We start from the raw sequence: 144,179 nt of genomic DNA on the forward strand, positions 1-144,179 counted from the left end.
ATCGGGAGGGGGTGAGAAATTAGTTGGTCAATGTTTCTGCCAATGGGTTGTAGGCTTGCCAAGCAAAAAATGAGGTGCCGTTCCTCCAGATGGTGTGTTGTCTCACTCTGGCAATGTAGGAGCCCAGGGCAGAAAGGTCAGTATGTGAATGGGAAGAGGAGTTACTGTAAAATGGCTAACAAATGGGAGTTCCAGCAGGTCTTGGTAGACAGAGCAGGTGTTTGGCTCTCATCTCTAGTGGAACGGCCTCAGTTCAATGACAATAGAGGGATGATTTTGGTCACCTAATTATAGGAAGGATGTCAACAAAATAGAGAGAGTACCGAGGAGATTTACTAGAATGTTGCCTGGGTTTCAGCAACTAAGTTACAGAGAAAGGTTGAACAAGTTAGGGCTTTATTCTTTGGAGTTTAAGGGGGGGAGGGAACGATAGATGTCTTTAAAATGATGAGAGGGATAGACAGAGTTGACGTGGATAAGCTTTTCCCATTGAGAGTAGGGAAGATCCAAAGAAGAGGACATGACTTGAGAATTAAGGGACAGAAGTTTAGAGGTAACATGAGGGGGAACTTCTTTACTCAGTGCGTGGTAGCTGTGTGGAATGAGCTTCCAGTGGAAGTGGTGGAGGCAGGTTCGATTTTTTCATTTAAAAATAAATTGGATAGTTATATGGACGGGAAAGGAATGGAGGGTTATGGTCTGAGTGCAGGTAGATGGGACTAGGGGAACATAAATGTTCGGCACGGACTTGAAGGGCCGAAGGCCATTTTTCCGTGCTGTAATTGTTATATGGTTATATGGTTATAAGATGGTTCCAGCAATCCATGACACCCACACCACTGCCCCATCAACATCAGTTCTGTCCCTCCCACAGTGCAGCATTCCTTTACTAGTGCAGCAGTCAATGTGCAGCACACCCTCTGTACTGCCCCTCACACAGTGCAGTGTTCTTTCAGTGCTGGCCCTCACACAGTGCAGCAGTCCCACAAAACTGGGCAGCATTCCATCAGTTTTGCCCCACACACAGTGCCTTAGTTTGGCCCCTCTCACAGTCCAGCAGTACCTCAAAACTGTGCCTACAACAGTGCAGTACTCCTTTAGAATCCATGAGAGACTTAATCCCACAGCTGTGACATTGCAGAAATTTGCACGTGATGCGAGTGTGTTCTTTAGACTTTAGTACTTTAGAGAGACAGCACAGAAGCAGGCCCATCAGCCCATCTAGTCTGTGCCAACAAGTGATCATCCTGTACACGAGCACTATCCGACACGTTAGGGACAATTTACACTTTTACTGAAGCCAATTAACCTACAAACCTGCACGTTTTTGGAGTGTGGGAGGAACCGAGCTCCTGGAGATAAGTCATGCAGTCACAGGGAGAATGTACAGCTGTGACAAAGCACAAGGCATTGGGGGTTCAGTATTGATGTGGATAGAGAACTGGCTGGCAAACAGGAAGCAAAGAGTAGGAGTAAACGGGTCCTTTTCACAATGGCAGGCAGTGACTAGTGGGGTACCCCAAGGCTCAGTACTGGGACCCTTGCTATTTACAATATATATTAATGATCTGGATGAGGGAATTGAAGGCAATATCTCCAAGTTTGCGGATGACACTAAGCTGGGGGGCAGTGTTAGGTGTGAGGAGGATGCTAGGAGACTGCAGGGTGACTTGGATAGGCTGGGTGAGTGGGCAAATGTTTGGCAGATGCAGTATAATGTGGATAAATGTGAGGTTATCCATTTTGGTGAAAAAAACAGGAAAGCAGACTATTATCTAAATGGTGGCCGATTGGGAAAGGGGGAGATGCAGTGAGACCTGGGTGTCATGGTACACCAGTCATTGAAGGTAGGCATGCAGGTGCAGCAGGCAGTAAAGAAAGCGAATGGTATGTTAGCTTTCATTGCAAAAGGATTTGAGTATAGGAGCAGAGAGGTTCTACTGCAGTTGTACAGGGTCTTGGTGAGACCACACCTGGAGTATTGCGTACAGTTTTGGTCTCCAAATCTGATGAAGGACATTATTGCCATAGAGGGAGTGCAGAGACGGTTCACCAGACTGATTCCTGGGATGTCAGGACTGTCTTATGAAGAAAGACTGGATAGACTTGGTTTATACTCTCTAGAATTTAGAAGATTGAGAGGGGATCTTATAAAAACTTACAAAATTCTTAAGGGGTTGGACAGGCTAGATGCAGGAAGATTGTTCCCGATGTTAGGGAAGTCCAGGACAAGGGGTCACAGCTTAAGGATAAGGGGGAAATCCTTTAAAACCGAGATGAGGAGAACTTTTTCACACAGAGAGTGGTGAATCTCTGGAACTCTCTGCCACAGAGGGTAGTTGAGGCCAGTTCATTGGCTATATTTAAGAGGGAGTTAGATGTGGCCCTTGTGGCTAAGGGGATCAGGGGTATATGGAGAGAAGGCAGGTACGGGATACTGAGTTGGATGATCAGCCATGATCATATTGAATGGCGGTGCAGGCTCGAAGGGCCGAATGGCCTACTCCTGCACCTAATTTCTATGTTTCTATGTACAAACTCCGTACAGACAGAACCTGTAGTCAGGATCGAACCCGGGTCTCTGGCGCAATATGCCGGCAACCCTACAACTGCGTCACTATGCCGCCCACTTCTGCGTGACATGACTGACAGTTTTGCTCATGTCAGCAGGGACAATTATTTCACACCAGCGGCTGAAACTCAATTTGTCACCTCTAGGGCAGTGGCAGTAACCCAATACTTTACAGTGTTAGTTGGTGATGTGGGAGACAGATGTTTGGTGCCTCCATGTGCCCACCTGCGGTATTGCAGACAGTAGCGATGAGCATCTGTGTGTATCGATGCTTTGTAAGAGAGAGACCTCTATGCTCAACTACTCAGCTGGAACCGACGTCACTAACCAAGTAAGCACTCGGAGAGAGGGGAGGCGGAGGGATGGTGGTGTGAGACTGGTGACCTTCAACTACTAATCTTGATGGGAACCCAAGTGCAGTGGGTGCACATTAATATGGAGGGGGTACATGGAAGGCTAGCTGTGCTTAACCAAGTCACCAGGTTCAGGTCCATTCGCAGATCACGCTTCAAATTAAGGGGGCTGGTGGAAGCCTCTGATTGGTCGAACGGACTAGAGGAAGCAGCTGATTGGCATGTATCCCGGGTAAGGCTTATTGTATCCAGGATAAGGGGGAGAATGAGGGCCAGGGCAGTTTACTGTTCTGGATGTCAGATGTGGGAGGTCATGGAGTCTGAGTGCCCTCCAGCCGTCCACATCTGCGCCAGGTGCGTCGAGATGGGGCTCCTAAGGGACCGTGTTAGGAACCTGGAACAGCAACTCGATGACCTCTGTCTGCTCAGGGAGAGCGAGGAGGTCATAGAAAGGAGTTACAGGGAGGTGGTCACTCCAAGATCACGGGAGACAGAAAACTGGGTCACAGTTAGGAAGGGCAACAGGCAGAGGCAGGGACTGGTGAGTACCCCGGTGGCTGTACACCTTGAAAATAAGTACTCATGTTTGAGTAAGGGTGGGGGAGACAGCCTACCTGGGGGCAGCGACAGCGGCCGGGCCTCTGGCACAAAGACCGGTCCTGTTGCTCAGAAGGGTAAGGAAAAGAAGAGGAGGGCAATTGTAATAGGGGACTCTATAGTCAGGGGGTCGGATAGGCGATTCTGTGGACGCAGACAGGAGACCCGGATGGTAGTTTGCCTCCCTGGTGCCAGGGTCAGGGATGTGTCTGAACGTGTCCAAGAAATCCTGAAATGGGAGGGAGAGGAGCCTGAGGTTGTGGTACATATAGGTACCAACGACATAGGTAAAAAAAGAGAAGAGGGCATGAAAGAAGAATTTAGGGAGTTAGGTAGAGAGTTAAGGAGAATGACTGGAAAGGTAACAATCTCAGGATTACTGCCTGTGCCACGCGACAGTGAGAGTAGGAATGGAGCGAGGTGGAGGATAAATGAGTGGATGAGGGACTGGTGCAGCGGGTATGGATTCAAGTTTCTGGATCATTGGGACCTCTTTTGGGGAAGGTGCGACCTGTACAGAAAGGACGGGTTGCACTTGAACTCGAGGGGGACCAATATCCTGTCGGGGAGATTTGCAAAGGCTACTGGGGAGACTTTAAACTAGGATGGTCGGGGGGAGGGACTCAAATTGTGAAAGCTAGCAGTCAGTGTGTGAGGCAGGAGGCAGAGAATGGTAGCACTCTGACCCAAAATGTAGGGGAGAGAGAAGAAAAATAAAATAAACAGAGAATAAGAGAGGGTGGGTTTCTTAAATGTGTATATTTTAATGCTAGGAGCATTGTAAGAAAGGTGGATGAACTTAGAGCCTGGATTGACACCTGGAAGTATGATGTTGTGGCGATCAGTGAAACATGGTTGCAGGAGGGCTGTGATTGGAAACTAAATATTCCAGGATTTCGTTGCTTCATGTTTGATAGAATTGGAGGGGCAAAATTGGATAGGCATATGGATGAGAAGGGAATTGAGGGTTATGGTATGAGTGCAGGCAGGTGGGACTAAGGGGAAAAAAAATTTGTTCGGCACGGACTTGTAGGGCCGAGATGGCCTGTTTCCGTGCTGTAATTGTTATATGGTTATATGGTTAAGAGGTGGAGGTGTTGCATTGCTTATCAGGGAAGACATTACAGCAGTGCTTTGGCAGGATAGATTAGAGGGCTCGTCTAGGGAGGCTACTTGGGTGGAACTGAGAAATGGGAAAGGGGTAGCAACACTTATAAGGGTGTATTATAGACCGCCAAATGGGGAGCGAGAATTGGAAGAGTAAATATGTAAGGAGATTGCAGATATTAGTAGTAAGCACAAGGTAGTGATTGTGGGAGATTTCAATTTTCCACACATAGACTGGGAAACACATTCTGTAAATGGGCTGGATGGTTTGGAGTTTGTAAAATGTGTGCTGGATAGTTTTTTGCAGCAATACATAGAAGTACCTACTAGAGAAGGGGCGGTGCTGGACCTCCTGTTAGGAAATAAGACGGGTCAGGTGGCAGAGGTATGCGTTGGGGAACAGTTTGGGACCAGTGATCACAATACCATTAGTTTCAATATAATTATGGAGAGGGTCAGAACTGGACCTAGGGTTGAGATTTTTGATTGGAGAAAGGCTAACTTTGAGGAGATGCGAAAGGATTTAAAAGGAGTAAATTGGGACAGTTTGTTTTATGGGAAAGATGTGGAAGAGAAATGGCATACATTTAAAGGTGAAATTTTAAGAGTACAGAGTCTTTATATCCCTGTTCGGTTGAAAGGAAATAGTAAAAATTGGAAAGAGCCATGGTTTTCAAGGGAAATTGGACACGGTTCGGAAAAAGAGAGAGATCTACAATAATTATAGGCAGCATGGAGTAAATGAGGTGCTTGAGGAGTATAAAGAATGTAAAAAGAATCTTAAGAAATAAATTAGAAAAGCTAAAAGAAGATATCAGGTTGCTTTGGCAAGTAAGGTGAAAGCCAATCCAAAGGGTTTCTACAGCTATATTAACAGCAAAAGGTTAACAAGGGATAAAATTGGTCCATTAGAGAGTCAGGGTGGACAGCTATCTGCAGAGCCAAAAGAGATGGGGGAGATATTGAACAATTTCTTTTCTTCGGTATTCACCAAGGAGAAGGATATTGAATTATGTGCGGTAAGGGAAACAAGTAGAGTAGTTTCTTATGTACATCAATAATCTGGATGATGTTGTGGTAAATTGGATTAGTAAGTATGCAGATGATACTAAGATAGGTGGGGTTGTGGATAATGAAGTAGATTTTCAAAGTCTACAGAGAGATTTATGCCAGTTGGAAGAGTGGGCTGAAAGATGGCAAATGGAGTTTAATGCTGATAAGGGTGAGGTGCTACATCTTGGCAGGACAAATCAAATTAGGACGTACATGGTAAATGGTAGGGAATTGAAGAATTTAGGTGAACAGAGGGATCTGGGAATAACTGTGCAAAGTTCCCTGAAAGTGGAATCTCATGTAAAGAAAGCTTTTGGTGTGCTGGCCTTTATAAATCAGAGCATTAAGTATAGAAGTTGGGATGTAATGTTATAATTGTACAAGGCATTGGTGAGGCCAATTCTGGAGTATGGTGTACAATTTTGGTCGCCTAATTACAGGAAGGATGTCAACAAAATAGAGAGAGTACAGAGGAGATTTACTAGAATGTTGCCAGGGTTTCAGCAACTAAGTTACAGAGAAAGGTTGAACAAGTTAGGGCTTTATTCTTTGGAGCGCAGAAGGTTAAGGGGGGACTTGATAGAGGTCTTTAAAATGATGAGAGGGATAGACAGAGTTGACGTGGATAAGCTTTTCCCACTGAGAATAGGGAAGATTCAAACAAGGGGACATGACTTGACAATTAAGGGACATAAGTTTAGGGGTTACATGAGGGGGAACTTCTTTACTCAGAGAGTGGTGGCTGTGTGGAATTAGCTTCCGATGAAGGTGGTGGAGGCAGGTTCATATTTATAATTTTAAAATAAATTGGATAGTTATATGGACGGGAAAGGAATGGAGGGTTATGGTCTGAGCGCAGGTATATGGGACTAGGGGAAAATATGTGTTCGGACGGACTAGAAGGGTCAAGGTGGCCTGTTTCCGTGCTGTAATTGTTATATGGTTTATATGGTTATATGGTTAAATGGAATGGATACTCCAGGAGGATGAGAGGTCAAGTCAAGTCAAGTCAAGTCAAGTTTATTTGTCACATACACATACGAGATGTGCAGTGAAATGAAAGTGGCAATAACAAAACAACCAAACAAATTATAAACACAATCATAACACACATATTATTTTACATAATAAATAATAGAAGGAAAAACGTTCTGTACAGTTAGTCCCTGGTGAGAAAGGCGTTTACAGTCCGAATTGCCTCTGGGAAGAAACTCCTTCTCAACCTCTCCGTTCTCACTGCATGGCAACGGAGGCGTTTGCCTGACCGTAGCGGCTGGAACAGTCCGTTGCAGGGGTGGAAGAGGTCTCTCATGATTTTGTTTGCCCTGGAGTTGCACCTCCTGTTGTATAGTTCCTGCAGGGGGGTGAGTGAAGTTCCCATAGTGCGTTCGGCCGAACGCACTACTCTCTGCAGAGCCTTCTTGTCCTTGGCAGAGCAATTCCCGAACCAGATGGTAATGTTCCCGGACAAGATGCTTTCCACCGCCGCTGCGTAGAAGCACTGTAGGATCTTCGGAGACACTCTGAATTTCCTCAATTGCCTGAGGTGGTAAAGGCGCTGCCTTGCCTTACTCACCAGTGCTGAGGCGTGTGATGACCATGTCATATCCTCAGAGATGTGGACTCCCAGATATTTAAAACAGTTCACCCTATCCACAGGATCCCCATTTATACTCAATGGAGTGTACGTCCTCGGATGATGTGCCCTCCTAAAGTCCATGATCAGCTCCTTCGTTTTTTTGATGTTCAAGAGGAGGCTGTTCTCCTGGCACCAGAGTGCTAGATCAGCCACCTCCTCCCGGTAGGCCCTCTCATCATTGTCTGAGATCAGGCCCACCACCACAGTGTCATCAGCAAACTTAATTATTGAATTGGAGCTGAACCTAGCCACATAGTCATGTGTGTACAGGGAGTACAATAGGGGGCTGAGGACGCAACCCTGGGGCGATCCTGTGCTCAGGGTTAGGGACTTCGATGTATTCCCTCCCATCTTGACTGCCTGGGGCCTGGCGGTGAGAAAGTCCAGGACCCAGGCACACAGGGAAGTGTTGAGCCCCAATTCCAGTAGCTTCCCGGCCAGTCTGGTGGGGACTATCGTGTTGAAGGCTGAACTGTGAGGGGTGTGCAGGTTGTTGAATTGCTGATCATATTCTTCCAACTAAAACCCCACCATCTTTCCAACCCGCTAATATACAACATTGCTAGGGAACAAGCAAATATGAAACCCTTGTTGTTTTTAGAGTCATGGAGAGTCACAGAGTCACACAGCATAGAAACAGACCCTTCTCCCCAACTTGCCCACGCCGATCAACATGTCCCATCCACATTACGTGCGTTTGGCACATATCCCTCTAAACCTATCCCATGCATGTACCCATCTAAATGTTTCTTAAACATTGCGATAAATTAGTTTAAATTCATATTTTGGGATCTGGGCATTGTTGGCAATGCCAGAATTTATTTTCCATGCATAATTGCCCTTGGTCAGGTAGTGGTGAATAACCCTCTAGATGTGCTGCAGTCCTTCTGATGATGGTGCCCTCACTGTGATGTTGGAGAAGGAGTTCTGTGATTTGGATCCGTGTCGATTAATGGAATGGTGATATATTTCCAAGTCAGGATGGAGCACGATTTAAAGGGAAACCTGCAGGTGGTGGTGTTTCTCTTTACCGGCTGCCCTTGTGCTTCTTGGTGGTAAAGGTGGTGAGTCTGATTGGAGTAGCCTGGGTGAGTAACTGCAGTGTATTTTGTAGACTGACACTATGTGCAGGTGTTGGATTGTGTGAATATTTAAGGTGGTGGATGTAGTGTCAGTCTGGCATATTGAAACTTGTTGGAGATGTAATTATGCAGGAAAATGGAGATAGGGTTTGTGGAGTGGGCCCAGGTGGGATTGAAACAAGGACTATCCATAAACTTATCGACTCCATTTACAATTTACACCATCTCTAGAAAGCAGCCAACATAACCAAGGACCACTCAAATCCCATTTATTCCCTCTTACCTCATCTCCCTGGGAAACAGACAGCAAATGTTTACTTTATCCATGCCTCTCATGATCTTATACACTTCAATAAGGTCACCCTTAAGTGTCCTGCTCTCCAAAGAAAAACGTACCAGCCTATCTAACATATCCCTGTAATTTAAGCCTACAAGCCCTGGTAATATCCTGGTGATTCTCTTCAGCAGACTTTCCAACTCATTCATGGTATGATTTGCCTGGAGTTTTTCTCTGTATCTCAATACACGTGACAGTATTGACAATACGCCTGCAGTCCGTCTGACTTTACTTTTTTCTGGTGTTTTTTTTGTCTTGTTTTGGTTAAGTTTTAGTTTTAGTTGTGTTAGAGGGGGTGAAACATGTTCTCTGTCTCTTCCTTCGGGGGAATGCGACTTTTTCGTGTCGTATCCCCCCCTTCTCTGCCTGAGGCCTAATGGCGGAGCTGGCGGCCTCCAGCCTGCGACTGATCCCGAGGCTCCGGAGGCAGAGCCAGCCAGGACTCACCAACGAGAGGCTGGCCGTCTTCGGGGCTAAGGCAGCGGTGGCCCGACTTGCTGGTGCGGCGTTCTGGCTTTCGGCGGCGGCCTGGAGCTGATGCAGCGGGGCTCGGAGCTGAGACTGTGGGACCTGGAGCAGGGGCAGCGGCCTGGAGCTGGGGCGGCTCCCGGAGCGGAGACTGCAGGACCCGGAGCTGGAGCAGCGGCCTGGAGCGGAGACTGCGGGACCCGGAACTGGGGCGGCGGGCTGGAGCTGGGGCGGCTGCCCAGAGCTGATGCTGTGGCGGGCCGTCTCGGAGCGGAGACGGCGTTCCAGCTTTCAGCGGTGGCGACATCACCACGGAGGTCCGCTGGACTGGAGAGCGGCATCTCCGGCCTGGATTGATCGCCTCAGCGCAGAGGGAGAACAAGGAGGGAAGAGACGAAGACTAAGACTTTGCCTCCATCACAGTGATGATATGCTTGATGAACTCACTGTGGTGGATGTTTAATTTGTGTTTATTGTATGTTTTGTTTTTATTGGTTCTGTGTATGACTGCAGGCAACATAATTTCGTTCAGACCGAAAGGTCTGAATGACAATAAAGGAATCTAATCTAATCTAATCTAAAGTATTAAACCAACACTGAGGGAGCTTGGGTCAATGCGAGTGCTGACACCTACACCTTTGATCTGGAGAGACTTTAAGAGTTTGAATAATGAAAGGCCTGGATTGAGTGGATGTGGAGAGTCTAGGATCAGAGGCCATAGCCTCAGTTTAAAAGGGCACACCTATAGAAAGAAGATTGGGAGGAATTTCTTTAGCCAGAGGGTGGTAAATCTTTGGAATTCATTGCCACAGGTGGCTACGGAGGTCAAGTCCTTGGATAATTTTAGACCGGAGAATGTAGTTGAGAGGGAAAGATAGATCAGCCATGTTTGAGTGACCCAATGGGCCGAATTCTGCTCCTAAGAACTTATGAGAGGTTTAGTTTTGTTTAGTTTGAAGATACATTGTGGAAACAGGCTCTTCAGCCCACCGAATCCACGGGCAAATATTGGATATGGTACGGGAAGCGCCTGATGAAAAACTTGTTTCTGAAATGTGTCTTTTACTCCTTACCTTAAATCCATATCTTCTGTTTTTTTCTTCTCAAGATTCCAGCATCTCTTGTGTCTCCACATTTTTCTTTAAATGCGATGACCCAAACTACACACAATACTCCAGGTGCATTCTAACCAATACTTTATAAAGTTGACATCCAAAATTTTAGTTTCCTGGTGTACAAGTCCAAGGATACATGCAACTGGCAGCACTGTAGGTAAAATGATGAAGAAGGCTTGCAGGATGCTGAACAGAAGATAAGAGATTTATATTGTTTGGATTGGATTGTATTCAATTTATTGTCATTATCTCATAAGAGACAATTAAATAGATTTTCCTTACGATCAGTAACATTAAAATAAATAATAAATAAATAAAAACATATTTTTTAAAAAGCACAAACACAGAAGTCCATGACACAACATAACCCCACAGTGGCACCAAAGTTGAGGAAGGTACCATAGTCCAGCCAGCCTCCCCGCCGATCTTCCCAGATGTTCACCCGTGGCCGGGGCCTCCCGAGCACCTGCAGTCGCCGCCACGGGCAGCCCGAGGCTCAGGCTCTCATGCCAGGATGATGGAACCTTGACGGAGAACATCCTCAGTGGCCCGGATAGTACAATTTTATTCAAATAGATTAAGCTCATCCCTACGGTACACCACCGGAGTATTGTGTGCAGCCCTGGTCGCCACTCTATATAATGTCATTATACTGGGGAGATGCAGAGGGGATTCACCAGGATAATGACTGGGACAGAATGTCTCAGTTATGAGGAGAGACTGGATAGGTATGGTTTGCTTTCCTTGGGGTGGGGGAGGCTGAGGGGGAGGGGGGTTTGACAGAAGTGTACAAAGTTATGTACACCATAGGCAGGGTAGGTAGCAAGAAAAATATCCCCTTGGAAGACCTACCTGTATCTAAAACCAAGAGGCATAGGTTTAAGGTAAACTGTCCTTGCCCCTCCCTCTGGTTCCCTTCATCCCCGTACTTGCCCCATTGCCACTCCTGCACTCTTTCCCCCTCCCTACGTCTGTATTTCCCTTGCCCTTCCCTCACCCCCTCACTCTGAGACTGTTCTCCCATTCAGTCTCACACTATAGGGAGGACATTGTTGCACATGAGAGAATATGGAGGCGATTCACCAGGAGGGTACCTGGATTGGAAGACTTTAGTTATTTGTAGAATTTGGAGAGTCTGGAATTGTTTTCCCCAGAGTGAAGGTGGTGGAGGAGTGACCTGACAGATGAGCATGGGAATCATAGACAGAGGGGGAAGTCAGAATCGTTAGAAGCATCAGAAAACAAGAGGACATACGTTTAAGGCAAGAGGAAGTTTTAAAGGGGATCTGAGAGATAAGCTTGTTTATACAAGAGAGGATGATATCTGGAATGCGCTGCAAGAGGAGGCGATGCAATTAGATACAATTGTCAGGTTTAAGGGATATTTAGACAAATAGTCACATAGGCAAGGCATAGAAGGACACAAACCTAATGTGGGCCAGTGAGATTAGTGTGGATGGGTAAAAATGTAACCATGGCCCTGGTGGGCCAAAGAGCCTGTTTCTATCTTGTACGATTCTGCAATTCTTGTATGATGGCGTTGTAGAAATGTACACCCCTTCCTCTGCCCACTTCTTGCTTTCCCCTTGAGAACATATGACATAGGAGCAGGAGAAGGAGGACATTCAGACCCTCATATTTCCTCCACCATTCAATAGGATCATGCTTCATCTTTCACTTCAGCACAGCTTTCCAGCTTGATAAAGGCATATCCCTTGATTCACTTATTATTGGAAAACCCAGCCACCTCTGACATGTTTACATTCTGGGAGTGAGCTCCACATTCCTCTTGGGTTGAAAATTCCAAACATTTTCCACCCTTTGCATGCAGAAATGTCTTCACACCTCTGAACTGAATAGCCAATTCTTTATTTTGAGCCTCTGTTTCTACACATTCCAGCCAGTGCAAATATTCACCCTGCACCCACTCTGTTGACACCTGTAAGAATTTATTTGTTTCAATGAGATCATCTCCCATTCTACGAAACTTGACAGAGCACAGGCCCAGTTTCCTTGTTGTGCCCCTTATCGTGGCAATGAATTGGGTGTATCTGCTGGATGCAAAATGCCAAGATGGCCCCCAAGCCAGGCGACTCTGTGCGTGCTCTTCCCAGAAGCGGATCTGCAATCACTCATTACAATTGCTCCATTCTTTTAAACCTCTTCACCAACAGCAACATTTCTTACCCTTGGACTATCTTTAATCAGACCTAATGGACTTTATCTTGCACTATACATTATAGAAACATAGAAACATAGAAAATAGGTGCAGGAGTAGGCCATTCGGCCCTTCGAGCCTGCACCGCCATTCAATATGATCATGGCTGATCATCCAACTCAGTATCCTGTACCTGCCTTCTCTCCATACCCCCTGATCCCTTTAGCCACAAGAGCCGCATCTAACTCCCTCTTAAATATAGCCAATGAACTGGCCTCAACTACCTTCTGTGGCAGGGAGTTCCAGAGATTCACCACTCTGCGCAAAAAATGTTTTTCTCATCTTGGTCCTAAAGGATTTCCCCTTTAACCTTAAAGGGGAAATTATTCCCTTTATCCTGTATCTGTACACTGTGGATGGCTCAATTGTAATCATGTATAGTCTTTCCGCTGACTGGATAACACACAAGAAGCTTTTCACAATAGCTTGGTGCATGTGACAATAAACTAAACTAAACTAAAGTATAAATAAAAATCTTTGCTGCACTTTCTCTATCTTAGGGCGATCACATGGTGCACAATATTCCAGGTGTCATCTCAGCAGGACCCTTAATAAATTTAGCAAAGATCTCTTTACTTTAATAGCCTATCCATGTTATCCACTTATGTTTCCTGACCCACTGATTTACTATAGCACTTTGTGTTTGTTGTTTTGGTAAACCAACATCAACTATGGTAAAATTCTATCAATCTTTCTCATTGCTAGCAATGTTAGTCAATTGTTAATTAATTATTTTAAGTAAAGAGTGAGCACCACATGATATAATTTTAGTTAAGAATTAGACGATTTAATTCATTTGGAAAATAGTGTAAAGAGGGCATACAGCATAGTTGGAGTATTGTGTGCAGTTTTCTGGTCAACCAGTTATGAGAAGGATGTCATTAAGTTGATAAAGACGCAGAAGTGATTCACTGGAACATTACCTGGGCTTATGGGCTTAAGTTATAGGGAGAGGTTGGATAGGCTGGGAGGTTTTTCTTTGGAGGGCAGGAGGCTGAGTGGTGATCATATTGAGGTGTACAAGATCATGACAAGATAAAGTGAAGGCTCACAGTTTTTTCCCCCAACTTAGATAATTCTAAAACTGGAAGGCATAGGCTTAATGTGAAAGGAGAGATATCAGGGATCGCAAGAGCAACTTTTTATTTACCAGGCAATCCATATCTGGAATGATCTGCCAGTAGAAGCTATGGGAGTGGATATAATTATGATTTGTAAAATACATTTGGACATATATATGGATAGCAAGGGTTTAGAGGGCTATGCGGCAAATGGAGGCAATTGGGACATTGAATATGCCATCTTGGTCTACATGGACACAGTAGGCTGAATGGGCTTGTTTCCATGTTGTATAGCTCTATTTATCACTCAATTACCCTATAATGCATTAATAGGTCAGGAGGATGAGCTTAAAAATTGGGAAGTTAAATTGCATCTGTATAAAACTGGCTAAGCCACAGCTGAAATTTTGTGTGCAGTTCTGAGCATTCCTTTACAAGAAGGATGTGGAGGCTCTGGAGAGATTACAGAAACGTTCCCCAGGATGTAAAAGGAAACATTAGCTAAAGGAAACATTAGCTAAAGTGTCCCTTAATATTGAACAGGAGATTATATTGGGGAATAAAGAGATGACAAAGAAATTGGACAAACATTCTGTATTTGTCTCTATGGTAGGTGACACAGAAATCCTCCTGGAAAGAGTGGAGATCATTACATCTAGAGAGCACGAGGAGCTCAAGGAAATTAACCATGGTTAAAAAAATATCTAGTTCCAAATCAATTGCAATGATAAACTCCAAAACTCAGTGTTGAAAGAGGCGGCAGTGGTGATTATGGAATGCACTAATTGTCATCTTCCAAAAGACTGGATTCTCAAATGGTTCCCACAATTGGAGATGCGAAATGCAGCCTGATTATTTAAGAAAGGAGAAAAAGAGAAAAAGCGAAATTATACACTTGTTGTCCTTGACATTGGGAAAATGCTGATATCTATTGAGAAAATATGAATAGGATTTAAACAGTCAACACAGATCATGTTTGTCAAATGTGTTCTTTTGTCGGTCTTTCTTTGAGATTCCTACTGCACTGTAGATGAACATGGAGTGGTGTACAAGGGCTTCATAAGGCTCTGGGGTAAGGTTTTAACAGCTAGGTGGCAGTGTAGGCTGTGATGAGGACATCGAAGAGCTTCAGTGGGACATAAGAAGAAAGGTCATTAACCAAAAACATTGACTTAGTAAGTAAGTAAGTAAGTAAATTTATTGGCCAAGTATTCACATACAAGGAATTTGCCTTGGTGCTCTGCCCACGTAACAACATGACATCAGTGAGAATTACGAATGACTCAGAAAACGACTTCATTGACTTCATTGACTTCATTGCAAAAGGATTTGAGTATAGGAGCAGGGAGGTTCTACTGCAGTTGTACAGGGTCTTGGTGAGATCACACCTGGAGTATTGCGTACAGTTTTGGTCTCCAAATCTGAGGAAGGACATTATTGCCATAGAGGGAGTGCAGAGACGGTTCACCAGACTGATTCCTGGGATGTCAGGACTGTCTTATGAGGAAAGACTGGATAGACTTGGTTTATACTCTCTAGAATTTAGAAGATTGAGAGGGGATCTTATAGAAACTTACAAAATTCTTAAGGGGTTGGACAGGCTAGATGCAGGAAGATTGTTCCCGATGTTAGGGAAGTCCAGGACAAGGGGTCACAGCTTAAGGATAAGGGGGAAATCCTTTAAAACCGAGATGATAAGAACTTTTTTCACGCAGAGAGTGGTGAATCTCTGGAACTCTCTGCCACAGAGGGTAGTTGAGGCCAGTTCATTGGCTATATTTAAGAGGGAGTTGGATGTGGCCCTGTGGCTAAGGGGATCAGGGGGTATGGAGAGAAGGCAGGTACGGGATACTGAGTTGGATGATCAGCCATATTGAATGGCGGTGCAGGCTCGAAGGGCCGAATGGCCTACTCCTGCACCTAATTTCTATGTTTCTATGTAAAACACTAAACATTAATAATGATAAAACATTAACGATAAAACACCATTGATCAAGCATGTGAACCAACAAAATACCAGATCAAAGGGAGGCTACAGATATTTGGCTGTTGAGTAGAGCAACTAATCATGGATAAAAACGTTTTTTATGTCTGGCTGTGGCAGCTTTGACAGTCCGGAGACGCCTTCCAGAGGGAAGTGATTCAAAGAGTTTGTGGCCAGGGTAAGAGGGGTCAGAGATGATCTTGCCCACTCGCTTCCTGGCCCTTGCAGTGTACAGTTCATCAATGGAATGAAGGTTGCAGTCAATAATCTTCTCTGCTGATCAGACGATTCGCTGTAGCCTCCAGGTGTCGTGCTTGGTGGCTGAGCCAAATCAGACTATGATGGAGAAGGTGAGAACAGACTCTACGATGGCCATGTGGAATTGGACCATCATTGCCTGTGGCAGATTGTACGTCCTCAGCTGCCGCAGGAAGTACATCCTCTGTTGTGCCTTTTTGACTGTGGAGTCGATGGTAGCCCCCCACTTAAGATCCTTGGAGATGATGATTCCCAGGAACTTAAAAGGCTCCACCGATGTGACTGTGGTGTTGTTGATGGTGAGTGGGGTGAGGGGAGGGGGAGCTCTCCTAAAGTCTACAATCAATTCCACTGTCTTAAGAGCATTGAGCTCTAGGTTGTTGCTACGGCACCAGGATGCCAGCTGTGACACTTCCTGTCTGTAGGCAGATTCCTCCCCATCCTGGATCAGTCCAATCAGGGTTGTGTCATCCGCAAACTTGAGAAGCTTGACAGAGGTGTCTGTGGAGGTGCAGTCGTTGGTGTAGAGAGAGTAGAGGAGAGAGAGTACACAGCCTTGCCGTGCTCCTATGCTGAGCATTTGCGGGTCCGAGATGTGCTTTCCCAGCCTCACATGCTGCTTCCTGTCTGTCAGGAAGCTGGTGATCCACTGACAAAGGGGTTCAGGCACAGTCAACTCGGAAAGTGTGGAGTGTAGTAGCTCAGGCACAATGGTGTTGAATGCAGAGCTGAAATCAGCAGGACCCTCGCATAGGTCTCCTGGTGTTCAGTATCTCTTTTCACAGATGCTGCCTGACCTGCTGTGTGTTTCCAGCATTTTCTGTTTTTACTTCGGGTGAATACAGACAGGTTGAGTGAAGGAGCAATAAGTACATTTTGGAAACACAAGAGAAACCTTGTTTCTACAGAGACAAAATATGCTGTGTTCTCTAATTAAAGCAAGCTGCTGGCGAAAGCACATTTTAAATGGTAAGGGACTGAATGGTATTGGTGTTCAGAGGTACATCCAGAATTAGAAAGCCAAACAGTATTTTGTCCTTTAATACAAGAGGACTTGAGTACAAAAGTAGTTACATCTCGCTCCAATTTCTAAGACATTAGTGAGACTTGGAAGATAGACACAAAACTCTGGAGTAACTCAGCAGGTCAGACAGCATCTCTGGACAAAAGGAATAGGTGACATTAAATATTGAGTACAGGTCTAACCTCTTTCCTTAAGGACAGTTATATTTGTGCTAGAGGGAATCACCAAAGTTTATTAGATGATAAATTTCTAATGGTGAATCTGTAGAACCCTCTACCCAAGAGGACAGTGGAGGCTAGGGTGCTGAATGTATTCAGGATGGAGATTAATAGATTTTTAGATATTGAGAATCAGAGGATATGGTGTTAGTGCAGGGAACAGGGAACTGTAATTCGGTGTAAGGTCATAGAAAATACAGAAGTAAACATGAGGAGTGTGTAAGAAGGAACTGCAGATGCTGGTTTAAACCGAAGAGAGACACAAAAAGCTGAAGTAACTCAGTTGAACAGGCAGCATCTCTGGAGAGAAGGAATGGACCAGCCAAATGGCCTATTTATTATGCTTTGTTTGTGTACAACTTCACTCTGAACACAAAATCTTTTGATGTCCCACCTTTTTAAAAATATGTTTTTTCCCTATTTTTGTCCACCCAATGGATGACCTCACATATCCTAACAACATGTTTCATCCACCACACCCTCGCCCACTCACTTAGACTCTGGATACTTCTGAAGCTCCTCAACAACCTCCTCACATCCAACACTGTCGCCTACTTTATCTCATCAGAACATCATTCTAACATTTTCTCTGTCCCTCCCTTATCTACCCACATCTCCATTCTGCTGTCCTCCCCATTCCAGCCTTCTCTCCTGTTCTCCGATCCCAATTCTAAATCCATTTCCTCTGTAGCATTGGAGTCTATTCACTCTCTCTATCCCCCCCCCCCCTCCCTTTCCCCATTCACAACCTTTCCTCCTCCCTTTCCCACACACCTGCACACCGTCTAGTCTTTCCTCTGTACTATCCTAAATCTATTCTAGGTTCTCCTCCTTTGCCACTTTATCTCCTCCCTTTTCCTACCTTCCTCCCTCCAACCCTATGTTTCAAGCCCTCTTCTTTAATCGTATCATCCACACATTACCCCCTCTCTCTGCTCATTGAAATTCGATTCCCGCACTCTTTCTACCCGTCTCACTTCCCTCCCATTCTACCCCTCCAACCCTCTCTCAACTCCCATTCTACCCACCCTTCCCACCCCCTACTTCTCTCCGGTCTCACCCACCCACCCTTTCCCTCCCATTCCTTCCTATTTTACATCCCTCCCATCCCACCTCTTTCCTCCCTTCCTTCTAATTCCTCCCTTCTTCCTTCCATCCCACCCCTTCCCTTCCATCCCACCCCCTCTATCCCCTCACTCCTTCCTTTCTACCTCACCCTTCCCTCCCTCGGCACCCGTCCCCTCCTACCCTCCCTTCCATCTCACCCCCTCCTTCCTTCCACTCCCTCCCTTCCCTTCAACCCCCTCCCATCAATTTCCTCCCATCCCACTCCCTCCCATCCCCGCCATCCTTTCCACTCCCTCCCATCCCAACCACCCCCTCCTTTCCCACCCACACACCACACCCTCCCTCGTCCACCACCCACTCCCTCCTCCCTACCTCCTCCACTCACTTCTATTCTATCCCAACCCCTTCCCTTTTCTATCCCCTCCCCGCGACCCAGCGAGAACGCGCTCCGCCACTGCGCGTCCCCGCCCGGTGCCGCGCCGGAGCGGCCGCCCGAAGCGGAGCCGATGTGGGCGCAGGAGCCGGAGCCGGAGCCGCGGTGGCCGAGCCGAGCAGCGTCGGGTGGAGGGAGCCCAGGTGGGTGCGGGTGTCCCCCACTCCCCAGCCTCCTGTATCTCGTCCCCACATCCTTTCCCCTCCCCCTCCCTCCCTCCCCGAGCCTCGACAGTTCTCCTGCCCCATCCACCCCCGCTCCTGCATCTGACAGCTTGCGGGAGGGATACCCGCCTCGCCTTTTGCGGGGTTTGATTCCCCGCAGTTACTGCGGGATGGGGAGGCGGGGGTCGGTGTCCGATCGTCGCCTGCCCTCGCACCGGGTGCATGCATCTCCCTGCCCTCGAGAGGGGCAGAACCTTTCCCTGAAATTAGCCCTCACATGAGCTAATTGCGAGGATTGGGAAGAGAGAGAGGTACAAAATAACAGAGAATATATGTGTGTGAATTGGTGTGAAGGAAATGTCACTTCCATTGCAAGCAGTTGCAACTGAAATGAGAATGGAATGATATTGTAACTGGGGAGAGGCGTGCTGAGGCTCCCTGGTGGCTGTTTGTTGCTGTTTTGTTCCACCTGGGCTTCAAACACAGGTCCTGCCGCGAGGTTTGTGGGCGTGAGAGTGGTTCCTTTTGCCATTTGAGGTGGGTCCCCCAGAGGCTGGTGCACTTATTTGTGAAGTGTGTGATGGAAAAGTGGGAGGGGTGGGAATGAAAAAAAAAGGGAGGGGTACCAGATACGGCAAACAACCAGAGGGCAGGATGAGGTTAAATTTAGGAAAAATATTTGCCAAGTGTCTTCTGGGGGACCTGCACGGCAGCCCGTGTTTCTTTGTTGTTCTCACGGTGGAGCCATCTCAAAGGGTCTTTTCAACTTGCTCAAAGAAGCCATTTATTAGTAGGAAAGAGGGGCCGAGTGGACTAAGCCTGTTCATATCTCATGTTCAGTGGCACATGAGACGGCCTACGTTTCGCCATCTCAGGATGTCTCAGAATGCACTATGGATGTAAACCTTGCCCTGTGTTCCCCAGGGGGAGTCCTTGATCAGAGCATTCCAAGGCCCAAATCTACATAGTAGGTTCTTGTATTGGCATTGGGTGTTGTGGCACAGGACCACTGGTTCCTCCACTGAAGTCAGTGGAATTGCCCTCCTGTGTATTTCTCACTATTTCTCACTGCAGAGCAGTGCATGTTCCATCCACATCCATTCTAACTGTGTGACTGCAGGTGCTAATTGGAGATGGGCGAGAGTCTGGGAAATTATAGGTGCGCCCAGGTTATTGGCAGATGTGTGGAGATAGTGACAAAGGCTAGGAGTGAAAAGACAAAAGGGTGTCAGATAGGAACGAAGAAGTGAAATATAAAGCCGGTAGGAGGGCCATGGATGGAAGGGAAAGAGCGGGTATAGAAGGGATCAAGAAGGAACTGCAGATGCTGGAAAATCGAAGGGTATAAAAGGGAAATGGGTTCTCAAAGATGGGAGGGGAGAAGAGCGGACAGAAGAAGGGAAAGGAGCGGGGTGAGCTCGTGGTGGGAGATGGTGAGAAATGAAAAATGGGGGGGGGGGGGGGGGGGGAGTTTTTTTTCTTCCAGTTTGCATGTGGCCTCACTCTGGCAGTGGAGGAAGCCCTAAGACAGAAAGGTTGGTATGGGAATGGGAAGAGGAGTTAGAATGGTTAGCAACTGGGAGATCCAGCAAGCCTTGGTGGACAGAGCATAAGTGTTCGGTGAAACGGTCACCTAATTTACGGTTATTCTCGCCAATATAGAGAAGGATATCTCTGGAGCACAGAATGCAATGAGCAAGGTTGGAAGAAGTGCAAGTGAATCTCAATCTCAGGGAAGGGCTGCCGGGGTCCCTGTGTTGAAATGAGAGAGGAGGCGCATTTCAGGTGGCAGGGGAAAGTACCTGTGGAAGAGGTAGGTTGGGTTGGAAGGGATGAGTAAACCAAGGAGGTTTGGAGATGGTGGTCTCTGGGGAAAGCTGAGAAGGGTGGGGATGAAAAGATGAGACTGGTGACAAAATCACATTTAAGGTGGCGGAATTGTCAGAGAAAGATGTGTTGGATGCGGAGGTTGGTGGGGTGAAAGGTGAGGGCCAGAGCAATTATATCCTTGATTTGGCTGGTGGGGCGGGGGGGGGGGTTAAGAGTAAGCAGAACTGCAGGAAACACCTGGGTAAGGGCAAGGGATCAATCCACAACAACAGTGGAGAAATCATGATTACTGAAGGAAATAGGACACCTCTAAAGTTCTAGATTAGAAAGCCTTATATTGGAATCAGACTAAGCAGAGATTGATAAATTAAAAGAAAGGCATGGTGTCCCTTGCTGCAAATGCAGATTTGTTGGTTGATGGTCAAAGCATTGAGTATGTGTCAAGAATTCATGTTGCAGCTTTATAAAGCTTTGGTTAGGCTACATTTGAAGAATTCTGTGCACCTCTGGTCATCTTATTGCAGGAAATGCTGAAGTGGTTTACAAGGGTGCTGCCTAGATTGAGACTAAACAAAATTGGATTATTTTTTCTGAAATGTTGGAGGCTGAGGGGAAGCCTAATAGAAGTTTCCAAAATGATGAGAGGCTTAGATAGGGTGAACAGACAGAGCCTTTTTCCCACCGTGGAAGTATCAAGCACTAGAAATCAGAGTTTAAGGAGATTTAGGAGATGTGTTTACCTTGCACAGATAATGGTGGGTGGCTCCAACACTCTGCCAGGGGTGGTAGTGGAAGCAGGTATGATAGTGGAATTTAAGAGGCTTTTAGATAAGCACATGGATATGCACAGAATCGAGGGATAGAGATCACATGCAGGAAGAAGAAATTAGTTTAATTTGACGTCAAGGGATTTTGGGCCATCATGGGCCGCAGGGTTGTCCTGTTCTACAAATCCAGTATTGAAAACTGGTGCCAATGATGTTGACGGTGAGACTAATCGATTATCCTAAAAGAACATCATGTTCACTGGAGGGGGAATCTGTCATCTTAGACATTAGTCATATTGCAAGGAAATAGACTATGGAGACACAATAAAATGCAAATGCTGGAACCTTGAACAAAAAACAAACAAAGATCTGGAGGAACCAGTTGGTTGAGCAGCATTTGTAGAGGGAATGGACAGACAGCCTGAAGAAACTCAGTCTGCAGATACTCCTGACCTGAATCATTATCTGTGAATTTCCCTCCGCAATTACTGTCTGACCTGCTGAGTTCCTCCAGCACTTTGTTTTTTGCTAAGGAAACCCGCTACTTGGCTCACCATGTTCATGCCGACCATGGGAACACTCCCATGTTAATCCTATCATCCAGCACTTGGACCATGGTCTTCTATGTCTGGGTAATTCAAATGTTTGTCCTCATACATCTTAAGTGCAGTCAGTTCCCGATTCAACCTCTCTTTCTCCCGCAGTGCATTCCAGTAATTGCGATTCTCTGGGTGAAAAAGATTTCCCTTTAGCTGACACTTAGCTACCTAGTGGTGGACTCTTAACGGCCATCAGTCTAGTGCCTATTGGGGATGACCAGAAATATCTGTCGTTACGACCATTTCAAGTGGTGCTGGAGTCTGAAGAAAAGCTCCGACCCAAAAAAAATCACCTATTCCTTTCCTCCATAGATGCTACCAGGCCTGCTCAGTTACTCCAGCATTTTGTGTCTATCTTTGGTATAATTCAGCATCTGCACTTCCTTCCCACACATTTTGCCTACCTCAAAGGCTTGGTTTTGTATGAATGGAGGAAGATAAATGTACGCTTGCCTTATCTGCTTCCCCCATCCTTAATGCTTCTCTCAGGAAAGTCCTGCTATCCTGGTTACTAGGGCTGCTTTCACATGATCTGGCAAGCTTTCGTCTCTCGCTGTTCATTTCAGCACTTTTCATCGCCTCTGAGCTTCTAATGGATTGCCCGTGGGGAGGTCACAAAACAATGGAAATGTCAATAGATGGAAGTTATTTTAAGTACAAATTGCCATTGCCATAGGGGCAGGGAGGGAAACATTCTCTGTAAATAGACGCTGTCTTCAGTATCTGTGTCCAAACAGTGGCCCTGCGATGTACCTGATCCTTGGATCCTTTAACCCCCAAACTGTCAGCCCTGGAATTTGTTGCCTTAACTTGCTCGAAATGTGAATGACTGTAGTTGGAATTGCTGTTACTTTGACAAGCATAAATGAACAAAAAACAGACAGATGTTGTAAGAGCTGAGTATGCGCAGTAGGCCAGCAATATATGTGGAGAGCGAAATAGAGATAATGTTTCACAGCGAAGACCCTTTGTCAGAACTGAGGGAGGTATAGGACAAAGGTAGTATCGAGAATAGGTCAAATGGGTTAATGAGGCAGTTTATGTTTCTTTTGTCTGTTGTCATGTGTTGCCAAAGCAGGACCATATGAGATGCTCAGCAGGTCAGTCTCTAGATAGACACAAAATGATGGAGTATCTCTACGGGTCAGTCAGCATTTCTGGAGAAAAGGTGTAGGTGACGTTTCGGGTCGGAACCTGCCAAGTCATTCCAGCATTTTGTGTCTAACTTCGGTGTAAACCAGCATTTGTTTAGTTTTAGTGTAGTTTAGTTTAGTTTATTGTCACTCGTACTGAGGTACAGTTAAAAGCTTTTGTTGCGTGCTAACCAGTCAGCAGAAAGACAATACATGATATTACCATCGAGCCATTTGCAGGTCGCTACTACTGGACTAACTGAAACAAAATCACATGTGGATAACAAGTTGAAATGGCTGATTCTAATGCAGACAGTGAAAGTGAATTACCAAGGACCACTGGGTTTTTAATGCGAGATATATTTCACATGTTACACTAGTCTGGAATATTAGATCGCATGGGATCATTGGAAACCTGGTTAATGGGATATATAATTGGCTTGATGGTAGGGAGCAGAGGGTATTGGTATTGGTTTATTGTTGTCATGCACCAAGATACAGTGAAAAGCTTTTGGTTGCATGCTATCTAATCAAATCAGATAAAGCTATACATAATACAATCAAGCGTTACATAAGTACAATAGATAGAGCGAAAAGAAAAATAGCAGAATGCAGAATAGTGCAGCTGGAAGTAGTGATAGATTTATAAATAAAAAGGTGATTTAAAAGGCTGGAGCGATTGTATCAGATGAAGGATGAAAGTACTGTAGATCCTCTGATGATGATGGAAGGCTGTTTCTCCGACAGGAGGCCGGCGTTTAGTGGTGTTCCTCAGGGATGGTTGCCGCGCCCAATATTGTTTGTCATTTATTTAAATTATTTAGATGAGAATCTACAAGCCATGGTTTGTAAATTTGCAATGGTTAGTAAATGGTACCAAAATGGGAGTTATCGTATACCGTGAAGAAGGTTGTTAAAATGTTCAGTGGGATTTTGATCAGCTTGCTAAGTGGGCTGAGGAATGACACATAACACTCAATTAAGATATGTGTGAGGTGTTGCATTTTCGGACGTCAGACCAAGGCAGGACTTTCACAATGAACAGTAGGGCCTTGGGGAGTGCTTTATCGCAGATGGACCTTGATGTACAAGTACATAGTTCTCTGAAATTGATGTTACAGATAGACAGGGTGGTGAAGATGTTTGACATGCTGGCCTTTACCAGTCAGGGCAACGAGTGTAGAAGTTGAAATGTTATATTGCAGTTGTTATGGTGTTGCCGGGGCTGCATTTGGAGTAGTATACACAGTTTCGGTCACCCTGCTTTAAGAAAGATGTCACTAAGTTGAAAGAGTATGTAGAAAGGATGTTGCCAGGACCCGAGTGCCTGAGTTATGAGGAGAGGTTGTGCAAGCTTGGACCTTATTCTTTAGAGGGACGGAGTCTGTGGGATGACCTTATAGAGATGCATGCAATCACGAGGGGCATAGATAAAGTGAATGCACACAGCCTTTTCCAGCGAAGGTGCAACAAAAACCAGAGGATGTGGATTTAATGTGAGAGGGCCAAAATTTAATGGGAACCTGAGGGGCAACGTTGTCACGCAGAGGATGGTATGTATATGGAATGAGCTGCCAGAAGAAGTGGTTTAGGCAGATACAACACCAATACTTAAAATGTGTTTGGGCAGTTTCACAGGTAGAAAAGATTTAACACAGGCAAAAGGGACAAGCTCAGTCAGTGTTGGCGAGCTGGACCTAATGGTCTGTTTCGGCGCCATATTATTCGATGACTAAATGCTTCACAAATTCCACCTCTATACCAACTGTGGGTGATTGATGAACCCAATTTTTATTACAATCATTGTAGGTTTGGAATTGGTGAAGAGACTTGAGAGGCTCACTTGAGAGTTCAATGTGGTGGGCATTACCTGCGGTGCATGATGTCGAAGTGTTGACATAATGATTTATATTGGTAAATGGTGTTAGTAAAGTTTGTTGAAAAATGTGACACTGGAGAGGTTTGAAATCTGTGAGCGAGTGGCTGATGCTAGTTTTGAAAGAACGCAGCAGCTTCAGAGTGAGCTAGACCTGCCACAATGATTTGTGAAGTTGATTCAGTAAATCCAGATTATTTATACCGAATGACCAGGAGTAATTCGTCTACTGGAGACTCAAGAGGACGTAGATGCTGGAATCTTGACAAAAAAACATAAAGCATTTTGTTTATTGAATGTATTTTTGCTGCTCTTTTTCAACAAATTCAAATCTTAAGAACAGAAGAAACAGAAGCAGGGGTAGGTAATTTGATCCTGCCTTCTTGCTCTGCCATTCAATAGGTTAATGGCTGATTCCTTACCTCCCAATTCCCTTAATACAATACCTATAAATCTATCGATTTCTGACTTGACTTTTCTCAGTGACTGAGCTCAGGGACTGAGCGGAGGTGTTCAGCCGCGAGCTCGGCGATCGTTTCATTGAACACCTCCGCTCAGTCTCCCTTAACCTACCTGATCTCCCGGTTGCTCAGCACTTCAACTCCCCCTCCAATTCACAATCTGTCCTTTCTGCCCTGGGCCTCCTCCATTGTCAGAGTGAGGCCCAGCACAAATTGGATAACCAGCACCTCATATTTTGCTTGGGTAGCTTACACCCCAGCGGTATGAACATTGACATCGCTAACTTCAAGTAGCCCTTGCTTTCCCTCTCTCTCCATTCCCTCCCCATTCCCAGTTCTCCCACCAGTCTTACTGTCTCCGACTACATTCTATCTCTGTCCCTCCCACTCCCCTGACATCAGTCTGAACAAGGGTCTCAACCCAAAACATCGTGAGAAGATGCACAATGAGAAAAAAACCAGCTCCATGGTGGTGCAAGAGTTGGTGCATGGTGTTCCATTGCGAAGGTAGAATTATGGTTGTGTGTTGTTTCAAAACCTGATAGCTGAAGGGAAGTAGTTGTTTCTGAACCTGGTGATGTGGGACCAGGTTTTTGTGCTTCTTACCTGATGGTGGCTGTCAGAAGGGGGCATAGCCCGATGGCAGAGACCCTTGATGACAGATGCCATCTTCTTGAGGCAGTGCTTCATGTAGATATTTTCAATGAAGGGGAGGGCTGTGTTTGTGATGGACAGAGCTGAGTCCATCACTTGCTGCAGCCTCTTGTGTTCCTGCACATACGGTGACATGCCAAATTTCTTCAAACGTCTCAGTAGAGGTGCTGATGCAACTTCTTCCTAATTACATTTACGTGCTGGGCCTCCAGGTCATCCGAGATGTTAAAGCCCAGAGGTTTGAAGCTGCTAACTCTTGCTCCTAATTTAGATGTGTGTGCATGGAGCAGAGTTGCTGATTAGCTTTTGAGATGGTTAGATTGTTCTCTCAAGGTGTTGATGGGTGTGGGCAAGCTAAGCCACGGAACACATTGAAAAGAGGATCAGGCGGGAGATTGCACATGGGGAATCATGTCTAAGCTCCCCTACTGAACTGTCTGACTCGGATGTTATGTCCTCTCATCCTAGTCCAGTGGGAGAAATAAATCACAACTGAAATGGCTTGAGTTTAACACCTCAATCTAGGAGCAATCCCTCAAAGTTTCATAGGGTGTTGCCAGCCTGTTGAGAGGCCCAACTTCTGGAGAGGGGCTCGAATCAGAGAGTCATTGGTTACCTCACCATGAATAGTCTGGGACCTCTATCCTTCAGTGGTTCTTGCCAGACTAACTTCCAAATGTGGTTCGACGGCATTCCTGTCTCCACTTTCATTTCTCCTGCATTATTCCACTTACAATGAACAGCCTACTTGTTCTGAAAAGGGCTCAAATTGCTGGAGTTACTAAGTAGATCAGGCAGCATCTCCGGAAAACGTGGATAGGTGATGTTTCGGATTGAGACCCTTCTTCAGACTTGTTGTTTTTACAACCGCGGGATGTACACAGACACAGCTAACATTTGTACATTGGTTCTATGCACTGCCATCTCTAATCTATGGTTGATTTTACCTCCAGTGGACTTTGACTGTGAGAGTGCAGTATCAATACTGCTAGGCAAGAGTGGATATGGTAGTGTGGTTAGTGTGTCAAGCTTACTGTCATATGTACAAGTATTGTGAGGTACAGGTAAATGAAAATCTTACTTGCTCTGGGTGGAGACTTGCTCTGTCTTGAACCAACATGGACCTCCAGAGCTAAATGGTCTTCTTCTGTGTCATATTAGTAAACAAAATAATAAACAAAATATGTAAATGGTAAGATGGTTAGGCTTGTATTCACTGGAGTTTAGAAGGATGAGGGGGAATCTTATAGAAACATATAAAATTATAAAAGGACTGGACAAGCTAGATGCAGGAAAAATGTTCCCAATTTTGGGTGAGTCCAGAACCAGGGCCACAGTCTTAGAATAAAGGGGAGGTCATTTAAGACTGAGGTGGGGAAAAACGTGTTCACCCAGAGATTTGTGAATTTATGGAACTCCCTGCTATAGAGGGCAGTGGAGGCCAAATCACTGGATGGATTCCAGTTACAACCCCAGTAAGCTAACAAGACTTAATTTTGATGCCAATTCTTGCATCAGATTGAAATTTTAATTTTTTATAGTTCATTCCTTGTAAATCTCTGAAATTGATGACAGTTTTTAAATTAAAGGTGATGGCTGCTAATGTATGGATTTCAAGTGTTACATAGAAACATAGAAACATAGAAATTAGGTGCAGGAGTAGGCCATTCGGCCCTTCGAGCCTGCACCGCCATTCAAAATGATCATGGCTGATCATCCAACTAAGTATCCCGTACCTGCCTTCTCTCCATACCCTCTGATCCCCTTAGCCACACGGGCCACATCTAACTCCCTCTTAAATATAGCCAATGAACTGGCCTCGACTACCCTCTGCGGCAGAGAGTTCCAGAGATTCACCAATCTCTGTGTGAAAAAAGTTCTTCTCATCTCGGTTTTAAAGGATTTCCCCCTTATCCTTAAGCTGTGACCCCTTGTCCTGGACTTCCCCAACATCGGGAGCAATCTTCCTGCATCTAGCCTGTCCAACCCCTTAAGAATTTTGTAAGTTTCTATAAGATCCCCTCTCAATCTCCTAAATTCTAGAGAGTATACACCAAGTCTATCCAGTCTTTCTTCATAAGACAGTCCTGACATCCCAGGTTAAGAGATGAAGGGATGTTGTTGAAGCTTTCAACATTTAAGTGGAAAGACAAGAAGGCTGGATGGAGGTAATCTACTTCCATTGGGCAGAGAGTCTGTGATGGGCGTGGGAAAAATCAATCCAACGTAATGCGAGAGGTGATCCATAGTGTTATGTAACATGGGTTTAGGGATGTGTAGGTCAATTTAAGAACCTGATAGTTGTGGAAAGGTAGCTGTTCCTGAGCCGGACGGTGTGCAACATCAGGCTTCTGTAGCTCCTGCCCATAGGTAGCAGTGAGAAGCAAGAGCGGAACTCGCTATCAAAACATGGAGGGGATGGGGACACAATTATTTGGCGGTCACGCGCGCATGTGCGCACACTCACACATACGCGCGAGGCTTCGGAGGCTCAATCCAGCACTAAAAGCAGAGATTTTAAAATCGGGATTACAAAAACTTGGGGGGAATGTCCCCCACCTCTCAAAACATGGGGGGGGACGTGTCCCCTCTGCCCCCCCCCCCCCCCCGGGTTTTCCGTCCCTGGTGAGAAGAGGGCATGGCCAGATGGTAGGGTGATCAATGCCGTTTTCTTGAAGTAATGCCTCATGTAGATACTTTTGATGGTGGGGAAGGCTGTGCCCGTGACGGACTTGGCTGAGTCCACCACTCGACATCCATCTGCATTTCTTTGTGATGGAACTATCATACCAAGCCATGATGTAGCTTGTCAGGACTTATGGAGTGGAGGAGGCTGAGGGAGCCACCTGTGTGCAAAATCATGAGGGGCGTGAATAACAGACTATTCCCCATGTCAGGTGTGTCTATAACCAGAGAGCATCGAGTTAGGGTAGACGGTAAAAGGTTTAGAGATGTGAGGAGGAATATTGTCTCCCAGGTGGTGGTTAGAATATGGAACCCACTTCCTGGTGGGGTGGTGGAGGCAGAGACTCTCATAACATTTATCAAATATATAGATGAGCGCTTGAATCACTAAGACTGAGAAATCCACCGGGCAAGTGCTGATAAATGGTATTAGTAAAGGTGGGCAGCTGAAGGTCAGAATGGACATGGCTTATTTCTGCACTGAATAGTCTATGGGACTTGAATTCAAATTCCACCATGGCAGTAATGGGATTTATATTTGAATTTCAAAATGGGTTTGGCATGAGTAATGGTGACCACAAAGCTATTTCATGTTGTAAAAACCCATCTGGTTCACTGATGTTCTTCAGAGTAGGAAGTTTCCATCCTTACCCTGCCCTGTCCATAGATGACTCCAGGCTCTTTGTTCTCCTCTGAAATTGACCTAGTTGCAGGTGTTGGGGTAGCAGGAGTGAAGGGGAATAGGGAATGGGGGCGGGATCAGCCAAAGGGGTTCTTGGCGCAAGGGTTGGGGGGACAAGAGTTGGAGAGCAAGGGATCGGGCATCAGGCAGTATGGGGACAGGGGACAGGGCAATGAGTTAGAGGTCAGAGCTTGTGACAACAGAGTTGGAAGGTAGAAGGTACACAAAAATGCTGGAGAAACTCAGCGGGTGCGGCAGCATCTATGGAGCGAAGGAAATAGGCGACGTTTCGGGCCGAAACCCTTCTTCAGACTGATGGGGGGGGGGGGGGGAGAAGGAAAGAAAAAGGGAGGAGGAGGAGCCCGAGGGCGGGGGGATGGGAGGAGACAGCTCGATGGTTAAGGAAGGGGAGGAGACAGCAAGGACTAGCAAAATTGGGAGAATTCAACGTTCATGCCATCCGGACGCAAGCAACCCAGGTGGAATATGAGGTGCTGTTCCTCCAATTTCCGGTGTTGCTCACTCTGGCAATGGAGGAGACCCAGGACAGAGAGGTCGGATTGGGAATGGGAAGGGGAGTTGAAGTGCTGAGCCACCGGGAGTTCAGGTAGGTTATTGCGGACTGAGGGGAGGTGTTCGGCGAAACGATCGCCCAACCTCCGCATAGTCTCTCCGATGTAAATCAGCTGACGTCTAGAGCAGCGGATGCAGTAGATGAGGTTGGAGGAGATACAGGTGAACCTTTGTCACACCTGGAACGACTGCTTGGGTCCTTGAATGGAGTCGAGGGGGGAGGTGAAGGGACAGGTGTTGCATTTCTTGCGGTTGCAACGGAAAGTGCCCGGGGAGGGGGTGGTACGGGAGGGAAGGGAAGAATTGACAAGGGAGTTGCGGAGGGAACGGTCTTTGCGGAAGGCAGACATAGGGGGAGATGGGAAGATGTGGCGAGTGGTGGGGTCACGTTGGAGGTGGCGGAAATGGCGGAGGATTATGTGTTGTATTTGCCGGCTGGTGGGGTGAAAAGTGAGGACTAGGGGGACACTGCCCTTGTTGCGAGTACGAGGATGGGGAGAGAGAGCAGTGTTGCGGGGTATGGATGAGACCCTGGTGCGAGCCTCATCTATGGTGGTGGAGGGGAATCCCTGTTCCCTGAAGAACAAGGACATTTCCGATGTCCTGGTGTGGAACGTCTCATCCTGGGAACAGATGCGGTGTAGGCGGAGGAATTGGGAGTAGGGGATGGAGTCTTTACAGGGGGTAGGGTGGGAAGACGTGTAGTCCAGATAGCCATGTGAGTCAGTTGGTTTGTAGTGGATGTCGGTCCCCTGCGTTGGAAGGTAGGGTTTGGGAGAAGAGGGTGTAGGATGGAAAGGGTATGATAAAGAGGATATGATGGCAGGTTTGTTATATGCTTGGCTTGCCAATGCCTGACCCTTTGCCCATGGCTCCTTCGACCTCTCACCTTCCCCACCTCTCGTGGCCACCAGCATTCAGTGCCGGAGACACCTCATTAATGGTGGAGATGGGAGTGTGTTTGGAGAGAGGAAATGGGTATCGGAGGGAAGGGCAGGGTGTGGCAAAAACTAAACTCTCCAGGAGTGTATGGGGGAAGGATCTAGCTGTTGTCGGAGCGCTCTGTGGGAAGGGTGGGAGAAGTGGATTGGGAACAAAGCAGGAATCAGGGGTAAACAGACCTGAGGACAGGAGAGGGTGATTTGGGAGCTGTGGATGGGCCGGATGGGGCAATGGTTGTGGTGAACTGACTGACCAGGGACAGGTTTTTGGGGCACATTGGAAATACCAGTCTTAGGAAGGTTGGCTGAGCAGGGATCAGGAATGGAAAATACCTCCTTGGTATCTGGGATTGAGTAGCAAGGCTGGAGTGTGGGTGTGGAGCCCAAACAATACAATACAATACAATACAATTTATTTGTCACTTGAACCTCATAGAGGCTCAAATGAAATGTTGTTTCTGCAGTCATACACACAAGAAAAAAAGACCCAAGACACAACACAATTTACACAAACATCCATCACAGCGCATCTTCTCCTCACTGTGATTGAAGGCAAAAAAACGTATCTCTCCCCTGCACTCCCCATTCCCCTCCCGATGTCAAAGTCACAGCCCCCGGTGGGCGATGGTAATTGTCCCGCGGCCATTAACGCCGCACCGGGTGATGCAAGGCCCCGCTCCGGGCCTTGGTGTTGTTGGTGCCCCCGGCGGGCGCTAGTAAAGTCCCGCAGCCATTGAAGCCGCGCCGGGCAATGTCAGGCCCCGCTCCAGGTACTCCTCGACTCCGCGAAGTGTTCGCTGCAGAAGCCCCGAAAAGCGGTCTCCCAGCAGGGACCCGCGGGCTCCCGGTGTTACCGTCTACCGGACCTGCGGTAAGCCTCCGAATCCCCGGGGTCGGGTCGGGTCGCAGCAGCGCGCCACCACAGCTCCACCCGCTCCGGACTCGGCCAGCTCCATGATGGTACATAAGTCCGCAGCTCCGCGACTGAAGCCCCAGGTCGTTCCTGATGGAGGCCGCTCCACGTTACTGCCCCAACAACAACGGAGATCCGACAGGGAAAAGGTTGGGTTCTCCGTGCAGGGGAAAGATTTTAAAAAAGTTCCCCCCCCCCCCCCCCCCCCCCCCCCCCACACACACACCACACACACACACACACACACACACACACACACACACACACACACACACACACACACACACACACACACACACACACACACACAACACACACACACACACACACACAAAAATGTAATAAAAACTACATTCAAACGGGACAAAAAAAATAACAAAAAGACAGACGACGCACTGCAGAGGCTGCTGCGCTGGAAACTCTGTGATGGACGGAAGTGACTTGAAGTTGCTCTAGTCACGTCTGTGCATTTCCCTGCCCCTTATCTCCCCTCTCTTCAGTTCCCATCCCTTGTGCTCCACTCCCATCTCCATGCCCCCTCTCTCCCCCCCTCCTGCATTCTCCCTCTCCCCATCAACCTCCATTTCTCCCCTTCCCTCTCTCCCTTCTCTCCTCTCCCTCTCTCTCCTTCTCTCTTCTCCCTCTCTAGCTTCTCTCCTCTCCCCTCCCCCTCCCCCTCCCCCTCTTCCTTCCTCACCCCCATATTCCCACATCCTCCTCCTGACTACCCATATCCCCCCCTCCCCCCTTCTCGAGTCTTCCTTTCTCTAGCCAGCTGAATTGTTTTTTCCAGCACCTCGTTATCCTTGTAAACTCCAAAGGTTCTAAACCCTACAGATGTTTATTAAATGTAGGAATTCAAATTAGTCCTGAACAAAATATTTATATGCAGAAAACCACATTTATATATAAAAGAAGGAATTCTAAACAATCTCCTTTCCCATGTTCGGGACCATTGTGAACATTGAGGCGGTGGTCAGCACATTTCTGGTGGACTGGACCTGGACAGTGAGTGAGATTGGCTGAAACTGTGTCTCAGGACCCCTGACACCTCTATCCCTGTAATCCTGTAAACCAAAAACCTGCAATAGCCCACCAACCACCCACGTCCCTCTGGCACAAGAAATTGTTTCGGAGTAGTGGAAAAAAAATAATCTATTTACATTTTTTTCATATTTTGCTTTATCATTTAGAAGGAGGCCATTCGGTCCCTCAAATTTATGCAAGCTCTTAGAACATTTCATAAAGTCCAAGAGTTGTACAAGCACAGCAACATGCTCTTCAGCCCAAATTGCCCATGCTGACCAAGATGCCCCATCTACACTAATGCCATTTATCCAATGTTTGGCCCAAATCCTCCACCTTCTAGACCATTCCACATACTATGACCCTCTGTGTAAAAAGGTTGCCCATCAGGTTCTTAGTAAATCTTTCTTCTCTTGCTTTAAACCTATGTCCTCTGGTTCTTGATTCCCCTAGTCTGGGTAAAATACTACTTCTGTCTACCTTATCTATTCCCGGTATAATCTTATACACATCTATAAGATCCCCACTCAGCTTCCTGCGCTCCAAGGAATAAAGTCCTAGACTGCTCAACCTCTCTCTATAGTTCAAGCCCTCAAGTCCTGCCAGCATCCCCGTGAATCTTCTCAGCACTCTTTCTAGCTTAACAACGTTCTTCCTAAAAGAGGGTGTTCAAAACTGAACACAACACTCCAAATGTGGCATCACCAATGTCTTGTACACCTGTAGCATAACATCCCAACCTCTATATTCAGTACCCTGAATGATAATGGCCAATGCACCAAAAGCCTTTTTCACCACCCCATCTACCTGTGATGCCACTTTCAAATGTACTATGTACCTGCACTCCTAAATCCATCTGCTTTGCAGAACTCCCTAGGGCCCTGCCATTCATTGTGAAGGTCCTGCCGTGGATTGGCTTCCCAAAATGCCACACCTCGCACGTTTCTGCATTATATTCCATTCATCATTCCTCAGCCCACTTGCCCAACTGGTCAAGATCTTATTGTAATTTCTGATAACCATCTTTGCTATCAATGATACTTACTAACCATGCCTTCCATGTTATCATCCAAATCATTGATATAAACCACAAACAGCATTGTGCCCAGCACTAATCCCCGAAGCACTCTATTAGTCACAGGCCAGTCCGACAAACAATCTTCCACCATCACTCTCTACTTTCTTCCATGAAGCCAATTCTCTATCCGGTTGGCAGGTTCTCCCTGGATCCCATGCAATTCTCAGTCCTATTCCCACATTTATTTCTCCGTGACCTTTTCAGATTCAGATTCAGATTCAATTTTAATTGTCATTGTCAGTGTACAGTACAGAGACAACGAAATGCATTTAGCATCTCCCTTGAAGAGCGACATAGCAAACGATTTGAATCAAAAATAATAAGTGTCGGGGGGGGGGGGGGGGGGGGGGGGGGGGGGGGGGGGGTGGTGATTGGCAGTCACCGAGGTACGTTGTTGAGTAGAGTGACAGCAGCCGGAAAGAAGCTGTTCCTCGACCTGCTGGTTCGGCAACGGAGAGACCTGTAGCGCCTCCCGGATGGTAGGAGGGTAAACAGTCCATGGTTGGGGTAAGAGCAGTCCTTGGCGAGGCTGAGCGCCCTCCGCAGACAGCACTTGCTTTGGACAGACTCAATGGAGGGGAGCGAGGAACCGGTGATGCATTGGGCAATTTTCACCACCCTCTGCAATGCCTTCCGGTCGGAGACAGAGCAGTTGCCATACCATACTGTGATGCAGTTGGCAAGGATGCTCTCGATGGTGATTACCTTGGCTATTAAACGGTAATCTCCATTACCGTTTAATAGCCACTTAGCAGAGCCACTTTCTATGTTAGGTAATCATCCTACGAACCAAGAAAGCACACCAATAGTTCTGTTTGCTTAGAAGGCAATGGAAATTTGGCATGTCCTCAATGACTCCTACAAATTCCTACTGATGCGTCATAGGAAGCATCACAATTATGAAAGGACGATCCATTATGCTGAGCCTTTAACCCATGGTCTGATGGGGTTGGCACGGTGATAAAGTTGCTGCCTTACAGTGCCAAAAGACCTAGGGTTTGATCCTGACTATGGTTGGTGTCTGTACGGAGTTACTCTCCAGATACTCTCCAGCCAGGGAGAATCTCCTCCATCCACCCAGTCACTTCAGAGACCAGACTTCTCCAGCCCTCAGAGGACAATTCCACATCACCTTCAGGACTTCAGGGATCCGTATTGTGCTTTCTTTTAGTCCGGTTCGTCTATTCTCAGTAAGGGGATGGAAGATTGCAACCTTCACGTGGTCCGCCCTGTTTCGACGAATGGAATCAATCAAAATAGATCAAATAGAACAAGTTGTCCTACAACTTTAGGCTGTGCACGCTATACGCAAGAAGAAGAAGATTCTCAGTACACTGAGTAAAATTGTACCCAGCCCTCCTACTGCAGTCCTGCCACACCCAAATCTCCAGATGTAAATCGAACTTAGGCCAAGTGTCCAATTTATGTTGGTGATAAAGATGCAAAGTATTTGTTCAGTACCTCGCTGTCATTCTCAGACTTCAGGCATAATTTTTTCCTTTATTTTAGAGCGGCCCCAGTTCACCTCTTGTTTTTTAATATAAATATAAGAAGTCTTGGGATTTTCTTTAATCTGACTTGCCAATGGAATTTCATGGCCCCATTTGTCTCTTGTAATTGCCTTCGTTCCTGCCTGTGTTCTTTCCTGCTTGCTTTATATTCCACACAGGCCTCGTTTGATTACATCTCCATAAACCTTTTTGTACAAATTTAGAACATCATTGGTCATCCAAGATTCCCTTACCCTGCCAACCTTATCCCTCCTCCTTATAGGAAAATACCAGTCTTGAACTTTAATCAGCTGGCCTTTAAACGACTCTCATGTGTCTTAGTGACTTACAGAATAACTGCTGCTCCCAATGTTCTCTCGCTAGTTCCTGCCTAATAATGTTGTAATCTGCCTTACCCCAAATGAGTACTTTCTTCCAAGATCTGGACTTATCCTTGTTCATAACTGTTTTAAAACATATGCAGTTGTAATCACTTTCCCAAAATGTTCTTTCCTGCTTCAAGGTTCAGAACATAGAAACAGCACAGCACAGGCCCTTCAGCCCAGAATATTTGTGCTGAACCAAAGTTAAACTGATCCCACCTGCCTGTACATGACCAGAACAATGTGTAATACTCCAAATACAGCCTAACCAAAATCCTATAGAGCTGCATCATGTCTTGCTGAAACTTATATTCAACGTGCCTAGCATTGAAGGCAAGCATACTATTTGCCTTCTTTATTACCCAATGTATACGTGCTTCCACCTTCAGTGAGCTGTGAACATGGGCACCAAGATCCCTCTGCACATCAATGGTGTTAAGGGGCTTGCCATTAACTGTATACTTTCCCCTTACATTCAACCTCCTAAAGTGCAACATCTTACACTTGCTCAGATGAAGATGCATTCTCTAGCGACATTAATCTAGATTAAAACTTTCTGAGTTACACGTGAACCTCCCACTGTCCAACACTCTCTCACTACACAACTCTGACAGAGTGGCTGAGCACTATCCCATCCACAGTGCAGTGTTTTCTCAATACTGCCCATCAGACAATGTGGGACTCCCTATTTATTTTTATTTTTTTTAATTTATTGCGGTGGATTCTGAGAAAATTACTTATGTGCATTTGTATAGACAAGACTTGATTTGGGATAGTTACGTGGCTTTGTGCATGTGAAATAGTGTCATGCTAAATTGATTGCGTTATTTGAAGAGGTGACCAAGAGGGCTCATGAGGGCAGGGCGGTGGACATTGTCTATATGGAGTTTGGCAAGGTCCCACATGGTAAGGTGGTCGGGAAGGTGAGATTGCATTGTATTTAGGGGGAGCTAACCAGTTGGACATAACTTGGGTTGGTGGAAGAAGTCAGAGTGTGGTAACGGAGGCTTGTAATTTAGATTGGAGTGCTGTGACCAACAGTGTGCCATAAGGATCAGTGCTGCCTACACTGTTGTTTCACATCTACATTAAGATTTGCATGAGCATGCATTTAACATGATTAGTGAGTTTGCAGATGACAGGGACTACGTGAAGAAGAACCCCGCCAGGACACATGCGTGTCATTCTTCAAAGCAGCGGTGTGAAATCACAGATAACTGTAATGACTGAACATAGTAAGATTAGAGAAGAAAATACCAGTTGAGTATATGATCAAGGGTGGGAGCGGAGGGCACGTATTCCCTCAACGTACTCCTCATAAAATAACGATCAAACTTCGAACTGGTAAGTTCTCGTTTAATCTTACTAATTTACTTCGGAGTCACGTGAGTGACTACGTGAAGATTTCAAAGCTCTGTGATTTCATGCCGTGGAAACAAGTCCATGCATCACATCTGCCTTAATTGACTGTGGGAGGAATTGTGTTAACATGTTTAGACATGAATCCAACATTGAAATCCATGATAAATTGTTAACAACAAATTATAGCCCCTATTTATGGGGTGAAATTATATTACAGAACTTAAAATTGGCTCTGCAAAGTTCCAGTTTAACTACTGGTTTGTGGTAGAATAGTTGGAACATTTTCCCCTGATCCATCCTGCTGTCTCGAGGATTTGGTTCATTGGTACATCCAACTCCATAGCTGCCGATGTAGTTGCAGCCCTGGTGGAATAAGATTTGAATATGTTAGTATCCACCCCAGCTGTTGTTAAAACCTGTTTCAGCCATCTGGAAATAGTTTGAACCGACACTTTTTTGTGGGTTTGTTTGTGGCTGATTAGTAATAATAATAATAATAATAATAATAATAAATGTTATTTGTTGGGAGCCTTTCAGGCATCTCAAAGACACCTTACATAGATTAACAGGAATATAAACATATAATCAGAGTAAAATAAATAATAAAGACATCACAGAGACACAAACTAAAAACTGAATTCAGTCCAAAAACAGAAAATCAAAAACACAATGTGAAGAGAGAGCAGCGGCAGCCAAAGCGCGCCAGCGTCCACTCTCCCTTCACGGCAGCCATCTTGGACAAAGACTAACAGGATTACGTAGAGACAGAAAATCATGATGTTGAAATCGGCGCCGCCCGCTCCGCAGATCCGCAGCCCGGAGGTGTTGCTCTCGGCGATCCAGTTCACCGGAGCTCCAGCGCGTCGATCCAGTGCGGCGACCCAGGCAAGGCATCGCCTAGAAATAAATTTCCCCCTACCCCCCACATTAAAAAGTCAATTTCTCCAAACGGACGAGACAGGACTAACTAAAAAACTTTTTAAAAAGCGAGTTTAACGGACGGCTGCTGGTTAGCAGCCATTCCTCCAAGATGGCTCCTCCCCTCCCGTAGTAGTGCCATCTCATAGCCTCAGATGTTTTTGGTGTTCTCCATATAGAACAATAATTGTCTTATTATACAGAGACGATATCTGTAGGGTAATCCCATAATTCTATTTTGAGGCCTGATGATCCCGGTCTGTTCTGTTTGACTAATTCGTAATATGAAACGTTATATTCCTGTTGAAGAAGTCATATAATCCAGCCTTAACTTATGTACGACTGTACCCTTAGTAACGTGACCAAAGCCATCAGCATGACTGGTTTGGACGTCAGTCTTTGCAGGGACAGAGCTGTTGCTGGAGACCAATTCCTTAGCAACGTTAGGGCAATACTCATATCCCATTTAGAGAGTACCTGGTTCTTGGGGGATGGATATTAAAAATTCCCCTCATAAGTTTGGTTACCAGTGGTGAGTCCCAACAGAATGATGCTCTGAACCTCGCCATAGATATGTTGATAGGGCACTTCTGGCGCAGTTAATGTCACTGTAACTGAGCCCCTCATCATAATGGAGGCCTGCCAGGAATTCGAGAATAGACGTTATGTTCATCAAACTGTAGGTGATGTTGTTTCTGTGACAATATATCTCCCATTTCCTGATTTATACCAGATATAGTTTTTGGCGGACTGTCTGTCCCGCTGAGATAATGTTCAATGTTCGGTCCGCCAGTCCCAGTTGCAGTAGAGGTTTCTTTAGACTCTACAAATTGATAGGTTAGTTGTTTTTGACATGGATGGGTTCCCCTGTTACTGGATGAACCAATAATCTGGTTGTTTCAGGATGGTGATGCATGGTTAAACCCCATGTTGAGTATCACAGGGAACCATGGTTAAGTAGGCCAATCGGCACTATCAATTAACAGACGCTGAGTCTTGTTGTATTTTTCGTAATACCCGACTGTTGATGCAGAAAAGGAGAGAATGCATAGATAAACAATTGCCCCCTCAATGCAGTGAAAAGCACCTGTCCCTGCTGTCCCAGGGTCTGGTTCCCAAGAAACACAGTTTGGTAACTGGTAGAAGCTTAATAGGTAGGAGGTTTAAAGGAGATCTGAGACGCAAGATCTTCACACACAGAGTAGATGGTATCTGGAATGAGCTGTTAGAGCAGGTGGTGGAGGCAGAAACAACATTGTGAGGCATCTGGGCAGGTAGGTGAATGAGTAGGGCATGAGAGCGATATGCATGCACGATTAATGTTGATAGGCACCACAGTCATCATGGAGATGGTGGGCTGAAAGGCCTGTTTCTATGCTGTACAACACGGGCAGCACTGTGGCGCAGCGGTAGAGTTGCTGCCTTACAGCGTTTACAGCTTCGGAGACCTGGGTTCGATCCTGACGACTGGTGCTGTCTGTATGGAGTCCGCGTGGGTTTTCTCTGAGACCTTTGGTTTCCTCCCACACTCCAAATACCTACAGGTTTGTAGGTTAATTGGCTTGGTATAAATGTCAATTGTCCCCAATGTGTAGGATAATGTTAATGTGCGTGGATCGCTGGTCGGTATGGACTCGGTGGGCCGAAGGGCCTGTTTCCGCGCTATATCTCTGAACTAAACTAAACTAAACTATGACTCTGTGACACTGAAATGGAGTTATCAGAAATTGAGTTATCAGTTTGGAGTCATCAGACTGGATCATTTTGGTATTGACAGCCTTGTCTCACCAAGGCCACACTTACACTTGATGAGCAGTAAAGGCTCAGCCCAGACTGTGAGCAAAATATGGTGCAGGTGCACACATATGTTACTTTAATTAACACATGAATCAACATCAGAAAATAGAAGCAACATCTTCCTTTAGTTCTCACTGGCACTGTGATGGGACTTACCGTAGGAGGCCACTGGGGTTTCCTGCATGCTGGCTTGATGCACCTTAGGAGGTTGTGAATAAATCTACTGTGTACTGTGTCAGGAATGCTGTAGGGGTGGATAGTGTGGTGCTGTGTTATTGTACAGCATGCACCACATCTTGGACACAACAGGACTGCCCCCGTGGCAGACCCATTGACTGCCTGCCCCAAATAGGTGCAGGAGTAGGCCATTCGGCCCTTCGAGCCTGCACCGCCATTCAATATGATCATGTCTGATCATCCAACTCAGTATCCTGTACCTGCCTTCTCTACATACCCCCTGATCCCTTTAGCCACAAGGGCCACATCTAACTCCCTCTTAAATATAGCCAATGAACTGGCCTCAACTACCTTCCGTGGCAGAGAATTCCACAGATTCACCACTCTCTGTGTAAAAAATGATTTTCTCATCTCGGTCCTAAAAGACTTCCCTCTTATCCTTAAACTGTGACCCCTAGTTCTGGACTTCCCCAACATCGGGAATAATCTTCCTGCATCTAGCCTGTCCAACCCCTTAAGAATTTTGAAAGTTTCTATAAGATCCCCCCTCAATCTTCTAAATTCTAGCGTGTACATAGGAACATAGAAACATAGAAATTAGGTGCAGGAGTAGGCCATTTGGCCCTTCGAGCCTGCACCGCCATTCAAAATGATCATGGCTGATCATCCAACTCAGTATCCCGTACCTGCCTTCTCTCCATACCCTCTGATCCCCTTGACCCCTTGTTCTGGACTTCCCCAACATCGGGAACAATCTACCTGCATCTAGCCTGTGCAACCCCTTAAGAATTTTGTAAGTTTCTATAAGATCCCCTCTAAATCTCCTAAATTCTAGAGAGTATAAACCAAATCTATCCAGTCTTTCTTCATAAGACAGTCCTGACATCCCAGGAATCAGTCTGGTGAACCTTCTCTGCACTTCCTCTATGGCAATAATGTCCTTCCTCAGATTTGGAGACCAAAACTGTACGCAATACTCCAGGTGTGGTCTCACCAAGACCCTGTACAACTGCAGTAGAACCTCCCTGCTCCTATACTCAAATCCTTTTGCTATGAAAGCCAACATACCATTCGCTTTCTTTACTGCCTGCTGCACCTGCATGCCTACCTTCAATGACTGGTGTACCATGACACCCAGGTCTCGCTGCATCTCCCCCTTTCCCAATCGGCCACAATTTAGATAATAGTCTGCTTTACCGTTTTGGCCACCAAAATGGATAACCTCACATTTATCCACATTATACTGCATCTGCCAAACATTTGCCCACTCACCTAGCCTATCCAAGTCACCTTGCAGTCTCCTAGCATCCTCCTCACAGCTAACACTGCCCCCCAGCTTAGTGTCATCCGCAAACTTGGAGATATTACCTTCAATTCCCTCATCCAGATCATTAATATATATTGTAAATAGCTGGGGTCCCAGCACTGAGCCTTGCGGTACCCCACTAGTCACTGCCTGCCATTGTGAAAAGGACCCGTTTACTCCTACTCTTTGCTTCCTGTTTGCCAGCCAGTTCTCTATCCACATCAATACTGAACCCCAATGCCGTGTGCTTTAAGTTTGTATACTAATCTCTTATGTGGGACCTTGTCGAAAGCCTTCTGGAAGTCCAGATCCACTGGTTCTCCCCTATCCACGCTACTAGTTACATCCTCGAAAAATTGTATAAGATTCGTCAGACATGATTTACCTTTCGTAAATCCATGCTGACTTTGTCCAATGATTTCACCACTTTCCAAATGTGCTGCTATCGCATATTTAATAACTGACTCTAGCAGTTTCCCCACTACCGATGTTAGACTAACTGGTCTGTAATTCCCCGTTTTCTCTCTCCCTCCCTTCTTAAAAAGTGGGGTTACGTTTGCTACCCGCCAATCCTCTGGAACTACTCCAGAATCTAAAGAGTTTTGAAAGATTATTACTAATGCATCCACTATTTCTGGAGCTACTTCCTTAAGTACTCTGGGATGCAGCCTATCTGGCCCTGGAGATTTATCGGCCTTTAATCCATTCAATTTACCCAACACCACTTCCCGACTAACCTGGATTTCACTCAATTCCTCCAACTCCTTTGACCCGCGGGCCCCTGCTATTTCCGGCAGATTATTTATGTCTTCCTTTGTGAAGACGGAACCAAAGTAGTTATTCAATTGATCCGCCATATCCTTGTTCCCCATGATCAACTCACCTGTTTCTGACTGCAAGGGACCTACATTTGTTTTAACTAATCTCTTTCTTTTCACATATGTATAAAAACTTTTGCAGTCAGTTTTTATGTTCCCTGCCAGTTTTCTTTCATAATCCATTTTTCCTTTCCTAATTAAGCCCTTCGTCCTCCTCTGCTGGTCTCTGAATTTCTCCCAGTCCTCCGGTATGCTGCTTTTTCTGGCTAATTTGTACGCATCATCCTTCGCTTTGATACTATCCCTGATTTCCCTTGTTATCCATGGATGCACTACCTTCCCTGATTTATTCTTTTGCCAAACTGGGATGAACAATTTTTGTAGTTCATCCATGCAATCTTTAAATGTCTTCCATTGCATATCCACCGTCAACCCTTTTAGAATTAATTGCCAGTCAATCTTGGCCAATTCACGTCTCATACCCTCAAAGTTACCTTTCTTTAAGCTCAAAACAATTGTTTCGGAATTAACAATGTCACTCTCCATCCTAATGAAGAACTCAACCATATTATGGTCACTCTTGCCCAAGGGGCCACGCACAACAAGACTACTAACTAACCCTTCCTCATTACTCAATGCCCAGTCTAAAATAGCCAGCTCTCTCGTTGGTTCCTCTACATGTTGATTTAGATAACTATCCCGCATACATTCCAAGAAATCCTCTTCCTCAGCACCCCTGCCAATTTGATTCACCCAATCTATATGTAGATTGAAGTCACCCATTATAACTGCTTTGCCTTTGTTGCACGCATTTCTAATTTCCTGTTTGATACCATCTCCAACTTCACTACTACTATTAGGTGGCCTGTACACAACTCCCACCAGCGTTTTCTGCCCCTTAGTGTTTCGCAGCTCTACCCATACCGATTCCACATCCTCCAAACTAATGTCCTTCCTTTCCATTGCGTTAATCTCCTCTCTAACCAGCAACGCTACCCCACCTCCTTTTCCTTTCTATCTATCCCTCCTGAATATTGAATATCCCTGGATGTTCAGCTCCCAGCCTTGGTCACCCTGGAGCCATGTCTCCGTGATCCCAACTATATCATAATCATTAATGGCTATCTGCACGTTCAACTCATCCACCTTATTACGAATACTCCTTGCATTGAGACACAAAGCCTTCAGGCTTGTTTTTACAACTCTCTTACCCCTTATACAATTATGTTGAAAAGTGGCCCTTTTTGATTTTTGCCCTGGATTTGGCTGCCTGCCACTTTTACTTTTCACCTTGCTACCTATTGCTTCTACCTTCAATTTACACCCCCCCTGCCCCTCTGCTCTTGTACCCATCCCCCTGCCACATTAGTTTAAATCCTCCCCGACAGCATTAGCAAACACTCCCCCAAGGACATTGGTTCCATTCCAGCCCAGGTGCAGACCGTCCTGTTTGTACTGGTCCCACCTCCCCCAGAACTGGTGGGTGTTGTGGATGTTAATATGTGTTTATTGTTGTTTTATTGTATTGTATTGTATGTATGACTGCTGAAATTTCGTTCAGACTTCGGTCTGAATGACAATAAAAGGCTATCTATCTAACTGGTTCCAATGCCCTAAAAATTTGAATCCCTCCCCCTTGCACCATTTTTCAAGCCACGTATTCATCTGCAATATCCTCCTATTTCTGCTCTGACTGGTCTGTGGTACTGGTAGCCTTTGAGGTCCTACTTTTAAGCTTATCTCCTAGCTCCCTAAATTCATCCTGTAGGACCTCATCCCTTTTTTTACCTATATCGTTGGTGCCAATATGCACCACGACAACTGGCTGTTCACCCTCCCCCTCCAGAATGTTCTGCAGCCGTTCAGTGACATCCCTGACCCTTGCACCAGGGAGGCAACATACCATCCTGGAGTCTCGTTTGCGGCCGCAGAAACGCCTATCTATTCCCCGAGCCGAGTCCGAGTACAAGCCGAGTCTATCCAGTCTTTCTTCATATAAAAGTCCTGCCATCCCAGGAATCAGTCTGGTGAACCTTCTCTGTACTCCCTCGATGGCAAGAATGTCTTTCCTCAGATTAGGAGACCAAAACTGTACGCAATACTCCAGGTGTGGTCTCACCAAGACCCTGTACAACTGCAGTAGAACCTCCCCGCTCTTATACTCAAATCCTTTTGCTATGAATGCTAACATACCATTTGCTTTCTTCACTGCCTGCTGCACCTGCATGCCTACTTTCGACGACTGGTGTACCATGACACCCAGGTCTCGTTGCATCTCCCCTTTTCCTAATCGGCCACCATTCAGATAATAGTCTACCTTCCTGTTTTTGCCACCAAAGTGGATAACCTCACATTTATCCACATTATACTGCATCTGCCATGCATTTGCCCACTCACCCAACCTATCCAAGTCACCTTGCAGCCTCCTAGCATCCTCCTCACAGCTAACACTGCCCCCCAGCTTCCTGTCATCCGCAAACTTGGAGATGTTGCATTCAATTCCCTCATCCAGATCATTAATATACATTGTAAATAGCTGGGGTCCCAGCACTGAGCCTTGCGGTACCCCACTAGTCACTGCCTGCCATTCTGAAAAGGACCCGTTTACTCCTACTCTTTGCTTCCTGTTTGCCAGCCAGTTCTCTATCCACATCAATACTGAACCCCCAATACCGTGTGCTTTAAGTCTGCATACTAATCTCTCACCTCACACACCCTTCAGCTCTTTAATAACTATTCATTCCCAGACCCCTAGAGCGTCATCTTTACACAGACGTCCAGTACCTTTACACCATCCCCCACCAAGAATGTCTCAAGGTCCTCCGGAACCTCCTTTAACAGAGATTCATTTCATATCCCTTTACGAACACTCTCCTCTGTTCTCATCCTCAACAACTATTTTGAATCCTTACTTTCTTCAAGTTATAAGTGTAGCCATGGGCACCAGCTATGCCTGCATTTTTGATGGTTACATCAAACTCCCCGCACCTGTATCTCACTTGCCAGGCTTTGTCCTACCCCCACCTCTCTTCCTGTATTCATGTATCCATGTTCTTCATAGATGTTGCCTGACTCGCTGAGTTATTCCTGCACTTAGTGTCTTTTTTTTTGTAAACCAGCATCTGCACTTCCTTGTGTCTCCAGATAACACACGCTGATCCATTATGCCCTGAGCCTGGCACCTGGAAAAGTTGACACCTGAGTCTCTCTCTGTTTTTTCCGTCCCACTGCCACTCTCTCTCTCTCTCTCTCTCTCTCTCTCTCTCTCTCTGTCACCCAGAGAAAACCTATGTGGCAAACACCACAGAGACAGAGCCCGAGGTTATGATTTAACCTGAATCATTGAAAAATTGATACTCAAGAGCAGGATATTCAGCCCATCATTCCTGTGGTGGGACCTGATTATTTTTTATGCAGATATTCTTTCCTCTATAAGCAGATAAATAGTTCCAATCACCTTTGCAAGGCAGCAGACCTGGAGAAACTGAACAAAACACTGAGAGCTGCTGGAACGTGTGCTGCTTATTTATTAAGCTGTCTAATCACACTGCGAACATCCACAAGCATCTTGTGTAGAACCATTGCACACCCTCCCCCTTTTTGAAGAGCCTATATTTTCATTATTTACAAATTTAACCTATTCATGGACTTTCGGAGTCTCTTCGATCTTCTAGGACTTTTTGACATAAGGAAGGCATTACTCCTTGATTGGACTCACCTTGCTCCTTGCTCAGTCCAAACTGGGACAATTTCTAGACCCTTCTATAGTTCCTTTCATTTATTTCTGCAAGTGCAATTTCACCTTTCCTGCAATGCGGTGACCAGAACTGTGCAATGCTCAAGTTGTGGCCCAATGAGTATTAATACAGCTCCTGTGTATGTTTTTGTTAATTATTGACATGTAGGCAATGAAGAACTTTGTTTTGCAAGCTGCCCAAACAGATCATACCATACATGAGTTATTGCAATAAGTAATGCAAAAGATAAAATAAACAGAGTGCAGAATATAGTGTTACAGCTGCAGAGAAAATGCAGATTAAAAACTATTTTCACAGCTAATTAAGGAAAGCTTATGCCTTTTTAACCTCTTTATTGACTGCTGAGTACCTGTGGAGGTAGACAGGAGGGACCCTCTTTCCTACACTCTATACTCCCATTTACTCCCATTTCCTGCCTTGAATATTTCCTGGTTAAATTCCATTTACCACTTCTCTGCCCAACTGGGGCGGCACAGCGGCGCAGCTAATAGAGGGACTGCCTCACAGCTCCATAGACCTGGGTTCAATCCTGACCTCGGGTGTTGTCTGCACTGATTTTGCATGCTCTGTTTTCAAGGGTTTTCTCCAGATGTACCGGTTTCCTCTCACATCCCAAAGATATGCAGGTTGGTAGGTTAATTGGCCACCGTAAATTGCCACAGATGAGTAGGTGAGTCATAGTTGTTGTGAATGTGGACAGAATAAATGCTGTAAGGAGAGGTGGGGCAAACTTGGATTGTTTTCTCTGGAGTGTCAGAGGCTGAGGGAACATGATAGAAGTTTATAAACGCGTTCAAGGTATAGATAGGGTAGAGACATCAGCTCTTTTCTTCCCAGGGTGGAAACATCAAATACCAATGGGCTTAGCTTTAAGGTCAGAGGGGCAAAGTTCAAAGGAGATGTGTAGCACATGTTTTTTTACACAGAGACTTATAGGTGCCTGAAATACACTAAGTGGTCATGGAAGCCGATACGATAGCGGCATTTAAGAAGCTTTTAGATTGGCACATGAACATGAAGGGAATGTGGGATATACATCACGTGCAGGGTGAAGAAAGTAGCTTAATTTGGCATCATGTTGTTCCTGCACTGCACTGATCTATGCCAAGATATATTTGCAATAGAGGTTTACCAGAGCAGATGTTTAGCAGATGATTCCTGATCTGCTGGGCCTGCTGTATGGGGAGATACTAGCCTGACCAGGCTGGTTCTCATGAGGATCTCATTGAAACTTACAAAATTCTGACAGGGCTCGAGAGACTGGCTTCAGGGAATAGATTTCACTGGCTGGTTCCACTCCATCACCCTGCAAAACAGAAACCGCCTGTTGAATGTGGTCATGGTCTGCACAAAAATCATTGAGCAGCCCGTCCGAACTCTCACTGCCCTATGTGACCAACAGTCTGTAAAGTTAACACGCAGGATTCTTCAGGACCCCTCTCACATCCTGTTTCCTGAGTTTGAGTGGCTCCCATCAGGATGCAGACTCCGCTGTCCGGGTTGCCGGACACACAGGAGGAAGGCAACCTTCATCCCCAGGGCTGTCCAGCTTTTTAATGCTGATCACTGACTCATGAACATATGAAATGAAATAACCTTCTACAGGTGCACAACCTTTTATCCGAAGATCCAAATAACGAAAACCTCCGAATAGCGGACATTTTTTTCGGTCCTTGAAGTAAGGTCCTTGAAAACGTTTACCGAGGGCGGCCCGCAGAGGTGACAGCGGAACCTCCGGTTGGTCCTCGAAGAAAGGGGAACTAAATCCCCATTCATAAAATAGAATGTGAGGGTATATTGCGAGGGAGGGTTAATAATTGACAATATGCTGCTACCTGCCCGCTGAATTAAAAAGTTCCCACGGTAGACACGATACACAGTGTATCGTGAGTCTTGCGTGGGAACGTTTTAACTCAGCGTGCAGGCAAGCAGCAGATTGTCGCTCCCTTCAGTTTCACCCCACCTACACCCCTCTGCTTCCCGGCCATGTGTGTGACCCCTTCCCTCCCCTCTCCAGCTCCCCGCTCATTGCACCGGCGCAGGGGCTTTGCACTGTCTTCAAGTTGGCGATGGCAGCAGGTCAGTGCAGTCACCGGAGACGTCAGGACCAATTGGACGTTGACCACCAGGCCCGCCGCAAGCACGGAGATCCCAGAGACCCACAGCCAACAGCAGCCCAGCCCAGCCCCGCTCCAACTACAGAGGAACCTGGGTTGCGGATGACGGAGCGCAGCTCGGGCGTCGTAGGGGCCCATCGGGGAGCGGGTTCCTGTTGGTCCTGACGTCTCCGGACGCCTGCTATCCTCCGGGAACTGTACCGCCCTTGTAGGAGAGTGGGGTTGTTTGCAGTTGCAGAGGGAGGAGGCAAGGGCGGTACAGTTCCCAGTCTCAGCTCCAGTCCAGGGGGGTGACCGGAGACGTCAGGACCAACGGGACACAGACCCCCAGGCCCACTGCAAGCACGGAGATCCCAGAGACCCACAGCCAGCAGCAACTCCAGCCCAGCCCCGCTCCAACTCCAGAGGAATACGTAGGTGCAGAAGCTGTGCAAGGTACGAATTGTTCTTGGGGTGGCGCAGCTCGGGCTGTGAGCAAACTGCCACTTGTCGCCATAGCGGCCCATCGGGGAGACGATTCCTCTGGAGTTGGAGGGGGAGGGGGGGTATTGTGCTGTTTGATCGCCCCCTGCTATCCCAGGGACAGGGAGACACAGCGGCTTTTTAGACTGGTGGGCAATCACTTCCAAAGTTCTGCCCACACAGTCAGTACACCTCTCCTACACTGCATTTCATACAAACATTTATTCTGCAAGAAAAAACTACATTGAAGACTCAAACTCGCGACCGAGTAACTGCCGGGATCAAGGCGCAAACTAGCGACCTAGCTCGGGGATTGAATCCCCGAGCTAGGCCGCCTAAGGGCATGTAGCCCCGCTAGGGTGACATGAGTGTGAGAGGTGATTCAATGCTGCGGGCACATTTACAAATTCAGGAATTTATTCAACACACTGCATTTCATACAGACATTTATTCTGCAAGAAAAAAATACATTGAACACTCAAACTCGCGACCGAGTAACTGCCGGGATCAAGGCGCAAACTCGCGACCTTGCGGATATGAGCCGAGCACTCTACCACTGAGCCAGCCATTAAAATCTACGCTAAAAAATTTCCATTCCGAAGACCGACAAATTCTGAATTACGAAAAGTGTCTGGTCCCAAGGCTTTCGGATAAAAGGTTGTGCACCTGTATATGCACTTTTTAATTGAAGCACTTAGGAAGCACTTTAAAAACTATTACTATGTGTTGAATTTTGATGTGCGGTGTGTGTTGTGTGATTGTGCAGTGTGTCTGTGAAATGTGTGTGCTGGTTGATTGTGCAGTATGCGTGTGGCTTATTTGTTGATTGTGTCCCTTTTTAAAAAGCTACTGTAATGCGCCCTTTTAAATTGCCCCTCGGGGACGAATAAAGTTCTTTGAATTGAATTGAATTGAATTGAATTTCCCCGGAGCTGGGGAGATTTACGAGGAGGGTTCACGGTCTCAGGATACACGGCAGGACAGTTAGAACTGGGATGGGGAGAAATATCTTCCCTCAGAAGGAGTGATTGTGCGGAATTCTCTTCTATGCAAGAACGTAGGCCACAGTTAAGGTGAGAGAGAGAGAGAGAGCGTGTTTCTCTACTCAAAACAACACAGAGAAAGCATGTGAATATGGGATTAGGATAGAATGTTTGCTTGGCAGTGACCAGTGAATCGAACCGCCATGTCATAAAGCAGAGACAGTCTTGACTCCCAGTGCTGCTTGTGTGGAGTTTGCACATTCTACCTGTGAATGTGTGAATCTGGGACATATGACAGTAAAACACTCTTGACTTGATTTCCCTGGATGCTTTGGTTTCTTCCCACATCTCAAGGATATGCAAGTCAAAACTTTAATTAACCACTGCATTTGGCTCCTCGTGTGTGGATGAGGGATAAAATATGGGGGGAATTGATGGAAATGAGGGGAGTGTTAAAAAATGGGATTAATGTAGGATTTGTGTAAATGTCTGTATACGGTGGGCCGAAGAGCCTGTTTCCTTCCTTAATTTCTCTGGCTCAGTGCTGATCTGGCCTTGGTTGAAGGAGTAGAAGGAAAGGCTGGGTGGACTATTCCTGTTCCTATTTTCCTGTGATCCACTGTCTTGTTGTAGATAACTAATACTGACTGGAGCACCATCAAGTAAGCTTAGCTCGGCAATGTTTTCACATTTGTCTCTTTTCTTTGACTTGGTTGTAATTCAATGAAGGCTCCCATTCTGTAGGAGCATACCTTGCGTCTCCTGAACCTTGCGTTGTGTCTGAGAGAACGCCTGGAACCTTCTCCCATTGCTCGAAGATTTTATTCTTTAATTCTTGTGGCTCAACTGCACATCCAGCGATAAATCCTGATAAGCCTTCTTCTGTGTAGCTTGAAAGGTCTTTGATGATGATTTCACATCACTTGGTAATAAAGACTCTCCTGTGTATTCATTCCTTAATATTGTAAACTCTCTTTGTCCACATTCAGCTGACTTAATGCATGTGACAAACTTTGTTTGGTGACTGGGTTTGCCAATGCTGCAAATACTGGAGGTGGACGGAGCATTTAGTCGCATGGTTCAACATCTCCTTGTAATTAAACAGTCGAATAAGAAAGAATATGTAATGAGTCGAGTCAAACACACATCAAGATACAACACATGTTTATTGAAGTCCACTTACAGCATCGGTCTGCAGGGCATTACAGTTCTTAGCAGCTACTCATACTGAATGGCGTAGGCAAGCTCTTGGTAATATGACTCGCATATTAGGTGGAGCAACTACTAACAAGCACTACAGTAGGAAATAACTTTGTTGAAACAAAATAAAGTATAGATACGTGGGAACAAGGTGGCTAAGCAATATAGGAACCGGAACGCTAATAATGCAAATGGGGAAGTTTAGATAGTTACAGAAGATCACTGGATCTAATGGGTGGCCTGCTAACCTGTATGGCACGTATGCGACACAAATTCACTTCTCCTCCTTTCACCGGAGAAGTTACCGGGGAGGGAACCAGGATGTGATCGGGGACCCGCCGGGGAGGGGTGGTGGTGAGATAGGCGAGCTAGCCGCTGAACGCCGCAGGGAGGCCACGGGGGAAACGGTCTGTGATAGTGGAGCAGCAGGACTGGTAGTGGGAGGGTATACAAAACGCAAAACATCTGGATGTGGAGACACAGGACACGGTTCCTTCACTGGAAGGATATGTTGACAGATGCGTCTGTAACCTGCTTCAACCAAGTAGGAGCTTGGTTCTTTGGCAGGGCTGTGGATGTGACCCAGATGGTCATAGCCTTTGTTAGTCTGGAGGCGAACCACCTGTCCACTGGTGAGAGGTTTAAGTGGTTTACTGGATTTGTCGAAAAATGTTTTTGTGTATAGCGTTTGAATTGTAGTTGTTGCTGGACCGCAGACGGAGAACAGACTTGTGGCTGCAGAAGCTGCTGGGATACAAGCAGGCGAGCACGGGTTTGGCGAGACATCGGTCGCTGGGCTGAGGAACCCAGTATGGGACCCCTTGCATTGTTCCTTAAATTGAGCAGGTCTAGGTAGACGTCCAATTTTGCAAGGTATGAACGCTCCATTAGTTGTTTTACGTTTTGGACGGCTCGTTCGGTGAGTCCGTTGGACTGCGGAAACTCAGGGCTGCTGGTAATATGTCGAATGTCGAGGTGTATAAGATCATGAGAGGAATAGATCGGGTAGATGCACAGAGTCTTTTGCCCAGAGTAGGAGAAACGAGGACCAGAGCACATAGGTTCAAGGTGAAGGGGAAAAGATTTAATAGGAATCCGAGGGGTAACCAAGGGCAGGTTTGGAGGGATATGGACCAAGCGCAGGCAAGTGGGACTAGTGTGGCTGGGACATTGTTGGCTGATGGTGGGCGAGTTGGGCCGTAGGGCCTGTTTCCACATTCTATCACTATGTCTCTATGAATCGGAGACATTTCAGGTCGAGACCCTTCTTCAGTCTGATAGGAGAGAGGAAACCTGAGATATGGAAGGATAAGGTGTGAAAATGACAGATCAAAGCAGACGACGTCCAAGAAAATGTACGATGGTTCAATGTTAGCTAGGGAGGAGATGACAACGAGGCATACAATCAGTAAAATTAATCAGGAGGACAGCAAAACTGGTCAGAGAACTAGGGTGGGGGAGGGACAGAGAAAGAGGGAAAGCAAGGGTCACTTGGAGAAGTTAGATAAAACATTATTCATACCGCTCGATTGTAAACTGTCCAAGCGAAATATGAGGTGCTGTTGCTCCAATTTGTGTTGGGCCTCACTCTGACAGTGGAGGAGGCTCAGGACAGAAAGGTCAGTTTGGGAATGGGCAGGGGAGTTAGTGTTCAGCGACTGGGAGATTACATAGGCCTAGCGGACAGAGCAGAGGTTTTCAACGAAATGATCTCTGAGGCTGCGCTTGGTAGGACTGATATATAGGTCCATACCCGGAAGTAGGTGAGGTTAGAGGAGGTGCAAGTGAACCTCTGCCTCACCTGAAAGGACTGTCTCAGTGTACTTGGACGGAATCGAGGGGGGAAGTATAGGGACAGGTGTTATATCTCCTGTGGTTGCTGTGGAAAGTACCTTGGAGTGGGGGTGGTTTGGGTGGGAAGGGATGAGTTAACCAGGGAGTTGAGGAGGGAACGGTCTCTGCGGAAAGTGGAAAGGGGTGGAGATGGGAAAATGTGGTTAGTAGTGGGATCCCGTCGGAGGTGGTGAAAATGATGGAGGATTATGTGCTGTATGTGGTGAAAGGTGAGAACTAGGGGGACTGTTGTGGCTGGGGGGAGAGGGAGAAAGAGCGGAGCTATGGGATACCAAGGAGACCCGTGTGAGGGCCTCATCTATGATGGAAGTGGGGAACCCCCATTCCATAAAGAATGAGGACATCTAGGATGTCTCGTTATAGTCTTCCCTATCCTGAGAAAAAAAGCAGTGACCATTCATCTTATCTATGTCCCTCATGATTTTATAAACTTCTGTAAGGTCACTACTTAGTCTTCTTTGCTCCTGGAAAAGAGTCCAAGCCTATCCATTCAAGCCGTCCAGCCCCCAGCAAAGTTTTTGTGAATCTTTTCTGTAAGGTTTCTAGCTTAATTATATCCTTCTTCTAGCTACCAGAACCGCACACAGTACTCCAAGAATGGTCTTACCAATGTCTTGTAACATGACTTCCTAACTCTTGTACCCAATGCCGAATCTGATAAAGGGAAGTATGGCAAATGCCTTCTTCACCAGCCCATCTACTTGTGTTGCCACTTTCAGGGAACTATTCACATGCACCCCTAGGTGTCTCTGTTCTACAACACTCCCCAGGGCCCTACCATTTACTATGCATGTCCTGCCCTGGTTTAACTCATAGAAATGTATCCCTTTTGCATCTGAGATTAAGAGTCAAGAGTCAAGAGTCAATTTAATTGTCATTTGGACCCCTAGAGGTCCAAACGAAATGCCGTTTCTGCAGCCATACATTACACACAAATAGACCCAGACACAACATAATTACATTTTACATAAACATCCATCACATAGCTGTGATGGAAGGCCAAAAAAAACTTATCTCTCCACTGCACTCTCCCCCCCCCGATGTCAGAGTCAAAGTCAAAGCCCCCGGCTGGCGATGGCGATTGTCCCCCGGCCATTGAAGCCACGCCGGGTGGTGCGAGGTCGCACACCGGGTCTTGGTGTTGGAGCCCCCGGTGTGTGCTCGTAAAGTCCCGCGGCCGTTCCAGCAATGGTGTTAGGCCCCGCTCCAGGAGCTCTTCGACCACGCAACTCGGGCGGGAGAATTCGCCGTTGCAGGAGCCCCGAAAAGCGGTCTCTCTCCAGGGATCCGCGGGCTCCCGGCGCCGCTGTCCGCAGACCCGCAGCAGCAGCCTCCGACTCAGCAGCAGCCTCCGACTCAGCAGCAGCAGCAGCAGCAGCAGCAGCGGCAGCAGCAGCGCTCCTCCACCGCTCCAACCGCTCCGGACTCGGCCAGCCCCGCGACGGCGACGGTGAGTAGCACCAGAGTCCCCGGCTTCTTCCTGTTGGAGGCCGCTCCTCGTTGCGGCCTCAACGACAACGGAAACCCGACGAGAAAAAGGTCGGGTCTCCAGTGCAGGGAGAGATTAAAAAAGTTTCCCCCCCCCCCCCTCCCACCCCACCCCCACCCCCACCCCCCCACACACACACCCCAACATAAAGTAACAAAAACTACATTAAAACGCAGACAGAAAATAATAAAAACGCGGACAGACTGCAGAGGCCGCTGCTGGCCAGAGCCGCGCCGCCTACCGGGAAAAAAACAGAAGCTGGAAACACTCAGCAGTTCAGGCAGCATCTGTGGCAAGGGAAACAATTTTAGGTTACGATACGAAATAACTTTATTTATCCCAGGGGGAAATTGGCCTGCCAACAGTCATAAAACACACCGAGATCCATGAAACACAGAATCAAGGTGACGAGTGGAAAGTCCAGGATTGGGGATGTGCAAAGCCAGTCTAACCCACGACAGAAGGGGGAGGAGTTGTACAGTTTGATAGCCACAGGGAAAAAGGATCTTCTGTGGTGTTCTGTGGCACATCTTGGTGGAACCAGTCTTTTGCTGAAGGTGCTCCTCAGGTTGTCCAGTGTGTCATAACTGATAACCATCAATTGATCTATTTTCTGCCTTTGTCAAGTGCACAGTGCAGCAACCTGCTTCTGTATCACCACTCGTGTTGATAACCACCCTTCTGTCTTGGTTATTCTGCAGTCCATCATTGCAGCCGGTAAAATAAAGACTGCCTAAACCCAATTCTCCATCGCTCGCACTAACCCCAACACTGGATAGTCTTCCTGATTTTTTTGTGATTTTCTGCTGTGAACACTTGCTCTCAGTGAGAATTCATGCCACAGTCCTGGACTTCCTCTGGTCAACCACCCTGGCCTGTTGCATGCATGTTTCAGAAATATGCTCCTTTTTCCAACAGTCAGCATCCTTCTGTTTTAAATTGACAAGAGAGTGGAGGTTGCCTGTGGTTAAATCCACAACTGAATTTCCCACTTGTTATGCCCAAGCAGTCTAGTAATTAACACACTGTATTTTTTTTTACAATGGTAAGTCCGCATTACGTAGTACTGCACATCTAAATAGAAAATGTTGGAAATAGTGAACAGGTCATGCATTATCTGTGTAGAGGAAACAGATTTAACTTTCAGGTTTAAGGTCGTTTGTCAAAATTGGAAAAGAGAAAAAAAACATTAGTGTGAATTTGCTGAGGATTTACTAATGGAGCAAGGAAATATCATGAGGCCAGGTCAAATGGATTAGAGGTGATGACATGTATTTGCCTGTGTTACCTAGAGGGTTCTGGATATGCCCTGCAGGCCAAGCTACACTAATGAAAAGAGAAAATCTGAGCCACTCTTACAGATGAGTGACTGTCAAAAATAGTCAGTTCTTATACAGACTAAAAGCACAGTGAGGCGAGTACAGCCGATACCTCACAGCTCCAGTGACCCGGTTCAATCCTGATCTCCAGTGCTGCCTTTGTGGAGTCTGCACCTTCTCCCAGAGAGAGAGATTTCGATTTAGCTCTTGGAGCTAAGGGAATCAAGGGAAATAGGGAAAAATCCAGAAACGAGGTACTGATTTTGGATGATCAGCCATGATCATATTGAATGGCAGTGCTGGCACGAAGGGCCGAATGGCCTCCTCCTGCACCTATTTTATATGTTTCTATGTTTCCCTGTGACCATGAGGGTTTCCTTGGATGCTCTGGTTTTCTCCCATGAGCCAAATATGTGCGGGTTGGTGGCTTAATTGGCACAGGGAATTATCCCTAGTGTGATTGTAGAATCTGGAGGGAGTTGATGGAAGCTTATGTAGAATATAATTGAGTTGACGTGGGATTAGTCTAAATGGGTGCTTTATGGTCAATAGGGACTTGGTGGGCCGAATGGTCTCTTCCTGTGTTTCATGACTCTAGGTTTAGGTTTATTACTGTCACCTGTACTGAAGTACAATAAAAAGCGTTTAAGAGGGAACTGCAGATGCTGGAGAATCGAAGGTTACACAAAAAAGCTGGAGAAACTCAGCGGGTGCAGCAGCATCTATGGAGCGAAGGAAATAGGCAACGTTTCGGGCCAAAACCCTTCTTCAGACTGATCGGGGGCGGGGGTGGGTGGGGACAAGAAAGGGAAAAGGAGGAGGAGCCCGAAGGCTGGGGGATGGGAGGAGACAGCAGGGGGGCTGAGGAAGGGGAGGAGAAAGCAAGGACTAACAAAATTGGGAGAATTCGATGTTCATGCCCCCGGAGTGCAGACTCCCCAAACGGAATATGAGGTGCTGTTCCTCCAATTTCCGGTGCTGCTCGCTGTGACCATGGAGGAGACCCAGGACAGAGAGGTCGGAGACGGAGTGGGAGGGGGAGTTGAAGTGCTGAGCCACCGGGAGGTCAGCTTGGTTATTGCGGACCGAGCGGAGGTGTTCGGCGAAACGATCGCCCAACCTCCGCTTGGTCTCACCGATATAGATCTGCTGACATCTAGAGCAGCGGACGCAATAGATGAGGTTGGAAGAGATGCAGGTAAACCTCTGTCGCACCTGGAACGATTGCTTGGGTCCTTGAACGGAGTCGAGGGGGGAGGTAAAGGGACAAGTGTTGCATCTCTTGCGGTTGCAAGGGAAAGTGCCCGGGGAGGGGGTGGACCGAGAGGGAAGGGAAGAATTGACAAGGGAGTTATGGAGGGAGCGGTCTTTGCGGAAGGCAGATATGGGGGGAGATGGGAAGATGTGGCGAGTGGTGGGGTCACGTTGGAGGTGGCGAAACTGACGGAGGATTACTTTTTGTATGTGACGGCTGGTGGGGTGAAAGGTGAGGACTAGGGGGACTCGGCCCTTGTTGCGAGTGCGGGGATGGGGAGAGAGAGCAGTGTTGCGGGGTATGGAAGAGACCCTGGTGCGAGCCTCATTTATGGTGGAGGAGGGGAACCCCCGTTCCCTGAATAATGAGGACATTTCAGATGACCTGGTGTGGAACGCCTCATCCGTGGAGCAGATGCGGCGTAGACGGAGGAATTGGGAGTAGGGGATGGAGTCCTTACAGGAAGCAGGGTGGGAAGAAGTGTAGTCCAGATAGCCATGGGAGTCAGTGGGTTTATAGTGTATGTCAGTCAGAAGTCTATCACCTGCAATGGAGATAGTGAGGTCAAGGAATGGTAGGGAAGTGTCGGAAATGGTCCAGGTGTATTTGAGTGCCGGATGGAAGTTAGTGGTGAAGTGGATGAAGTCAGTCAGTTGTGTGCGGGTGCAGGAGGTGGCACCAAAGCAGTCGTCGATGTAGCGGAGGTAGAGGTCGGGGATGGGGCCCTGGTATGTATTGAACAAGGATTGCTCGACGTAACCAGCTATGCCTGCCTATTTGTAGGTTACGTCGAGCAATCCTTGTTCAATACATACCAGGGCCCCATCCCCGACCTCTACCTCCGCTACATCGACGACTGCTTTGGTGCCACCTCCTGCACCCGCACACAACTGACTGACTTCATCCACTTCACCACTAACTTCCATCCGGCACTCAAATACACCTGGACCATTTCCGACACTTCCCTACCATTCCTTGACCTCACTATCTCCATTGCAGGTGATAGACTTCTGACCGACATACACTATAAACCCACTGACTCCCATGGCTATCTGGACTACACTTCTTCCCACCCTGCTTCCTGTAAGGACTCCATCCCCTACTCCCAATTCCTCCGTCTACGCCGCATCTGCTCCACGGATGAGGCGTTCCACACCAGGACATCTGAAATGTCCTCATTATTCAGGGAACGGGGGTTCCCCTCCTCCACCATAAATGAGGCTCGCACCAGGGTCTCTTCCATACCCCGCAACACTGCTCTCTCTCCCCATCCCCGCACTCGCAACAAGGGCCGAGTCCCCCTAGTCCTCACCTTTCACCCCACCAGCCGTCACATACAAAAAGTAATCCTCCGTCAGTTTCGCCACCTCCAACGTGACCTCACCACTCGCCACATCTTCCCATCTCCCCCCATATCTGCCTTCCGCAAAGACCGCTCCCTCCATAACTCCCTTGTCAATTCTTCCCTTCCCTCTCGGTCCACCCCCTCCCCGGGCACTTTCCCTTGCAACCGCAAGAGATGCAACACTTGTCCCTTTACCTCCCCCCTCGACTCCGTTCAAGGACCCAAGCAATCGTTCCAGGTGCGACAGAGGTTTACCTGCATCTCTTCCAACCTCATCTATTGCGTCCGCTGCTCTAGATGTCAGCAGATCTATATCGGTGAGACCAAGCGGAGGTTGGGCGATCGTTTCGCCGAACACCTCCGCTCGGTCCGCAATAACCAAGCTGACCTCCCGGTGGCTCAGCACTTCAACTCCCCCTCCCACTCCGTCTCCGACCTCTCTGTCCTGGGTCTCCTCCATGGTCACAGCGAGCAGCACCGGAAATTGTAGGAACAGCACCTCATATTCCGTTTGGGAAGTCTGCACCCCGGGGGCATGAACATCGAATTCTCCCAATTTTGTTAGTCCTTGCTGTCTCCTCCCCTTCCTCAGCCCCCCTGCTGTCTCCTCCCATCCCCCAGCCTTCGGGCTCCTCCTCCTTTTCCCTTTCTTGTCCCCACCCACCCCCGCCCCAGATCAGTCTGAAGAAGGGTTTTGGCCCGAAACGTTGCCTATTTCCTTCGCTCCATAGATGCTGCTGCACCCGCTGAGTTTCTCCAGCTTTTTTGTGTAACCTACAATAAAAAGCTGTGATTTGCATACTATCCAAACAGATCAGACACACCACACATATATACAATCAGTTCAAACTCAAGTACAATAAATACAGCAAAGGGGAAGATACAGAGTGTAGAATACAATCAGCTTCTTCCCCCGAATGACTTAAGTGAACTGGAAGGATTTTTAAAACAATCACTGAAACTGGATTTGATTTTTATTTGATATTTACTAAATCCTTGGATTTAAATCTCACAGCTAATGCGGAGGGATTGAAACTCATGACCCTGGTTCAAAGGTCCAGTGTACTGGCTGCTGATCTTGTAACTCCATAACTCAATCACAAAACTACAAAGAAAGCAATTCATGTGCATTTCTGAGCGGCTACCCCGCAGATGTAAATGGTAGTTGAGATATTAAACTCCTTGCTCTGGGGGCAAGGTCTGTAAGATTACATATTTTTATTTCAAATATTGTATAAAGTGAGACTCTCATGTGAGTTTGTACTGCTGTGTGTCTTAAACAATCCTTTAATCCTTGGTCTATCAGCCATGTCAAGTTAAGTTTATTGCCTCATGCACATGTTGGGTGAGGCGCAGGGATAATTAATTTGTGCACGCAGTGGCATTATAGGCACATAGATCCAGACAATACACAAAAACATAAATTGTATATGAATGACATATAAATTCTACAAGACAGTGAAAAGAAAATACGACAAGATTGCAAAAATACACAATCGGAAAACAAGTCTAGAGTAATACACGAGGTGGGCTGTAGGGTTCCATTACCAAGTAGGGTTCTGGAGGTTGGTTCAGGAACCAGATAGTTGTAAGAAAGTAGTTGCTTCTGAACCTGTTGATGTGGGACTGGTAATCAGCGAGAAGATGGCATGGCCTGGATGGTGGGGAGCCTTGATAATAGATGCTACCTTCTTGAGGCAGTGCTTCATCGAGATGTTTCCGATGGGGTGTCGTGCTGTACCCGTGTTGGACTGGGCTGAGTCCACCACACTTGGCAATCTCTTGCATTCCCGTGCATTGGAAATGTTGAACAAGGCCATGATGCATCAGCACAGAAATGCCCCTTCATCCAACCTCTCTAAAATGAAAAAGAAAGAATTGCAGATGCTGGAAAAATCAAATGTAGACAAAAATGCTGGAGAAACTCAGCAGATGAGGCAGCATCTATGAAGCAAAGGAATAGGTGACGTTTCGGGTCGAGACCCTTCATCAGTCTGAAGAAGGGTCTCGGCCCAAAACACCACCTATTCCTTCGCTCCGTAGATGCTGCCTCACACGCTGAGTTTCTCTAAAATGTTTAACCTGTTTGTTTTCACATTGATCCTTGCAAATTAGCTGCAGTTCTGACTTTACATCAGTAAAGAATTAGGAGGTTGGGGAGGGAAAAGGGTGTGGGGATCCTGAGATCTGGTGAGGTGATCGCATCCTTTAATTATACCCAGGGCCCCTTAATTAGGACCCATGGGTAAAAAGTATTGGAACTGAAATGGTCCGGGCTGGGATTGTGAGAAGCAAAGGGAAAATTTGACATGATATTTATTCACACTGGTGTGAGTTGAATCACTTAATGATGCTGGTTGGCGATTATTTAACCATCCTAATAAGTTCTAATTAAGATTTCCAATTTCCTTGGAGTCATTAATTGTAGTTTATTTAAAACTGTTTGTTGTTCCCCTGAAGGAAGTGGCGTGGTGTAAAAACAAGTTTACAACTCCCAACATGGAAGATCTTTCTCAGAATAGAGGACACGAAAGATTTTATTTTACTGCAGAAACATTATTTCATTGATAATTGGGCATTTCCCTCTCGATTTTCCTCTTCCTCCTTAACTCACACCCTCTGGAAGCTGATCCTGACATTCACTTGTGTCCAGTCTCCCCAGTAACAGGGTCAACTGTCCCATCAAACCTCTGATACACCTGCAACAAGCCCCCCCCTAAGGTCCTTGTTCATCAGTCATTGAAAGTAAGCATGCAGGTACAGCAGGCAGTGAAGAAAGTGAATAGCATGTTGGCCTTCATAACAAGAGGAGTTGAGTATAGGAGCAAAGAGGTCCTTCTACAGTTGTACAGGGCCCTAGTGAGACCACACCTGGAGTATTGTGCGCAGTCTCCAAACTTGAGGAAGGATATTCTTGCTATTGAGGGAGTTCAGCGTAGGTTCGCAAGGTTAATTCCCGGGATGACGGGACTGTCTTATGTTGATGGAATGGAGCGGCTGGGCTTGTATACTCTGGAATTTAGAAGGATGAGAGGGGATCGTATTCAAACATATAAGATTATTAAGGTTTGGACACGCTAGAGGCAGGAAAAATGTTGCCGATGTTGGGGGAGTCCAGAACCAGGGGCCACAGTTTAAGAATAAGGGGTAGGCCATTTAGGAGTGAGATGAGGAAAAATGTTTTCACCCGGGGAGTTATGAATCTGTGGAATTCCTTGCCACTTTACTGGATGTATTCAAGAGAGAGTTGGATATAGCTCTTAGGGCTAATGGAACCAAGGGATATGGAGGGAAAGCAGGAATGGGGTACTAATTCTGGATGATCAGCCATGATCATATTGAATGGCGGTGCTGGCTCGAAGGGCCGAATGGCCAACACCTGCACCTATATTCTATGTTTCTATTGCACCGGGTTTATCTGGTCTTGATGTATATGACACTCTAGACTACAAATTTCAACTCTTGATCTAGCTTAAGTTCACCTTCTTTGTGCCAGGTCCTCATACACCTCAGCTTCCTCACCCTTTAAACATTTATTTACCTACACTTTAAATACTTCTTTGATCTACTCTCCGCAAACCTCTGGGACTATGAAGTCTCTTCACCGCCCTCTGAGAGAAACAAATCCTGTTTTAAATGACCATCTCCCTGTAATTAGGTCCCCTCATTCAATACCCTCCCACCAGTGAAAACATCTCAATATCTACCTTGATCAATGGTCAGTGGGAATTATTTGGCACATGTACCGAGGTACAGTAAAATTCATTTTTGTATACAGCTCAGTATCACTACACTTAAGCACTTAGAGACCTTAAGTAAGCATCTCAGATATAGTCCAGGTGTAGAGCAGATACAGTACAAGTGTATCGCATTGTAAATTTAGTCAAATAAAGGATGCATGTGTTAGATTTATTAAGATGAAATGAGCCAAGGCCTTTGAGTAATATAAAGAAAGCAGAAAAGAAGTCAAGCTGGCAATTTAAAGGGCCAGAAAGGGCCATTAAATGTTATTCCTAAATAAAAAATCCAAAGGCATTTATACACATATTAGAAACAAGGGAGAAGGTAGGACCACTCAAGGATAAACAAGGGAATTTATGCTTCGAGGCGAGGTACTAAATGAGGACTTTGCATTTGTATTTACCAAAGATAAAGCTGTGTGGGATTGTGAGACCAGTGTAGAGTATTCAAATATGATGGGACATTTGGTGATCAAGAAGGAGTGGTGTTGGGTTTCTTGAAGAGCCTTAAGGTGGCTAGGTCCACTGGGCCTGATGGGCTTTCCCCCAGTGAAGCTTAAGAAGAAATTGGAGGGGCCATGATGAAGATCTTTATATCATCTCTAGAAACAGGCAAGGTCTCGGAGAACTGGAAAGTAGTCAAAATGTGTAGGAAAGAACTGCAGATGCTGGTTTAAACCAAAGATAGACACAAAAATCTGGAGTAACTCAGTGGGACAGGCAGCATCTTTGGAGAGAAGGAATGGGTGACATTTTGGGTTGAAATGGGCCTCGACCCGAAACGTCACCCATTCCTTCTTTCCATAGATGCTGCCTATCTTTGGAGAGTAGTCAATATTGTTTCTTTGCTTCAGAAGTAAAAGGAATAATCCCTGAAATTATAGACTGATGTGTCTCACATTAGTTCTTATAGCTCCCTGAAAGTAGCAACACATGATAAATAAGATGTATGTATACTTGCCTTCATCAGTCGGGGTATTGAGTATAAGAGTTACACTTGAACGTCATGTTGCGGCTTTATAAAACTTTTATAACAACGTGGAGAATTATGTACAGCTCTGGTACCCCCATTACAGGTAGGATGTAGAGGTTTTTGAGAGGGCTTTAGAAGAGGTTTACAAGCTGCTGTCTAGATTAGAGTATTAGCTATAAGAAGAGCTTATATCTAATATCTTTTTTTAAATGCTTTTGATCACATTAATCAAAATCCAAATGTTAATTGGAGAGGCAGTCTGCTGGTTGATTTAATTGCATGGACTGGGATTCCCGCAGTCGGTTTAATGGCTGAGTCCGGAGAACCCACTCTGAATCCTCAGTGGTCCTTGAGGGGTTAAGGTGAATGCTGTCACACCTCCTCCTCCCTGCAACTCCAGCTCGATGCAGGGAGTGGGGAGAACAGTGGACAGCTGTGGAAACCGTGCAAGTTCATTTCTCCCAACATCTGGGAGTAACTGTGCCAGTGTTAATCTTCGGGCAAGGGCAGCCCACAGGAAGCAGCGACTAGGGGAATCACCAGGATAGATCTTATGTTCTCCTGCCTAAGATCGTTAGGGCTGCAAGCCAAGGTAATGGATTGGATTTGTGTGGACATCATATTTTCAGCACAAGAGTCTGACTCTTACACAGGTTTAGATGTTGTTGCTGCGTTGGAGAATTCTTGTGAAGTACGGCAGCTCAAGTTCTAGTAGTACCAGCTCCCCTCGAGTAACAGTGCACTGGTGAGCTTATCTTAAAGTATAATACTTACATTTTCATTGGGAGGAATATCTCTGTTTCTGTGGTGGGCTTTATAATAGCAAGGTGCCAGATTATTCTTATAAAACATCAGTTAAACCATTATTCATATACTATGTGCAATCCTGCTCACTGCACTGTCAGAGGGATGTGATTGTACTGGAGTGATGCAGAGGAGGTTCACCGGGAGGTCGCGGAGTGACAGGAGAAGAGACTAATCCGCGCGGCGCTGACTGGCAGGAGAGGAGATCGATCTGCGCACACGCGGCTTTTAAGATTTTTAAGCCGCGCTAACTTTTACATTATGCCACCGATCGGAATGAAACGGTGCACTCGCAGCACAGGAGAACGGTGAGTGAGCTGGCGACAAATTGTAGCTCTGTCGTGTACTGCTTTTGGGTGTACCGTTTTTGATAGAATAACCGCGCAAACCGGAAGATAACAAGATCAGAGTTTTAGTTGTGGATAGATAGATATAGAGATAGATAGACAATAGACAATAGGTGCAGGAGTAGGCCATTTGGCCCTTCGAGCCAGCACCACCATTCAATGTGATCATGGCTGATCATCCACAATCAGTAGCCCGTTCCTGCCTTCTCCCCTTATTCCCTGACTCTGCTATTTTTAAGAGCCCTATCTAGCTATCTCTTGAAAGCATCCAGAGAACCTGCCTCCACCGCTCTCTGAGGCAGAGAATTCCACAGACTCACCACTCTCTGTGAGAAAAAGAGTTTCCTTGTCTCCGTTCTAAATGGCTTACTCCTTATTCTTAAACTGTGGCCCCTGGTTCGAGATTCCCCCAACATCGGGAACATGTTTCCTGCCTCTATCGTGTCCAAACCCTTCATAATCTTATATGTTTCAATGAGATCCACTCTCATCCTTCTAAACTCCAGAGTGTACAAGCCCAGCTGCTCCGTTCTCTCAGCATATGACAGTCCCGCCATCTCGGGAATTAACCTTGTAAATCTACGCTGCATTCCCTCAATAGCAAGAATGTCCTTCCTCAAATTATGGGACCAAAACTGCACACAATACTCCAGGTGTGGTCTCATTAGGGCTCTGTACAACTGCAGATGGACCTCTTTGCTCCTATATTTGATTACTCTTGTTATAAAGGATAACATGCCATTCGCTTTCTTCACTGCCTGCTGTACCTGCATGCTTACTTTCATAGACTGATGTACAAGGACCCCCAGATCCCGTTGTACTTCCCCTTTTCCCAACTTGGCGCCATTTAGATAGTAATCTGCTTTTCTTTTTTTTATACCAAGGTGGATAACCTCACATTTATCCACATCCACATCTGCCACGCATCTGCCCACTCCCCAACCTTTCCATCACCCTGATTGTCATAGCATCCTCCCACAGATCCCGCTTTGTGTATCTGCAAATTTGCCCAACTTGAATCCCTTCCAAATCATTGATGTATATAATAGCTGCGGTCCCATCTTGTACCCCACTGGTCACAGCCTCATTCTGAAAGGGTTTAATCCTACCAGAGTCAAGAGAGTCAAACCTCACATTTATTCATTTGGACCCCTGGGGGTAAATGCCATCTGCCATACATCTGCCCAATAGACCCCAGACACAACTACATTTAACATAAACATCCATCCATAACTGTGATGGAAGGCCAAAAAAACTTATCTCTCCACTGCACTCCCCCCCCCGATGTCACAGTCAAAGTCAAAGCCCCCATCTGGCAAATTTCCCGCGGCCATTGAAGTTGCCTGGTGCGATCCCTTCATGGAGCCCCCGGTGTGCGCTCGCAAAGTGCAGCCGTTCCAGCCGCGCGGGGCAATGGTGCTGCCCCGCTCCCAGCACCGACCCCTTGCGGGCGGGAGAATTCCCGTTGCAGCAGCCCGAAAAGCACAGCCTGCCATTCTGAAAGCCGGACCTGCAGTAGCAGCCTCCCCTAGCTCTTTGTGTTCCTGTCTGCCAACCACTTCTCTATCCATGTCAGCACTACCATGTGCCCTAATTGTGCCCACTAATCTGATAGATAGATAGATAGATAGATAGATAGATAGATAGATAGATAGATAGATAGATAGATAGATAGATAGATAGATAGATAGATAGATAGATAGATAGATAGATAGATAGATAGATAGATAGATAGATAGATAGATAGGAGTGGCGCCGGAGGCTGAGGAAGTAACCTTATACAGGTTAACTGAATTATAAGACGACTGGATAAGGTCTCTTTCCCAACATAGGGGAGTTTAGAACTAGAAGGCACAGATTTAAGATAAGAGGAGAGAAGTTTAAAAGTGATCTGAGAGGCAACTTTTTCACTCAGTGTGGCGTTTATATAGAGCTCCCTGAGGAAGTGATGGAGGCAGATACAATTACAATGTTTGAAAGGTAATTAGATAAGTACTTTGATTGGAAAGATTTAAGAGGGATAAGGAGCTAATGTTTCTGCTGCACTATTCCGTAATCGAGACGGGTTGCGGCATTATGATTGAAGAAGCTGGGTTTGTTCTCCTTGGAGTCAGAACGTTGAAAGGGGATGTGTCAGAAGTGGACAAGATCAGGAATTATTTAGGAAACAGAGGTTGATTGAAATGATCCCAATTGAAGATGGTTCAAAGATGGTTCAAAGACCAGGAGGGGGTTGATTTAAAATGGCAATCAGATGTATAAGGAGAAACTTTTACATGGAAAGTGCCCGTGATCCAGAACAGAATCAGTTGTGGCTTTTGAAAAGGAATAAGGGGTTAGAACGGAGATGAGGAAAAACTTTTTCACCCAGAGAGCCGTGAATACTTGGAATTCTCTGCCTAAGAAGGCAGTGGAGGCCAATTCTCTGGATGCTTTCAAGAGCGAGTTAGTTAGAACTCTTAAAGATAGCGGAGTCAAGGGATATGGGTAGAAGGCAGGAATGGGGTGCTGATTGTGGATGATCAGCCATGATCACAGTGAATGGCGGTGCTGTCTCGAAGTGCAAAATGGCCTACACCTGCGTCTATTGTCTATTGTCTATTGTCTATTGTCTATTTTCCAATTGGAGGGAGGGGAATAATTTGTTGGACGAAAGGGAAAGGGTGTGGAGTGGGGTTGCCAAGATTGCTGCACTGGGGGCTAAAATGGATTGGAGCGACTGAATGGTTTCCTCACTGCCAAGGTGCTGAACTTTTTTTAGCTGCCAAGGGGATAAGGGGCTACGGGGAGAGGGCAGGGATATGGACCTAGGTATGGTTAGTATAGTAAGACCTGAGTGATCTCCTGGACAAGTGTCGATCGCCTAGATTGGGGTCGGAGAGGAATTTCCCGGATTTTTTTCCCGAATTGGACCTGGGTTTTTATCCGGTTTTTTGCCTCCCCCAGGAGACCACGAGGTTCTTGGGGTGGAGAGGGGTGATAGCGGTATAAAGGGGAGGGTAGTGTCTTGTGTTCTGTGTCTTGTGTCTACTGTTTGTGGGTAAGTGTGTCTGTTTAGTGTTCAGCCATGAGCGAATGGCGGTGCGGGCTCGATGGACCTGGTGGTCTGCTCTCGCACCTACTTTCTATGTTTCTATGTAACTACTGGATGGGATTAATAATGGAGTTTATTTAGATTTCAAGGGATTTTGCAAAGCTGCTTATGTGGGAAAATTAAAGTTAATGGAATGAGTGTCAAACAATTGCTTGTAGAGATGAGGAAAGGGGGTAGTGATTAATTTGAAATGCTGTACTCCTGGAGTGGCGAATAGGTTGGAAATATTAAGAGTGGTCCAGAGGTATATGGAAGATTTGCTTTCTACTAATATGTGAAAATTAATGCTGCCTTACTGATTACTACTACAAATTAACTATTAGATTACAGGGGGAAGATAGGAATGCAGAGTTGGGGTTCCAATCAGATTAACCATGATCTTATTGAATGGAGGAGCTGGGTAGAAGGGCTGATTGGCCTCCTCCACACCTAACCTACTTGTTTGTCTGTTGCATTGACTTCAGTTACTGAATTCCCGAAGTGGAGAGCAGTGTGCAGCTGTTACTTCAGTGTGTGTCTTAGTGTGTGTGGTTGGCACATTTCCCTCCCACTATCTGTGAATGCAATGGAATTCGAATAGCACGAGTATTAAACCTTGGACAGGGCCTCGATGCTGATGATGGGCCTTCCACATGACTTGCTAATTCCATTTCTATCACCACACAGGCTGCCTGACCAGCATTTTCTGCTCTTTGTTCAGATTTTCCAGCTCCTGCAGTATTTCTAATCTTCACTGAAGCCTATCATATAGTACAGCACAAGGATATGCCCCTCATAAGATAATAAGTGATAGGAGTAGAATTAGGCCATTCGGCCCATCACGTCTACTGCGTTATTCAATCATAGCTGATCTATCTCTCCCTCCTAACCCCATTCTACTGCCTTCTCCCAATAACTCGGCCCACAACGTCTGTGCCAAAGATGATGCGAAGACCATCTCTTACTCTATCTACCAGTGCATAATCCATATCCCTCCATTCCCTGCATATCCATATGCCTATCCAAAAGCCTCTAAAATGCCACAGTTCTGGGATTTGATATGTTTTTTTAATATATTTTGGAGATGGGCTTTGGTGCTTTCTTTTTGCCTCCTGACGCAACATCTGCCTTTGGTGGGGACGATGAATTGTGTCCCACCGGACAGTTCCATCCAATGTGATTGACGCAGAGTTCCAAGGACATTGAGCATTCAACCTCTGGGGATGGAGCTTAGGCCAAGGTTATGGGTGAAAAGATCAATACTTTGGTTGAGCTCCACAGAGTGAAAGGTCAGCCGATTGCCCTTTCCCTATGGCTAGATCAAAGGGGTTAGATTATAGACTCATGGAGTCTTACAGTGTGGAAACAGACCCTTCAGCCCAACTTGCCCACACCGGCCAACATGTCCCAGCTACACTAGCCCACTTACCTGCATTTGGCCCATATCCCTCTAAACCTGTCCTCTCCATGCATCTGTCTAAATGCTTCTTAAACTTTAAGATGGTCAATATGTATACCCAAATTACACCCGATGTAAGGTCAGCCTGTCAGGGACTTATACTTATACTCCAATTAGGTCACAGATGTGAACCCCAATTACACCAGGTAAAAGGCAAAGAGTCAACACAGCTAACCGTGTTATACCAGCCTCGCGGAAGAAAGGTCAGTCAACCCGGAGCACAAAGGCCTTCCAGGTGACAGTTCAGTTGTTTCACTCACCCTCCCCCCCCCCCCCTTCTTTTTCTTTTTCAGTGCATGGGTTCAGAACAAAGAGTAATGGGAAAGAGAGCAGAACCGAGAAGCCAGGGAGACTGCACGGACGCACCACCATCACCCAACCAGAGACCCAACACTTGCTGCTTCTGCTGGTGTTGTTGCTGCAGCTGCTCCTGGTAGGTTGACCCAGCTGGGCTTGTGGAGGGAGGTGGGGTGGGTGAGGGGAGGAGGCCCGGTGCGTTAATGCTGCATTGAAAGTGGGTCGGCTTTTCCAGAACTGAACCTGATTTTGGTCAGTGGATAAATTGGCCTTTGGAGGTGAGAGTTCAATCTTGTATTGAGCATTGTTGCCGATAATGCATTTTCGTCACCCGCATTTAAAGCAGAGTTTTCTGTGAATATACCCCGTACCAGCATTTATTGCCCATTCCTAACAGTCTTCGAGAAGGTAGTGAAGGTGTTGGAAGTCTTAAGGGCCTGTCCCATGAGCATGTGATCCCCGTACAGGGCCGGTCCCACCGGCATGCGCCTGCATGCGGCGAGCGCAACCAAACTGGAAGCGGGGGCCGCGCGGAGGTCGAGTGAGTGACGTGAAGTTCAAGCGAAGTCCGCGGGAAGTTCGTGCGTGACGTACGGCGTCAAGACACTGCGTATGGCATCAAGACCCTGCGCACGCCCGTCGAGGCGGCTGTGAGCTGGCAGGCCGTTGCCACGCGGAATTTTTGAACACGGTCAGTTTTTCGGCGCCCCGCGCGATGTCGGGACCAGCTCCGCACAACTCCACATGGCTCCGGCGATCGCAGTGGGACCGGCCCCCGCGAGACCGTACGGCTCAAGCGACCACATTAGGTCGCGCTTGCCGCATAGAGTCGCATGCTTGTGGGACAGGCCCTTTACTGAGTTATGGGTGTGGTTGTTTTGCTGAAACATTGCATTGCGCAGTTATGAATCAACCATAATGGCCTGGGCTCACATAGATTCATCAAAATTCATAGTCATACAGCAGGAAAACCGGCCCTTCATGCTGACGAAGATGCCCATCCATGCCAATCCCATTTGTCTGCTCTGAGCCCATATCCCTCTAAACCCTCCTATCCATATATCTGTCCAAATATATTTTAATGTTGTTATTGTATCTGCCTCAACCACTTTCTCTGGCAGCTCATTCCATTTACTATCACCCTCTGTGCGAATAAGTTATCCCTTGGGACCCTTTTAAGTCTTTCCCCTCTCATCATAAACCTAAGGCCTCTAGTTTTTGATTTCCCTTCTTTGGGAAAAATACATTATGTCTGTATCTATTCCACTCATGATTTTATATACTTTCAGATAAGTATGTACTTGTTCTCTTAGATCCTTCTATTCTACAACACTCCCCAGGGCCCTATCTTTCATTGTATACATCCTACCCTGGTATGACTTCCCAAAATGTAATATCTTTTACTACTTTGAATGGAATGTCATTTGCCAATCCTTACCTGACTGATCATGATTCCGCTGTAATTTTGGACAACGTCCTTCACTGTCTCTCCGATTGCTCCTAGTGTTATCTACAAATTTATAACCATGCCTTGGACATTCTCATTAAAATTATTTATGTAACTGATGAACAACAATGGCCCCATGGATTCCCAACCTCATGAGTGAAGAATTCCTCCTCCTCTCTGTGCCAGTGTCTGACACCAGTGATAGACACAACGTGCTGGAGTAACATAGTAGGTCAGGCCGTATCTCAGAAGAAAAAGGATGGGTGACGTTTCGAGTTGGAACCCTTCTTCAGATCCCAGCCCCTGGGCCCGAGATGCCTCCCCCTTTCTGGAGTTCAAGATGATACAAAACCAGACACAGCTACGCTGGGACCCGAGGAGACTTTAACCATTTTCTGAGAAATTATTTTCCATATCGGCAAATCTCAGTGGCCGACACTGACCTCTTAGTCATGGGTTTTCAGGTTCAAATCCCTCCCTGCAGATTGTCCTGGACTATGGTGGGAATAGCTGAGTTGTCATCCTGATCAGCTGGGGAGTTCTACTGGCACTCGGCCCAGCCTGTCTGTTGGATGCAAAATAATTTCATGGACCGAGAATCCTCTCGATTCCATATTTAACCCTGGAGAAATATTCCTATTAGGAACTCATTAATTGAGAGCTCTTTCATTCTCGCAGTGCTCTCATTCATAATTAACAGCTTCCCTGCTGCATTCAACGGTGGTGGTGGAGCTGTCTCCCAACAATATGCAGCCCTTAATGATCCTGCGCTCATTGTACATTTCAGTCAATCCCACAAAACTGGTACAAAACTGGTGCAGGAATGGGTGTCACTGGCAAGCAAACCTAGGGTGGGAAACACCACAAAGGACTGAGCTTCCCTGTACCCAGTGACGAGAGAACCAGAAGGTACACCTCTTCACCAGAGAGAGAACAGCTCCCTCATCCTGACCTCCCCTCCAGGAAATAACAGCTCCCTCACTCCACTCCAGAGCGAGACCAGCCCCCCCCCCCCCCCCCCCCCCCCCCCCCCCCCCACCCCCCCCCCCCCCCCCCCCCCCCCCCCCCCCACGAGAGAACAGCCCTCTTTATCTCCAACATAGTCCTCTTACTCCCCACCAGAGATAGAACAGGCCTTCACTCTCTGCCAGAGAGAGAGAGAGAGAACAGGCACTTGCTGACCACTACTGCTTCCCACCAGAGAGAGAGAACAAACCCTCACTCCCCACTTCAGCATTCTCGCTCCCCACCAGAGAGAGAACAGTCCTCTAAGTCTCCACACCAGAGAGAGAACACCCTGCTCAATCTCCACCACAGCCCATCCCACTCCCCATTGAAAGAGAGCATTCCAAAACAGCCCTCTCACTCTCCAATAGAGAAACAGCCCCCGCACTACCCCCCAGAGAGAGAGAATAGCCCTCTTTCTCAACCGCCCACCCTCTCCACAGAGAGAGCCCCCCTCACTCCACATGTGAGAAAGAACAGTCTATTTAGTAATGCAAATCTACCGTATTTGGTCATGCCTCTCGTAGAGTTAAATGGGTGGTTGTTTACCCATTTACACCAAACCTATCCTAACCTATTTTATTCTCCCCCACTCCCATCAAAACTCCCTTCCCTCCCCATGAGCCTCGGAGAAATGGCGAGCCGAGGATGGGCTGCAGAGAGACAGTCGGGGGGGGCGCTGATAAGAAAGAGGTACCGGGCAGGGGGTGTGGTGCAGAGAACAGAGAGACCTGGAGGGGTGTGAGGGGGAGAGTTGTCGAGAACAAAGAGGGACCAGCGGGACGCTAATGAGTACTTTTGTAGCTTTGTCGGTGGCAGATACGTGGTGCGACTATTTGCGTGCTTTGTGTACCGTATGCGAAAACCAAGAATCTCACTGTATCTAGGTACAAGTGACAATAAAGTATCATTGTTTAAGAAGGAACTGCAGATGCTGGAAAAGTGAAGGTAGACAAAAATGCTGGAGAAACTCAGCGGGTGAGGCAGCATCTATGGAGTGAAGGTTTCGGGTCGAGACCCTTCTTTGAATCACCTAGATTCCACTAATCACCTACACACTAGAGGGAATTCACAGCGGCCTCTATTAAGCTATTAACCAGCACGTATTTGGGATGTGGGAGGAAACTAGAGCACCCAAGGGGAACCCATTCTGTCACAGGGGAAACTCCATGCAGGCAGCACTGAATGGCAACTTTTCCCGGCCAGCTGAATGGCAACTTTCTTACAGGAGGGTGACCAAACACATGCTCCTAGTGCAGCTTCATCCACGTTTTGAACAACTGTAACATAATGTCCCAACTTCTCTCCTCAATTCTCTAACTGATGAAGGCCCTCTTGACCATTTTATTTACCTGATTTGCCACTTTCAGGGAGCTATGTGCTTGTACACTCTGCAACACAACCCTCACAACACAACAGGGCCTTACCAAGTCCAGCCCTGGTCTGACTTCCAAAACGCAACACTTATCTGAATTAAACTCCATTAGCCATTCATCAGCTCACTTGGCCAGCTGATCAAGATCCTGTCCTCATTCTTGGTAACCATCTTCACTGTCTACAATACCACCTATTTTTGTGTCATCTTCAAACTTACTAATCAGGCCATGTACATTCTCATCTAAATCTTTCTTCCAGTGTTCCGTCTTGTGTTCCTCCATCGTAACGTGGTTGGGGTCCTCGTATTGGCGATATCTGCAGTTTATGTGTTACTATTTGTCACTGGGTGTGTCAGGGGATCCTGGGTGCAGTCACTGACTCTTGCATGCGATCCTTTTGTGTTTGGAGCAACCTTCAAAATCCCTCACTACCCCTCTGCTTTCTCTGGAGTAACAGGAGTTAAGGGAGGGGGGGTGATGGAAGTGTATAAAATAATGAGAAGCCTAGTTATGGTAGACAGTCAACACCTTTTTTCCCCGGGTGGGAATGTCAAAGGGAAGAGGACATAACTTTTAAATCAGATGAGGAGAGTTAGAAGCAGCTGTGCAGGAGGACAAGATTTGTGCACAGAGAGTAATGGGTGCCTGCAGTGGGCTGCCAGGGTCGGTGGTGGAGGCAGATAACATAATGACAATTAAAAGGCTTTTAGACAGGCACATGGATCTGCAGGGAATGGAGGGATGTGAATCATGTCTTGGCAGAGGAGATTAGTTTGACTTGGCATCATGTTCGGCACAGGCGTTGTGGATCAGAGTGCCTGATCCTGCGCTGTACTTCTGTACACTCCAGTGTCCGGGTCCTGGTTCTCCTTTCATGCTCCCTGCCTTCTCTCCAAGTGCTGCGGTAGTAGAAAGAGAATTGCATTCATCAGCGTGGGAATCTGAAGACAAGACTGCCCTAACGTGTCATGTCCACTGTGTCGCTTCCCACAACCATTCCCTCGCCTGATGATTCTGTGTGTTCTAACTTACAGCCTCTCCGCCCGAAAAGATGAGAGAGAGGAGGTGACAGGAAAGCCCACAGAAGAGACCAGGATGGAGATCACGACTGAGACCATTGAATCTGCGGAGGAGAGGTCAGTGGAATCATTCATTTTAGGAAAATGATCCACGAACCCAGGGGCAGTGTTGCATCAATTGTTTGCATAACAAATTCACTTTCTCACTGAATAAGTGACACAATAGTCAAATGATCTACTCCTGCATCCATTTCGTATGGTCTTGACTAGTGGCCTGACATCCTCCTTACTCCACCACTGCCACCACAGGAGAGAGGTTGGTTGGGGGAAGCCTATGGTTGCAAATAGAATACTGGATTGTATCATTAGGATGAGCCCAGAATACCCAGGCGTTTGGTGGTAGTAACCTAAACTGGTGAGTAAAACTAAACTTCTTGATAAGATTGAAAGGTGGTGATTAAGGAAAAGATTGGGACAGAGTCAGCAAAATGTGACAGGTAAATAGAAAGGAAACAGGAATAAGGGGAACCAAATGTTGAAACAACAGGGAATATACAAACACTCAATAGGTCAGGACGTATCTGTGGAGAGAGAAACATTGTTAACATTTTTATCTTCAACCAGAAGGGTTAGTTTTGATTCTCTTTCACAGATGTTGCTTGACCTGCTGAGTGTTTCCAGCATTGACTGTTTTTGTTTCGGATTTCCAGCACCTGCATTGTGGAGCATAGAAGTAGGGAGGTTTTTGATCAAAATGCACAGGGCTGTGGATAGACCGCACCTGAGTTCTGTACACAGTCTCCGTCTCCATATTTATGGAGGCACAGAAGTGATTTGGGGAGGGGGTAACAGCAGGCACTGAGCTCCGTGTCAGAGAGAACACTGGAGATGGGGGCACAGGTAGAAGCCACCTGAGCCAGCAGGAGAGAGGAACAGGCAGCCCCTGGGGAAGAGGCTGACGTGTTGTTGTTTCAGGGTTTCAAAGGTGACAAAATCTGTGTTTCAGTTCACTCATTATCATCCCCGCTTCCAGCTTGTAATCATTTCCCACTCTCCAGGACAACAACACGATGGAACAGGGAATCCCCAAAAGATCATTTCTGCAGCTCTCCTCCCAGGAGCCAATTTTATATTTGTCTCTTACTCCATTTTATGATTCTCCTCACACATTCTCGCCAACCACCTCACCCCTCCCCAATATCATCCCTCATCCTCACTGTCTGCCCTCTCACCCTTTCATCCCTCTCTTTTATTACACTTCCTCCTCACCCCTCACCCTCAATCCTCCACAACATCAACCCTCCTCCTCCTCATTGTGCCCCTTCTCTCACCCCCACACTTCTCCCCAACATCACCCTCCTCTTCGCTGTGCCCCTCTTCCTCAAACCCCTTTCCGCTTCCCATTATCACACGTCCTCCTTGCTTCCCTCCCTCTCCCCATCATTAACCCTCCATCACACCCTCCTCCACCCATTGATCTTCCTCTTTCCCCATCGTCACTCCTCACCATCAACCTTCCCCAACATCCCTCTCTGTATCGCCCTATCCCCTCTCCCTCCCTATCATCATCTCTCCACCTCACCCTTTCCAGCACCACTCCTCCCATTCCTCATTCACCTTCCCCAACATCAGCCTGGGTAATGTCAGGGACTCAGAGGGCCAAATGGCCTCCTTGTATATGGTGATGAATGTAAGCTCCCAATTACAATGCCGAACAGGAGCACAACATCAGGGGATGATCAGTCAAAGCAGCGTGGTTTACAGGAGTCAGAAAGAAGGAGCGAGAGGCTGGGAGGTTCAACAAAGAAGTACGGAGCTCGAAGCTAGGATCTGGAGACGTCTCTGTTAATAGAGATTCTGGAGAAGCCCTGGTGGATATAGAACGGGGAAGATGTCCCAGCGAGAGAAGAGTGGCAACATTTAACAAAACCAGAGTGGACCAGCATAGACCATACAGCACAGAGCTTAAAGGTGAGCAAGAGCCAGTGCAAACACTCAGCAGGCCAGGCAGCATCTGTGGAGAGAGAGAGAGAGACAGAGTTAAGGTTTCATGTCCAAGACTTTCTCAGCGTAGGCTACTGAATAGGTGAAAGGTGAGCAGAAGTGGGGTTATTTCAGAGTATAGGTGAAATGTAAGTGGGAGTTATATAGGTCACATGCCACAGGATGAGTAAGGATCTGTGTAGGTTATGGGAGCGGGGTAAAAGTTGAGGTGACCCAGCTTAATTCTAGTTCCAGTTTATTGTTTTTGAGCAGATTATACAGAGAGATACAGAGAGAAAGAAGATTGAGGGGGGATCTTATAGAAACTTACAAAATTCTTAAGGGGTTGGACAGGGTAGATGCAGGAAGATTATTCCCGATGTTGGGGAAGTCCAGAACTAGGGGTCACAGTTTAAGGATAAGAGGGAAGTGATGAAAAAATCATTTTTTACACAGAGAGTGGTGAATCTGTGGAATTCTCTGCCACATAAGGTAGTTGAGGCCAGTTCATTGGCTATATTTAAGAGGGAGTTAGATGTGGCCATTGTGGCTAAAGGGATCAGGGGGTATGGAGAGAAGGCAGGGATGGGATACTGAGTTGGATGATCAGCCATGATCATATTGAAATGTGTGCACATTTCTCTGCAATTTGTTGTGGACTTCGATGGAGCTATTTCCAAACCATGCTGTGATGCATCCCGATAAAGTGCTTTGAATGGTGCAAAACATAATTAGAGAAACAAATCCACAGTAGGGCGGCGCGGTGGCACAGCGGTAGAATTTCTGCTTACCCTGCCAGAGAACCGGGTTCGATCCTGACTACGGGCGCTGTCTGTACGGAGTTTGTACGTTCTTCCCGAGACCTGCATGTGTTTTCTCCAGGTGCTCCGGTTTCCTCCCATACCCCAAAGACGTACAGGTTTGTAGGTTAATTGGCTTGGTTTATTCGTAAATTGTTCCTAGTGTAGAATGGAGAACAGCACAGCACAGGAACAGAACACAGGTCTGAAGAAGGATTCCGACCTGAAACGTCACCTATTCCTTTGTTCCAGAGTTGCTGCCTGATCCGCTGGGTTACTCCAGCATTTTGTGTCTATCACAGGAACAGATCCTTTGGCCCATAATGTTTCTGCCGACCAGGATGCCAAGTTAATCTGTAAGTCTGCCTGTACATGGTTCATAAGTGCATGTCTTTTAGTTTAGTTTAATTTAGTTTAGAGATACAGCGCGGAAACAGACCCTTTGGCCCACCGGGTCCGCGCCGACCAGTGAACCCGCACATTAATACTATCCTACACCCACTAGGGCCAATTTTTATATTTTCCAAGCCAAATTAACCTACAAACCTGTACGTCTATGGAGTGTGGAAGGAAACCGAAGATCTCCGAGAAAACCCAAGCAGGTCACGGGGAGAACATATAAACTCCGTACCGTCATAGGAGCAGATTTAGGCCATTCGGCCCATCGGGTCTACTCCGCCATTCAATCATGACTGAACTATCTTTCTCACTCAACCCCATTCTCCTGTCATCTCTCCATAACTTTGGATGCTCTTACTAATCAAGAATCTGTCCATCACTGGTTTAAAAATACCCGATGACTTGGTCTCCCAACCATCTGTGGCAATGAATTCCACAGATACACCACCACATAGTGTATATCCCTCCATTTCTGCCCGTCCTTGTGCCTTGTTAAATACCTCTTCAACATTGTTATCGTATCTGTTTCCAGCACCTTCCCAGGCAGTTAACATCAACCGCTCTCTGTATAAAACAAATTTGCCTCATAACTCTCCTTTAAACTTTCCCCCTCTCACCTTAAAACCTGTGCTTTCTAGTATTCGACATTACTACTCTGAGGAAAAGAGTCTCTCTTGACTCACCAGACTGCAGATAGTAGAATCCTGAGCAAAATCAAACTGCTGGAGGAGGTCAGTAGGCCAGGCAACACCAGTGGAGGGATATGGACAGGTGATGGTTAGGATCTTCTCATTGCAAATATAAACCAAAGGAATCGTTAGATCTCAAGCCGGGTGTTGAGCAACCAGGTTGTTGTCTCTGCGTCAATGTCTGCCAGGCCCTGAGATCAGGACTCTTGTTCAGATCACTGAAGAAGTGTTGCAACATATAACGTTGTCTGTCCACATCCTTCTACAAATGCTGCCTGACCCACTCAGTTCTTCCACTAGTTTGATTTAGACTCTGACTCTCTGCCCTGTCTCTGGTAATTTGACATACTTTTAATACGTAAGACATAATTTAAATAAATAAATTGAAGTCTCTATGCCTCTGATAATTTTATATCCTGCACTTCTATCAGGTCACCCCCTCAGCCTCTGATGCAGTTTGCTATAGGTAGCCCAGGTCTCAAAAGAATAAAGGAGGGTAGGGGTCCCTACTGCCAAGTAGACCAGGAATGGGTTATTTGACTTCAAACACCATCAGTGGCTGTGGTGACGCAGTGAGAGAGGTGTTGAATATCACCAGTGTCCGCATTTTCCGACTGATGGTTTCCGAGATGCGGGGAGTGGTCCATGTGTTGTTCTGTCTCCCAGGAGAGGCAAGAACACCCTGTTGAGGAAGAGCAACTGGGGGAGGTGGGAAGTACAAGTCGGCTTGTCAGCTGAGCCCATTTTCCACTCAGAGTATCAGCTGCACTGGGGAACGGATCTTCCAGCAGGAGGCTGATGTTGTGGCACCCTGCAGCTGTTTACAGACCTGTTGTTCCACATTCAGATGACATCCACCATTGTTTATCACCTCTTCACCCCATGCCCCCCCAAAAAAAAACAAGTGTGTGATACCCAGCAACAGTTTGTGGCCAATCACAAGCCTCCACAGCCAGTCCAGCAGGGTTATAAAAGAGAGGGGAAGTGATCGAGCTGAGCTGTGAATGTCAGGAAGGTTTGTTGGAGACAGGATAACAATTCAGGAGCTAATCGTTTGCCAGAACCCCGAGAGAGATGGATTGTAACGCACTGTTTGAGAAGAACAATAATCAGAAAATTGAGGACGATTACAGGTAAAAGTCAGGTTGTTCTTTAAGGGGCTGTCCATTGCGTTTCCTTATCGAGAAGATCCCACCCCGTATAAGACCATCCCCATCCGGAGGAGCGTACACATAGTGACTAACAGCTCAGGCTGTCCATTCCCCAAGTATGACCCTGATACAAACTACCCCAAATGCAGCCAGGTACAGTCTGATCCCAATTACGGGGATGGTGCAGGAAGATAGGTTTGACGTAAAAGATATGCCGTAATCTTGATTGCTGGTGGATCAGAATCAAGGGACTGAATGCCCTGGCCTAGCTCCTGTAGTCAATTGTTTTCCACTGCAGGCGAACTGAAGGCAGTTGGATCCTGCGGGGCGGAAACGTGAGGGAAATAATTGGAGGGCAACGGAATTGCTCTGAGGGCTGGCAATGAACGATGGGCCGAATGGTCTCTTATAATGAAAGAATGGAGATTGGGAAAATGTGCAGTTAATAATCCACCATGCCAACTGTTGTTGACTGTGAGGGTAAAGGGAGAACTGGAATCTATTTCCTGTCACTAGTTCCCCTGTAATAACTGTGAGAGTACTGTTGTGCTGGAGTCAGAAGTTCCAGGATATTGGTAGGGGACCAAGAATGAAGCCAAAAGTTACCAGTATAGGCTGACGTGGGAGTGATGGCAGTGGTGCTGCCCTTGTCTATTTTTAGGGTCGCAAGGTGGGAACCATATGGTAATTGATTCTGGATGGTAAAACAGGGCACTAGTAAACTGGTTGTTCAGCAGATTAGAAATGTTCTAGGGATTGGGGATGGTGAGTTCTTGGCCTCTGCGAAGTACCCATAGTGTGTGTCTAGGTGAGTCGTAGAATCTATGGGGCGCTGATGGGAATGTGGCGAGTATAAAATGGGATTAGTGTAAGATTTAAATAAATGGGTGGTTGATAGTTGACACGGACTCAATGGGCTGCAGGGCCAGTTTTGGTGCAGTATCTGATCATGACGTGATGCCTCTGAGTAACTGGGGAATATTCAGCCTCAAATCTGGAACCTCCCCGTGGCTTTAAGAGATCAGAGGGTGTCTATCCAGTCCTTGGTTGCCATGGTGTTCTGCTCATTGGTGACCCACCACCCCTCCAAAATTACAGATGGAATAGATCAGCCACCTTGCCAAATCACAGCCATGCATATTCAAATGAGCTGCCGGTGTGTTGTGATCACAGGCTGGCTGTTCTCCTCACACTCTACAAGCATTCATATGAAAAGCATCTTTGATATAGTTGTAAATGGGGGATGGAGGAAGCTTTGATCATGACTGTGTATGTCAGAGTGAGCTCTCTCAGCAGCCTTTGAAACAGCAGTGCTCATAAAGCGAGCAGTAGACAGGGTCATTTAAAATGCCCAGCTATTCTGGGATAAACCTAGTCCTGATGGAACATAGAACAATACAGCACAGGAACTGACCCTCTGGCCCATCATGTCTGCACTGACCATGACTCCTATCTGACCAATCTCATCTGCTAGCACATAGTCCATATCCCTCCATTGCCTGACTGTTCCTGTGCCTGTTTAAACGTCTCTTAAACAATGCTATTGTGCCTGTTTTCACCATCTCCCCAGGCAGAGCATTCCAGGCACCTATCACTCTTCATATCAAAAACATTGACGTACATCTCCTTTAAATTTTATCTCTCTCACCTTTAACCTATGGTCTCTGGTATTTGAATTTTCTCTCGGGGGGGGGGGGGGGGGGGGGGGAAAGAATCTGACTGTGTACCATTTCTATGCTTCTCATAATTGGATAATCCTCAGTCGGGTCTCCCCTCAGCCTCCAACACTCCAAAGAAAAAAAATCCAAGTTTATCCAGCTTTTTATTAAAAAAAGACACAAGTGCTGGAGTAACCCAGCTAGAGTCACTTAATGGGTGAGGCAGCATCTCTGAAAGACATGGATAGGCGACATTTTGGGTTGGGATCCTACTTCAGATTGGAGTCTGAAGAAGGGTCCTGACCCGAAACGTCGCTATCCATGTCTTCCAGAAATGCTGCCTGACCGACTGAGTTACTCCATGAGATCATAAGGTCATAAGCAATAGGATCAGAATTAGACCATTCGGCCCATCGTCTACTCTGCCATTCAATCATATCTGATCAATCTCTCCCTCCTAACCCCATTCTCCTGCCTTCTCCGCATAACCTCTGACACCTGTACTAATCAAGAATCTATTTATCTCTGCCTTAAATATATCCACTGACTTGGCCTCCATAGCCGTATGTGGCAAAGAATTCCACAGATTCACCACACTCCAGCACTTTATATCTTGTGCCTACCCACTCCTTAGAGCTAATGTTCTCTAATCAAGGCATCATCCTGGTAAACCTTGTGCACCCTCTCTAAAATCTACACATCATTCCTGTCATGAGGTGACCCGCACTGCACCCCAGTGTAAGCGGGTGAAAGGTTACAGGGAAACTGACTACATTGAATGGGGGAGCTTCTGGAGGGGCTGAGTGGACTTTCCCTGCCAGTGTATGTATATGTTTGCATATTTCCAATTGCCTCCTGCAGATGGGGATGTGGGAGTGCATGAGTTAATGCAGAGCATTGAAGCAAGCTGGTGAAATGCAACCACATTTTACACAATAGTACACAAAGTTGTGGCAGGACAGGTAGAAAGAGGAGACAGGTGCTGGGTATCACAGTTTCCAGGAGCCTTCTGATCAGGTGTGTGTGAGGGTCAAAGAAAAAGGTAACAGTGCTGTTCTAGGGATGGACACAACAAATAGTGCGGTATGATCTCAGTGGTCAGTACACATTGCTCTGACGTTCGAGGTTTGGGCAATTGCTTGTTGACATCGACAGGCTGGCTAAAGAGCCAAGAAGGTTACGAAATACCTCGATGAGGTGTAAACAGTTTGGCAGAATGGGCAGAGATGTGGAAAGTTGAGTGTGAGGTAAACAACTATGCACTCGATGGAAGACATCGGCAGGCAGAGATAAACAGAGAGGTTGCAAAGCATAAGCAACATATTCCAAAAGGTTGTGGATAAAGCTTTACTTCTCCCTTTGATCAAGGTCACCTGTGTGTTCAGTTCTGTAAATTAGACAAAAAGATTGGTCTGAAGATGGGTCTCGACCCGAAATGTCACCCATTTCTTCTCTCTGGAGATGCTGCCTGTCCCGCTGAGTTACTCCAGCTTTTTGTGCCTATCTTAGAATATCAGAAGTGGGCAGCGATTCGTTTCCTGGGTTTATGCGTGAAGTGATCTTTCATGCATTGGCCAATAGTACCGTGTGCGATGAATACACAAAAGAGTTTCCAAGAATATTTCCATTGAGGCAGCGAAGGTTAAAGTGAGATTTAATTGTGATTTATTGAAGAAGGTTAAATATTTTGAGTTGGTGGAGAAAATATTTTTTCTTGCCCCTTTTTGCTCGGAGAGTTGGTTTGGATTGACTGTGGTGGAATAAAGTATTTTATAGTGACAAGAAGCACTGAGGTGAACCTGAGGTTCTAGGCTACTGCAAATTACCCTTGGTGTGTGTAAATGCAACGTGCCTCATCTTCAGTCACAAACATAGACATTTAAAGAAAAAAATAAGTGAGTTTTGGATTGCTTCCTCCTTTAAATGCCTCTGTTTTCTGCAATGAACAGCTGCAGTGTAAAGATTTTAGTTAAATTGAGTTTTTTATCGAGAATTAAATTGAGAATTTTCCTTGCAAGATTTGAAAAACAGAATCAGACAACACTGTAATGTAAATTATACATTATTTATAGATAAATTAATGGCTACATTCTGCAAAAAGGTTAAAAGAAAATATATTGCAAAATAAAAGATGTTAGTGCAAGAGTGCAAGGAGCAAGGAGCTGCATATGCTGGTTTACAAAAAAAGACACAGAGTGGTGGAGTGACACAGTAGGTGAGGAAGCATCTCTGAAAACATGGATAGTCTGAAGAACTGTCTGAAACGTCGCCTATCCATGTTTTCCAGACATGCTGTCTTGCTCGCTAGATCACTCCAGCATTGTGTGCATTTTTTTTTCAGATGTTATGCAAAACATAATTAGAAAACAAAAGTTCATGGTGGTTTAAGAGGTTGTCCATGGTGTTCCATTGTGAGGCAGGTTTTAATGTTGTCGAGGTCCAGTTTCCATTCTGGTGTGTTTATCCCTTTGGCAGTGGTACCATGCCATCACTGGAGGAGATCACGTCGTGGACCCAGGGCTTCGACAAGGTGATGGGGACAGAGGCTGGTAGGAACATCTTCCGCCAGTTCCTGCGGACAGAGTACAGCGAAGAGAACATGCTCTTCTGGCTAGCCTGTGAAGAGTTCAAAAAGGAAAAGAACGCAAAGGCAGTCGAAGAGCGGGCGAGGGTGATATACGAAGACTACATCTCCATTCTCTCCCCGAAAGAGGTGAGTGAGTTCTGCAGCTCAGCACCACCGAAAACACAAAAAAAGACACAAAGTGCTGGAACATCTTTTTAGTCACTGCTTTGCCTTCAGGACACATGAATGTTGACAAGGAAGGGGCAGTACAGTCAAAGATTATTCCCATCAACAATTAATAATCCCAATGACATTCACTCTTACTGATCTTGTCTTACTAACTACATGCTTTGGACTTGCACAACACAAATACACACCCTGAGTTAGCAATGACTATTAACCACTATCTACATCCCATTTTACTCTCCCCATATTCCCATCAGTTCCCCCCTTCCCCCCTCCCCCCCCCCTCCACCCCCCCCCCCCCCCCCCCCCCCCCCCCCCCCCCCCCCCCCCCCCCCCCCCCCCAACATACTCCCACTAACCTACAAGCTGTGGCCAAATAACCCATCAACCTGCACGTCTTTGGGGTGTGTGAGGAAACTAGGGCACCCGGGGAAAACCAATGCAGAAAACAGAGAACGTGCAAACCCCACACAGACAGCACCGGAGCTCAAGATTAGATCTGGGTCTCACCAGCTGTGTAGCAGCAGGTCTATTAGCTGCAACACTGTGCCTTCTAGTAATGGTTGACTAAATATCTTAGTTACTATTAATAATTGGTAAATTAATGAATATGATCAATGGTCAGAGCAGTAAATAACTGGGCTCTGTCCGTATTGCATAACGTTGTAATCAATAGATCACAGTGTTGATGGTCGGTGCTGCCAAATGGTGTCTCCATCAATAGTCAAAGGAATCTAAACTAGGTGCTGCTGATTCGGTCAGAACTGGTCAGTCGCACTGTTAGAATTTACCCTTTTTAACGCAGTGCCAGTGAATGGCTCATTTGCAGTTGGCTCAGAGTCTCACCAGCTCAGCCCTATCCCCAGCTAAGAACACATATTGGTGTCAAGGGTACGGAATAATGCTATCTCTAGTTCTGTTTTTTTTTACTATATCCCTGCCCCATGTGTATATCTGCTGCCTCCCAGTGGAGGAAGACAAAACTACAGTGAACGCAGGAGGGTCTGGCAAGTAGAAATAAATACTGAGTGCTGCCACCACAGATCTCAGGCTGTAGTTGTTTTTACAAGCGCTGACCATCAATACTCCAGACTGTGATCATCATTAACAGTACTGTCCCCGCCTCCCCCCAACCCCCCATCAGTCTGAAGAAGGTTTTTGGCCCGAAACGTTGCCTATTTCCTTCGCTCCATAGATGCTGCTGCACCTGCTGAGTTTCTCCAGCATTTTTGTGTACCTTCGATTTTCCAGCATCTGCAGTTCCTTCTTAAACACTTTGTCTACTCCACTGTGAAACCTCCTCAAGGTATGCCTACTTTGAAGAAGTTCTCCTCCTCCCTCGGAAGACAACCTCCTCTCTAACTGCTCCCCCTCGGTGATTCCCCCTTCCCTAAAAAAAGCTTATTCTCCCCGCCTCCCCCCACCCCCCATCAGTCTGAAGAAGGGTATCGGCCCGAAACGTTGCCTATTTCCATCGCTCCATAGATGCTGCTGCACCCGCTGAGCTTCTCCAGCATTTTTGTGTACCTGTCCATCGATATCACAGGTTCCAGGCTGTGGTTTTTGTTAACATCCCAGATCACTGATATCATGAGACCCAGACTACGGTTAATATTACCAAAACTAATAGTACATGTCACAGACTATGGTTATTGATAACTTCTCTGATCATCAATGCCACAGATCCTAGATGCTTGTTATCATTGATCACCCGCACCATGAGACACGCTTCTCAGCACAGAGCTCAGGTGTGAACGTGTGTTTGTGCCTCTCGTTTACACTTCCCCCTCGCTAGCGTGCGAGGTAGTGCTTCCCATGGGATGAATGGGCCACTGGTGAGCAAGCAGAGTCTGTTGGTGCCCGAGGTTGTTCGTGACTGGATTGAGTATTCAGCCCCCATGGGTTACTGAGCCACCATGCACTGATCACTGACCCATCCTGGTTGCCACAGACAAGTCGTGAATCGTTCTTCTTATTTCTTTCTCTTTGTGCTGTTTGCAGGTGAGTCTTGACTCTCGGGTGCGAGAGATCGTCAACAGGAACCTGCGGAATCCAGGTCCTTTCATGTTCGAGGACGCTCAACTCCAGATCTACAGCCTCATGCACAGGGACTCCTTCCCCAGGTTCTTGAACTCTGACTTCTACAAATCCCTCGTGCAAAAACCACAGCCTTCCCCTGACACTACTCCCACCATCGAGAGCTAATCCCAGGACCCCCGAAAGAGCAAAGAATGGAGGTTAAAGACAGGTTTGCACTCAAACACATGTACAACACTATCATAGTACACCCTTACACACTTCTACATCTGCACACAGTTACCAGCAAGTGTACCAGTTAACATATGCCTCTGTAATAGTTAGACACACGCAGACACAAAACATTACAGGATTAACAAACCACACTGGCGTAGATAAAGGCAATGCATTCACCTGAGCACACACAAATGATTTCTCCTGAACATGTGCAATTAGACCCAGATACATTCCTCTCTTTTTTCATATACACTTACAAACACACACTTGCTCTCAGTCTTGTGCATACATACTCAAGCACACACTCTCATGAACATATACTTTCATATGCACACACCCATGCATACTCTCTCTCCCCTCTCTCTCCGTCACACGCAGGGCAGAAAGACAGACACACACACACATGGAAATACTAATCATTAACGAACGAGACGCGGTGAAAAGCCCAGGCACTGGGTTCCTGGAGACCCACAGTTTAGCTTTACTCAGGGTGTAGTGATACGTTGAATATTGAGCTATTTAAAAAAAAAAAGAAAATAGATATATATTTATTGGTTGAAATAAATCTTTTGCTCACTGCCTCAAACAGAAATACAAAAAAAACTTAAGAATGATTTTTTTTAAATAAAGCAGAAGCCAGGATTATTGTTCCCCAAAGAAACATCGCGGTGAGCTGAACGTTGCTGGAGGTCACCTGGCCACCACCTTGAGAAACACTTATCCCAGTTACCGGGCAGATCGTGTCGGACCAGCAAAGCTCACACCGCCACCTATTTCCCTGGGGAAGATAGACCTCACACAGTGTGGTGCTCCTAGCATGGATTTTAAGTTATCGGGGCAGGCTTGCTCACTAACTTTGTCTCTGCACCAGTTATTGGTTTCCCTTGAACCGCCCAAAACGCACTATGAAAATGCTTTTTTTTGTGGTGAAGCATTTTGGGACGTCTTGAGGTCAAGGAAATGCAGTTTTTTTTTTACTTTTGTCTGTAGGATTTAATGAACTTTACTAAGCACAACAAAAAAAGTTTAACGTGTAGATGTTTTCCTAAGGGAGAACCAAGATGTCATTGCCAGTAAGTCCGAGATATAGGGCCATTCTATCTCTTCAAAGAAACTGTGCAAAAAATATATATATAGATAGTAAGTAAAAGTCTGTAAATCTCCATAGTTTTTTTTGATGAGCAAATATTTCTCTTCTCATCTTTCCAGACGGGACCAGGTAACTTGTTTATTTTTTAAACAGAGTTAATGGTGATACCAGCGTATCAGGTATTGGTTGGCAGCAGGTCAGATCGCGTTTTATTGAACTGCAGCTGCATCTCCCAACAAGGGTATTTATTCTGCAGCTAAAAGCAATGAGTGGAGGACACCGTCAATCTGTCAAGAACATATGATTAAGTTATTAGCAATTGGGGTGGGTGGGGGGAATTGCGAGCAAGATTGACAGGAGGATTATCCGATTATCTTTCATCTCAAATCTTGAAGTGTCACACAGTGTTACCCTTTATTTTAAATGGGTTCATGCATCCACTGGAAGGTATGATAGAGGTCGATCAAAGAATGCATCTGTCACCAGCAGAGATTTCAAGCCCAAATATTTTGCTTGTATGTTGTTTAAAACCTGTATGTAATTTTCACTTTTTTATTAAAAGCATATGAGTATATTTATATAACGATACATATATATAAATATATATATATATATATCTCAAGAAAGTGGGTTCTGGGCCAAAACTTTATTGGAGTGGAAGGTGGATGGATGAGCGGTGGGGATGGATGTATTGGGGGCGGGGGTTAATAGGGTCGAGTTCAACACAAGCATCGGGACATCCTCACAGCAGGGACCTCCCTCCATGTTATTCTTGTAAGCGGGCATGAGATTGGGAGTTCAGATGCCATTTGTGTGCCCATCTGGTGAAACTGAGTTTAGCAAATGTGCTCAATGCTCCCTACAACCAGTGTGAATGGGTCGAAAAGCCCACTGCATTCTTTGCCCTCGCCTTTCTGCTGTGCATGGCACTGCCCAATCTCTCAGAGGGGATGAGGGAGCAAAGGCAAATCTTTCCACCTCTCCCGAGAACTAAAAGAGATATACTTTCTCCAGTGCATGAGTTTGCTTGCTGCCCGCACAGTGGTGGGAATCTAATCATTCCCCTCATTGTCTTCGAACCTCCCTACCGGTTGGCTGCTCACACTCGCATACTCTCTATTTGTTTAATTGGAAAGCACTATTTTGCTAAGCCTGTTTTCCAAGGATAGTGCCAATGTTTAATTCACACGATGGGGGCTCCACAGTTCCGCCTAGCAGTGGATGGTGGAGCAGCAGGAAGCAAATTTTATCCAAGTGCATGCCGATGCAACAATTCACAGGGGAAATAAACCCTTTGGTTGATCTTTAACTTTGAAAAAATATTTTGCTTTCAGAGATGAGGTGAAGTTGAGAAGGCAGAAATCCCAAGGATCAATTTATCTCCCTCTGACTCACTGCACGACTTCTGCACGTTTCTTTGTTCATAGACCTGGCTATTATTATAGGGGATGATAGCGACGTCTCCTGGTAGGGTGAAATCAGGTGGGAATTTATAACTAGCAGATGGAGAATGGGGAAGCTCTTTAGCAAGATCTTTCAGATTGTTAAACCACTACAAAACTCTTGAGCGAAAAACTGCTGGATGAATTCAGCGGGTCAGGTAGCATCTGCGGTAGGAAATGAACAGATGACATTCCGGGGTTGGACTTTTCTTCAGTCTGAAGAAATCAATTTCCTTCCACAGACGCTGCCTGATCTGCAGAGTTCCTTTAGCAGTTTGTTTTTTTGCTCAGGATTCCAGCATCTCTAGTCCCTTGTGTCTCCAATCTCTTGTGTCTCTACAATAGAACTCAAACCTATCGAGAGCATTCCATCGGCTGGTTGTGAACAAACCAGAGGGTAGCTGTGAGTTATTGTAGCTGTTGGGTTCACTTAGCATTCAGTCACTTGGACAGACATCTATTAGAGAAGGAAAGTGATGCACTGGCATTCATAACAAGATATCTCTACAAAAGTAGAGATATCTTGCTCAAATTATTGAGGTTATGGAGAGATTGCCCTGGAATGTTGTGCACACGTCTTGTCTCCATATCTAAGGAAGAATGTACTTGCAATAAGGGGAGTGCAGTAGAGGTTCACCAGGTTAACGTTTGGATGGGGTGTGAAGGCAGGGTACGGGGGGTTGTCACGTGAGGAAAGATTAAGCAGACAGGGCTTGAGAGGAATGAAAATTGAAGCAAATAGTATTCTTATGGGGCTTAACAGGGTTGATGTAGAAGTGATAATTGCCCTGGTGGGGTGTTCAAACCCAGGGGTAACAGTCTGAAAATAAGGGGTTGGCATTCAGAGGTATGAGATGAATTGTTTCAATCAGGGCACTGTGTATCTTTCAAAATCTCTACCACGACAGCTGTGGAAACTGAGTATAGTAATGACAGATCAATGAATTTATTAATATTAATCCAGGGGTTTGTGCAGGAAATTTAATTGATGTAATAGACTAGTTATGATCTTATTAGACAGCAGAGCAAGGAGCAGGGTCTCACATTCCCATCAACTCCCCCCTCCGATTCCACCACTCACCTACACACCAGTGCCAATTTATGGAAGTCAATTGACCTAAAACCTGCACATTTTTTAATTGTGGGAGGAAACCACAGAGCCTGAAGGCAACCCAGGGAAAACACGCAGACAGCTCCGGAGGTCAGGATCGAACTGGGGTGCAGTAACTGTGAGGCAGTGTCTGCATGCTGCATGTCATTATCTTTTGTATTTAGGTCTAAAGTGTTGGTTCTGAATTCCTTGTATTTTCACCCACTGCTGCTTCCCTTTTTAACACACTTGACACGGTTAAAGATCCCATTGATGTCCCTGGCTCAATACACTGATGGAGCTACTGTACAATGTCCATTCAGTCCTGCAACCTCTCGCCCCTCCCATTCACTATGCGACAATCTCTGACAATTAAACAAAGATGTTCCAAGAAAATAGCCAATCTACGTTCTTAAATCAGTGACTGTCTGCTAGCTGAGCCTCGAGTAGTGGACAGTTGCCTCCCAACTCCCTGGGTCCCTGCCAATTGGACGAAAATAAATAGCTGAGCTACAATTGAATGCCAATGCTTTATTGCAGCCAATGAAAATGTCCTCCAACCCATCCCAGAAATGTGTAGGAAGGAACTGCAGATGCTGGTTCACACCTAAGATAGACACAAAATGCTGGAGTAACTCAGCGGGACAGGCAGTATCTCCGGAGAGAAGGAATGAGTGACGTTATCGGGTCGAGACCCTTCTTCGGATTGAAGGAGGGTCTCGACTAGAAACATCACCCATTCCTTCTCACCAGAGATGTTGTTTGTCCCGCTGAGTTACTCCAGCATTTTTGTGTCTATCATTCCAGAGCTGTGACTGGTTGAACGAGCTGGTGGTCAGCATGAACTGGAGCCGTGAGATTTCTGACTGGCTGATCTAACCCCAGTCCCTCTGCATCATGATACAGACCAGGGGGCAGAGAATGTGCTTCTAGGAAGTAAGAGGTGTTCCTCTCACACACATTTTTAAATGTGGAGGCCAACATGCCAGGAGAAAGCTCTCCAGCACCAACACTTTGAGCAAACAATAATCCCCATGGCAGGAGGGTGGCAGATAGCGGGAGCCACCGTTTCACAAACAAAGAGCATTTAACCCATGCCCTTTGGTCAAATTGGCACCTTCTGAGTATAACGTTGGCACTTTGGCTGTTTTGTCAGCAGGTCATGAGCTTCAATTTCCTCCTCATTTATCCAGGGTGTGGCACTGCTCGAGTGAAACTTCAAACCGAGATCCTGCCCGCTTTCTCTGGAGGAGGAGAGATATAAAGGGTGCCATCTTGAAAGTTCTCTCCGGCCCTATGTCCAATAATTTTCCATCCGCTGACACCAGTACAACAGTATAACAGCTGTCTTTTCATGACTGTAAGATCTTTCTGTGGTGAATTCTCGATGTTGCAGCGTTGCCCATAATACGTCCTCACCCCATTATAACAGGATTGAGTACCATGTCTTGTAGAGTGGGTATCTAGTAAGACCGGCATGTATTTTCCGTCTTTTGGAAAGGTGGTGGTGTGCCACCATCTTCAACCACAGCATCAGGTGCAATAAGGAAGAAGTGGGACATTGAAGATGTGGAAGAAGTCTGCTCAACTTCAGGAGGTCTTGAAGGAATGGGACAAGACAGTGAGTTCAACGAGGGAAGTTAGACTGATGGTGGGATGGTGGTAAGGCTAGAGGAAGGGGCTTAGGATCCAAACAGAGAAATCTGAGAATCTGGAGGGGTGGTTGTGGTCAAACAGTTCAAAGTCTTGGACCAAGGGCAGGACAAAAAGCTGCAACTGGGGTGACCTTTGGCAGAAAAAAGTATCAGAATTGTGGGGCTTGAGTTATAAGGCAGCACAGGATAAACAGAGACTGTTTTCCTTTGAACTTTGGTGGCTGAGAGATGACATGAGGGTATTTAAAATCATAAGGGGCATAGATAAGGTGAATGGCCTACCGCACTCTCTGCCAGGTTGGGGGGAGGAGGTCTAAAACCAGAGGGCATTGGTTTAAAGTGAGAGAAGAAGCATTTAAAGGGGGACCTGAGGGACACCATTTTCACACTGGGGATGGATATGCAGAACAAGCTGCCAGAGAAAGTGGTAGGAGGAGCAGATAATATTTAAAAGACATTTTAAACATATAGATGAACAGGAAAGGTTTAAAAGGAGATCGCCCAAATGCAGACAAATGGGATTAGTTGAGACGGGCATTTTGGTCGGCATTTGGCACTTTGTTGGCTGAAGGGTCTATTGCTATGCTGTATAACTCTTCAGAATCTCAGAATCCCAGTGAGGAGATGGGAAAGTGGTGAGAACCGTTCTTGGGGCTGTGCGAGGAACAATCAGACAGCAGGTGCGGTGGGTGGCAATGAGTGTGCTCTAGTCTGGGTGTTTTTAAGTTCTACTACAGGCTACCCCACAAGCCAGCAAGGTTAAAATCGTTATTGTGTGTGTATGAATGATGGCCTGTTCGGTCAAAGCTGGTGACTGTAGGCGAGAGAAGGGGACTGAATGACTCACTTTCCCTCCATCAACTGGTGTGGGTTGGTGCGAAGGGCCAGTGTAGAGCTTGCAGAGGTTGGAAACATCGGAATTGGAATTGATGGAGTGGACAATTTTCAGCCCTAGTTCTAATGGAGAAACAATTCTATAAAAAGTGCGTGTCTGTGCAGAGGGCTTAAATTGTCAATGGGAAATCTCCCTTTGAAAGTATTTTGCCTTCATCTGTGTTAATTAGATTGGATCAATTCCTTGAAGTGCCCCTGTTGTTCTGTAATCACCCCTCTGCCTTCCCGTTCTCGGATTTAATTTGTTTCTCCCCCTTTTCCCAAACAGTCAATTTGTTTAGAAATTAAAACTGCACAAAAAACTCACACTTTAATTGTGACCCACTACTATTTAAACTGTGGGTGTAGGATTGTGAGAGAAAAAAAAAGCATTTACAATCAGTTTTGTGTCACTGAATTCACTTTAACAATAAAGTCGCATGTCACATTTCCTATAACCTGCTGGAACTAAGGGAATTCAGAAAACATTATTTTAAAAGGGCTATTTCTCTTTTCCCTATGTGACATCTGATGGTATACAGTTTAAGGAATCATGTTATTGAAATTGTTTAAATATTATTAACTATAAACGTAAAGTATAGAGTTTACACATAGAGAGGTTCAGTCCTCTCTGCTAATATTGTTGTCGATAAGTGAGCTTCATAGATGATTTTCACACACTACTTAGTTATATATAGACATATATGGTGAGAGTGGTAAATGATATGTTTTAATGAATGTCTGAAATATTGCTGTTTCAAAGATGATAACTGCACTGATTTAAAGAAGAAAATGGCACTAAATTCAATGCTATTCTTGTTAAATATCTCATTGTGCATTGGAAGGCACCTAATACATAATGTTTGAGATGGAGAGTGAACTTGGGAGCTGTGGAAACAGGCCCTTTGGCTCACCGATTCTGTATCGACCAGCGATCCCCGCACAGTAACACTATTCTATACACGAGGGACAATTAACATTTATACCAAGCCAATTAAAAACCTGTACATCTTTGGGGTGTGGGAGGAAACTGGAGCACCCGGAGAAAACCAACGCAGGTCACGGGGAGAACATATAAACTCTGTACAGACAGCACCCGTAGGCAGGAATAAAACCTGTGACTGCCGCTGTGAGGCAGCAACTCTACTGCTGCACCACCGTGCCATCCCAATGTTGTAGATTGTCCACAGGAAAGACTGCTTTTGATTCTCAGGAACACAAGGACTGAAAGGGAGGGAGATACTTAGTTGCCACAGGTTTTAAGCCTTCCAAGTATGGGTTCCTGCAGACTAGAGGTGCTGAAATTTAATGGAGAGTGTGCATTTCCTTTTGTTTTAAGTGTAGTCCAAGGCATCAAGTATGCAATAATGCATCTCACTAAATTCACCTTAATGGGTTGCACCTGAAATAGTTCCTGCAGGAAGCTAAGTCAGCCTGGAAATGTTAAGCCTGGGTTTGAGCTGTTATTAAAGTAATAAACGTTACAATATGATGGTGGGTAAAGGAAGCAAAGGTATAAAGTATCTAAAACATCATGGAGGAATTGAAGCAGAACATGTTGGAGACATTCAGCAAGTCAGGCAGCATCTGTGGAAAAAGAAGCAGTCAACATTTGAGATTGCCAAACCCTTAGTCCATTTCAGATTTGAAGGGCGGATCAACTTCCTATCAATACATGGTTTTATTGAAATTGACCAACAGTAACGTATCCCTCCATTCCCTATATGTTTGTGTGCCTTTCTAAATGCCTCTCAAACAGACATGATAATGACACTGAAGGGGCATTTAGCCAGGCCCATGAACAGGTAGGGAATGGAGGGATATGGATCACATGTAGCCAGAAGAGGTTTGTTTATTTTGGTATCTTAGTGGCCCAAAGGGCCTGCTGCTGTGTTCTAAATAGTTAAAGAACTTGATGATTAAAGTACAGGTTTGCAGACCATGTTTGTGTTCCTTTCAATATATAAAGTAGCAGCGTGATCTAATCAGAATGATTGGAAGATTTGAGCAGTAATTGCAGACTGGTGGGAGGAGATAGGGCAAAGAGTCTGGTGTTGGAAATGAGATTGCAAGTTCTTTATATGTTCAGGATTCCCTGATATCATGGAATAGATCTCCCAACTCTTCACCCCATTCCCATCCTTCACCCCTTCCCCACCCAAGAGACAGGAGGGTTCCTTGCCTACGAGTGCTGGTGTATAATTCAGCTGGGATTACCCAAGACAAGAATCCAAAGGCTTGGGGCAATTTTTGGCGATCAAGTGCAGAAGTTCTACTTTATCAAATACTCGCCCCCACACATCAAGAAAGGGATTTTTCCAATATGTTTCATTTAGATGAAAATGGAGATGGGTCCCTGGCCATGACCAGAGAGAGGGATATTGTTTCTAGGTTCAAAGATGCCTCTGAATATCCTGGGGAACATGATAGTGTAAGTGAATTAGTCTTGTAAAGAGACAGCTATGGTCACATGAGATAAATAGCTTCATCCTCCTGTGTTCCCCTATGCTTGGATAGGTCAATGTTTCAAGCACATCTTCGATGAAACACTTTGGGAGAGAATGTTGAGATCTTGTATGTGAATGTGATTGGAAACATATGACAAAGACAACCTCATAGAAGGGAGAGCAAAGATGCTTCCCATTTTTTTAAAATATAAGTGCCAACTTTGAAATTTACGCAGGAATTTTGATTCATGAGAAAGTGAAAATGTACTTAGAAAACTGTTTGAATAACTTCTTCGTTGTTGTCAAAATTATTTAATTGCAAGCAAAAATTTAAATTCTGATTTGTAATAAACAGAAATCATTACTTAGGATTTATTTTATTGCCTCCTGATGTTTCAGGTAATTGCTGCCTCCAGTTGTATTTTGCCAGTATTTAATGTCATGTTGAGTGAACACAGTGTAAATTAAATGCTTATTAAAAAGCTCTGAGCCCTTGTATTTAATTATTCACATTGTCTTACATTGTAGGAGGCTATTCAGCATATCAAATCAGTGCCGGCTCATGGAGAATCCTATCAGTCCCGTCTCTCACACAGTTTCTTGTGACTTGTTCTGTCTGGCATGCTCATTAAGTCTTCCCTGATTCTCCTGCCACTCACGTGCATGACGAGTGATTTGCCACAGCCAATTAATCTATCAGCACATCATTGGGGGAGTGGAAGGAAACTGGAGCACCGGGGGAAATCCAGAGAGTCATAGGGAGAATGTGCAAACTTCATGAATGAGCACTGGTGATAAGGATTTCATGGGAGATACCAGCACTATTGTCAATGTCACTAGGGTACTACGAGAGATAAATTACATTTAGTAGTGAGCTTCAAAGTCATATCCCACAATGTTACTTTAGAAACACACTTACCGTGTCTGTGCAAGCAAACATGGTAGGCATTTTGGATTATTAATTACCTAAAGCCATAACATTTACCATTTCTTCACCCACTATCCAATTGTTGGCTTCAGGGAAAGGGAGGATATTGACCAAAACAGCTCACTGATACCTAACCAGTAGCCAGTACCTTGCTTCGCCGTCTGATCTCCAGCAATGCAACATTTAAAACATTTTTAGAACCAAAACCTGCTCATGATATAATCCAGTGGCTGTAACTGGCTGATTCAGGTACAAAGGTTCAAACTCTTAGGAGGGAGTGAGACTGCAGAAGGCATTTAGCTGAGGATGGACATAAAAAGGCAGAGTTGTGAAAGGAAGGATGTGTTCATGTTCTATATAAAAATTTGGCTGAGGGAAGAAAATGTCATATTTCCAACTCTACTGACAATGCAAAAGTAGGTGGTATTGTGAGCGGGGGGGGGGGGGGGGGGGGGGGGGTGTAAAAAGGTTTCAAAGATGAGCACAAGCTGGGCATAGTGTACTAAATTTGGAAAAACGTGAAGTTATTCACTTTGGTGAATGAAGCCAACAAGTGTCTTATTTTTTAATGGTGATAGGTTGACAAGTCATAACAATCAAAAGGAATAAGGCATATTTGATCATAATTCTCAACAAGCCAACATACGCGATCATTGACTGAAGTCCCGCTGGAACAATTTCGAACCGGCAAAGTACAAATGATGGCGGCGAGAGAGCCCATAACGCACCGCGCCGCGGAAAGTGCCCTATACGCGGAGGGTAATGGGGACAGAGGGCGGGGCCTATCGCGGCCTACGGGTCTCAGGCTCTACCGGCAGCCCGTGTGTAGAGCCGAAGGCCGAAGGGTTTGCGACTGATCAGCGGTTCCCGTTTAGTGCTCTGCGATGCACAGTCTATTTCCAGAATTTTCCATCGGTGAGAGGCGACGGAGGGAGCGCCGCGGGAGGGATGGTGGAGGGAGCGCCTCGGGAGGGACGACAAGGAGGGAGCGCCTCAGGAGGGATGGTGGAGGGAGCGCCTCAGGGGGGACGACAAGGAGGGAGCGCCGCGGGAGGGGATGGTGGAGGGAGCGCCTCAGGAGGGACAAGGAGCGCCTCAGGGGGGGGACAAGGAGGGAGCGCCGCGGGAGGGGATGGTGGAGGGAGCGCCTCGGGAGGGATGGTGGAGGGAGCGCGCCTCGGGAGGGATGGTGGAGGGAGCGCCTCGGGAGGGATGGTGGAGGGAGCGCCTCAGCAGGGATGGTGGAGGGAGCGCCTCAGCAGGGATGGTGGAGGGAGCGCCTCAGCAGGGATGGTGGAGGGAGCGCCTCAGCAGGGATGGTGGAGGGAGCGCCGCGGGAGGGACGACAAGGAGGGAGCGCCTCAGGAGGGATGGTGGAGGGAGCGCCTCAGCAGGGGATGGTGGAGGGAGCGCCTCAGGAGGGACGACAAGGAGGGAGCGCCACGGGAGGGGATGGTGGAGGGAGCGCCTCAACAGGGATGGTGGAGGGAGCGCCTCAGGGGATGGTGGAGGGAGCGCCTCGGGAGGGGATGGTGGAGGGAGCGCCTCAGGAGGGGTGGTGGAGGGAGCGCCTCAGGGGGGACAAGGAGGGGGGAGCGCCGCGGGAGGGGATGGTGGAGGGAGCGCCTCAGGAGGGACGACAAGGAGGGAGCGCCTCAGGAGGGATGGTGGAGGGAGCGCCGCGGGAGGGATGGTGGAGGGAGCGCCTCAGCAGGGATGGTGGAGGGAGCGCCTCAGGAGGGACGACAAGGAGGGAGGGAGCGCTACTTGCAGGATAGGCAGTTGAAAATATGGAAACAGGCCATTCGGCCCACCGAGTACAATGTTATCCCACTTTCGCATCCTTTACACACCTGGGGTCATTTATAGAAACCAATTAACCTACAACCCCGCACGTCTTTTGGATGTGAGAGAAGGAAACTCTGGCAGTCACAGGGAGAACGTGCAAACTACACACTGACACCACTCGAGGTCAGAGGTCAGAATCAAACCAGGGTCTCCTGCGTTGTGAGGCAGCAGCTCTACCCAAAGATCCTGCTCTGCTATAGGATCTTTGGCTCTACCTGCTGTGCATCTGGGTCGGTGCTGTGACATAAATGTTGGGCTGTACATCCCCATATTCCAGTAAATATCTCATACAGCACCTAAACGGGACCTTCAGCACTTAACCTTGGAAAAACTGTACCACGGGAAGGATGTGGATACTTAGAATATGTTTACAAATATGTTGCCTGGATTAGAATTTATTAGGTACAAGGAAAGGTTGGACAAACGTGCTTCCTTTTTTTCCTGGAGTGTCAACGGCTGAAGGGAAATCTAATAGAAGTATATTCAATTATGAGAGGTGTATTGAGGGTAGGTAGAATCTTTCTCGCAGGCTGGAATTGTCTAATACTAGATGGTATTAATGGGTAGATGAAGGGTTTCGACCCGACATGTCACCTATTCCTTTTCTCCAGATATGCTGCCTGACCTGCTGAGTTATTCCAGCATTCTGTATCTATCTACTAGAGGGCATAATTTTAAGCTGAGAGAAGTTTAATGGGGCCATGTTTTTTTGCAGTGCGGTAGGTGTCTGAAACAGACTGCCAGGGTAGGTGGGGAGGTAGTGGAAGCAGATACAATAGCAGCATTTAGGAGGAATTTGGACAATATGATATGGACCGCGTGCAGGTGGATGAGCAGTTTAAATTAGTATTGTGGACAGAAAGACTTTGTGGGTCAAAGAGCCTGTTCCTGTGCTGCACCATTTTCAAAGATTGCACTCTTGTCCTGCAGATGTAAAACCTCTGGAAGCTGTGGTGGATGAAATTCCCCTGGTGTCTGAGCTGCAGGATTGTAAACATTGTTCTGGTGAAACATGTTTCTTGCTGGACGGACTGCCCTGCGCATTAGTTGTAAGCACAGTCATGCCGGGAGTTGCCTTGAAAATCTGCCCTTCTGGTGTGTGAGGAGGTCCTTGCATCTGAAGACTGGGCCTGGAGTCTCCCAGCCTCCCCTCGTTAATCGCCACCGTCCAAATGTTGCAGGTAAATCTCGAGCATTTAGCGTCGGCGCCCCCACAACGGAGGAGGTGTTTGGCCAAAATTCGCTGCGGAGCTACGTGAGCCAATTGGAACGGGAGTATTCAGAGTCATTGGAACGGCTCAGTCTCTGCCAGGCTTCCCTGGAGACGGAGGGAAAGGAAGGGTCCAGAGCTCTGCAGAAGCGAGTGAGCGAACTGGCACCAGTGGTGACTGAGCTGCTGCAGCTGAGGAACAAGGAGCAGGAGTTGCAGGACATTCAGACCTTGCTGAAAGGTGAGGGGCTGACCTCATTCAGTGTCTTAGAGTTAAAAAAATATGTAAATAGTCCATGCTGAGCCAGGTGCTGACCTGAGCTACTCCTTTGTCTACATATGGTACAGATCTACATATGGTACATAACCTTTCCTATCCATGTGTTTTAAACATTGTAATTGTACCCACTTCTACCACTTCCTATGACATATCTGTGAACAGTTTGCCCTTCATGCCCCTTTAAAAATGTCCCCCTCTCACTCGAAACCTGTGCTGTGGTGCAAAATGACCCCACAACCTCGTTCACCAGATACTGTGTCATATCTGACATACCGGGTAAAATATCTATCTAGCTATCTATCTAATTACCTATCTATATAATCATTCATTCGGGATGCGGCGAGTGCCAACATTCATTGGCCATCGCCAATTGTCCTGGGCATTAAAGAGTCAACCTTATTGTCTGGGCTGGGGTTATTCGTAGACCAGACTGTTACATTCCCTCCCCTGAAGAACATTCACAAATCCGTCACGTGCCCCTGTGTGCCGCACTTTGAGCTGGTGCAGGTTGCATTCTGTGCTCCAGGCATATGGTAAAATCAGTACCGATACCGACGCCTGGATTCTCTGTTGCAGATGATGATGCCGATCTAAAGAGACTTGCTGAGAGCGAAGAGAGTGCTTGCCAGGCAACCATTCAAGCCCTCAAGGCCAAGGTAGGAACAGCTCCCATCTCCTGCTTTAGAATTAGTGGTATTGCTGGAAAATTGAAGAACCTGGGAAATGGGAATGAAACTTCCAATATTCTAAACTTTCTCGGTCAAGATCAGAGCAGGAGGGAGGAATAATTGGAACCTGATAGCCAAAGTTATTGCGGCTGTATGGTGATACTGTGGCAGAATCTTCAGGAGTCTTTATCTTGAGGATGGTAGAAAGAGGAAAAAGAAGGAATGGTCTATTTTAATCCAGCAATGAACTGCAAGTTCAAACGTTTTGACAGGCAATGTTTTATTATCAGGACCGGCTTGTGACCGGTCTTCTCATCTCAGGGTGCCTGCCGGTGCTGAAGACTCTGATTAGAACTCTCATCCATCTTCTGCATTGCAGATTCTTTCACTTCTGATCCCCTCCCAAGAGGTGAACAATAACGACCTGATTCTGGAAATTACTGCAGGCGTTGGGGGACAGGAGTCCATGCTATTCACTGCAGAGATGTTTGAAATGTACCAGAGTTATGCAGCCTTCAAGGATTGGCACTTTGAAGTACTGGAGTACTGTCACAGTGAATTAGGTAGGACCGTTGGTTCATACCGTAAGTTGGGTGTTAAACCCACCACAGTCATGCTTCTCCTGTCTCTTTAACATCTTGCAGCCCACAACTTTCTGATATATCTGCTTATCGTGGCTTGACCTTCTGACATTTCTGTTGCTCTACCCTGCTTAGCTGTTTGTTCATCTTTTGAAACTCCAGAATCATGAGTGTGAGCGTTATAATTTTCTCTCTCAGTATCTCACATATATCTCTCTTTCTCTATATATATTTTAAAGCTGGAATCACCCAGCTGGTCAGGCAGCATTCATGAAGAGTGATTCAGAATTAACATTTTAGGTCAGTGACCCTTTTTCAATGGGAAGGGTCTTTGACTTAACATATGAACTGCTTCTCTCTTCACAGATGCTGCCGGATTGCAATGTTTTCTATATTTAGTGCAGTACATTTTTCAGTGGCTCAGTGTCAATTGTAGGTTGTTTCTGCTCCTGTGGAATGTCACAGGGCAATCTCTTGCATTGTGGCAACTGAATGAATACATGTGATTGTAAAACATTTTTTGTCGTTAGTGGAACACAGGAGATTGGGGAGGATGGAGAGGCCAGAACAAGGTGAATAGCTACATCAAGCTGACAGGTTGATAAATAAATGCAGAGATGTTGGAGGGATGCAAACCTGTGATGAGAATATTAAATTCTAGACTGGGATCTGCAATACTTGCATTGTTTCTTTGGGTTGGCAGTAAAGGTATTTGGGTATGCAGGAAAATTATTCCTGATGTTGGGGGAGTCCAGAACCAGGGGTCACAGTTTAAGAATAAGGGGTAGGCCATTTAGGACTGAGGTAAGGAAAAACTTTTTCACCCAGTGAGTTGTGAATCTGTGGAATTCTCTGCCACAGAAGGCAGTGGAGGCCAATTCACTGGATGTTTTCAGGAAAGAGTTAGATAGAGCTCTTACGGCTAATGGAATCAAGGGATAGGGGAAAAAATAGGAACGGGGTAGTGATTTTGGATGATCAGTCATGATCATATTGAATGGCAGTGCTGGCTTGAAGGGCCGAATGGCCTACCCCACCTATTTTCTTTGTTTCTAATGTGATTTCCCTTTCCACAGGAGGCTTGCGACATGCTGCAGCCAGTGTGAGCGGTCAGGGAAGCTACAGACATATGAAGTACGAAGGGGGAGTTCACCGAGTGCAGAGGGTCCCCAGAACAGAGAAGCAAGGCAGGACTCACACCAGCACCATGACTGTGGCTGTGTTGCCCCAGCCCACTGAGGTATCTGTACTGCTTTGCACACATGGTAATTAAAGCCATGCTGTTTGCTACTGGTGAGCTACTGATGTGAAGGATGTTTGGCTGGCAGCTGAATATTTCTCTAACAGCTTGGATAGGGCTGCCTTGCATTAGCATTGTGTTCTCTCTTGTCAGCAGCTTTTTTCACATGGTGTCAGGTATATGGAACAAACTGCTAGATGTAGTAGTTGAGGCTGGAACAATAACAAATGAAAGGTTTAGCAGGCAAATGGAATTAGTTTAGATTTCAGTATCGTGGTTGGCATAGACATGTGGGCCAAAGTGCCTGCTTCTGTGCTGTATAGACCTGTGAGGGACCTTTAAGCTGCTTCTAGACGGTCCTATCTTACATTTCTAGAGCTGGAGACGGCATGAGTTAAACAGTGAAAGCCTCTTGTTGCCTCATGAACCACTCCTAATGAAGAGATAGGACGGGTTAACTACACAGTAAACATTCCATCTCACACACCCAAGATCGTTTCAGCATCGGTGAGACACAGAGTAAAGATCCCTTCACACAATTACATGATGCACTCCTGGGACAGGGGCAGCACTGGTTAGGTGCAGAGTAAAGTTTCTACCATACTATTTTATGACACGCATTCATGGCCAGGAATTGCACTGGTTGGAGATTAAAGCTCTCTCTACACTGTCCCATCGCATACTTCCAGGAACATTATGGGTTTAATTCCTAAAGCTTGTTTTACACTCTCCCATCAGATACACCAAAATATTTTTGGTGACTGCAGTTATCCTTGCCTGGTCTGTGATTACCCATCCCTGATCCAATACTTCACCTTCTTGGGTTGGTGGTGAATGGCAGTGTTGTCTGGGCTTTAACAAGTGCCTTAAAGGAGATTTGTGGGGCTCAGGACCTGGGACAGCAGGATGGTGGGGCTGGCAGTGGTGGACAGAGGGAGGTCCCGGGCTGGGCAGTGGATGAGTTTTGTTGACGCTGCGAGTGGTGGCTTTGCACTTCAGTTGAACGCTGTCCGCTCATGTTCCTCCGATTAGATTGAGCTGACTATCAGCCCCAAAGACCTGCGGATAGAAACAAAGCGAGCGAGCGGTGCGGGGGGCCAACACGTCAACACGACGGACAGCGCAGTCCGAATCCTCCACATCCCGACAGGTAACAGTACTCAAGTCATGCATAAATACAACAGCTAGTGCAAAGAGAAAAATACAAGATAGACACAAAATGCTATAGTAACTCAGCGCGACAGGCAGCATCTCTGGATAGAAGGAATGGTTGATGTTTCTGGTTGAGAGCCTTCTTCAGACTAAATCAGGGGAGAGGGAGATACAGAGATAAGGAGGTGTGAAAACAAGACGGGGGATGAGATCAAGGAAAATGTAAAATGTACAAGGTTCAGAATATAGTGTTTTACAACATGATAGCGTTACAGTGACAGAGAAAATGCAGATTAAAAAATGTGCAAGTTCTGCGGTGAGGCAACTGGAAGTTCAACGGTTGTTGGGGAGGTAGTTGTGAGATGAAATGTCACATGGGAGGGCTGGAATGGAGAATCATAGGGATCATGATGAGGGAGGTAATATGGATGGAAGGGAATTGCTCCAAGCAATGGGCCTGCCGGGCACTTGAGGAACTTGGCATGTCTGTGACGAGTCTTACCAATTTCTACAGATGCATCGTAGAAAGCATTCTATCAGGACATAAAAGTTTAATTTGGCAATTGTTAAGCCCACGGTTTTAAGAAAGTGCAGATTTGTGGATGCAGCCCAGTCTATCACGCAAACTAGTCTCAACCCCCCCCACCCCCATTGACTCCTTTTACACTTCACACTGCCTTGGGAACACTGCCAACATCAACTCACGCTCCTGTCATTCCTCCTCCTCCTTTCTCCTATCAGGTCGAAGACACAAAAACTTTAAAGCGCATCACCAGATTCAAGTGAAGCTTTGTTCCCTGCTTTTATCAGACTACTGAATTGTCTTTGCATAAGTTAAGCGTGTAGTCCCGATCTTGCAGCCTACTTCATTGTGTGGCTTTTGCACTTTTTTAATCTGCACTTTCTCTCTAACTGCTCTGCTGTAATGCTACATTCTGCACTGGTATTTTTTCTTTGTACTAGCTGTTGTACCTCCGTATGGCCTGCCTCAACTTGTATATAATAAGATTTGACTGGACAGCACGCAAACAGTTTTTCACTGCAGCTCGATGCACGACAAAAATAAACCACTGTGACCACCGGTGATGAATTGGCTGACAGGCACTGTGGCTATCCTGAGGTTGGGGGTCGTAGTGTTCATGTGCCGATCTCTGGTCAGCAATGCTTGTTTCTGTCCCGGGCAGGTGTGGTAGCCGAGTGCCAGCAGGGGAGGTCACAGCTGAAGAATCGAGAACGAGCCATGCAGCGGCTGCGTGCAAAGCTGTACAGCATGAAGCTGGAAGAGGAGATCAGCCGACGGCAACAAGCCCGGAGGATACAGGTATGTCAATAGTGCACACTGACAGACACATTGCCAATAGGCCTGGCTTCTGATTCCAAATCAAGGCAGACAAGTTTTGGAATAATGGTAGAAAACATTATCGTGTCCAAATCCCCTCTGCCAGGCGGTGCAGCTACTTGATCCGCTGCCTTGCAGTGCTGGAGTCTTAGTTTCAATGCTGACCTTGGGTGCTGTCTGTGTCACTCCACAATCTTGTCACTCCTTACATTTCTCCTGAATTCCCAACTTTTGTTCAGTAATGGTTCTGCAAAAAGCCAATTTTTTTTTCCCAAGCAATGAATCAAAGTTTCTGCTGGGCCAACAAATCTTGGCAAATATGATTGCAGCTGAAAATGGAAACAGCTTCCACCTCGCCTTTCCAGTGGCCTGAGAGCAATGCTAAACTATGGTGCTGTCTGCATGGAGTTTGCACATTCACCCCGTGACCATGTAGGTTTCCCCTAGTTCAGGGGTGGGGAACCTTTTCATGTTGGATTGGCCCGTTAAGTTAGCTGTAATCTAATAAGGCACATCCAAGAAACTTCAACTAGATTCAAAATGTACTTCAAAATGTACATTATTTTGTTAAAATCTAACTACTATATACTAACTTCAAGAAAATGAAACAAAAAATTGTTAATTCTAAAGTTAACTAACCTCTTAATGACTTGTTGTGACTGCTTTTTGTGAGAAAGCATTTGAATATTTGGTTGCAACATGGAGGTAAGCAGTTTCAGCTGATCTTCTAGATGGGTATCCGTCATTTGTGACCTTAAGGGTGTCTTGATTTGGGTTAGGTAGGAGAATGTAGATTCGCAGCAATATGTGGTTGAAAAGCAAGACAACATTTTTCATGCCTGTTGCTGAAGACGTGAGTATTCTATTCCATCTTTCCATATTTCAATCTGATCTTTCTTAAGGGCCTGTCCCACTTTTATAACCTAATTCACGACCTCTGCCGAGTTTGCCCTTGACTCGTACTCGCAGCATGGTCGGTCGTAGGAGGTCGTAGCAGGTCGTGATGCTAGTCGTAGGTACTCGTGGCATCAAGTAGGTCGGACCCTTAAAAGGGTCAAATAAGGACTTTAAAATGGCGTCTTCTGAGAGCTCAATCAATTCCATCTGTAGTTCTTTAGGAGCCTTGGAGACATCAACTAGATGAGGCTGAAATGTTAATTTGATTGTGTTGTCATGATTCTCAAAGTCAGTAAACCTTTATTTAATGTCTATAACAGCTGCGTATTCTCCAAAAGATTCGCAAGTATCCTCCTGCTCATGAATGACCTTCACTAACGGGAAAATGTTCATCCAAAATTTCATTTTGAAGAAGAGTTTTGAAAAAATATAGCTTTTTTTGAAATTATTGAATACTTTACCACATATCAAATATAGTCTTAGTTTTACCTTGCAAAGAAACATTCAAGTCATTTTGCTTTGACATGATATCACACAGAAATGCAATATTTCTATCGAAATCTTCTGCCAATAATTCACATTGCTGATTCTGTTCTTCATGAAATTTAACTATCTATTCTCACAAAGATAAAAATGTTGCTAACACCTGTTCCTGTGATAGCCAAAGCGCTTTACAATAATATGGCAAGTCCACACTGAATGCGCGTGCGTGCGTGTGTGTGTGTGTGTGTGTGTGTTCCAGCTCATTCTCATGTTCCTTTCTCATGTTCCTGCTCATACAAAATGATAGGTCGATATTGGTAAGAAGTGATTGGAAGATGGTTGGAGATAGTAACAAAGGATAGAGGTGAAATGGAGGCAAAAGGGTGCCAGGCAAGGAAATAAGATGAGCAGTGAAATGTCGAGCCAGAGAGAAGGATAGTGAGTAAAAGAGGACAGGTTTGGGAGGGAAAAGGGGGATTTCATGAAATTTATGAAAGCTAAATCATGTTCAACATACCGGTTAGAATGTATTGAGTATGTGATGGGAAGAGTAGATGGACAGGAACATGAGTAGGGAGGGGTAGGAGATGAGCAGAAGGAGGGGGGTGAATGGAACAGGATGACGGGAGCAGTGGGAGAGTGGTGTGTGTGAATGGGTGTTTCATTTCCCTGTGTTCACTTACCAAATTTTTCCCCATCCCTTTCCCTCAACTTTCTTTACCAGTTTTATCCCCTCTACTCCATCAGTTTGAAGAAGGATCCCAACCTGAAATGTGTCTTATTTCCCTTGCATGCTGCCTGACCCACTGAGTTCCTCCATCGCTTTATTTTTTACATCAGAAGAGAGAAATTTGATTTTGAGAGAAAGCTTGCTTGCATGTAATATCCAAACAAACTTTAAGAGTTTCTCAGGATATATAAATAGGAAGAAGGCAGCTAGGGTATGTATAGAACTTCCTCCAACAAGGCTGGTGAATTAATGATGGGGAAACAAGAAATGACAGATGTTCAATTTTTTTTTGCATCAGCCTTTACCATGGAGAACACTGCAAATATCCCCAAGGTTACAGATGAGCTGATTTCAAGTAACCCGAAGAAATTAATAAAATTCCCATCCGCAACAGATACATTATTAAAGAAACTCGCATGACCAAAGACAGACAAATCACTGGGACCTGATGGTCTGAAAGCAAGGGTTTTAAAGGAGGCAGCTGCAGAGATAGTGGGCTAATGATTGAAAATGTTCTAAACTTGCTAAATTCCAGCAGGGTATCAGAAGATTGGAAAACTTCCAATGTTGTTCAAAAGAATAGGAAGACAGAAGGCAGGAAACTATTGGCCAGTAGGTTTCACATCCATTGTTGGCAAGACAATAGTGTCAACAATCAAAGGAAATAATTAATCATTCAGGAAAACTGAATGTAATCAAATCTAGTCATCATGAATTTATCAAAGGTAATCATGTTCGACATGCGTTTAAATTTGTTGAGTATGTGACGGAGAGAGGGTATGGTACTTTTTGTCACGTACCAAGGTACAATGAAATTCATATTTATATACAATTCTGTATGTATCACCATACATAAGCACTTAGATACATATTAGATTAGCATCTCAGATACAATACAAGTGTACAGCAGTAATGCAGTGACACAGTGTACAGAGTTGCCAGTTTGGTGCCAATTTCAAGACAGTTGTAAGTGCAAGGATCGTGATATTACCTTGAAGGTCTGTTGGCCGGGTAGCATGGCAGGGTCGGCCTAGCCAAGTGAGGCTGTGGTGACCTCAATCGCTGTAGGCCACGTGCAGTCCATGTGCTCGGCTTCTTGGAGCAGCGCCTGGTCCAGCCGAGCCCCAGGCAGCTGCAGGGGCTTCAGTGGACCACTCCCCCGTCGAGGCAATGCACTCCTTCCCACAGCCAGTCTGCTTAACTGCCCACCAATCCTCAATCCGCATCCGGAGAGCCAAGCCTTCCGGACGGGTTTCCCCTCTGCGGGGTGGATCCTCTATCCGTGGCGGGCTGGGACTACCGGGTGGGTTCTGCTTTGTGCCGTGTTATTAAGTAAGTTCATAAATCATAGGAGCAGAATTAGGCCATTGGGCCCATCAAGTCTATACCATTCAATCATGGCTGATCTATCTTTTCCTCTCAACTCAATTCTCCTGTCTTCTCCCCATAACTTTTGACACCCTTACAAATCAAGAATCTGTTCATCTCTGCTTTAAAAATACCAAATAACTTTGCTCCATAGCAGTCTGTGGCAATGAATTCCATAGATTTGCTACCTTCTGACTAAATAAACCTGTAGATGCAGTGTACCTAGATTCCCAAAAGGCATTTCACAGGCTGCCACATAAGAGGCTGGTGCATAAATGAGAGTCCATTGCCTTGGAGAAAACATGTTGGCATGGAATGAAAAATGGCTGTTTTGCAGAAAATAAAATATTTGGAATAAATTGGTCCTATTCAGACAGGAGGGATGTGGAGTACCCAGGGGATTAGTTCTTGTCCTCAATTATGTAATATTTCCAATAATGACCTGAGAGAAAAAAAAAGGTTTCTCAATTCCAAATTTGCTGATAATACAAAACTAAGTGGAAGGGCATGTTGTAATGAGACTGCAAGTGAGTGACATTCAGAGAGATCTAGGTATTCTAGTGCATGAATCACAAGCAGTTGGCTATCATGTCCAACAAGCAGGTAAAAAGGTCAATGGCATTTTCACTATCAATACATCTGTTAACATAGCTGTTTTTATGTGTTGATCAGTTTTCCAGCTAATCACATTCATTAACATTCATTAGTGGGGGTGCAGTGGAGCAGCGCAAGAGTTGCTACCTTACAGTGCCAGAGACCTGACCTCGGGTGCTGTCTGTACGGAGTTTGTATGTTCTTCCTGTGACCACATAGGTTTTCTCTGAGTCTCTAATTTCCTCCCACATTCCAAAGACAAGCAGGTTTGTAGGTTTAATGGCTTCTATAAATTGTCCCTAGGGTGTGGGATAGAACTAGTGTATGGTCGGCATGGTCTTGGTGGGTCGAATGGCCTATTTCCATGCTGTATCTCTAAACTAAACAATGTCAGACATTTGAAAATATTCACCAACAGACTTCTTCAACTCTTGTTTTTTAATCAGATTGGGACCAGGGGAAGATCAGAAAAAATCCGAACATATAATTTTCCACAGGACAGGGTTACGGACCATCGGATTGGGAAATCGCTCTACAACCTGAAGGACTTCATGCTGGGGGAAGAGCTTCTGGATGAGATGGTTGAAGAGCTGAAAAGCCTGGCCGATAGTGAATGTTTGTTTGAGTTCCTGGAGAACATGCAGAGACGTCAGAACGAGCAGGGCCAATGACAATCTCTCAAAACCCTAGTAACAATGGACATTATGCACCGATTCGTATTGATTCTACACAACGCCGTCTCAGCTCCTTTATGGCTAAAGCCCTTGCCTGTGGCACCTCCAGAGTTATTCCAATGGATTTTATCAGGCCTCATCCAATCTATGCAGACTGCAGCTCAGCCAAATCTCTGCAATTGGTGTCTTCACTCAAGCGATCTCATTATGCCAGTAAGCTCCTCACCACCTCTGTCCTCACTCACTTTCTATAGCTCCCCGCCCAGCAGTATTTAGATTATCTTATAATTTCTTCAGAACCCTCCAGGGCCTTGTCCCATTTGTGTGTAAGCCCTGCATCGCTGCCTTCCGAGATCTGGTCACACTACCCCCTTGATAATCTCCAAATGTAATTACTCCACTGTGGTTGACTCTGCCCTTGGCTACCTGTGACCAGAGGTCTATTCCGAAACCCTGCCATCGTTCTCGTCTCCTGAGGGCATCTGAGCACAGTACACTTGGTGAAATATTACTCCAGGCCTATAGTTAGTTTATTGAAAACCCAGGCAATGAAACTGATCTGTGATGAGATATCATGAGACCACAAAGCATCTGTACCTATTTGAGAATTAAGTCTTACTGTGTTATTGTGTATTACTGTGTTATTGTGAGAATTAAGTGTTACTGTGGTATTTCTGTGGCATTTTCTCTGCTAGACTAATTCTGAAAGGATGAAGATGATCTTTGATCTTGGTATGGTACAGAGAGATGTAGTTTCACGGATCAAGCTTATCAAGAGAAGAGTTGGACATTGTGCTGAGATGCATGGGGTGAATTCCTTTAACCAAGTTGCCACTACTGCACCATGCGGCATTTCACAGTGAGGTCCTGGAAAATGTGGTCAACTCCCACTATCTTGGGAGCGAGCCATCAATTATTAAATTAACTACCTGAAATACAGCAGTGCAGCCTTTGATTAATTGAGGAAACTAGTGTTTTCCTGTCCCTCCATTGGCCTAATCTATAGTTCGGTTCTGGTGTGTAAAGTGCTAAATAACCAAGGTTTTACTGTATTACTTTTACTTGGGTCACTGTTGGAGAGGAGGGGAAAGAACAGATTTGGAGGAATGGTGGGCCATGACGTAATTTTACATCTGAAAGTTGGGGAACACTGGTATGAGTTATAAGGGGCATGATGGTGGGGGAGCAGGACCTGGTTTGTTGGCAAGAATGAGGTAGTGGAGAAGAGTAAACAACGGATCCCCTGGAAACATGAGGGTTGTGGACTAATTGAGGTTGGTAGTTGAGAGATGTGAGCTGGTATTGTGAGTTCCTTATTAATGCATGGTAGGTGGCACATCCTACACTCCTGTTCCAACACATCCTGTGGTCTCTCACTCCTCTGGTGTAGTTATTCACACTTTTTCCACCTATCTTTTATTTCTCTACTTGTCCCAATATTGTTCTCGCACATCTCTGTTACTGCACCCTCTCATAGACATTTCCTTTTGCCCTCGTTTCCGCCTTATTTTTCTGGTAAGGTGTCCTCACCGCCTAATGATGACCCTTTCTTTCATCGCCAACATTTCTCCCCCTCCACATGGATACCCTTTGTTGGCCTTCTATCCTCTTTGAACATTTGTATTTCCAACTGCCTGCGCGATATCAACTGTCTTAACTTCTTCACTCGCCTTACCCACTTAAATCTCACCCCCTCTGAATGCAGAGCCCTCTGCTCACTCGGCAACAATCCCAACATTGTTATCAAACCTGCCGATAAGGGAGGTGCCATTATAATCTGGCAGGCTGACCTCTACCATCCTGAGGCTAGGTGTCAACTCTCCCTGTGACCATGACCCCACTGTCGAACATCAGGCCATCATCTCCCACACTGTTTCTGATCTCATCACCTCTGGCCATCTGCCCTCCACAGCCTCCAACTTTATTGTTCCCCAGCTCTGCACTGCTTGCTTCTATCTCTTTCCCAAAACCCACAAGCACGATTTTCCTGGCAGACCCATTGTTTCTACCTGCTCCTGCTCCATGGAACTGATCTCCAAATACCTTGATTCCATCCGACACCTCTTTGTCCTGATCCTTTCCACCAACATCCTCGACACCTCACACATCCTTCAACTCTTCAATAACTTTCAATTTCTAGAAACCGTTGCTTTCCTTTACCGAGGATGTCCAGTCCCTTAACACCTCCATCCCCCATCAGAAAGGCCTCAAGGCCCTTGTCCTCACCCTCAACAACTTCTCCTTTGACTCTTCTCACTTTCATCAAGTTAAAGGTGTAGCCATGGGCACATGCATGGGTCCGAGCTATGCCTGTCTTTTTGTCCGTTATGCCGAACATTGCTAGTTCCAAATAAATGTACACTGAACCCATCATCTAACTCTTTCTCCACTACATAGATGACAACATCGGGGCTGCCTCCTGCACCCATGCAGAACTCATTGATTTTATTAACTTCATCACTAATTTCCACTCAAGTTCTGACAACTCTCTGCTTTCTTCATCTCTCTGTCTCCATCACAGGAGACAGACTATCGACTGACATTACCTGGATTACACTTCTTCTCACCCTTCCTCTTGCAAAGAAACCATCCCTACTCTTAATTTCTGTCTCCGTTAATTTGCTTCCAAGATAAGGCTTCCTATTCTAGGAAATCCAAGATGTTCTTGTTCTTTAGTAATCATGATTTCCCTCCTGCTGTCATTGATGGATCACTCACCCACATCTTCTCTGTGTCCCATAGTTCTGCTCTTGCTCCCCCTCCCCCCAGATGGAATAAGGATCCTCATCCAGCACTTCATACTCTGACATTTCAGTCACCTCCAATGTTATCCCACCACCAGTCACATCTTCCCATATCTTCACATACTTTCCCCTGCAACCACAAGAGACGTAACAACTGTCCCTATGCCTCCCACCCTTCCATCCAGGGAGCCCCAGTTGTCCTTCCAGGTGAAATAGGTTAATGTGCACCTCCTCTAACTTCAATTACTGCATCCAGTGTTCCTGATGTGACCTTATTTACATCAGCAAGGCCAAGCATGGACTCTGTGTCTGTTTCACCAAACACATGCTCATATTGCCAAGGCCTGGATCTTCTGGTTGATAACCATTTCCCATTCCCATACTGACTTTTCTGTCCTGGGCCTACTCAACCAATCAATCAATATTTATTACACGTCATTTGAACCTCAATGAGGCTCAAACGAAACTCCATTTCCACAGCCATACAAGCAAAGACAATTTCCTACAGACATACACACAATTCAATTTACAAAAACATCCATCACAGTGAACCCACTGTGATGGAAGGCAAAGTCTTTTCTCATTTCTCTCCCGATGTCCAAGCCCCAGGCGGGCGATGATAAGTCCCACGGCCATTTTAGGCCGCGCGGACGATGTACGGCCCCGCTCTCGGTCTAAGTGTTACGAAGTTGGAGCCCCCGGCGGGCGCTGGAATGTCCCACGGCCATGAAGCCGTGCCGGGCGATGTACGGCCCCGCTCCGGGTCGTTCCAACCCCGCGACACGGGCTGGAGAAGTCGCGGGGTTGGAATCCATTGCCAGAGTGAGGCCACACACAACTGGAGGGACAACACCTCATTCCGCTTACAACCGAACGGTATAAACATTGAATTCTCCAATTTTTGGTAACCACAGAACTCTGCCCCTACTTCCCCCACACCTTGACTTGCACCTATACCCCTTTTCCTCTCCTTCCACCTACGTTCCTTCCTCTAGCTTCACAATTTGTAACTCTTCCATCCTTTATTTCTCACACCAATCTGCATTTTTATATCTGGCCTTTGTCCAACTATATGCCTATCAACAATCCCCCCTCGCCTGCATAGACATCTGACCTGCCAGGCTTTTCCTGTTTATCCTCTCTTCCAGTGTTCTTTACCCCTCAATCAGTCTGAAGACTGCCTGGGTCCAGAAGATTTCGGCCTTAAAAACACTTGCTGGCTATGTGTATTGGTTTCATGACACCGTGAATGTAAAGAAAGTCGTGCACTTATTAATTAAGTCAAATCGAGTTTATTATCATAAGCACAAGTACAATGAGATACAGGTACAATAACAACCTTACAGCAGCGTCACGGGCACATGGACAGACAACACAAAAACAAATTATTTCCTGTATCTATTTTTGTGAATAAAGTATGTGTGACCTTCCCTAAGCTTTCAATCGACATCACATTCAAAACAAATCAAAAATAATTGAAATGTGGTCGTCCTTCTCTGAGCTGTTAATAAATGAATGGAACCGCAGGGATATGTTTGCATCTCCGGAGCCGACACTATCATAGAAACATGGAGTGATAGTGTGGAACCAGGCCCTTCGGCCCAACTTGCCCACACCGGCCAACATGTCCCAGCTCCACTCATCCCACCATATCGATTGACCATATCCCTGCAAACCTGTCTTATCCATGTATCTGTCTTGTGTCTTAAGCGTTGGGGTAGTCCCTGCCTCAACTACCTCTTCTCTTCCATACATCCACCACCCTTTGTGTGAAAAATTTACCCCTCACATTACCCCTTCACCTTAAACTTGCGCCTCGATCCCCCAATTAAAAACTCTAACCTTGAAACCAAGCTTTTGCTTCAACTTTCCCCAGTCTCACGGATGATGATTTAGTTTATCCTTGACTGGGTGCTGTTCAACCTGCTAATTCTATTTGTCGCAGTCCCTGTTTCTGTTATGTTAAATAGTCTTGATCTGTGGGGCGGGGCTGAGTTGCTCTGCAGCCAAAGATCCAGCAAAAATGCTGGAGAAACTCAGCGGGTGCAGCAGCATCTATGGAGCGAAGGAAATAGGCAACGTTTCGGGCCGAAACGTTGCCTATCTCCTTCGCTCCATAGATGCTGCTGCACCCGCTGAGTTTCTCCAGCATTTGTGTGTACCTTCGATTTTCCAGCATCTGCAGTTCCTTCTTAAACTCCTATAGGATCTTTGCCGGTCCCTGTCCGTCCCTTTAATCAAAGATCCTATGCTCTGCTATAGGATCTTTGCCTTTAATGAAGGCGCGCAGGGTGGGGGCGGGTTAGGCGCGTTAGTTCCTATGGGCGGGATCAGTGGCAACAGCGGGGCCTGGTTGGCCCGATCGGCAACCAATGCCAAGTTTGGTGACCAAATTCAAACAGGAGTGGAAGGCGCCGAGAAGTTTAAGCGCCTTTCACAGCTGGGCGGGAGGAGGGTATCGAGACATCCTCGGGCGGGAGATTCAAGGGCAAAGCAGCGAACTGAGACATCCCGGGCACGGAGATATCGGCCTGATGTGAGAGATCCTGGGTAAAAGGAGACATCCCGGAGAGAGGGGCCAGAAGTGGACCGAGAGAGAGAGAGAGAGAGATCCCGGGGGACGAAACCCACAACCGGAGAGTCCGGCCACAGAGAGATCCCGGGACCCAGACTCCCGGAGAAGAGGACAAGAACCGAGAGCCCAGCGAGTGAGTGCGGTCCTTCCCGCCGAAGTTATTTGGGGGCTCGGCTCGATCCTGGGCCGTGTCCGAGCGCTGGAGAGGAGGCCCTGTTCCTGTGCCCGGGGGAAGGGGTGGCTGTGCCCGGGGAAGGGGGGGCCTGTGCCCGGGGAATGGGGGCCCTGTGCCCGGGGAAGTTGTGGGGGCCTGTGCCCGGGGGAAGGGGGGCCCTGTGCCCGGGGAAGGGGGGCCTGTGCCCGGGGGAGGGGGGAGGCCTGTGCCCGGGGAAGTTGTGGGCTGGGGCTGTGCCGGGGAGGGGTGCCCGGGGGAGGGGGGGGCCTGTGCCCGGGGAAGGGGGCCTGTGCCGGGGGGAATGGGGGTCTGTGCCCGGGGAAGGGGGGCCTGTGCCCGGGGAGGGAGGCGGCGAGAGTCGGATCAGAGCGGTGGCAGAAAGCGCGGAATCTTTGGCGCTCTTACGACTCGGGTCCCGACACCAGCTCGGGTCGGAGCTCTTCCCGTGTAATACCCCTTTGGCTGCCCCTGCGACCCCTGTCTGCCAAATCCCACCCCACCTCGGCGTGGTGGTTTGGGAGTAACGACCTCGGTGACAGTGACTAGGAAACCCTTTAATGCGAGGGTCTGCCCCCGGTGGGACTGCAGTAAAAGGCGGGAGCTGAGTCGAAAGCTGCCGTTTGTTTTCTCTCTCTTTCTTTCTTTCTTTCTTACACCCCACCCACCCAAAGTTACGGGTCACAGAGACGTTCTTGTCCACATTCCCCCATCTCCGTGCTCAGTAACCTTGCGATCTGCCAGTGGCCACAGGGCTCCTTAACATTTCGCTTCCCCCTCCATGTGCTCGGTGCTCCACCTCGCTTGATGCTTCTGAAAAACACAAAGTTAAAAGTTAGAACACACCAAAATTCAGTGTCAGGCGATGAACTCGATGATCAACAACTAAGGGCATATAAGACAGTGGTTCTCCACCAGGCCCACAAGCCTGCTTTGGCGAGCAATTAACTTCATTATCTAGACTTTTGCAAAGACCTGCAGCCTGCATTTCTTAGCCTACAATTTTTCTGATTTGAAATTTAAAATTCTAAAGTTTTGTGAGCCTTGGAGGGATAAAATACATGGTCATTGGCAACTTATGGTGAAAGGAAGCACTATGTGTGTGTGCTGGTCAAAAGAAAAACACCGGGCCTAATCCAGCATTGCTCTATACCCTGCAGATGTTGGCTTTTCAACTATATACCCACTTACTGTGAGGGTTTTTGCCTCCACCTCTTTCTGCTGTGGAATCTCTGCCCATTTCCATCTGAAATGGAGACCCTTATTTTGCAATGATGCTCCATCATCTAATTATTCTGAGGTCCAGGGAGTTTAGGCCACCATTTAGGGTAAAAGAGCAATACAGCACGAAAACACCTTGTTAATTGAAAAAGTGAGCGTTTACTTCATGCACCTTGTACACCCCAATAAGGTTTACCTGTCAGCCTCAGTCCATCCAACCTCTCCCCATTACACAATTCCCAGTAACATCCTGATGAATCTCTTCTGCACCTATTCCACCAATGTAGCAGACGACTAGAACTGCACACGGGTCTCCCAAGTCTGGTTCCACCACCAAATTAATTAGATAGCTCCGTCTCCTTGGCATCTCCACTTTAAATAAGGAAATGAAAACTAGTTGGCCTGTTTGGGCAGTTCTGCAGGAGGTCTGCGCTGATTGATGAAGCCGCCGTGGGATCAGCAATCTGCAGCACGTGTGTGGCGGGACGGGTGGCAGTGTGGTGTTATGGAACAGCCTCCCGCCATGTGGTCTTCTCGCCACTTTTGCTGGACTTATGCTCCCAAAGGATTGGCCTGAGGTTTTCTTGAAGGGAGAATCCTGAAACGTTTCTCACAGGAACTGCAAATTGTCGGGGTGCTACATTTTTACAAGGAGACTTTGAGAACTTCCTTGAATGGTTTGGCGTTGGTCTGTGATCATCACGAGTACTGAAATACAATGGAAAAACATTGCATGCTATCCAATCACCATATTACACAGTGACCTCCATAATGTTTGGGACAGGGACCCATCATAACTCATTTAGTTATTTGCCTCCACAATTTGAGACATGTAAAAAAAAAAAATCACATGTGGTTAAAGTGCACATTGTCAAATTTTATTAAAGACCATTTTTATACATTTTGGTTTTACCATGTAGAAATTACAGCTGTGTTTATACGAAGTGGTGAAACCAAAATGGATAAAGATACCCTTTAATAAAATCTGACCATGTGCACTTTAACCATTTTGGTTTCACCATGTAGAAATTACAGCTGTGTTTATACACCAGTCCCCACCCTCATTTCAGGGCACCATAATGTTTGGGACACATGGCTTCCCGAATGTTTGTAATTGCTCAGGTGTGCTTAATTGCCTCCTTAATGCAGGTATAAGAGAGCTCTCAGCACCTAGACTTTCCTCCAGTCTTTCCATCGCCTTTGGAAACTTTTATTGCTGTTTATCAACATGAGGAGCAAAGTTGTGCCAATGAAAGTCAAAGAAGCCATTATGAGACTGAGAAACAAGAATAACACTTGTAGACATCAACCAACCCTTAGGCTTACCAAAATCAACTGCTTGGAACATCATTAAGAAGAAAGAGCATTGGTGAGCTGACTAATCACAAAGAGACTGGCAGGCCAAGGAAGACCTCCACAGCTGATGATAGAATAATTCTCTATAATAAAGAAAAATCCCCAAACTCCTGTCTGACAGACTCCAGTTTGCCAAGAACTACTTAAAAGAACAACCATAGTTCTGGAAAAAAGTCTTGTGGATAGATGAAACTAAGATTAACTTATATCAGAGTGATGACAAGAGCAAAGTATGGAGGAGAGAGGGAACTGCCTATGATCTAAAGCATACCACCTCATGGTGGTGGGGGTGTTATGGCCTGGGCCTGTATGGCTGCTGAAGGTACTGGCTCACTTATCTTCCTTGGTGATAGAACTGATGGTAGTAGCATAATGAATTCTGAGGTGCATAGTCACATCTTATCTGTTCAAGTTCAAACAAATGCCTCAAAACTCATTGGCCGGCAGTTCATTCTACAGCAAGACAATGATCCCAAACATACTGTTAAAGCAACAAAGGAGTTTTTCAAAGCTAAACAATGGTCAATTCTTGAGTGGCCAAGTCAATCACGCGATCTGAACCCAATTGAGCATGCCTTTATATGCTGAAGAGAAAACGGAAGGGGACTAGCCCCCAAAAGAAGCAAAGGCCTGGCAAAGCATCACCAGAGAAGACACCCAGCAACTGATGATGTCCATGAATCGCAGACTTCAAGCAGTCATTGCATGCAAAGGATATGCAACAAAATACTAAACATGACTACTTTCATTTACGTGATATTGCTGTGTCCCAAACATTGTGGTGCCCCGAAATGGGGAGGTCTATGTTTAAACTGCTGTAATTTCTACATGGTGAAACCAAAATGGCCTTTATTAAAATCTGACAATGTGCACTTTAACTACGTGTTTTTTTTTTCTATTACAAATCTTAAATTGTGCAGTACAGAAGCAAATAAATAAATGATGGGTCTGTCCCAAATATTATAGAGGGCACTGTACATGAGTGCAGTCAAACCATACACAAGTTCTGTAAGAAGTACAAAGAGAAAAATACCAGAGTGCAGAATATAGTGTTACAGCATTATAGTGTTACTGTTACAGAGAGTGTGCAAATGGAAAAAAATGTGCGATGAGGTGTGCCTTTAATGACCTATAAAGCTAATCTCTCAGCCGGTGCTCTGTCGGATGAAGTTTGGACCCCATTTCATCCAGATGTATCAATTGAGTCTGCAGCACTAATCAAGGGAGAGGAGTGTCATAACATCAGAGGAATATTTGGCCATGATTTTATTGTTTCTGATCTCGCCAACATTTGTAGCAAGATTTTCCTACATTGATCATTCCCTTTGCAAATAAGGCTGGCATTCCATTTGTCTTCTCATTACGTGCAGCACTTCATTTTAACTGCTTTTTGTACTTTGGCTCCCACATTCCCCTGTATAACAGCAACATGCAGTTTCCCTAAAATAACACTGGCTTAGAGATCCACCTGTAACTCTTTTCATAGTCAATGTGGCCAAAACATGTTACAGCCCAAGAACCTGGCCTGTCATTTGTTACTCGTGCATAAACAATGCGGGAATGATAGTCTCACAATGCCGCGCAAAGGCGATAAATATTGGCCTAGGACGCTTGAGATTTTGCTTTATATAACCAGAGTAGTGAATTACAATCGTGAACGAGCAGGGTTTAAGTTAGACCGCACTCTGAACGCCAATTAGTTTAGAGATAACGCATGGAAATAGCCCCTTCAGCACCTGAGGTCAGGATTGAACCTGGGTCTCCGGCACCGTGAAGCAGCAGCTCTGCCAGCTGCATCAATGTGCCACCCCTAACTTGGTTTAGGTTCTGTCCTGAGTCTACAACCGCCTGATGTGAGGGAGACTGATCTCTGACCCAGAGCTTGCAACATCTGTGCTGTGTCTATCCCAACCTCTGTATGTTTCATTCTCTGTGCCCCACCTCCCTGTCTTTCCATTGTCTAAATCTAAACTATGTTTCCTTTTTGCTTCAGGGCTGGAAGAGCAGGTGCCTTCTCTGGTATTCGATCACTTGGACATGAGGTGCAAGCGGAACGTTCCTCGCCTGCCCTGCCTCAACAGCAGAGGAGATGGTGGGCGCCTGGATGGGAGTGATAATTCGGAGGCAGAGTGTCGGAAGGAGGCCGGCCTGCTGTGCTACCCCGTCTGTCAAACACCAGAGTGTTACTCTGGTGTGCAGTCTCCACCGCCAGACCCTACGGGGACAGTCCACACCCGTTCTGTCCGGAAAACACGGAGCTTCTCTGGCGACTCTTCTGGCTACAAGCATTCCCCATCCGGGGACAGCGGGTACACATCCCTGCTGAACATCTCCTCCCTGTCCGCTGAGGGAGAGAGGAGCCTTGGTGATCACGAAGCTGCGAGCTCTCCGGAGGGTCCATCGGACAGAGCGGAGCGACACCAGAAATGGACGTCTGGGAACGACAGAGAGGAGGAGAAGGAGGTGGCTACGGCTCAGCAAGTAGCCCCAGAAACACCGGAGCCCGACGGGAATCTGACACTTCCGTCTCTCAGCAGTCAGAGGCCTTGCAAGTGGCACATGTTGCCGGCCCTGCAGGTGGGGAGGGCAGTGTGCGAGAGTGTGGGCCTGGCCAAGGTGCTTCACTGCCCCGACCAGTCCCCCCTCCGAAAGGTACTCCAGAGCCAAACGTTCCCCATCGATCGTCTCATTGGCAGGAAGATGGGGCTGGAGCACGTGGACATTTTAAAGGAGCTATCAGAAAGGGGCTTCCCGTGTATTCTGCGGAAGATTCTGAGATACCTGTGTGGTGCTGATCTCCTCTGGTGAGTTCCTGATCTGACCCAACCGACACCACTTAATCTCCTTCTATCACTGATCCTTGGGCCTTGAGGAGCACCATCACACCTCTGTTAAATAAATGTGTATAACGATATCAATGTTTCTACTATGGACGCAAGAATAGCCGCGACCAAATAATTTTGCACTCAAAACTCTGGTATTTCATATGTTATTTTTTTTAACATCTTGCATTGCTTTGTATAAGGAGAGGGGAAAAAAAGATGCCAAGTGCTGGAATAACTCGATGCATCGGTGAACTAGATGGGTTACATAGATCATTACAGTACAGGAATAGATTCTTCCATCCCTGCGGTTTGTGCTACCCATGATGTTAAACTAATCCTAAATGTCTACAGATCTACATCGTTCAATTCCCTGCCTATTCATGTACCTAACTAAATTTAATATTTTGAGTGTTTCTGCTTCCACGACCACCCCTGGCAGCACATCCCAGGCACCTACCATTCTGTTATATAAATAAACTTGCCTCACAAATCTTTAAACTTTCCTCCTCTTACCTTAAATATATGCCTTCTAGTATTTGACATTTCAAGCGTAGGGAAAAAACTTGCACCCCAGCCTCCAGAGAAAATAATCTGGGCTTGTATAGCAATCCTGTAAAGCCTTGACCACTGTCACAAAGCTTGCATTTTCTTTTCATGTTGTGAATTAAATTAATTAATTGACCTAACATCCACAGCTGTTCTGGATAGATACAAATTTGTGTATTCCTTAATGGGCCTAAGTGAGTTAGAAGAATTTTTACAACAGCTCCCTGGGTTTGCGGTCACAGTGGCTGCTGTTGACGTTTGTAAAAGCTTTATTGAATGACATAAATTGAATTCCCTTGTTGCTGTGGTGGCATTTGATCCCATTGACTCCAGGTCAATATCCAAGCATCTGGATGCTAGTGACACAACCTTTTGGGCCCCAGTGACCAAAACTGTTTGTTGTTCTCAACAGCTGTGCCAAGGTGTGCAAGATATGGAAGAAGATTATCTGCAGTGACAGAAGGGCCAACCAAGCCCTGAAGAAGGCCTCTCGTACACAATGGGTACGTCACTGCCCTGTAGGAGACACTGCTTGCCTCTCCTGTCAGTCCCTCTCAGAACTTGTACTGCGGTGTGAGCCAGAATACCGAGTTAAGCAGGTTGGGTCAATGGAGTCTTGAAGATGGAGAGGTAAAACGGGAATTTGAGGTACCTTGATGGCTGGATGATAAATGTACAAGATAATAGGAACAGTCCAGTCAGTCCCCCAAGCCTGGTCCAGACTTCATGATGAATCTGGCTGATCAGCACTAGGCCTCAGGCCTTTTTGTGCCACTGACTTCCTGTTTTTTCAAAGGTTTATCTGCTTGTAAAGATCTAGGCTGTACAATCCATCAGAGGTTCATCGCCCTCTGCAAGATATTTCTGCTCACCTCAGTTTTAACTAACTTCTCTGGGGTGGAACCCTCTCCAAGACAGACGTGAAGCTCACCGTTTGACATGTTTTTACAAAATGTTAAATGGTCAGCTCGACATAGACTACAAGACCTACACCAAACCCAAACCAATTAGGAGCAGACGAGGGCATTCGATCCAATTTGTGATCCCAGCTTCAAAGACAGATGTATACAGCAATTCGTTCTTCCCCTGTACAATTAAAGCATGGAATAATCTCCACCCAACTATAGTTACCCAACCAGATTCAACTAAATTTAAAGTTGCTCTTTCTACCCAATAACCCTTTCTGGCTTAAGCCTCCCCTTCACCACCTCCAGTTTAAATTCCATTTGGAATATTTTGGAGACCAAGAAACCAAGAACCAAGAATTGCCCATGTTATGTTGTAATTATATCCCCTAGTTTCAAGTATTCTAGTTTATTGTTGTATGCGCAAATGTGGCGAGCTGGCCAATGCAAATCTTGCTTGCAGTAACATAGACTCGGACAACGCACAAAAATGCAACTTACATAAATTGTACCCAAATACACAAATTCTCCAAGAAAGTTTACAGTGTAAAGAAACAGGATTGTGCTAAAAGAAGAATTTAGTGCAAAAATACACAAATCAGAAACCAAGTCCACGGTAGCTCAAAAGGTAGTCCGTAGTTTTCTATTGCTGAAGTAGGATTAAGGCAGGTTGGTTCAAGAGATTGTGGTTGTAGGAAAGCAGCACTCCACTAGTGAAAACATCTCTGCATCTATCCTGTCATGCGATTTACAGACCTATCTGGTAGTTCAGTCACTCCTCATTCTTCTAAACGCTAAAGAAAATGTTTTCCCTGGTGGGTGATCTAGAGCCAAAGAGAGCTATAGAAAAGAGGGATCACTCCTTTCAGATGATGAGTAATTGATGTTCTGAGGGTTGTGACTCCGTCAGTGAGATGATTTAATATAATTCGGGGGGAATTGTTAGACATTGAATCTACAAGGGAGTCGGGGGTTATGGGGTTCCGTGGGTGACGAGCTACTGTGTGGAGGGTTGGATGTTGAGGTGACTCTGGTCTCCATGAGGGACGGCTGAAGGTGTTGGGAGAGATTTCTCAAGGAGGAGACTGGTGGAGGTTTGGAGTTGCCCGGTGGGGGTGGAAGAGGTCAGAGGGGCTAAATGGACTGCAGCTCCAATTGCTTACCCTCTGTTGTTGCTGCCGTCAGGTTGATGCTGCCAAGCGAGAGAATGTGACGTCTCGTGGTGCCCTCACGATCATCCAGCGCCAGTGCCGGGATTCTGCTCAGCCAGCCCTCTCCAAGTTACGGTCTGGAACTGTTTCCCAGAAGAGCATCCGGCACCAACAGGTAATGATTTTCCATGGTGTTCAGTTCCCTGGGAGCTGGGCTATAATTCCCAATTTATCCTTTGTCTCGCTGGAGGGCATGTTCTCGACCTTATGAGCTCCCACCCATGTGTCAAATACCCTGACTGATTCATCCCTTAACTCGAGGTAGCACAGGGGTGCAGCTGATGTGTCTTCTGCCTCACAGCTCCAGTGACCCAGGCTTGATCCTGACCTCCGGTGCAATCTGTATGGAGTTTACATATTCTCCCTGTGACCACGTTCTCCCGGGTTCCCTTTGACTGTTCTAGTTTCCTCCCATCTCTCAAAGATGAGCCTGTTGGTCGATTAATCCCCCTGTAAATTGCCCTGAGTGGTAAAATTGGTGGGGTTGGGGGGGATTGATGGGAATGTATGGAGAATGGGTTACAGGGAGAATTTGTGAGGGAAAAGGGATTGCTCTCTGATCTAGTATTGATTCAATGGGCCAAATGGCAGTGTGGTGTTGTGAGACAATGTAGTCATCCAGCCATTTTTGCTGGACTTCTGCTCCCAACAAATGGCCTTGTGGTTCTCCTGAAAGGAAACTCCTGAATGTTCCTCGCAGGCCAGGCCTGCAAATTGTCGGGATGCTACATTCTTTTAAGGGGACTTTGAAAACCTTGAATCATTTGGTATTAGTTTGGTTTGTGATTGTCATGTGTACTGAAATCACACTTCGTGTGCTATCCAGTCAAATCGTAGTACATATGAGTGCAATCAAACCATACATACACAAGTACTGTAGGTAATGCAAAGAGAAAAATACCAGACTGCAAATGTTAGTGTTGCAGCATCACAGCATTACTGTTACAGAGAGTGTAAATGAGAAGACCCGGGGGTGCAAATCGGGACTCTACCCTTGAGGGGACTGTTCTGATGACAATGGGGAGTCCACACAGACCATTTGCTACCTTCTTCCATGCTGATGCTCGGAATGAAAGGTCTGCATTTGAAGATTGGTGTTGGGTGTGATTGACATGGTCTACCCAATGGAGCTGACAGCGTATAATTAGGGAATGCAATACCTAATAGTTACAGGGAACATTAGTGAGTGAAAAAGATTGCTCTATGAACTAGTTTATATTCAGTGGGCCAAATGGCATGCTATATCATTAGGAAAAATGCATACAATCTTGCATTACACAATCTCTGCTGTGAATCAAAAAAAATGTTTGGGTCCTCTCCCATTCTGCCTCACTGCCTTTGCTCCTTTTCAACACCATTCACATGTCCTGAGGTTGTCCATAGTTGGATTTGCAATTTTTTCCAGAGGTTCGGAGAATGAGGAGTGAAGTTATGGAAACACAAGATTCTAAGGCTCATGATAGGATAGTCAGAGTAATACAGTGTGGAAACAGGCCCTTCGGCACAACTTGCCCACACCGGCCAACATGTTCCAGCTACATTAGTCCCACCATATCCATGGACGGATTAGTCCATATCCTTCCAAATCTGTCCTATCCATGTACCTGTCCCAACATTTAAGAACGTTGGGATTGTCCCTGCCTCAAATATCACATTTGGTAGCTTCCATACACCCATCACACTTTCTGCAAAAAAGATTCCTATGAAATCTTTTCCCCTTCCCCTTAAACTTTTGTCCTTTCTTATGTTGCGATTTCTCCCATTGTTGTAAGTTGCAAGGCTGGTCATTTAAAACTGAGTGCAGGTAATTCGATAGACAGCCATAATCGTATTAAATGTTGGGGCAGGCTTGAGAGGCCAAATGGCCTAATCCCCTCTTGCTTTTTTGTATTTTGAGAATAAAGACAGCCTTGACACGTTCAAGCCACCTCTCCAGCTCTGTCTGAGGTCAAACTGTCCTTTCCACAGTTCATTGCTGAGTCATTTTCTCCAGCTCATTACCTCGCGCCGCTAGCGATCCAGGTTCGATCCTCACCCCTGGTGCTTTGTATGGCGCGAAAGCGAAAGTGATAGCATTGAGCTAGTTTAAAAGGTGTGGACTTTCCTGGTTAGAGGTCCTGATTCCATGTTGTATCTTTCAATCAATTAAATCAAGTTCTCCCTAACTTCTTTCAGGTGGTGAAAACACTAAAACAGGACGAGGTGCTAAAGATATGCCCTCTATGTGCGTCTCCGTCCAAGTTTCTGCCGTACCAGGAGCGGGCGGTCTGTACCAGCGAGGTCTGTGCCTACGACTACTGCTGCCTGTGCTTGAACTTCTTCCATGGCTCCAAATCCTGTGCTCGGCACCGTCTCCACAGGGCACAGCCACTGGTCGGAAGCAAAAAAAGCAAGCAGAACCTGCGGAGACTCTGACCACCGCAATGTACGTGATCATGAGTGATATGGTCGCATGTGTGTGCTATGGCAGCGTGCATGTATTTAACATGGTAGAATGTTCCTGTGTGAGTTTCGCGACTGAATATTCAGGAAAATAAATGTATATTTTTGTTATAGATTTGCTCATCAATAACTGTTCTAAAGGGGCATTGCAAAAATATTTTAAAGTAATTTTATGGAAAATGTGAAAATTAAATCTCATAAAGCAATGCAAGATGTTAAAAAAAATAATATATGACATACCAACGAGTTTTGAGTGTAAAATTATTTGGTCGCAGCTATTCTTGTGTCCATAGTAGAAACATTGATATCGTTACACACATTTATTTAAAACTATGCAGCCTCTATTCAGTTATGGTGCATGTATTTATATTTTTTTATATATCTAACGACCTTGTGTATAATTATACAAAAATATTGGTTCATTTTTTACAGCATCAGAACATAGATTTTTAGTGTCCTTTTACTGTCTTTTAAGTGTCTTTGGTGTAAATAATTTCCTTCAGTCTTGGTGTTGTATAGTGTTCAATAAATACGTGAAAATCTTTCTCCAAGTGCCTGATCCCTTATATGACTGAGACATGGATCTGTTTTGCATTGTGATTGAAGTTGGGTGGAGAAGGGGCTTATACTGTGTCTGTCAATTTGCTTCAAATTAGTCTTGTGTTTGGCTTGGATTGCACTTGATGCTTTGAGATTGGTGGGCTGCAGAGAGACCCTTGAAATTTCACCTTCACGATGCTATCGCTGAGGTGACACAGAAGAATCTAAATGTTGGCTTTGTTACAAGCTTTTATTGAAATCAGTTTGAGGTGCAGGTCTAAGATATTCGGACTGCTACCTCCATCCTGTTCCAAGCCTAGGACCTTGCAATTGACCACCACCTTCTTGGGAGGGCTACATTTTGAGCACTTCCCTCTCTGCATCCCTCACCACTTAATTTTCACCAACATTTGATGAACGGAGTAAACTCTGCAACGATCAGTGTGTAATGAAAAAGGAACTGCAGACGTTGGTTTACACCAAAGATAGACGCAATTGCTGGAGTAACATAGAAAATAGGTGCAGGAGTAGGCCATTCGGCCCTTCGAGCCTGCACCGCCATTCAATATGATCATGGCTGATCATCCAACTCGGTATCCTGTACCTGCCTTCTCTCCATACCCCCTGATCCCGTTAGCCACAAGGGCCACATCTAACTCCCTCTTAAATATAGCCAATGAACTGGCCTCAACTACCTTCTGTGGCAGAGAATTCCAGAGATTCACCACTCTGTGAAAAATGTTTTCCTCATCTTGGACCCCCTTATCCTTAAACTGTGACCCCTTGTTCTGGACTTCCCCAACATCGGGAACAATCTTCTTGCATCTAGCCTGTCCAACCCCTTAAGAATTTTGTAAGTTTCTATAAGATCCCCCCTCAATCTTCTAAATTCTAGCGAGTACAAGCCGAGTCTATCCAGTCTTTCTTCATATGAAAGTCCTGACATCCCAGGAATCAGTCTGGTGAACCTTCTCTGTACTCCCTCTATGGCAAGAATGTCTTTCCTCAGATTAGGAGACCAAAACTGTACGCAATACTCCAGATGTGGTCTCACCAAGGCCCTGTACAACTGCAGTAGAACATCCCTGCTCCTATACTCAAATCCTTTTGCTATGAATGCTAACATATCATTCGCTTTCTTCACTGTAACAACAGCGGGTCAGGCAATATCGCTGGAGAAAATGGTCAGGTGATGTTTTGGGTCAGAAGGGCCCCGACCCAACACGTCACCTGTTAATTGTCGCTAGGGATTCTGCCTGATCCACCGAGTTATTCCAGCACTTGTCCAAAGGTACTAGAGCTCCAGTATCTTTGCTATTGTCTATCCGGTGGTTTCAGGATTTGCTCTGTTGGTCCTCAGCCAATGAAAGAAGGAGGAAACGAGGCTTCCTCTCCATGAGGCTGTGCGATGTTGTTAATATGCAAGTTTGGGTACTTTGGAAATGGCAGGCATCTGTGAGAAACTAGGTTTCACTGATAGTGACAATATATTGCAAGGTGCTGGAAACCCATGTGACTTAGTTGGCTCCAGTAAGTCTGGACCTCTGAAGAAGCCCCAGGAAGGTTCTGCCCATGTGATCCACCTGTCACCACTAAGTCTGGGTTCCTAAAGCGTTTTTTGTTATGTTTCCATATACTGATGCTCAATGCATGTTTATGATTGGTTGGAGAAGCTTTATGTTTCTACCTTGTTTCAGTGCCTTCTCGCCGGTATTTGTAATTGGTCTAAGAGGGTTCAACTCACCTAATAGGCTGTGTGCCGAGGAGCTTTATTCCAGTGTTTCGTGACCCAAGTCACCAAACTACATGAAATTTTCACATATTGTGTATAAAAATTATATAAATCGCACCTAAAACTCGTCAAAAACAAGACGTGCACATTTTTATTAAATTAGAAAAAAAACGGAAACATTTCGGGTAGTTTTAGTCCAATCAAAGCACGTGTAACATTGAGTTGGCTGCCAGTTGGCCAATCACGCGCTTTGTTTCAGGCTAGCACACAACATAGCTGAGGGCTTCACTGATGCCTGTTTTACTGGAGATTCCAATGAAGGTTCTTTGTCGTGGAAACTTGCAGCAGGGTGTAGATGGTTTATGCATGCATTGAATTTAGTGAGAAAAGCATTAAGAAGTCTAAAAAATGTGCAGCTAAGTGGATAGAAGTGGAAGAAGGTCTTGAAAGCAAAGTCCCTGCTGAGCACAAAGTTGTGAAATTTTGTGAATCAACTCAAACTGAAAGATAAGATCTAAAGTCTGATTTTATGAAAATTAATCTGTATGGACTTTAATTTAATTGCACCCTTTATAATGTGAAAAAATGAGATTTGGAGGCTGTACATTCACTCATTCACTCACTCATTCATTCCTTAATTCAATCATTCACTCACTCACTCACTCACTCACTCACTCACTCACTAACTTATTCATTCACACATTCATTCATTCAATCACTTATTCATTCATTCATGCACTTATTCATTCATGAAGTTGACGGCCTAAACTATATATCAATAACAAGGTAAATTAACCATTTTCACTAATGCCAGCTTGTAGAGTAATAAGTCTTAATCATCTAATCTCGGAGCTGCCTGCAATAACTTACCGGGAAAATTTGCTCTCCGATCGCAGGGCTTATGTATTTGACATAGTGAAGCCGTGATCTCAATTAAAAAGCGGCCGATTCGCGAACGCAGAGCCGTGGGCGGGGGGAGGGGTGTACATTGTGCCGTCTGTAGCGGCTGTTTCGAGGAAAACGGAGGAATATATCTATCCCGAATATATATAGCTATAATAATATAGTATATGCCTGACCCGCTGAGTTACTCCAGAACTTTGTGTCTAATGTCCACAATTGAATGTTCTTACTCTGCATGCCCTCCAATGCAGTTATATATTTCTTATAGTGCAGTGACCAGAACTGCACACAATGTTCCAAGTGTTATTTATATCATGTTTTTTAATCATGTATATTATATTATTATACCTATATTACTATCTGGAATAGATATAGGTATAATAATATATTATATTATGGTCCCCCGACGCAACATTCCACCTCTCCAATTACTTCAACCCAAACAACCATTTGCAGTGCATTTTTACTTCAACCCAAACACCCATTTGCAGTGCATTTTTACTTCAACCCAAACAACAATTTGCAGTGCATTTTTACTTCAAACCAACCATATTTTCATTTTCAAACCACATTAAGGGCAATCACATTGAGTAGACATGTGTTCAGTGTTATTCAGAGCTCAGAGAGACGTGACCCTCTGGCTTCCTCCAACTTGCAGAGACTGAGTGAGGCACACCACTTCCTGGTTTTATAGTCCCTCCCCCTCCCTCCAGCAGGGGCAGCAGAGGGAATGGCTAATTTTTTTTAAAACATTAATAGCTCTCTGATTTTTCATCCATGGGAAAAATCCTCTGGTCCCGGAAGGCGGAGGGGGGCTCTGAGCGAGGTGGCCAGAAATGACGGCCGTAGGTGGCAGCGTTCTCTTGGAAATCACAGCACAGTGAGCCAAAAGTGGTCAAGATCAGAATTTTAGTAATATAGATATTATTATACCTATATTACTATCTGGAATATATATAGGTATAATAATATATAGTTTAAATGGACTGCCACACGGAAATAGGCTGCCCATCGTGTAATATGGGCATTGGCCACTAGATGGCGCTTACTTTCCCGATCTCATTTTCTAATTAGTTTAATTAATGTGCAACTTTTGGTAATGACGAGTTATGACTTTCTTCTCAATTATATTTCATCTAAACCTGTGGAAAATTTCATGTAGTTTGGTGACTTGGGTCACGAAAACTGATTTCTAGACACATTTTTGATGCTCGGCCCACAGTAAATATGTATTTACTTTATTTTGTGTACCGAATAGGTACAGTAATTGGTTTGTTGGGGTTGCCAGGACAAAATATCTTGAAGCTACTGGCTTGCAATGGCTTCTCTGTATAATCTGCATCAATGATTGGGCCTGGGGTGGAAATCGCTATTTCTTGCCCCCCCCTTGTCCCCTCCCCCAGGATTTCCGACCATGTTTCAGGCAGTGGTGAGATTCTGGATAAGCCTAGAGGCGACGGCTCTTTGTTTAAATTCCCACGCGTTAAACTTAAGCCTAGTGGTGGAAAGTACCAGGGGACGGTGGGATTGCAGTTACATTGGGATTGGCCTTGATTTTACAGAACGGTGGGTGGGCTCAAGGGGCTGAGAGGGAAAGAGGGAGGGGTAGGGAGAGGAGGGAGAAGGAGAAAGAGGGGGAGCGAGGGAGGGAGGAGAGGGAAAAAGGGAGAGAAAAAGAAGGGGGGGGGAGAGAGAGGGGGAGGGTGAGAGGGAGGGATGGAGAGAGGGTGGAAGGTAGGGACGGAGGGAGGGATGAAGAGAGGTGGGGAGGGAGGGAGGGAAAGAGGTAGGGAGAGATGGAGGGAGAGTGGGAGGGAGAACACAGACTGAGACACATGAGAGCAGGTTGAGACAACGAAAGCTGTTGAGGCAATGAAAGCTGCCTTGCATAACACTTTACAAGTGAGTAACAGAAGCAGGCAGATACGGTATAGTTACATAGATCTGTTTTGCCCTGTTCTTCTTTGTGTTGTTCACGTGTGCCCGCGGGGAAAAAAACCAACAAATAGCACGCAGGAATTTTCAAGAAATACCATCAAATTCCAGGAAATTTGGGATTCTACTCCAGGAAAAAAAAATGGAGGTGTGGAAGCACTGTACTGTTGCATTATTCTGCACCACAGAACTAAAACAGAGCACATTTTGAATCTGGGAAGTTCATATACAAGCTACTTGCATTTCCAGAATTTAACTTTTCAGAGATTGCTTTCTAATATCATTAAGGATCCATACCACCCTGGCCATACTTATCCTGCTGCTACCATTGGGAGGAAGTACAGGTGCCTGAGAACAATTACCTCCAGGTTCAAGAACAGCTTCTCCCCATCAACCTTCAGGCTCTTGAACACATGGCACAACCCTAACCACAATCCTATCTCAGCACCGAATTACTGTGGCGTTTTTACTATTAGTGTTGTACCACGCACTTGGGCATGCAGTGCCCACAAATTAGATATAGCTCTTGAGGCTAATGGAATCAAGGGATTATGGGGAGATGGCAGAAACAGGGTACTGATTTTGGATGATAGCAGCCATGATCACTTTGAATGGTGGTGCTGTCTTGAAGTGCCGAATGACCTACTCCTGCACCTATTTTCTATGTTTCTATGCACCGTAATGATTGTGTTTACCTAGAATAACTGATCATTTATTATATAGGCAAATTTCTTGTATGTGAATACTTGGCCAATAAACTTACTTACTTACTTATATTTATTTCTCGTGCTGTTGAATTCAATCTGCCTGTAAAGCTGCGGCAACTAAGAATTTAATTGTTCTGTTCCCGGTGCATATGACAATTAAACACTCGTGACGAGAAATCTTGACCTTAAAATTATCATAAATCTTTTAAAAATGTGTTTTAAGCACCTTGCCGTTTATTTAAGCGTGAAGCTGCAGTGCACATTAACAGCCAGCTGGTGTCACTCCTGAGCTATGCTGGGCTCCATTCTTTCCGTCCGCTCAATGGAGTAGTATAGCATTTGCACCTCATTTAATGTCCATCCGTAATTGTCTTGAGGAAGGTGGTGATGAACTGTCGTGAGGGACAATAGACAACAGGTGCAGGAATAGGTCATTTGGCCCTTCGAGCCAGCACTGCCGTTCAATGTGATCATGGCTGATCATCCACAATCGGTAGCCCGTTCCCGCCTTCTTCCCACATCCCTTGATTCGCTATCTTTAAGAGCTCTATCTAACTCTTGCTTGAAAGCATCCAGAGAATTGGCTTCCACTGCCTTCTGAGGCAGAGAATTCCACAGATTCACAACTCTCTGGGTGAAAAGGTTTTTCCTCATCAACCCCTTATTCTTAAACTGTGGCCCTGGTTCTAGACTCCCGCAACATCGGGAACATGTTTCCTGCCTCTATTGTGTTCAATCCATTAATAATCATATGTTTCAATAAGATATCCTCTCATCCTTCTAAATTCCAGTGTATACAAGCCCAGTCGCTCCATTCTTTCAACATGACAGTCCCGCCATCCCGGGAATTAATCTTGTGAACCTACTCCTGCACCTATTTTCTATGTTTCTATGCACCATAATGATTGCTTTACAATGCGTGCTTTGGCTGTCCCACTGTATGAGCTAATTCAAGAGCTCTCCCGAGTTTTAAAAAAAATCAAACTTGTGGTAAGTACGTAGAATGTGCGTTGCGGGTACGTCGGAGCTCGGGACGTCTCTTAGCGGCTTGTAACGCTAACGGCAGGTACTCGGGAAACGTGGTAAGCTCGTGAAGACTCGTGAAGATTTTTCAACATGTTGAAAAATGTCCACTAGACCCCCGAGTACCTACGAGCGGCTATTACCGTAATTCTCCGAGTTCGAATCGGGAAACTCGGGAGAACTCTTGAATTAGCTTGTACAGTGGGACAGCCCTTTCTTTGTCAGCACCGTAGGTGGCTGCTATTGTATACATTGGGTCTGCAAGCAAAGAATCTCACTGTGCCTAGTCACATGTGACAATAAAGTATTCCTATTCCTAGATACAGCATGGAAACATGCCCTTCTGTCCACCTTGTGCATTCTGGGCATTTGCATGCATTTTGCCCATAATCCTCTAAATCCTTTCTCTACATATATCTGCTGTTTAAAAGTCCAACTCGTCAAGCTGCATTGTGATGTGCCACCGTTTGTCCTCAATAACCATTCCCCAATAAAGACAAGCATCTTCAAAATCAACTTCACTAGAAAGTTTTAAGGGGACACTAACAGCACGTTTGTATGCACATTCAAATTGGCGATGTGCAGAGTATTGCCCTGTCGACTACAAATTCAGAAGGTTCAGAAGGTTCATGTAAAACAACTTCAACATTCCTGAACCTGAACCTCAATTCTCCAGGACCTACCAATTACTGTGTAAGTTCTAACCTGGTTTGACATACAAAAGTGCAACACCTCACACTTTTCAGAGTTAAATTCCATTTGTGCATCTTCCCAACTGAACTAGATCCAGTTGTAAACGTTGACATCTTCTACTGGATTTAGTTAAAACTTTTGGATTTGTGAAACATGATTTCCCAAGCTCAAAACTGAAGTCTGAAGAAGGGCCTCAACACGAAACATCATCCATTCCTTCTATCCAGAGATGCTGCCTATCCGCTGAGTTGCTCCAGCATTTTGTGTCTATCTTCGGTGTAAACCAGCATCTGAAGTTGCTTCCTACAAAAAACTGTGTTGACTATTGGTAATCAGTCAGTAACTTTCCAAATGCAGGTAGATCCTGTCCCTAAGAAACCCATCCAGCAACTTCCCCACCACTCATCACTCATCAGGCTCACTGGCCTATAGTTCCCTGGCTTGTTGCCCTTTTTAAATAACAGCACAAGTCTTCCGGAACCTCACCTGTGGCAAATATCACCAAGGGCCACTGCAATTTCCTCTCTAGCTTTTCCCGCAAGGTCCAAGGATGCACTTGCTTAAGCCCTAGGGATTTATCTATCCTTTGATGTAGTGGGTGACTCATGTCCTGATACCTGAAAGTTTTTTTTTTGTAGGAAAGCAGCCAGAGATCAAGAGTCAAGAGTATTTAATTGTCAAATACACTGGAACAATGAAATTCAGACCTACTACAGCTTAACAGACATTAAATGCATCAACAAATAAATATACAATAAATTATCCACTATACTAAGTATATCAGATCATAATAGCCCAAGCCAAGGTGTAGCAACCTTAATAGTACAAAGTCCATTGTAGTTCAGTGCTGAGGTAGAGCTGGGGTTAAGGTTGTACAGGGGGTTCAAGAACCTGACGGTGATGGGAAGAAGCCGTTAATGAGCCCGGAGGTAATGGTTCTAAGGCTTCACAACCTTCTTCCTGATGGTAGCAGTGGGAATGGAGTGCGGTCAGTGGTGCGGGTTTATGGTGATATTAGCCACCTTCCTGATGCATCGCTTTCTGTATATCCCTTCCATGGTGGGGTCAATACCAGTGATGGACTGGGCAATGTTCACACTCTCAGCTGCCTGTTTTATTCTTGAGCGTTTGAATTACAAAACCAGACTGATGCAACCAGTCAGAATGCCATCCATTGTGCATCTGTAAATAATAATCAAATGTTGTGGAGGAGGAGGGAGCAGTGGATGCTGGAAATGAGCTCCTCAATATTTACTGATGGTAAGGAGGCAGGAAGCTGTAGGTACAGTACCAATCATCAATGGAAGGAGGCAGCCCCATGTGATTCTACCTGGAGCATTAGCCCCAGGACTAAGTGCCAGCATCCATGCCTATTAAATATGCCGCTCCTTCTTCAATGAGCCGCTCTACGTCAGTTGGGCTTGATGCCAGACCTGGCCTACACTGGCTTTACCTCACTACGCAGCACTTCATGTACTCACAGTGAACCTGCACCATCCACACACCACAATGCTCAGCTAACTACCACTCATAGTGCATTACTGCTCCGCCCTGTAAACTGGACACAGGACATTGACCAATTTCCCGTTTAGCCATGTCCGTGGGAGACCCCATTAATATGGCTTCACCCTTATTCCTAAATAGAACATAGAACAGTACAGCACAGAAACAGGCCCTCCGGCCCACAATATCTGCACGGAATATGATGCCAAATTAAACTAATCCCCTCTGCCTGCATGTGCTCTATGTCCCACCATTCCCAGCATAACCATGTGCCTATCTAAAGCTTCTTAAACACCACTATCATATCTTCAGCCAATGCCCAGTAGTGAAGGTCAATAAAAGGAGAATGTGCTGGAAAGGCTCAGCAGGTCAGGAATTTTCTATGCTTCTATGTTTCTATGAATGCTCTATGGCAGTGCTTCTTAAACTGGTGAATGAAATTATTTTGGGGTGAATTAAACTAGAGGGGTGAATGAAGGGTAAATGACTTAATTTATTCAGATATTTATATATTTGTTTCTGTACTTAAAAAAAGACATTGCCATTAAAGCGATTAGTAAGTTCTTGTTGGTTTTAATGGCAGTGGAGGTGGAAATGTGATGTTTTTTTCTCTCCACCTACAATTTGCTAATTTCAAAGTAGCAGGATATTTCCCAAATTTACTGTATTTTTAGGATGTTCAAAAAGTTGAATAAAATAAACACTTAAGAAATTAGTTACTTTATGTTTCTTGCTCATGTGACAAAATAAATTATATATAAAACTATACACAAGGGAGAATTTAGTCGGGAGTGAATGAAATTTTGTGATAAAGACTCAACGGTGAATGACACTGAAATAGTTTAAGAAGCTCTGGAGAGCGAAACAGAGTTAATGTTTTAGGTCAAAATGTTCTGCTTTCTAGTATGTGCACTTTTGTTTTGGATTTTAGTTTCATTCTCGGTTTTGGGGTTAGTCCTGAGGTAGAAAGATTGCTCTATTTATCGGTTAGTAGCTGATTGAATCTATTTGAGAGGTTTACAGTTCACAGTTTGGAGAGGTTTTGCCAGTATATTATTGCCTATCTATTTGCTTGTGGTAATATGTAACAGTTTAACCCTAACCCTGACTGGGCAGCAAGCAGTCAGTGAGGAAGGTGTACTGGATTGCTGATGAATTGCTCCACATATCCAGGCGTGACAGATTGTAGGAGTCATTAATAAACGTTACATGAATCTGGGCTCAGGCAAGCTGTTCAGGAACACAGCAGAATAATTGGATGTTAATAGAATTTCAGTGCTGGGAAATGAGAGGGTCCTGTTTTCTGTCAACCAGAGACAGTGGGTAGACTACATTTCATCACAGCTTAAAGGAAAGAATCAACGTCAGTGTTGATGAGATTTTGTTTATAAGTGTGTGTCCTGGGAATTCTTGCCCAAGTATATGGAAACAACAAAATCTAAGCAATGTTCCAAATTTGGCCTATCAAGAGAGGCTGGGAGGTTTGGGTCAGCATTTATTTTATTTGTTCAAGGGATGTTGGATTCACGGGCTGAGCCAGCATTTAATTGCCCATCCAAATGGGAAGACTGAGAGAAACTGTGGATCAGAAGGAGAGAGAAACAGGGCAGCGGTGGGGAGAGGGGTAGGTTATCTGAAATTAGAGCATTCAGTGTACATTCCATTCAATTGTAGACTACCCAGGTGGAACATGAGATGTTCAGCATTTGCATTTGGCCTCAGTGGAGGAGGCCAAGGACTGGCAGGTTGCTGTGGAAATGGGAAGGGGAATTGAAGTGGCATGTGGCTAGGATCTCAATACAGTCCATTGAGTACAGAGTGCAGGTGTTCTGCAAGGCTTGACTATGCTTGATCTTGCAGGTGTAGAAGCACCAAATGCAATAGATAAGGTTAGAGGAGGTGCTGGTGAAGCTTTGTCTGAAGTAGAACATCTGTGGATGGTGGTGAGGGGGGAGGTGTCAGGACAGGTGTTGCACATCCGATGAGTGCAGTGCCTGAGGTGTGGGGAAGGATGGGTGCGGAGGGATGAGCAAATCAGCACGTCATGGAGAGAATGCTCCCTGCAGAAAATGGAGGGAGGGGAAAATGTGACTGTTGGTGGGATCCTATTAATGCTGATGGAGAAATTGAACAATGATGTGGTGGGTGCAGTGGGGTGAAAATGATGTCCAGGGGTATTCTATCTCTGTTTTGTTTGGAGGATGCATGAGTGAGAGCAGAAATTCAGAAAATTGAGGAAATGCTAGAGAGGGCTCCTTCATAGAAGGGAAGCCCCATTTCCTGAAAAAAGGAGGACATTTCAGACATCCTGGAGTGGAAAGCTTCATCTCGAGAACACACACGGCAGAGATGGAGAAACTGTGAAAACGGGATAGCATGTGTAGAAAGTAAATGCAGATATTGCTTTATACCGAAGATAGACACAAAATGCTGGAGTAACTCATTGACAAGGCAGCACCTCTGTAGAAAAGGAATAGGCGACGACTGTGACGTTTCAGGAATGTGATGTTACCTGGTTGAATAAAGGGTTCCAACCCGAAACATTACCTATTCCTTTCCTCCAGAGACGCTGCCTGACCCACTGAGTTCTCCAGTATCTTGTGTTTATCGTCAGAAAGTGATAGCATCCTGACAAGAGGTAGGGAAACAGAAGGTGTGGTCAAGGTAGCTGTAGGAGTCAGTGGGTTTGCAGTAAATGTCAGTAAATGCAAATGCTGAACATCTCGTGCTCCACTTGGATAGTCTTGTCTCCTGTGATGGAGGCAAAGAGATCAAGAAAAGGGAGAGAAGTATCAGAAATGGTTATCATGAATTTGAGGATTGGGGTGAAGGTGTTTGTGAAGGTGATTACATTGATGAATTCTGCACGAGTGCACCAATGCAGTAATAATGTCATGTGATAGGAGTAGAATTAGGCCATTCGGCCCATCAAGTCTGCTCTATCATTCAATCATGGCTGATCTATCCATTCTAACCCCATTCTCCTGCCTTCTCCCCATAACCTCTGACACCTATACTTATTAAAAATCTCTCTATTTCTCCCTTAAAAATATCCACTGACTTAGCCTCTACAGCCTACTGTGGCAAAGAATTCTACAGATTCACCACCCTCCGACTAAAGACATTTAGCCGCATCTCCTTCCTCAAAGAATGTCCTTTAATTCGAAGGCTATGACCTCTAGTCTAGACTCCCCCACATGTGGAAACATCTTCGCCACATCCACTCTATCTAAGTATTTCACTATTCTGTATGTTTCAATGAGGTCCCCCCCCCCTCATTCTGCTAAAGTCCAGCGAGTACAGGCCCAGGGCCGACAAACACTCATCATAGGTTAATGATGTAGTTGTTGATGTAGCGGAGAAACAATTGGGGTCTGCTGCCAACTTAGGTTTGGAACAAGGACTGCTCCAGGTAGCCATTCAAAAGGCAAGCATAGTAAGATCCATGAGAGTGTCCATGGCTACACCTGTGGAAAGTGAAAGAAATACAGAGATTTTTTTTTGCGAGGTAAAAACAAGAATCATACCTCCTCCCAAAATTTTCGGAGACTCTGAATTTAATTGCCCATTTAAAGGCAATATCTATCTCAATATCAATAATTTTCATCTCAATGAGCACCATTGTGTTCTTTGGAAATTAGAAATGTGTGCGACAAAGGCAAAGCAGTTATAATGGGTGACTTCAATCTACATATAGATTGGGCAAATCAAATTGGCAGAGGTGCTGAGGAAGAGGATTTCTTGGAATGTATGCGGGATAGTTATCTGAATCAACATGTAGAGGAACCAACGAGAGAGCAAGCTATTTTAGACTGGGTATTGAGTAATGAGGAACGGTTAGTTAGTAGTCTTGTTGTGCGTGGCACCTTGGGCAAGAGTGACCATAATAGGGTTGAGTTCTTCATTAGGATGGAGAGTGACATTGTTAATTCAGAAACAATGGTTTTGAACTTAAAGAAAGGTAACTTTGAGGGTATGAGACGCGAATTGGCCAAGATTGACTGGCAATTAATTCTAAAAGGGTTGACGGTGGATATGCAATGGAAGACATTTAAAGACTGCATGGATGAACTACAAAAATTGTTCATCCCAGTTTGGCAAAAGAATAAATCAGGGAAGGTAGTGCATCCGTGGATAACAAGGGAAATCTGGGATAGTATCAAAGCGAAGGATGATGCGTACAAATTGGCCAGAAAAAGCAGCATACCGGAGGACTGGGAGAAATTCAGAGACCAGCAGAGGAGGGCGAAGGGCTTAATTAGGAAAGGAAAAATAGATTATGAAAGAAAACTGGCAGGGAACATAAAAACTGACTGCAAATGTTTTTATAGATATGTGAAAAGAAAGAGATTAGTTAAAACAAATGTAGGTCCCTTGCAGTCAGAAACAGGTGAGTTGATCATGGGGAACAAGGATATGGCGGACCAATTGAATAACTACTTTGGTTCCGTCTTTACAAAGGAAGACATAAATAATCTGCCGGAAATAGCAGGGGACCGCGGGTCAAAGGAGTTGGAGGAATTGAGTGAAATCCAGGTTAGTCGGGAAGTGGTGTTGGGTAAATTGAATGGATTAAAGGCCGATAAATCCCCAGGGCCAGATAGGCTGCATCCTAGAGTACTTAAGGAAGTAGCTCCAGAAATAGTGGATGCATTAGTAATAATCTTTCAAAACTCTTTAGAATCTGGAGTAGTTCCAGAGGATTGGCGGGTAGCAAACGTAACCCCACTTTTTAATGGTATGTTAGCTTTCCATTTGGAAAGTGGTGAAATCATTGGACAAAGTCAACGAAAGGTAAATCATGTCTGACGAATCTTATAAAATTTTTCGAGGATGTAACTAGTAGCGTGGATAGGGGAGAACCAGTGGATGTGGTGTATCTGGACTTCCAGAAGGCTTTCGACAAGGTCCCACATGAGAAATTAGTATACAAACTTAAAGCACACGGCATTGGGGGTTCAGTATTGATGTGGATAGAGAACTGGCTGGCAAACAATAAGCAAAGAGTAGGAATAAACGGGTCCTTTTCACAATGGCAGGCAGTGACTAGTGGGGTACCGCAAGGCTCAGTGCTGGGACCCCAGCTGTTTACAATATATATTCATGATCTGGATGAGGGAATTGAAGGCAATATCTCCAAGTTTGCGGATGACACTAAGCTGGTGTTAGCTGTGAGGAGGATGCTAGGAGACTGCAAGGTGACTTGGATAGGCTGGGTGAGTGGGCAAATGTTTGGCAGATGCAGTATAATGTGGATAAATGTGAGGTTATCCATTTTGGTGGCAAAAACGGGAAAGCAGACTATTATCTAAATGGTGGCCGATTGGGAAAGGGGGAGATGCAGCGAGACCTGAGTGTCATGGTACACCAGTCATTGAAGGTAGGCATGCAGGTGCAGCAGGCAATAAAGAAAGCGAATGGTATGTTGGCTTTCATAGCAAAAGGATTTGAGTATAGGAGCAGGGAGGTTCTACTGCAGTTGTACAGGGTCTTGGTGAGACCACACCTGGAGTATTGCGTACAGTTTTGGTCTCCAAATCTGAGAAAGGACATTTTTGCCATAGAGGGAGTGCAGAGAATGGTCACCAGACTGATTCCTGGGATGTCAGGACTGTCTTATGAAGAAAGACTGGATAGACTTGGTTTATACTCTCTAGAATTTAGGAGATTGAGAGGGGATCTTATAGAAACTTACAAAATTCTTAAGGGGTTGGACAGGATAGATGCAGGAAGATTGCTCCCGATGTTGGGAAAGTCCAGGACAAGGAGTCACAGCTTAAGGATAAGGGGGAAATCCTTTAAAACCGAGATGAGAAGATCTTTTTTCACACAGAGAGTGGTGAATCTCTGGAACTCTCTGCCGCAGAGGGTATTTGAGGCCAGTTCATTGGCTATATTTAAGAGGGAGTTAGATGTGGCCCTTGTGGCTAAGGGGATCAGAGGGTATGGAGAGAAGGCAGGTACGGGATACTGAGTTGGATGATCAGCCATGATCATATTGAATGGCGGTGCAGGCTCGAAGGGCCGAATGGCCTACTCCTGCACCTAATTTCTATGTCTATGTTTAAGAAGGGAGGGAGAGAGAAAACAGGGAATTACAGACCAGTTAGTCTAACATCGGTATAGGGGAAACTGCTAGAGTCAGTTATTAAAGATGGGATAGCAGCCCATTTGGAAAGTGGTGAAATCATTGGACAAAGTCAGCATGGATTTACGAAAGGTAAATCATGTCTGACGAATCTTATAGAATTTTTCAAGGATGTAACTAGTAGCGTGGATAGGAGAGAACCAGTGGATGTGGTGTATCTGGACTTCCAGAAGGCTTTCGACAAGGTCCCACATAAGAGATTAGTATACAAACTTAAAGCACATGGCATTGGGGGTTCAGTATTGATGTGGATAGAGAACTGGCTGGCAAACAGGAAGCAAAGAGTAGGAATAAACGGGTCCTTTTCACAATGGCAGGCAGTGACTAGTGGGGTACCCCAAGGCTCAGTGCTGGGACCCCAGCTATTTACAATATATATTAATGATCTGGATGAGGGAATTGAAGGCAATATCTCCAAGTTTGCGGATGACACTAAGCTGGGGGGCAGTGTTAGCTGTGAGAAGGATGCTAGGAGACTGCAAGGTGACTTGGATAGGCTGGGTGAGTGGGCAAATGTTTGGCAGATGCAGTATCATGTGGATAAATGTGAGGTTATCCATTTTGGTGGCAAAAACGGGAAAGCAGGCTATTATCTAAATGGTGGCCGATTGGGAAAGGGGGAGATGCAGCGAGACCTGAGTGTCATGGTACACCAGTCATTGAAGGTAGGCTGCAGGTGCAGCAGGCAGTAAAGAAAGCGAATGGTATGTTGGCTTTCATAGCAAAAGGATTTGAGTATAGGAGCAGGGAGGTTCTACTGCAGTTGTACAGGGTCTTGGTGAGACCACACCTGGAGTATTGCGTACAGTTGTGGTCTCCAAATCTGAGGAAGGACATTATTGCCATAGAGGGAGTGCAGAGAATGTTCACCAGACTGATTCCTGGGATGTCAGGACTGTCTTATGAAGAAAGACTGGATAGACTTGGTTTATACTCACTAGAATTTAGGAGATTGAGAGGGGATCTTATAGAAACTTACAAAATGTTTAAGGGGTTGGACAGGCTAGATGCAGGAAGATTGTTCCCGATGTTGGGAAAGTCCAGGACAAGGGGTCACAGCTTAAGGATAAGGGGGAAATCCTTTAAAACCGAGATGAGAAGAACTTTTTTCACACAGATAGTGGTGAATCTCTGGAACTCTCTGCCACAGAGGGTAGTTGAGGCCAGTTCATTGGCTATATTTAAGAGGGAGTTAGATGTGGCCCTTGTGGCTAAGGGGATCAGAGGGTATGGAGAGAAGGCAGGTACGGGATACTGAGTTGGATGATCAGCCATGATCATATTGAATGGCGGTGCAGGCTCGAAGGGCCGAATGGCCTACTCCTGCACCTAATTTCTATGTTTCTATGTTTCTATGTTACATCTTGTAACCATGCTATTTATGAAATATTCTGTCTCATCTTCCCAGGAGTTGCAATTAAAATATTGTCTGGGATGTGGCAACAGCATCTAATAAATCCAGGTGACGCAGGAAATTTACCCACACATAAAAATTTATTAAAGGAAAAATAATAAAAAAGTCACAAGCTGAATTAGTCAATGATCTGTGTTTAATTAAAGATTAGATCTTCCAATATTTTTGTGATTGTTCAGCTGAAGAATGCAACGTTTGCCTCCTTCTTGTTGGTTTTGAAGGCTGCAGCACTTTTGGCACAGAGGGGAGGGGAGGAATGAGGGTTAAATGAGACCGACAAGTGGTTACCTACTATGGTGCAGAAGAGGTCGTGTAGCTCAGTTATCAGGATGGAAACAGGTGCTTTAGCCCAACTCTGGGCTGAATCTTAAACAATAATGAGATGGAGTAAAGGAAGCAGATAGTGAGCTTAGTAGCATGGTGTCAAGACACAAACCTCTCCCTCATTGTCAGCAAGATGACAGGAGATAGTCATCGACTTCAGGAGGCAGGGTGGTGCATATGCCCCAGTCTGCATCAATGGTGCTGAAGCAAAAATGATTGAGAGCATCACGTTCCAAGGTGCAAATATTATCACGTTCCAAGGTGCAAACATTTGTCCTGGTCCAACAACACCGATGCTATGGCCAACCAAGCACACAAAGGCACTATGTCCTCAGAAAACAAAGGAGGTTTGACATTTCTCCAACAACTTCAGTAAGTACACTGAAGAAAGCATTCTATAGGGATGCATCACAGCCTGGTTTGACAATAACGCCGCCCAAGAAGTCAAGATATTGCAGAGTTGTGGATGCAGTCCAATATATCACACATGCCAGCCTTTCCCCATGAACTCCATCTATACTTCATGCAGCCTCGAGAAAGCAACCGACATAATCAAGATCCACTCACATCCCGGTCATTTGTTCTTCTCCCCTCTCACACAGGCAGTATATACAAAAGCTTGAAAGCATCTACCACCAGATTCAAGAACAGCTTCTAACCAACTGTTATCAAACTGTTGAACAGACCTCTCATAAGTTAAGGGTGTAGTCCCGTTCTCCCAATGTACCTCATTGCCACTTGCACTTTTTTAATCTGCACTTCTTCTGCTGCTGTAACACTATATTCTACACTTTGTTTCCTGTCTCTTTTGTATTGCCTGTTTTATTCATGTAAGTTATGATTTATCTGGATAGCATTCAAAATGAAGTTTTTCACTGTGTAAATAATAAACACCTTTAAATAATGAACCAAGATCAATACTAATTAGTCTTTCTCAATTACCCCAGCTAGGACTCGCATTAATTTAAACTCGCCAATTAAGTCTGAACTTTGTCTCTTGAGCTCCAGAGAAAAGTACTGCAGCCCAGGCAGTCTCTATCCACAACTATTGTTCTTTAGCACTGACCACAGCTAAATGGATGCAGTAGATCAAGAATAACAGGAGTAATATTTCAATTCAAGTCTAGCAGAGGAATGATCAGACAACATTTCAAATTCTACTCTGCTGGGATTGTAACTTTTGCCTCCAGGTCTAAGGCCTGACTGTGAATCCATTACGGACTGACCTATTTTGCTGATTTAATCCATTTGGGGAGGGTTGTGACGAGAATGAGAGAGGAAGCCATTACAGGCATGTGTGGAAGGATCTTCTTTCAGGTACACTCAACTTCACTCGACTTTTATCCTCCACGTATGCCTGATAACATTAGTGAATGACTGGTGTCTCCAAGAGTCATTTCTTCCTCCTCCTCCAACCTGAGGCCTGTGACCACTGTTTCCTTTCCAGTTTGTCAAAAAGTACTTATTAAACAACGAGAGCAGGAAGCCTTGCACTCTTATCACCCTTACCTGGAAATACCAGGCTGAGATCAGCATTCCTTTCATTCTGCCTCCGATCCATTGTCTTTAAGTGGAATTGCCAGCACAGTTTTGCAAGTGTCACATCAACAGCTCTGCAGGAGGCCATCCACATTCACAAAGTTCAAGGTACACACAAATTTTCTCTTGGATTTGACGTTGACTGCAGAAACATCTTCCCCCCACAAACCTGACTGGGATCCTTTAGGATAAAGTGCAGTGAATGATTTAAGTCACTGGGCTATTGCTTAGTATTTTGGACAGTCGAAGCAGAGGTAAGAGTTTGAATCCCACTGGGATAGATGGGGAATTGAAATTAAAGCCCTCCCCCCCCCCCCCCCCCCCCCCCCACCCCGCATATCTGCAGTGATAGTTTATGCCACTCTGAACTAACCCCATAAGTCCATAGTCCTCAATTCCATGCCCGGTCATGAGCTATCTAAGTATCTCCACAACATTACTATCGTATATTTACATTAACTTTGCTGCCAGTGCGTGTCAAGCAACTGGCACTCTGTGTAAAAACTTGCTATGTAAACCTGCTTTAAACTTTTCCCCTTTCTGCATGGTAGGCAGCTCTGGAAGGTTAGATAGCGTGGAATCCAAGGAAAGCCAACTAACTGGATACAGAGACACAAAGAATGTCAAGGAATTTCATCACAAGTAGATAGGAAGGTGAAGAAGACTTTTAATACATTGGCCCACGTCAGTCAGGAAATCGAATATAGAAGCTGGGACGTTATGTTACAGTTGTACATGGCATTGATAGTGGTGAGGCCTCACTTGGTCGACTTGTTCTGAGGTGTGATCTTATAGAGGTGTACAAAATCATGAGGAGTGTAGATAGTGTGAATTCATACAGTCCTTTGCCCCAGAGAAGGTAATCAAGAAATAGAGGACGTAGGTTTAAGATGAGAGGGGAACGATTTTTTTCACACAGAGTGGTGGGTATATGGAACGAGCTGCCAATGGAAGTAGTTGTGTCAGGTGCAATAACAACATTAAAAATATATTAGGACACGTACATGAACAGGAAAGTTTTAAAGCGATATGGGTAAATATGGGGAAATGAGACTCGTGTAGATAGGGCAAACTGGTCAGCATGATTGAGTTGGGCCAAATGGGTTATCTCTCTATGCAGGACTATGTCTCTCGCGTGACTCCTATGCCCTCTGTTATTTGACATTTCCACCCTGAAAAAAGGCACTATTTACCCTACCCATGTCTCTCCTAATTTTATATACTTCTATCAGATTACCCCTCAGCACCAACATTCCAAAGAAAAAAAATCAAAATATGTCCAAACTAGAAATGGGTATTGTGATTGGTTTATTATCTTGTGTACTGTGACACAGTAAAAAGCCATAACTTTCCCTTATAGCTAATACACATTGATCAAGGTAACATCCTGATAAACTCTGTACATTCTACAAAGCCATCATAGCTTTTTGAGAATGTGGAGGCCAGAACTACATACAATCTTCAAAATATGGCTTAAATGATTTTATACAGCTTCAACGTGACTTTCCAACTTCATTCTCAAATCCCCAACCAATGAAAATGAGCTTGCTGCATGGTTTATCACTATGCCTCTTGTATTGCCACTTTCAGGGAGTTATGAATCTGTACATCAACGCTCCTCAGCATCCTGCCATCTACTGTATATCTTCCTCTTGCATTTAACCTTCCGCTCACACGCATCCCAATTAAACTCCATTGCCATTTCTACGCACAAATTTACTACTGATCTATATCATGTTCTAACCTTTGACAATCTTCCTCACTATCCACAACTCCACCAATTTTCATGTCATCTCCAAACTTACTAATCAGACCACTGATGTTTTCATCCAAATCATTAAATATATATTTTAAATAATAGAGGCCCCATCACTGAATTTTGTGTAATGCCACTGGTTACTGGTC

General features: G+C 45.7%; 4 protein-coding genes across 4 annotated transcripts; all 4 read left to right on the forward strand.

Moving 5' to 3' along the window:
- The first annotated feature begins 2,503 nt into the window (after window positions 1-2,503).
- Window positions 2,504-9,066, forward strand: LOC129699389 (uncharacterized). Its single transcript, XM_055639113.1, has 2 exons — window positions 2,504-6,680; window positions 7,801-9,066. Exon 1 carries the CDS (start codon window positions 2,975-2,977, stop codon window positions 4,124-4,126), a length of 1,152 nt encoding a protein of 383 aa, XP_055495088.1. The 5' UTR covers window positions 2,504-2,974; the 3' UTR covers window positions 4,127-6,680; window positions 7,801-9,066.
- Window positions 9,067-18,596: 9,530 nt separating this feature from the next.
- LOC129699392 (regulator of G-protein signaling 17-like) lies at window positions 18,597-89,523 on the forward strand. The gene is made up of 5 exons (XM_055639117.1): window positions 18,597-18,730; window positions 68,692-68,831; window positions 73,558-73,659; window positions 82,698-82,935; window positions 84,976-89,523. Exons 2-5 carry the CDS (start codon window positions 68,695-68,697, stop codon window positions 85,177-85,179), a joined length of 681 nt encoding a protein of 226 aa, XP_055495092.1. The 5' UTR covers window positions 18,597-18,730; window positions 68,692-68,694; the 3' UTR covers window positions 85,180-89,523.
- Window positions 89,524-97,501: 7,978 nt separating this feature from the next.
- Window positions 97,502-108,755, forward strand: mtrf1l (mitochondrial translational release factor 1-like). The gene is made up of 7 exons (XM_055639120.1): window positions 97,502-98,051; window positions 98,667-98,746; window positions 99,138-99,321; window positions 100,416-100,579; window positions 101,612-101,729; window positions 102,916-103,052; window positions 107,589-108,755. Exons 1-7 carry the CDS (start codon window positions 97,613-97,615, stop codon window positions 107,811-107,813), a joined length of 1,347 nt encoding a protein of 448 aa, XP_055495095.1. The 5' UTR covers window positions 97,502-97,612; the 3' UTR covers window positions 107,814-108,755.
- Window positions 108,756-112,955: 4,200 nt separating this feature from the next.
- On the forward strand, window positions 112,956-124,363 carry fbxo5 (F-box protein 5). Its single transcript, XM_055639121.1, has 5 exons — window positions 112,956-113,268; window positions 117,878-118,688; window positions 119,668-119,758; window positions 121,346-121,486; window positions 123,547-124,363. The coding sequence occupies exons 2-5, from the start codon at window positions 117,922-117,924 to the stop codon at window positions 123,784-123,786; spliced, it is 1,239 nt and encodes a 412-aa protein (XP_055495096.1). The 5' UTR covers window positions 112,956-113,268; window positions 117,878-117,921; the 3' UTR covers window positions 123,787-124,363.
- The last annotated feature ends 19,816 nt before the right edge of the window (window positions 124,364-144,179 follow it).

The sequence above is a fragment of the Leucoraja erinacea genome, chromosome 8 (genome assembly GCF_028641065.1).
Source record: "Leucoraja erinacea ecotype New England chromosome 8, Leri_hhj_1, whole genome shotgun sequence".
Taxonomy (NCBI): domain Eukaryota; kingdom Metazoa; phylum Chordata; class Chondrichthyes; order Rajiformes; family Rajidae; genus Leucoraja; species Leucoraja erinaceus.

Excerpts from the sequence above, each read along its gene's own strand:
- LOC129699389 (XM_055639113.1), top strand. The coding sequence starts at position 2,975 with ATGGGAACCCAAGTGCAGTGGGTGCACATTAATATGGAGGGGGTACAT.
- LOC129699392 (XM_055639117.1), top strand. The coding sequence starts at position 68,695 with ATGGGTTCAGAACAAAGAGTAATGGGAAAGAGAGCAGAACCGAGAAGC. Across the intron at positions 73,660-82,697 it reads ATTGAATCTGCGGAGGAGAG|TGGTACCATGCCATCACTGG; the intron begins GTCAGTGGAATC and ends TCCCTTTGGCAG. Across the intron at positions 82,936-84,975 it reads CCATTCTCTCCCCGAAAGAG|GTGAGTCTTGACTCTCGGGT; the intron begins GTGAGTGAGTTC and ends TGCTGTTTGCAG.
- mtrf1l (XM_055639120.1), top strand. The coding sequence starts at position 97,613 with ATGTTTCTTGCTGGACGGACTGCCCTGCGCATTAGTTGTAAGCACAGT. Across the intron at positions 98,747-99,137 it reads TTCAAGCCCTCAAGGCCAAG|ATTCTTTCACTTCTGATCCC; the intron begins GTAGGAACAGCT and ends TCTGCATTGCAG. Across the intron at positions 103,053-107,588 it reads AACAAGCCCGGAGGATACAG|ATTGGGACCAGGGGAAGATC; the intron begins GTATGTCAATAG and ends TTTTTTAATCAG.
- fbxo5 (XM_055639121.1), top strand. The coding sequence starts at position 117,922 with ATGAGGTGCAAGCGGAACGTTCCTCGCCTGCCCTGCCTCAACAGCAGA. Across the intron at positions 118,689-119,667 it reads TGTGGTGCTGATCTCCTCTG|CTGTGCCAAGGTGTGCAAGA; the intron begins GTGAGTTCCTGA and ends TGTTCTCAACAG. Across the intron at positions 121,487-123,546 it reads AGAGCATCCGGCACCAACAG|GTGGTGAAAACACTAAAACA; the intron begins GTAATGATTTTC and ends AACTTCTTTCAG.